General features: G+C 42.9%; 3 protein-coding genes across 12 annotated transcripts in view; 1 reads left to right on the top strand and 2 right to left on the bottom strand.

The window, feature by feature from the left end:
* The window catches only part of LOC139543506 (transport and Golgi organization protein 1 homolog), a 16,980-nt gene extending 9,744 nt beyond the window's left edge, over window positions 1–7,236 (top strand). For 2 of the 3 annotated variants that reach the window (XM_071349637.1, XM_071349638.1), the window contains 2 exons: window positions 1,579–1,660; window positions 1,913–7,236. In XM_071349637.1, coding sequence (XP_071205738.1) covers window positions 1,579–1,660; window positions 1,913–2,116 — 286 coding nt within the window. In that variant the 3' untranslated portion in view covers window positions 2,117–7,236. The remainder of the gene's footprint in view (window positions 1–1,578; window positions 1,661–1,912) is intronic. The other variant, XM_071349639.1, reaches the window with a different exon arrangement.
* The window catches only part of LOC139543508 (cation channel sperm-associated auxiliary subunit beta-like), a 34,015-nt gene extending 17,905 nt beyond the window's left edge, over window positions 1–16,110 (bottom strand). The window contains exons 1-5 of one of the 7 annotated variants that reach the window (XM_071349642.1): window positions 12,691–12,847; window positions 8,016–8,128; window positions 7,622–7,771; window positions 7,442–7,496; window positions 1–3,233 (exon numbers count right to left, since the gene is read on the bottom strand). The exon at window positions 1–3,233 is cut by the window's left edge and continues 745 nt beyond it. In XM_071349642.1, coding sequence (XP_071205743.1) covers window positions 3,088–3,233; window positions 7,442–7,496; window positions 7,622–7,771; window positions 8,016–8,060 — 396 coding nt within the window. In that variant the 5' untranslated portion in view covers window positions 8,061–8,128; window positions 12,691–12,847 and the 3' untranslated portion in view covers window positions 1–3,087. Of the gene's footprint in view, window positions 3,240–7,441; window positions 7,497–7,621; window positions 7,772–8,015; window positions 8,129–12,690; window positions 12,848–14,047 lie in introns of those variants that run through there. The other 6 variants (XM_071349641.1, XM_071349645.1, XM_071349644.1 and 3 more) reach the window with 6 other exon arrangements.
* Window positions 16,111–53,990: 37,880 nt separating this feature from the next.
* On the bottom strand, window positions 53,991–140,456 carry LOC139543505 (AF4/FMR2 family member 1-like). Of its 2 annotated transcripts, none has more exons than XM_071349634.1 (19): window positions 140,261–140,456; window positions 126,248–126,365; window positions 123,337–124,170; window positions 110,244–110,285; window positions 109,675–109,761; window positions 108,301–108,337; window positions 101,852–101,912; window positions 97,477–97,630; window positions 96,317–97,270; window positions 92,616–92,710; window positions 79,769–80,000; window positions 79,478–79,566; window positions 73,092–73,155; window positions 70,160–70,296; window positions 68,412–68,483; window positions 68,126–68,219; window positions 67,835–67,875; window positions 59,095–59,324; window positions 53,991–58,847 (listed from the first exon to the last, which is right to left on the bottom strand). In XM_071349634.1, exons 1-19 carry the CDS (start codon window positions 140,275–140,277, stop codon window positions 58,723–58,725), a joined length of 3,483 nt encoding a protein of 1,160 aa, XP_071205735.1. In that variant the 5' UTR covers window positions 140,278–140,456; the 3' UTR covers window positions 53,991–58,722. The 2 variants fall into 2 exon arrangements, with proteins under 2 accessions (XP_071205735.1, XP_071205736.1); XM_071349635.1 differs by having other exon boundaries at window positions 59,095–59,321.
* Between the last annotated feature and the right edge of the window lie 3,723 nt (window positions 140,457–144,179).

Below are 144,179 nucleotides of genomic sequence, written 5' to 3'. Positions count from 1 at the left end.
CACGCAGCCGTTATACTGCTCAGAAAGGAGACGCGTTCTGTCTCCTAGAGATGAACGTAATCCTAACCGACTTGCCAAAACTATAGTTTGTAAACAATAAATTTGTGGAGTGGTTGAAAAACGAGTTTTAATGACTCCAACCTAACTGTATGTAAACTTCCAACTTCAACTGTATATACACATACACACAGTACCAGTCAGAAGTTTGGACACACCTACTCATTCTAGGGTTTTTCTTTATATTTACTATTTTCTACATTGTAGAATCATAGTGAAGACATCAAAACTATGAAACAACACATATTGAATCATGTAATAACCAAAAGTGTTAAAAAATCAAAATATATTTGAGATTCTTTAAAGTAGCCTCCCTTTGACTTGATGACAGCTTTGCATACTCTTGGCATTCTCTCAACCAGCTTCACCTGAAATGCTTTTCCAACAGTCTTGAAGGAGTTCCCACATGCTGTGCTCTTGTTTGCTGCTTTTCCTACACTCTGGGGTCCAACTCATCCCAAACCATCTCAATTGGGTTGAGGTCGGGTGATTGTGGAGGCCAGGCCATCTGATGCAGCACTCATCACTCTCCTTGGTCAAATAACCCTCACACAGCCTGGATGTGTGTTGGGTCATTGTCCTGTTGAAAAACAAATGATAGTCCCACTAAGCGCAAACCAGATGGGATGGCGTATCACTGCAGAATGCTGTGGTAGCCATGCTGGTTAAGTGTCCCTTGAATTCTAAATAAATCACAGACAGTGTCACCAGCAAAGCATCATCACACCACACCACCTCCATGCTCCACGGTGGGAACCACACATATGGAGATCATTCATTCACCTACTCTGCGTCTCAGAAAGACACGAAGCTTGGAACCAAAACTCTCAAATTTGTACTCTTCAGACCAAAGGACAGATTTCCGTCAGTCTCATCTCCATTGCTCTTGTTTATTGGCCCAAGCAAGTCTCTTATTATTTGTGTCCTTTAGTATTGGTTTCTTTGCAGCAATTCGACCATGAAGGCCTGATTCACACATTCTCCTCTGAACAGTTGATGTTGAGATGTGTCTGTTACTTGAACACTGAAGCATATATTTGGGCTGCAATTTCTGAAGCTGGTAATTCTAATGAACTTATCCTCCGCAGCAGAGGTAACTCTGGGTCTTCCTTTCCTGTGGCGGAACTCATGAGAGAGAGTTTCATCATAGCGCTTGATGGTTTTTGCAACTGCACTTGAAGAAACTTTCAAAGTTCTTGAAAATGTCCACATTGACTGACCTTCATGTCTTAATGATGGACTGTTGTTTCTCTTTGCTTATTTGAGCTGTTCTTGCCATAATATGGACTTGGTCTTTTACCAAATAGGGCTATCATCTGTATATCACCCCTGCCTTGAAACAACACAACTGATTGTCTCAAATACAATAAGGAAATAAATTCAACAATTTTACTTTTAACAAGGGACGCCTGTTAATTGAAATACATTCCAGGTGACTACCTCATGAAGCTGGTTGAGAGAATGCCAGGAGTCTACTCACACTTACACATTGAGCCTGATTGCTGTCTGTGTGTATTGCAGGGAGGAGGGCAGCCGGCGGAGGACCAAAGCTCTTCAGAGACAGCTGCTTGACATCCGCAAGGAAAAAACTCTGGAGCTGCAGGTACCATAACTGAGGAAGACAACATTCCTTCACGTGCCCGATATGATTTTCAATCTAGTAATGGGCAAGATTAGAATTAGGCTACACATTGACTGACTCTTGGTGGTGCTCCAAGTTCCTTGAGGGTGTCAGACGTCGATGTCTTTGAAAATCGGGGTGCCTCCCGGTTTTTCATTCTCAGGTAAATACATGACAAAGTATTGGCAACTTATGTAATACTTTGCGCAAACTGTCTTAATGTTGTTCCTTTAGCGACGTGAGGAGATGACTGCCCACCTGAAGGACCAGCTACACGGGAGGAAGGCTAAGACTGGGCTGGAGAGGAAGTATGTGAAGAGCAGCGCGGAGCTGCTGGTGTACCAGGGACAGAAGATCAACACACACTCTGAGAAGCAGCTGGAGGATGAGATCAGGGTGTGTGTCTTTGTGGCACTGTCCAGAATCATCCCCTTTTAAGCATGTTTTAAGGCTATACAGTGTTTTATTTTTTACAATGTTTACACATTTGAGTAAAACAAGCTTATAATTTGGGTTCTGATGGGCTTTGACAGTTGAACTAAGCACATGAGGCATTTATAAGTTATAGTCTTCAAGAATCAATGGGTATATATCATTAATTTGTAAGTCTAAAAATGGATGTATCAACTGCAGATTGTCCCTTTATATTTTTTTACTTTTACCCCCCCAATTGGTAAAGTCTTGTCCCATCGCTGCAACTCCCCTATGAACTCGGGAGAAGCGATGGTCAAGAGCCATGTGTCCTCCGAAACACGACCCTGCCAAGCCACACTTCTTCTTGACAAACTTCTCACTTTACCCGGAAGCTAGCCACACCAATGTGTTGGAGGAAACACCGTCAAGGTGGCAACCGCGGTCAGCTTGCAGGCACCGGGCTCGCCACAAGGAGTCGCATAAGCGTGATAGGACAAGGAAATCCCAGCTGGCCAAACCCTCCCCTAACCCGCACAACGCTGGGCCAATTGTGTGCCGCCTCATATGCGTCTCCCGGTCATGGCCAGCTGTGACACAGCCTGGAATCAAACCTGGGTCTGTAGTGATGCCTCATGCACTGCCATGCAGTGTCTTAGACTGCTGCGCCACTCGGGAGGCCCCAGAATGCCCCTTTAATGTAAGTCTAACTGACTAACTGTAAGTCGCTCTGGATAAAAGCGTCTGCTGAATGACTGTAACATAATGTAAAATGTTAATAGGGGATAGATAGATAATATAGGAAATACTATCAACGCCTTTAACCATATTATCATTGTGGAAAACCCCATCTCCTCTCAGCTATCCGGCGTTATGATCATAAAGAAAAGATTGCCACCTAGAGGTAAACAGGCACTGCAATTAATCAGAGTACACTATTTTCTTTAGTCATTGGCAAAAATATCCAAATTCAAAACACCCAGGGCTTTGTCATAAATTCACAATAGGCCCTTCCGTCCCCTAGTCCAACCTCTGGCCACATCCAGTAGTGTTCCCTTCAGTGTGTCCAGGATGGATCCCTTGCTCCTGAACATAGAGAAGCCATGGAACATACTGAACTCCACATACCACTCATCCACAGGTGCTGCCACTAGGGGAATGGGGGGGGGGGGAGAGAGGAGAGACAGAGAAAGAGGGCAGAGAGGGAGAGGACAGAGGTTTAAATAGGCCAATCAAGCCTGTGAAGGGCTGCTGCAAGTAGATATTGTAGTAGTACTTCAATATTTCAAGTAGCCTTGGTCTTCAAGTAAAAGCTGGGTAGCCTGGGTACCAGTCTTTCTAGCTAATATTCCACTCCTTGCCACTCCTGTCATTTGCCAAAGAGACTTTTCATATTTGAAGAAAGGCCATTCTATCATTAATGAGCTTGAGATCACCTATCAGAATCCAAGATGGCGTAGCAGTCGGACGTGTGTTTGTCTTGTCCCGTGTAAATAGTCCTCGTATTTTTCGTATACATTTCGTATATATTTTAATTTCACTTTCCATCTAGGAACTGAATATACATTCCTACATTCCGCCTCACCCAATGTGGTACGGACCTGCTATTTTTTATACTTTAGAACCGTAACCCCAATCAGAAGCTAGCCAGATAACTAGCTAGTAGTCAGTTAGCCACTGCTGCGGTCTTCACCCTTAACTCGGACACAGCCAGCTTCAGCTCGGGCCAATACCTGCCAGTCTGCAAGCGCGATATCAACCCAGAGCATATAGGACTGCTTTTTCTCTACCACATCACCGGATTCCTGACGCAAGCTCTGGACAATTACACCGTATCATCACAGCTAGCTAGCTGCAACCGAGTGGCTACTACTGGCTAACACCTCTGTCCCGAAGCAAGCACCAGTTAGCCTTGAGCTAGCCTCGAGCTAGGCCCATCTGCCGGCTAGCCGAAGAGGTCTACCAGCGAATTCTTGGGCTACAATACCTCTTTTGCCAATTGGACTGGACTCTTTATTGTCGACACGGAGCCCCGCCGATCCATCACGACTGGTCTGCCGACGTAATTGTCCGAGGTGGTTTCAACAGGCTTTTCCGTTGCGATGTTTCCGAAGACCCATCTGCTAGCCCCGGCCCGCTAGCTTTCTGAATCGCCGTGTCTCCAGCTCGCCTAGCGTAGTAGCGACTACAGAACTCACCTATTGCTGCTCATTGGACCCTATGATCACTCGGCTACATATGCCTCTCCCTAATGTCAATATGCCTTGTCTACTGCTGTTTCGGTTAGTTATTGTTGTTTTATTTCACTGTAGAGCCCCCAGCCCCGCCCTACATGCCTTAGATAGCTCTTTTGTCCCACCCCCACACACGCGGACACCTCACCTGGCTTAACTGGTGCCTCCAGAAACACAACCTCTCTCATCGTCACTCAATGCCTAGGTTTACTAGGTTTACCTCCACTGTACTCACATCCTACCATACCCTTGTCTGTACATTATGCCTTGAATCTATTCTACCACGCCCAGAAATGTTGTAGTTGGGGATGGACATGTCTCTTCTGAAATGTCCATCCCCAACTACAACATTTTACGACAAGATAGAATGCCAAAGGGGGTGGAGATGCAATCTACTGCAGAGATAGCCTGCAGAGTTCTGTCATACTATCCAGGTCTGTGCCCGAAGAATTCAAGCTTCTACTTTTAAAAATCCACCTTTCCAGAAATAAGTCTCTCACTATTGCCGCTTGTTATAGACCACCTTCAGCCCCCAGCTGTGCCCTGGACACCATATGTGAATTGATTGCCCCCTATCTATCTTCTGAGTTCTTACTGTTAGGTACGAACTCTGGGACATGGGATATGCTTAACACTCTGGCCGTCCTACAATCTAAGCTAGATGCCCTCAATCTCACACAAATTATCAAGGAATTTACCAGGTACAACCCTAAATCTGTAACCACGGGCACCCTCATAGATATCATCCTGAACAATTTAACCTCTAAATACACCTCTGCTGTCTTCAACCAGGATCTCTGCGTTCACTGCCTCATTGCCTGCGTCCGTAATGGGTCCACGGTCAAACAATCACCCCTCATCACTGTCAAACGCAACTTTTCAGGGAAGTCAGGAACCAATATACACAACTAATATAAGGCTAGCTTTTTCAAACATACATTTTCTTCCAGTAGCACTAATTCCCAAAAGTTTTGGGAGACTGTAAAGTCCATGGAGAATAACAGCATCTCTTCCCAGCTGCCCACTGCACTGAGGCTAGGAAACACTGTCCCCACCGATAAATCTACGATCATCGATAATAAAGCATTTTTCTACGGCTGGCCATGCTTTCCACCTGGCTACCCCTACCCTGGCCAATAGCTCTGCACCCCTCGCAGCAACTTGCCCAAGCCCCCTGTCACGACTCCCACCGAAGGTGGCTCCTCTTCCTGTTCGGGCAGCGCTCGGCATCACCGGTCTACTAGCTGCCGCCGATCCATTTTCCCTTTTCTGTTGGTTTTGTCTTATTGGTTACACCTGTTTCTTGTTTAGGTTTTTAGTTGGGCTATTTAAGCCGGTAAGGCTTTGTGTGGGCTTATTTTTCCTCTGTGTATATTTGTGGTAGTGCGTTTCCCTTTATTTTTCCTCCGGACTGGTTGGGTCCTGACTGGTTTTGGGCCGGTCTTGTATATGCGCCCGGTATTGGCGTGAACATGTTTCTCTGTGCCGGAATAAAACATTGTTCTGTACCAGGTGCACCTCAGCCATGCTCAAGGTCCTAAACGATATCATAACCACCATTGATAAAAGACAGTACTGTGCAGCCGTCTTCATCGACCTGGTCAAGGCTTTTGACTCTGTCAATCACAGCATTCTTATCGGCAGACTCAATAGCCTTGGTTTTTCAAATGACTGCCTCGCCTGGTTCACCAACTACTTCTCAGATAGAGTTCAGTGTCAAATCGGAGGGCCTGTTGTCGGAGGCCGACTCTTTTCTCTGTATATATCACTGATGTCGCTCTTGCTGCTGGTGATTCTCTGATCCACCTCTACACAAACGACACCATTCTGTATACATCTGGCCCTTCTTTGGACACTGTTAACAAACCTCCAAACGAGCTTCAATGCCATACAACACTCCTTCCGTGGCCTCCAACTGCTCTTAAATGCTAGTAAAACTAAATGCATGCCCTTCAACCGATTGCTGCCCGCACCCGCCCGCCCGACTAGCATCACTACTCTGGACGGTTCTGACTTAGAATATGTGGACAACTACAAATACCTAAGTGTCTGGTTAGACTGTAAACTCTCCTTCCAGACTCACATTAAGCATCTCCAATCAAAAATAAAATCTAGAAACGGCTTCCTATTTCACAACAAAGCCTCCTGCCAACACCTGCTTTGGCTGCCTTTCCTTCCAGTTCTCTGCTGCCAATGACTGGAACGAATTGCAAAAATCACTGAAGCTGGAGACTTTATATATCCCTTTCGAAGCATCAGCTGTCAGAGCAGCCCATCTGTAAATAGCACACCCAACTACCTCATACCCATATTGTTATTTATTTTTTTACTCTTTTGCACCCCAGTTTCTATCACTCCAGTGTTAATGCTAAATTGTAATTATTTCGCCTCTATAGCCTATTTATTGCCTTATCTCCCTAATCTTACTACATTTGCACACGCTGTACATAGATTTTTCTATTGTGTTATTGACTGAACATTTGTTTAACCTATGTGTAACTCTATGTTGTTTTTGTCGCACTGATTTGCTTTATCTTGGCCAGGTTGCAGTTGTAAATGAGAACTTGTTCTCAACTGGCCTACCTGGTTAAATAAAGGTGAAATAATTATTTTTTAAAGATCAGAGGATTTGATCCTGATTCGGTAACAGTCATAGCTATCCTCCAATCAAATGTTATGCAAATATTGGAAATCGTTTTTTTAAAGCACATTTTGGAACTCTTTCACTTTTGGTGTCTGGTTGCTGAGCAACAGTTTTTTGTTGTCCAGATGAAAAGCAGTCTGTCAAAAGTTGCTAGCTCACTTCTAAATTCTAAAACTAAATACATACTGCAATTACAATCAAAATAACGTCTTATTTTTTGTACTTTGTACTTTGTTGTAATTGTAATTCTATTTGAGGCTCCACATGCCGTCATGGAAAATATTATATATATAATATGCTATTTCCAACAACCAATGAGCAACTCCGCTGGTAATCCAGCTGCGTATTGACCGTTGAGATTCCCGAAAGGTCAGTCTCTTAGGCGAATGACAGGAGTGGCACAGAGTGGAATGTTAGCTAAAAAGACTGGTACCCAGACTAATAGATCGGCTCATTAATAAGAAATAATGACACCTGTGTTGATAGTAATGTTGTATCTGGGGACGTTCACTCTCCAGGTGGATGCATTCTAACAAGCAGAGGGAAAGCACACATAAGAGAAACAGATAGAAGTAGAAAGTCATTGAATTCAAGTAATTACTGAGACCATTGATTTTGTTATATGCATCTAATCCTAATCTTAGCCCATCTCACCATAATTAATTTAAAGGGGAAGGTGGCTGAGTTAGTGCTGTTATAGATTACCATGGTGGGCAGGAAACCAGATGATGTGTAGAGCTTCAGTTGGTTCCGGTACTGTATAGCTGAGATGCCTGGTTTCTTCTGGAGCATGCAATCCACCACCTAGAATGAATGAGATAGAACGGCAATCACAAGGACGGACAAATTACAACGGTTCGTGTTTTTCCCCTGAAAAGTTACTTTGTACGTTTTCCATTGAACATGGTTTTTAAATCTGGAATGAGGCTTTATCTGGGTCACGGAAACTGTCCCTAAAATGATTCATCATAATTCTGGCACCCAGCATTTGTTCCAGGCAACACAAGGGGGCGCCAGATGTTTGATGAGAGCTGCTGGAGCAACATACCAGATTGTCCAGGCCGAGGTACAGTCGAATCCTTTTGCTATCCATATTTCCTGACCCACACCGAAATAGTTTCTGTTGCTCTGGTTCATCTGTGTCATTTGGTTCATCTGGGTCTAAGTGCATCAACGTCATGTAAAGAATAAATCAAAATCAGTCTGCCAGCTAGTAAAACAGTAATCTGTTCACATGCAATGCAAATAACAACCCTATGCATCATCAAAATTGGTGGAATTAAATGGTGCCTATCTTTTCCATTCATTTGGGATTGATGGATATGTACACGCCACTACATATTTATTTGGACAGTGAAGCTAAAACGTTTCATTTGTCTCTATACTCCAGCATTTTGGATTTAAGTTTTTGTTTTTAAATCATATGAGGCGACAATACCTTTTATTTGAGGTTATTTTCATACATATCTTTTACCGTTTAGAAATGACTACATCAAGCTTGTTACTCTGCAAACTGTTACTCTACAAACTTGTTACTCTACAAACGTGTTACTCTACAAACTTGTTGGACGCATTTGCAGTTTGTTTTGGTTGTCTTTCAGATTATGTTGTGCCCAATAGAAACGAATGGTAAACAATTTATTGTGCCTTTTATTGTAAATAAGAAAATAATATGTTTCTGAATACTTCTACATTAATGTGGATGCTATCTTGATTACGGATTACCATGAATGAATCATGAAGAATGATGAATGATAAAGTCCTGTGGGCAGATTCTGTGGCAGAAAGATTATCCAAGACATGCTAACCTCTCGCCATTACCAAAAATAGGGGAGGTTAGCATTTTTTGTGTGAGGGGGGTAAGATATTTATGCCTCTTTCTCACTCATCATTATTCCTAATTCATTCATGATTATCCACAATAATCCGTCACTTAAAGTAGCAGGCGTAAAAAGACGCCTGAGCGTAGTCCCCACATCTGTTTTTCAGGGGAAACAGAAGTTAGGTTGAAAATACTAAACCTCTGAAAAAAGGAAGCATCCTCTTTCTTTCTGCCGACCCTGCGGAGAGTGAATAACATTCCGTAATGATGACGAGGGTATGAAGTTGATTTTGAGTCCAACCCGCAGAAATACCTCCAAACGGTACCACCTCCCAAGGCCAAACATGGAAGAGATACATTCTAGAGCAGTGAGAGCCTACTTCGTCTTAAAAAAACAAAAAAAAACATGATTTGATATTTTATCAACAATACAAAACAAACACACACAAATGACAACATCATACAAACATCAACTACATCACTGCCCATACCCACTAACCCTCACCCCTATCTCCAGCACTCGTATCACTTTCTGCCACATGGCGTCAAACTGCACGATTTTGTTTCTCTCCGTCGCCCACTCACTTTACATTTTTAGATAGTAAAGCATTTGACCTTTCCATTGCGTGAACAACGGAGGATTGGTTGATTTCCAGTTTTTAAGGATACGTTTTTTTAAGAGGTTTGTTATTGAACCTTTATTTAACTAGGCAAGTCAGCTGCAAATGATTGATACGAAATGTACTGTTCAACCCATCGGGTATCTCACTGCACCTTCATATGCCATGTCTTGAAATATACAGACAGACAAATTAAAAGTACATTTACACTGTAATACTTCTGACAGCCATCTTTCCAACTCCACCCAAAACTTTGAGGACTTTATAACATTTCCAGAAGGTATTAATTGTGTGCGAAGCTGTCAGAGTGAGCAAAGGACATTGGCTACTTTGAAGAATCTCAAATATAAAATATATATTTGTTTTACACTTTTTTGGTTACTACATGATTCCATGTGTGTTATTTCATAGTTTTCTACAATGTAAAAAATAAAATAGTAAAAATAATGAAAAACCCTGGAATGAGTAGGTGTGTCCAAACTTTTGACTAGTACTGTATGTTGTGCAGAAAAAGTCAATTCTGAATTATTTTGTCTTAGTTAAGAACAAATCGGTATTACTTGAAAATAAATACAAAAACGTTGGGAGCCATGCCATTCTGAAGAGGTTTATTCTACCTGTAAGATTTATGGGAAGATTATTCTATTTAATTAAATCTGCTTTCATATTGTTAAGTAATGGAATAAAGTTATCTTTACAGTGCATTCGGAAAGTATTCAGACCACTTCACATTTTGTAAGTTACAGCCTTATTCTAAAATGGATAAAATAGTTTCCCCCCCTCATCAATCTACACACAATACCCCATAATGACAAAGGAAAAACAGGTATCGCAAATAAAAAAATCTAATATAACATTTCCATAAGTATTCAGACCCTTTACTCAGTACTTTGAACGAACATGAAGGCTGCTTGGTCTAAAATGGAGAAGTCCTACCCTCACATCACACCCATTGGCTGTGCTGCTCATGCATTGAATCTGCTCCTCAAGGACATCATGGCACTGAAAACAATGGATACACTCTACAAGAGAGCCAAGGAAATGGTTAGGTATGTGAAGGGTCATCAAGTTATAGCAGCAATCTACCTCGCCAAGCAAAGTGAGAAGAATAAGAGCACCACATTGAAGCTGCCCAGCAACACCCGTTGGGGTGGTGTTGTCATCATGTTTGCCAGTCTCCTGGAGGGGAAGGAGTCTATCCAAGAAATGGCCATATCAGTCTGCCGATATGGACAGCCCCATCAAGAGGATACTCCTGGATGATGTATTTTGGGAGAGAGTGGTAAGCAGCCTGAAACTCCTGAAACCTATTGCAGTAGCCATTGCACGTATTGGGGGAGACAGTGCCATCCTGTCTGATGTTCAGACTCTGCTTGCAGATGTAAGATAATAAATCCATACTGCCCTGCCCACTTCACTGTTGCTCCAAGCAGAGGAAACTGCAGTTCTGAAATACATTAAAAAGCGTGAAGACTTCTGCCTTAATCCCATACACGCCGCAGTGTACATGTTGAACCCCAAGTATGCTGGCAAGAGTATCCTGTCTGGTGCAGAGATCAACAAGGCCTATGGTGTCATCACTGCCGTGTCTCGCCACCTTGGCCTGGATGAGGGCAAGGTTCTAGGCAGTCTGGCGAAGTACACTTCCAAGCAGGGGCTTTGGGATGGAGATGCAATATGGCAGTCGTGCCAACATATCTCATCAGCCACCTGGTGGAAGGGACTTTGTGGATCTGAGGTTCTTTCCCCTGTTGCCTCCATCATTCTCCAAATCCCACCAACATCAGCCACCTCAGAGCGCAACTGGTCCTTGTTTGGGAACACACACACCAAAGCACGCAACAGGCTGGCCAATACAAGGGTTGAAAAATTGGTGGCCATCCGGGCAAATTTGCGGCTTTTTGAGCCTGACAACGAGCCATCCTCAACAAGGTTGGAAAGTGACAGTGAAGATGAGGCCTCAGAGTCTGATGTTCAAGAGGTGGACATTAAGGAGGTCCAGGGAGAAGACATGGAAGGCTGAGAGGAAGACAATCAAAGATTTAGTTTCTAGACTATCCTTTTACGTATGTTGAAAACGTTTTTGGGAGATGCGATGGATCATTGGGATTATTCAATATTCCCTTTATTTTGTTGTTCAGTGAAATCATCCCATGCGAAGAGTCAACTCATTTAATTAAAGTTCAACTAACTAAATTGTTTTTTTTCTATTGGAAGGATTTAATAATTTGCAATTATGTCTACTTATGATAAGGTAAAAGATTAATGTTTGTCTTCATATGATTTGGTAAATATATCCAATGCAAAAAACATTAAATAGTAGTAATATTAATTTGCATATATTTGCATTAATTCCCATATATTCCCACAGAAAGTTTTCACCTCTGAATATTCCCCAAAATGTGAAACCCTAATCCCCATAGCAGGATGATGCCACCACTATGCTTCACGGTAGGGATGATGTTAGACAGGTGATGAGCTGTGTCTCGTTTTCTCCAGACGTAGCGATTTGCATTCAAGTCAAAGAGTTCAGGAACCGGGATTCGTCAAACCAGTCAATGTTTTTCCACTCCTCAATTGTCCAGTGTTGGTGATTGTGTGCCCACTGGAGCAGCTTCTTCTGGTTTTTAGTAGATAGGAGTAGAACCCGGTGTGGTAGTCTGCTACAATACCCCATCCGTGACAAGGACAGACGAATTGTGTGTTCCGGGATGTTGTCTGCACACCACTGTTATACTTTGCCATTATTTGCCGGTTTGTGGCCCGCCTGTTAGCTTGCACGTTTCTTGCCATTCTCCTTTGACCTCTCTTCAACGAGCTGTTTTTGCCCACAGAACGGCCCAGCTCATGGAAAATGTATGTGTTTATGCAACAAATGTTGTGCAACGTATCGCATCAATTCGTTCTCTAATCAAACCAAAGTGTTTCAAATAAACCTTTCATTGCTGTATTGTATCGGAGCACATCCCTAGGGGACCAAATACATAAAGTGCTTTCATTTCTAAAGGGTAAACATATGTATGACATTTTGTTTTTTAAAGGTGACATTATTTACTGTCTCTTCATATGATCCCGAATCCAAAATGCCGGAGTATACTATAGAGCAAAATTAAACATTTTGGCCTCACTGTCCAAATAAATACTAAGCACACACCATGCCTGGTAAAACATGGACTTATCCCCTCCCCTTATTTTGAGGGCTGAGGACATCTGACAAACTTTTATTTTAGAGTGTCCGTTTAAAACTAGCTACTTTCTTTGACACAATTTGATCAGCTTACCTGATATGGTGGTTCCAAACTGGACCCTGACTAACAAAATGATTATTATACCAATAATCTGGGTCACCTACACAAAAGATTAGGAAATGTCATTTGTGTCATTCATTATTAGTTAGCTACAGAACGAAATGTGTTTTCACATGCCAAAATCTAGGTTTAGGACACATTGGGAGTCTGTACCTACACAGAGGGCTTCCTTTAGCCAGTAATAACAGGCATTCATCCGATCAGCCTATTCATTGATGGATTCACCAGTCTACGTACATACATTTGACTGATCATGCTTAATTTGCATAATTTTGTGGAATTAAATTGGTGCATGTGTACACTATATTCCTTATGTATCTTTTTTTTAATCACACACATACAGAGCCATTGAGTGGAAAATATGTCAGACTCTGCAAGAGCTACTGCTGCAGCATCTTGCTGTGCTTTCAAGACAACTGGGAACTCAGAAAAATATGAGGTCATTTCATGACGTCAGTGATCTTCAGGTCGTAAAGTCAGTGCTCTACAGGCCCCAGTTGGATGACGTTCAAAAACATTTTTCCCAGGCAGGCTTCATCAACGCGTCAAACATCACTTTGCAACGAGCTGGAGGCTCATTTTTAAAAACATTTATTTTGAACATGTATCATGTATTTTGAAAACATACTTAACTGTTTAAAACCAGAACGTTTTAATACATTTTACGAGGCATGTTTTACCTTGCTTCAGATTAGCCTATTAGATCTCCTCTTTCTACATTTCTAACGGATATTTTCATCTGTCACATGAAACCGCTTGACTGTGCAGTGCCCTCTCGACAATGGTGTTTTCCCGCCAATTGCATTATGGAACGAACATTCCTGCGTAGCCTACTTACTGCCCTGTGTGCATTACTGCGCTTATAATCTTAAGAAATAATAGTTTATCAAAGCTAAGCTAAATGTTCTGATCTGTTGCATCAGACTCATTGCTTTTTAACGTCTTTGTTTTATGTAGCCTAGGCCTTCTGGCCTACTGGTTGAATTTGGGATCTATCTTCCCACAAATGTCCAGACTCTGGAATAGACGATCTTTCTCGACAAGCTGACCAATATAATAGGTAGCCTAAACTTTTCTACTATAGTAGATTCACATAGGATAGTGATTTTGCTGTTCATTAACTTACTCATTTTGTTGGCTGAGGAAAAGTAAATGTCGACAGTTATTCTAACATGTTCAAAGTGCACATCAGAATTTGGTAAGATTTGGCCGCATTTTCCTAACATAAACCCTGCTACACAGACTCGCGATGCTGTGTCCCAAACTAACGTTAAGCAAGCAAAAATCAAACCGCTATGCAAGCTAACTACGTAGCTAGCACGATATTTACCTTGATTGAAGTTCGATTCATCTTCATAGTGTAGTATACTATGCTGTTACTAAGCAGTGATGTAGTACGACAGTGTTACGTTACTACACTTAATAGGAAATGCACATGCGCACTAGTGTGCCCGGGAACTGTAGGGCACGAGAGGTTTTGACTAAACGAAAACTAACTGTACTCCCGTCTCCTGCCTGGTCATTTCTCCACAACACAAATATTACACATAGTTTGTCGCCCTACAGAGCTAGCAATTTTGCAGAGTCGTATATATATTTTGCGACACTAGATGATTGACTAGTAAGCCTTCAGGGTTGTTACTAGCTTCCGACTGCTAACACGGAATTCTGGGATTTGTAGTGCAGACAAACTACAACCAGAGATAATAGCAAAAATAGAATAACGAGCCAGATTCAGTTTCTACAGGAAGCTCAGGGACCGGCAGTGGTAATTTACTCATCGATTAAAAATGTAATCTCAATACAGTTTTCTGTTCCCAAAAATAGAATATGTTACGAACAGAGTAGATTAAGTTATGTAGACTTTACCTTTTTAGAAACTTTGGTAAAAGTGCGTTGTTTAGATGCGCATTTCAGAGTAAGCGTTCCATAACGGAAAAACGCAAATGTATTCAAAAACGTCCCAATAGTATCTCACTATCTCGTGCTTGTCCTGCCGAATATGATTAATTTGCTTATTTTGTGAATGGGTGGAAGAAGGTCACCTAGCTGTTAGTGTTGGACTAGTAACCCAGCCGACAAGGTTGATTTGCCCTTGAGCAAGGCACTTAACCTTAATTTGCTCCAGGTGTGCTGTACTGCCATGGCAGACCCTATAAAGCACCACATTTCACTGTACATATCCTGTGCACGTGACAACAATTAAACATCTTATTTAAAATCTTTGATAAAGGTTAGAGTACCCACATGGACCTTTCTCCAACAGCTTCTGCTATAACTGCATCCCACATTTAATTTAAGTGCATGTTTCACTTTCAATCACTTCTAACCTGATAACACATATTTACTTTTCTATTTGTTTAATGTAATGTTAAGAATGTAGTCCTGACAAAATAGAAATATATCCAGAATGCACCCTAAGTTATAAAGATCTGTGTGAGTTGGTTAGGTGCGCATTATACTCTTTCTCTTCCGCCCGACATTTCACTTGAACCATATTGAGCAGGAAAACAACAAGAACGCTATTGTCCTTTCATGGAGTTGGGGAGATAGTCAAAACCATTCCTAAAATATGTCCTTGCTATATATAAAACACTTGTCTTATTATATTCTCAGAATCTATCTAAACCCCTACTCACTCTAGCCTGGTCCTATACTGCACTTGTCACAAAGAGTTGGTTAAAGAACATTCAGCACGGGACCAGGCTACCACCCCACCAACCCAAGCCTTGTCCCATTTTGTATTATATGTGCTGTAGCCAACTCTTCCACACAGAGAGGAGTTGGCTACAGCACAAAAAGGCTAATCCTACCCCAACCCACCCATTCTTATGCATTTCAAACAGCTAGGGTTCAGTGATCATATTCAGTTGTTATTGTGTCCATTGGTATAATCACAGAGGCCTTTCCCAGCCCTGTTTGGCAGTATGACAGTCAGTGCCTGTAGCCATCTCTCTATCAGTCTCCCTGAGAGGGTCCCTGCTACTGATCCAAAGGGTTCAGTTGGAGAGACGTTCTAGAATGCTTGATTTGATATGAAGTTCGTCATCTCATCAGACAAGGCCTGTATTCATGAAATATCTCAAAATAAGAGTTCTGATCTAGGATAAGTTTAGCCTTTTAGATCATTATGCATAAGATTACATATGGGGGGGTGGGCTGATCCTAGACCAGCACTCCTACTCTGAGATGCTTTATGAATACATGCTCTGGACTGCATATGTATAATTGGTCTCGTCGTCGTATCCAATCCCTCAGTTCTTCATCTAGTTTAGTCCTCTGCCTTGGCCTCCATCTCTCCATCCTCGTCATCTCCGTCCACCTCAGCGTTCTCTCTCTCCAGTTGCTCCAGCTGGCGGGCCAGCTCTGTCTCATCTATGTCGGTCACAACCTTCGCCTGGAGGGGAGGAAAACATATAAGACATTAACACATGCACATTGAAAGCGCAATGTCCTGAACATTGTTGCTGTTTTTAATACTGTTTTAATGTGAGATCTCTGGCGAGTAAGACTTCCAAAGCAAACCAAAGAGTTTGACAAAAGTATATTGTATTAAAACTTCCTCTACTTCTCTGCTTGTCAAATGCGGAGAAGGTTTATTCAGTATGGAACTTACGTTACAGCAGTTTTAATAAATGCACTACCATATGTTTTTTAAACTTTCACAAACAACTGCCGTTTTGACCCTTTCCCAACATTTTACAGAAAAAAATGTTTGCTATATAAAATCTTCCCCTACTCTTCTGCTTTTCAAGCAAGAAGTCGGATTTCAAATCGGCGCTACCAATCTGTAACTAGAGCTATTTTTGTAACCCATCGCCTGTTTTTCAGGCTTCGGTAAAACATGTCAGAAGTTTGCAGATTCATTCAATTCAAAACAACTATCATTTTGACCACTAAACCAAAGAGTTTGACAAAAGTATATTGGATTAAAACTTCCTCTACTTCTATGCTTGTCAAATGCGGGGAAGGACTTGCGTTACAGCAGTTTTACTAAATGCACTACCATGTGTTTTTTAAACTTTCACAAACAACTGCCGTATTGACCCCTTTCCCAATATTTTACAGAAAACAATGTTTTCTATATAAAATCTACCCCTACTCTTCTGCTTTTCAAGCAACAAGTCGGATTTCAAATCGGGGCTACCAATCTGTAACTAGAGCTATTTTTGTAACCCATCGCCTGTTTTTCTGGCTTCGGTAAAACATGTCAGAATTTAGCAGGTTCATTCAATTCAAAACAACTATAATTTTGACCACTAAACCAAAGAGTTTGACAAAAGTATATTGGATTAAAACTTCCTCTACTTCTCTGCTTGTCAAATGCGGGGAAGGTTTATTCAGTATGGAACTTGCGTTACAGCAGTTTTACTAAATGCACTACCATGTGTTTTTTAAACTTTCCCAAACAACTGCCGTTTTGACCCCTTTCCCAACATTTTACAGAAAAAAATGTTTGCTCTATAAAATCTTCCCATACTCGTCTGCTTTTCAAGTACGAAGTCGGATTTCAAATCGGGGCTACCAATCTGTAACTAGAGCTATTTTCGTAACCCATCGCCTGTTTTTCTGGCTTCGGTAAAACATGTCAGAAGTTAGCAGATTCATTCAATTCAAAACAACTATCATTTTGACCACTAAACCAAAGAGTTTGACAAAAGTATATTGGATTAAAACATCCTCTACTTCTCTGCTTGTCAAATGCGGGGGAGGTTTATTCAGTATGGAACTTGCGTTACAGCAGTTTTACTAAATGCATTACCATGTGTTTTTTAAACTTTCACAAACAACTGCCGTTTTGACCCCTTTCCCAACAGTTTACAGATTATTTTATTTTGCTATAAAAAATCTTCCCCTACTCTTCTGCTTTCAAGCACAAAGTCGGATTTCAAATCGGGGCTACCAATCTGTAACTAGAGCTATTTTTGTAACCCATCGCCTGTTTTTCTAGCTTCGGTAAAACATGCCAGAAGTTTGCAGATTCATTCAATTCAAAACAACTATCATTTTGACCACTAAACCAAAGAGTTTGACAAAAGTATATTGTATTAAAACTTCCTCTACTTCTCTGCTTGTCAAATGCGGGGAAGGTTTATTCAGTATGGAACTTGCGTTACAGCAGTTTTACTAAATGCACTACCATGTGTTTTTTAAACTTTCACAAACAACTGCCGTTTTGACCCGTTTCCCAACATTTTACAGAAAAAAATGTTTTCTATATAAAATCTACCCCTACTCTTCTGCTTTTCAAGCAAGAAGTCGGATTTCAAATCGGGGCTACCAATCTGTAACTAGAGCTATTTTCGTAACCCATCGCCTGTTTTTCTGGCTTCGGTAAAACATGTCAGAAGTTAGCAGATTCATTCAATTCAAAACAACTATCATTTTGACCACTAAACCAAAGAGTTTGACAAAAGTATATTGGATTAAAACTTCCCTCTACTTCTCTGCTTGTCAAATGCGGGGAAGGTTTATTCAGTATGGAACTTACGTTACAGCAGTTTTACTAAATGCACTACCATGTGTTTTTTAAACTTTCACAAACAACTGCCGTTTTGACCCCTTTCCCAACATTTTACAGAAAACAATGTTTTCTATATAAAATCTACCCCTACTCTTCTGCTTTTCAAGCAACAAGTCGGATTTCAAATCGGGGCTACCAATCTGTAACTAGAGCTATTTTTGTAACCCATCGCCTGTTTTTCTGGCTTCGGTAAAACATGTCAGAATTTAGCAGATTCATTCAATTCAAAACAACTATCATTTTGACCACTAAACCAAAGAGTTTGACAAAAGTATATTGGATTAAAACTTCCTCTACTTCTCTGCTTGTCAAATGCGGGGAAGGTTTATTCAGTATGGAACTTACGTTACAGCAGTTTTACTAAATGCACTACCATGTGTTTTTTAAACTTTCACAAACAACTGCTGTTTTGACCCCTTTCCCAACATTTTACAGAAAACAATGTTTTCTATATAAAATCTTCCCCTACTTGTCTGCTTTTCAAGTGCGAAGTCAGATTTCACGTTGCACAAGTTGGAACCGGTGTTTTTCAGGATTAAACGCGCCAAATAAATGGACATTTTGGATATATATCGACGGAATTAATCGAACAAAAGGACCATTTGTGATGTTTATGGGACATATTGGAGTGCCAACAACAGAAGCTCGTCAAAGGTAAGGCATGAATTATATTTTTATTTCTGCGTTTTGTGTTGCACCTGCAGGGTTGAAATATGCTTCTCTCTCTTTGTTTACTCTGTTGCTATCCTCAGATAATAGCATCGTTTGCTTTCGCTGAAAAGCCGATTTGAATTGTTGGCTGGATTGGCTGGATTCACAACAAGTGTAGCTTTAATCTGGTATCTTTCATGTGTGATTTAATGAACTAATGATTTTTATAGTAATTTATTTGAATTTGGCGAACTGCATTTTCTCTGGCTTTTGGCCAAGTGAGACAGTAGCGTCCCGTCTAAACTCAGATTTTTGGATATAAATATGAACTTTACCGAACAAAACATACATGTATTGTGTAACATGAAGTCCTATGAGTGTCGTCTGATGAAGGTCATCAAAGGTTAGTGATTAATTTGATCTCTATTTCTGCTTTTTGTTACTCCTCTCTTTGGCTGGAAAAATGGCTGTGTTTTTCTGTGACTTGGCTCTGACCTAACATAATCGTTTGGTGTGCTTTCGTCATAAAGCCTATTTGAATTCTGACATGTTGGCTGGATTCACAACAAGTGTAGCTTTAATTTGGTATCTTTCAAGTGTGATTTCATGAAAGTTTGATTTTTATAGTAATTTATTTGAAGTTGGCTCTCTGCATTTTTACTGGCTTTTGGCCAAGTGGGACGTTATCGTCCCACATATCCCAGAGAAGTTCAACTGTTCTGTGTTCTTTTCTCTCTTCATCTCTGCCTGTCTAGTGGTACATGGAACCTGTCGCACATGCATTAAAAAAACCTTAAGATGTCAGCTGATAATTTTCAGATTTACACCACATAAACACAGCCATTTTCACTGGACTATCTGTTGCTATCTGTTGCTGCCAAGTCATAATTTCCCTTGGGGTTAGCCTTGCAATAACCAAGTGGTGAGACACATAGCCCTCTATATTTAAATGTTTAAGGTACACTCCAGTGTTTAAGGTACATATACAGTATCTTCTATTGACATTATCTTCTATTGTTTGTCCTCATGTGTCTTTTTTTTCAGCATAAAGTACTCTGTAGCCACTTAGTGTGGACACCAGGTGAGACCACACACACACAATAATGGTCTCTCTTCTTCACTTCATCCCTCTCCCTCTTCTCTCTAAATCTTCTAGGTTATATCAGCTGTTTTGGTGAATCCCTCCCGCATCTGAACTGGCTTGACACAGAGGACACAGCATGATCATAGGTGAGAGGTTACTTGGTCGGGTCAACAGGAAGTATTATTAAAGCGATGCTTTACATTGAAATACAGACAGAGATGTAGTAGTCCCAGAGTGACTGACCGTGTTAGAATAAAAAAACTATGCTTAAAACTTCTTATGGCTATATCCCGCTACCGGGATCGATATAACAACAGCCAGTGAAAGTGCAGGGCGCCAAATTCAAACAACAGAAATCTCATAATTAAAATTCCTCAAACATACATGTGTTTTATATAATTTTAAAGGTAATCTTGTTGTTAATCCCACCAAAATGTCCGATTTCAAATATCCTTTTAGCGAAAGCACTACAAACGATTATGTTAGGTCACCACCAAACCACAATAAGCACAGCCATTTTTCCAGCGAAATATAGCAGTCACAAAAAGCAGAAATAGAGATAGAATTAATCACTAACCTTTGATTATCTTCATCAGATGACACTCATAGGACTTCATGTTACACAATACATGCATGTTTTGTTTAATAAAGGTAATATTTATATAAAAAAATCTGAGTTTACATTGACGCGTTACATTCACTAGTTCCAAAAACATGAAGTGATTTTGCATAGCCACATCGTTTCAACAGAAATACTCATCATAAATGTAGATGATAATACAAGTAATACACATGGAATTATAGATATACCTCTCCTTAATGCAACCGCTGTGTCAGATTTAAAAAAAACTTTACGGAAAAAGCAACCCATGCAATAATCTGAGACGGCGCTCAGAAATATAATAAAATTAGCCGCCATTTTGGAGTCAACAGAAACCAGAAAATACATGATAAATGTTTCCTTACCTTTGATGAACTTCATCAAAATGCAGTCCTAGGAATCCCAGGTCCACAATAAATGCTTGATTTGTTCGATAATGTCCGTTATTTATGTCCAATTAGCTACTTTGGTTAGCGCGTTTGGTAAACAATTCCAAAGTCACAAAGCGCGTCCACTATAACGTGACGAAATGTCCAAAAGTTCCGTAACAGTCAGTAGAAACATGTCAAACGATGTACTGAATCAATCTTTAGAATGTTGTTAACATACATCTTGAATAACGTTCCAACCGAAGAATTAGATTGACTTCAGATGAGCGGTGGAACGGAGGTCCTCCTCATGTGAACGCGCATGTGAAAGCATGGTCAGCTCGTGGCAGTAGTGACTAATTCCTGTCTCCTTCGGCCCCCCTTCACATTAGAGTCATCAGACAAAGTTCTATTGACTGTTGACATCCAGTGGAAGCCGTAGGAAGTGAAAACTCATCAATATCTCGCTGTAATTTCAATGAGATCTTGGTTGAAAATCTGCCACCTCAGACAAAATTCAAACAGGAAGTGGAACCTCTCAGGTTTTTGCCTGCCATATGAGTTCTGTTATACTCACAGACATTATTCAAACAGTTTTAGAAACTTCAGAGTGTTTTCTATCCAATACTAATAATACTATGCATATATTAGCAACTGGGACTGAGGAACAGGCAGTTTACTATGGGCACCTCTGTGCACCTTTCATCCAAGCTACTCAATACTGCCCCTGCAGCCATAACAAGTTAATCATGCTCTCTCTCTATCCATCTGTCACTCATCTGCAGGTATGTTTTGATGTGAGAGAGGAAGCCAGTCCCGTCATCGCCACCTCACCCACTCTTAAGATAACCTTCAGGCAAACTGGGGGCCCAAGGCTGGTTAGGAGACACCGCAATTGTGATTAACTGAGAGAATATCAGGGTAGCACTGTAATTCATTAATCATATGCTGTCTTCCCCTGTTCTTACCTCTTTCCCTTTCTGTCTTCTACTCCGCTCTCCCCACCTCGTCTTTCTTCCTCATTTTATAATGCACACCATATGTACATTGAAGTACAGCTTGAACTTGTATTTATAATATTACAATTATAATCATTATAATGCATTTATTATGTATTTATAACACCTGGATCATGAACATCTTTCAACAAAGTCTTTCACATTCTCCACTGGTTGAAATGAAGTATCTTATTGAAATACTATCCTGTGTCCTCAGATTAATGCAGATGCAGGGAGTTAGATTTGCAGAGTTTTTTTAATGTATATATGAATTACAAATCAATCATGCTTCTAGTCTATTGTATAGTTACAATGTGTAATCATTGATGTCCCAGGAGCAGGACTGGTAAACACTGTTGAAGTGTATAATTGTAATACATACATGCAGACACAGCATCATTCAAATAATGGAGTTTGATATGACTTAAAAATAATGTCTCAGAGATTCATACCTGAACCACACCTTTATTTGCCAAGGAAGAGTACATGATCAGTGAATATATTCAATGTACAGGCTATAATGTGGGAATCTCATGACTGGTAATAACTATAGTACATGTATATAGGACTTGCATCCTTGGCACAATATTATATTCTACTCTATTCATAGGCTTCATTAATGCCATTCAGACTTGAAGTTGATACAACACTATGATAGCTGAGGTTCATAGATAGGTTCTGAACTAATATTCATACCAAACGTTTTAGGGTCCATACACAGATCGGCTACATACTGTAGCTAACTACACATCCATAGGCATACAGTTATTTTTGTCCTCCACTACACTACACTAGTAAATAGTTAGCTATGTTACTTCAGCTGCATTGCAAGGCAAGCTTGCACAATTGTACATTCAATTTGCAATAAAAGCTTTAGCCAGCTAGATTATTTACATCCACTCTTTCACAAGGGCACACCACCTCAGTGCTAACAGTATAACTTGGGTTCAAAGGCACATGATTACTGCATACAATAGCTGTGGGGTCAGCAGAGACATTCAGGGCATTTAGAGGAACATACATTACGTTACTTGGAACATACATTAGGTTACTTACATTGTGTCTTCCAACACCCCTGGGATAATGTACATTTGCTAAAGCATTGTGAAAACTCAGTGAGACAATGGTAGGGATTAACTGAGCTGGGCTTGGGTCATTGATAAGTCATTGTCTCAATGCAGCCGGTGCTGGTGATCCTTCTTCAAAATGTTGTAAAACAGTAAACTCACTGAAGCATACAAATTACTCTTCTTCCCTGCCTAAGCAAGTTATGTCTGACTCTGGCATCATAACTGAGAAGAATGGGATAAGTGTTGCTTTTAATCATCATTTTATCTTGGTAGGCTTTTTATTTGAGAGAAACGGTGGTGTAGTTGACCCTGGTCAGTTAATCGACTGCTCTTCCCTCTGCCAGCCTCTAGCGGTTAACCTGTCAACTTCTAGTGAATCTTTGTTTTCATTTCAACAATTTACTATCTGTGATGTGCTAGATTCCTTGCTTAAAAGATTAATGCAAAAAATATCCACTAGAGCTGATATGCTTGATTCATTTTTGCCGCAGCTCTCTGCCCACCTGATTGCTGAATCATTAACCCATATTTTTTTTATTACGATTATATCTGGTACTATCCCTAAGGTTTGGAAGGCGTCCCATGTATTCCCTCTTCACAAAGGTGGTAACCCGGGACCTACATAATTATTGGCCTATTTCAAAATGTTCTTGCCTAGCTAAAATATTACAATCCTTGATTCATTCTCAGCTAAGATCTTTCTTATCTTTGAAAAGTATTCTAAATGTACATCAGTAGGATTTTAGACCAGGTCATAGCACTATATCTGCTGCATCCCTAGTTAAAAACGATGTGATTAACCATATGGATAAATGGCAACATTGTGCTGCCCTCTTCATTGACCTGCCAAAGGCTTTCGATACTGTTTATCACTTACTGCTATTTCAAAGGCTTTCCTCTATTGGCCTAGACCAGGCTGCATGTAACTGGTTGAAAAATGACTTGACCGATAGAACTCAATGTACAGTATATCTACAGATAGTGTTATATCAGGTTTCCTGGATATTACGAAAGGTGTCCCGCAGGGGTCGATTCTGGGTCCTGTACTTTTTACTGTTTACATTAACAATATCGACTTGTCTGTAAAAGATTGTAACATGCAGTTGTATTCCCATGATACTGTTGTGTATGCTATTGCCCCCTCGGTTGACCAGGCTCTATCCAAACTACAGTCTGCTTTCATTGTATTGCAGAAAAACTTTATTGACCTGAAATTAGTACTGAATGCAGGTAAAACTGTACCAGATATAATCATGTTCTCTGAAGTGCATAAAAATAAGTCTGATGGTGTCACGTTCGTCATACGAAGGAGACCAAGGCGCAGCGTGATTAATATACATCTTCCTTTTAATAAAGAAGAAGACTGAACAAACTATACAAAATAACAAAACGAACGTGAGCGCTAATAGACACGAGTGCAGACATGCAACATCACATAGACAATAACCCACAAAACCAAAATGGAAAATGGCAACCTAAATAGGATCCCCAATCAGAGACAGCTGTTTATCGCTGTCTCTGATTGGGGATCCTATTTAGGTTGCCATTTTCCAACTCAGGCCACCATAGACCTACATTTACCTAGACAATCCCAAAACCCCATAGATATACAAAAACCTCTAGACAAGACAAAAACACCCATACCACCCTCGTCACACCCTGACCTAACCAAAATAATAAAGAAAACAAAGATAACAAAGATAACTAAGGTCAGGGCGTGACAGTACCCCCCCCCCCCCCCCCCAAAGGTGCGGACTCCCGGCCGCAAACCTAAACCTATATGGGAGGGTCTGGGTGGGCATCTAACCTCGGTGGCGGCTCCGGTTCTGGACGCCGCCCCCTTCTTTACACTGAGTCCGCTCTTGTAGCACAGACCCGTGGATCATCGTCGGAGGCCCCGGGCTGGGGACCCTCGCTGCGTGGATCAACGCCGGATGTTCTGGACTGGGGACCGTTGCTGGAGACCCCAGACTGGGGACCTTCGCTGGAGACCCCGGACTGGGGACCTTCGCTGGAGACCCCGGGCTGTGGACCGTCGCTGGAGACCCCGGGCTGTGTCCAGAAAAACTCTAAAAGGGGAAATGGGAAACTCTATTCTATTCATATTACTATATTCCTCTTTAATTGACATATATCATGACATGACTGACTATGAGACATGGCTAGCTAGCGACATTTTGTTAGCTAGCTAACTTAGCTGTGAAGTCACCGAAATTATTTTATTTTTTATTTTTTATATAACAATACTGTAAATTGGACACTGCAGTTAGATTAACAATAATTTAAGCTTACTGCCCATATAAGACATGTCTATGTTCCGGAAAGTTGGCTATAGTTTACGACGTTATCTAGTTACATTATTGCATATTGAGCAACAACTGTCCCAATTTCGGGACACCGATCCAGTAGAGGTTTTAAAGCCCGTTCACAGCCGTGGACGCTGCTGAGGGCAGGACAGCTCATAACAATGGCTGGAACGGAGCAAATGGAATGGCATCAAACACTTGGAACCATATGTTTGATGTATTTGAAACCATTGCACTGATTCCGCTCCAGCCATTGCCACAAGCCCGTCCTCCCCAATTAAGGTGCCACCAACTTCCTGTGGTTCCTAGGATCTCCACTGAGCTAGGCAAATCTGCTTCTAGTTTTAATGCACTGTACTGCTGGAACAAATTTCAAAATACATTTCATCTTGATGTTCAGGTGCGTTCAGGTGTTGTGACAAGATAGGTGTGGTATACAGAAGATAGCCCTATTTGGTAAAAGACCAAGTCCATATTATGGCAAGACCAGCAAAGAGAAACAACAAATAAGCAAAGAGAAACAACAGTCCATCAACACTTTAAGACATGAAGGTCAGGCAATTGGGAAAATTTCAAGTACTTTGAAAGTTTCTCCAAGTGCAGTCGCAAAAAACGATCAAGCGCAATGATGAAACTGGCTCACATGAGGACCGCCGCAGGAAAGGAAGACCCAGAGTTCATTAGCGTTACCAGACTCAGAAATTGCAGCCCAAATAAATGCTTCACAGCGTTCAAGTAACAGACACATCTCAACATCAACTGTTCAGAGGAGACTGTGTGAATCAGGCCTTCATGGTTGAATAGCTGCAAAGAAACCACTACTAAAAGATACCAATAAGAAGAACAGACTTGCTTGGGACAAGAAACACGAGCAATGGACATTAGACATGTGGAAATCTGTCCTTTGGTTTGATGAGTCCAAATTTGAGATTTTTGGTTTCAACCGCCGTGTCATTATGAGATGCAGAGTAGGTGAACGGATGATCTCCTCATCTGTGGTTCCCACAGTGAAGCATTAAGGAGGAGGTGTGACCAGCTTTGCTGGTGACACTGTCAGTGATTTATTTACAATTCAAGGCACACATCATGGTTACCACAGCATTCTGCAGTGATACGCCATCCCATCACGTTTCCACTTTGTGGTACTATCAATTGTTTTTCAACAGAACAATGATCCAACACACCTCCTGGCTGTGTAAGGGCTATTTGACCAAGAAGGAGAGTGATGGAGTGCTGCATCAGATGACCTGGCCTCCACAATCACCCAACCTCAACACAATTGAGATGGTTTGGGATGATTTGGACCGCAGAGTGAAGGAAAAGCAGCGAACAAATACTCAGCAAATGTGGGAACTCCTTCAAGACTGTTGGAAAAGCATTTCAGGTGAAGCCGGTTGAGAGAATACCAAGCGTGTGCAAACCTGTCATCAAGGCAAAGGGTGACTACTTTGAAGAATCTCAAATATAAAATATATTTAGATTTTTTTAACACAATTTTGGTTATTACATGATTCCATAAGGGTTATTTCATAGTTTTTTGGTCTTCACTATTATTTAACAATGTAGAAAATAGTCAAAATAAATAAAAACCCTTGAATGACTAGGTGGGTCCAAACTTTTGACAGATACTGTAAGTATTCAGACCCTTTACTCAGTACTTTATTGAAGCACCTTTCGCAGCGATTACAGCTTCGAGTCTTCTTGGGTATGACGATAAAAGCTTGGCACACCTGTATTTGCGGAGTTTCTCCCATTCTTCTCAGCAGATCCTCTCAAGCTCTGTCGGGTTGGTTGGGAAGTGTTGTAGCACAGCTACTGTAATTTCAGGTCTCTCCAAAGATGTTTGATTGGGTTCAAGTCCGGGCTCTGGTTGGGCCATTCAAGGACATTCAGAGACTTGTCCCGAAGCCACTCCTACGTTGTTTTGGTTGTGTGCTTAGGGTCGTTGTCCTGTTAGAAGGTGAACCTTTGCCCCAGGATAAAGCCTTGAGTGCTCTGGAGCAGGTTTTCAACAAGGATCTCTAGGGTACTTTTCTCTGCTCATCTTTGCCTTGATCCTGACTAGTCTCCCAGTCCCTGCAACTGAAAAACATTCCCACAGCATGATGCTACCACCACCACGATGCTTCATCATAGGGATGGTGCCAGGTTTCCTCCAGATGTGACCTTTGGCATTCAGGCCAAATAGTTCAATCTTGGTTTTATCAGACCAGATAATCTTGTTTCTCATGGTCTGGGAACCTTTAGATGCCTTTTGGCAAGTTCCAAGCGTGCTGTCATGTGCCTTTTACTGAGGAGTGGCTTCCGTCTGGTCAATCTACAGTCGTGGCCAAAAGTTTTGAGACTGACACAAATATTAATTTCCACAAAGTTTGCTGCTTCAGTGTCTTTAGATATTTTTGTCAGATGTTACTATGGAATACTGAAGTATAATTACAAGCATTTCATAAGTGTCAAAGGCTTTTATTGACAATGACATGAAGTTGATGCATCGAGTCAATATTTGCAGTGTTGACCCTTCTTTTTCAAGACCTCCGCAATCCGCACTGGCATGCTGTCAATTAACTTCTGGGCCACATCCTGACTGATGGCAGCCCATTCTTGCATAATCAATGCTTGGAGTTTGTCAGAATTTGTGGGTTTTTGTTTGTCCACCTGCCTCTTGAGGATTGACCACAAGTTCTCAATGGGATTAAGGTCTGGGGAGTTTCCTGGCCATGGACCCAAAATATCGATGTTTTGTTCCCCGAGCCACTTAGTTATCACTTTTGCCTTATGGCAAGGTGCTCCATCATGCTGAAAAAGGCATTGTTCGTCACCAAACTGTTCCTGGATGGTTGGGAGAAGTTGCTCTTGGAGGATGTGTTGGTACCATTCTTTATTCATGGCTGTGTTCTTAGGCAAAATTGTGAGTGAGCCCACTCCCTTGGCTGAAAAGCAACCCCACACATGAATGGTCTCAGGATGCTTTACTGTTGGCATGACACAAGACTGATGGTGGCGCTCACCTTGTCTTCTCCGGACAAGCTTTTTTCCGGATGCCCCAAACAATCGGAAAGAGGATTCATCAGAGAAAATGACTTTATCCCAGTCCTCAGCAGTCTGATCCCTGAACCATTTGCAGAATATCAGTCTGTGCCTGATGTTTTTCCTGGAGAGAAGTAGCTTCTTTGCTTCCCTTCTTGACACCAGGCCATCCTCCAAAAGTCTTCGCTTCACTGTGCGTGCAGATAGACTCACACCTGCCTGCTGCCATTCCTGAGCAAGCTCTGTACTGGTGGTACCCCGATCCCGCAGCTGAATCAACTTTAGTAGACGGTCCTGGCGCTTGCTTGCTGGACTTTCTTGGTCGCCCTGAAGCCTTCTTCACAACAAATGAACCGCTCTCCTTGAAGTTCTTGATGATCCGATAAATGGTTGATTTAGGTGCAATCTTACTGACAGCAATATCCTTGCCTGTGAAGCCCTTTTTGTGCAAAGCAATGATGGCGGCATGTGTTTCCTTGCAGGTAACCATGATTCACAGAAGAAGAACAATGATTCCAAGCACCACCCACCTTTTGAAGCTTCCAGTCTGTTATTCTAAACTCAATAAGCATGACAAAGTGATCTCCAGCCTTGTCCTTGTCAACGCTCACACCTGTGTTAACGAGAGAATCACTGACATGATGTCAGCTGGTCCTTTTGTGGCAGGGCTGAAATGTAGTGGAAATGTTTTTTTGGGATTCAGTTCATTTCATGGCAAAGAGGGACTTTGCAATTAATTGCAATTCATCTGATCACTCTTCATAACATTCTGGAGTATATGCAAATTGCCATCATACAAACTGAGGCAGCAGACTGTGAAAATTAATATTTGTGTCATTCTCAAAACTGTTGGCCACGACTGTACCATAAAGGCCTGATTGGTGGAGTGCTGCAGAGATGGTTGTTCTTCTGGAAGGTTCTTCCATCACCACAGAGGAACTCTAGAACTCTGTCAGAGTGACCATCGGGTTCTCGGTCACCTCCCTGACTAAGGCCCTTCTCCCCCGATTGCTCAATTTGGCCGGCGGTCAGCTCTAGGAAGAGTCTTGGTTGTTCCAAACTTCTTCCATTTAAGAATGATGGAGGCCACTGTGTTCTTGGGGTGCAGACACAATCCTGTCTCTGAGCTCTATGGACAATTCCTTTGACCTCATGGCTTGGTTTTTGCTCTGACATGCACTGTCAGCTGTGGGACCTTACATAGACAGGTGTGTGCCTTTCCAAATCATGTTCAATCAATTGAATTTACCACAGGTGGACTCCAATCAAGTTGTAGAAACATCTCAGTGATGATCAATTGAAACAGGATGCACCTGAGCTCATTTTCAAGTCTCATAGCAAAGGGTCTGAATACGTATTTCTGTTTTAAATTTTTTATACATTTGTGTACTTTTATATTCTATTATACAGAGCACATTTGGAAAAGAGACCTAAGTCACAGTATGTCTGCCCTGTCAAATGAATGTTTAACATGAAAATTGTGGAGGGGTTGAAAAACGAGTTTTAATGACTCCAACCTAAGTGTATGTACACTTCCAAATTCAACTGTATATACAAACATCCATGACATGTATAAAGTCATCAGATCCTGTCTCTCTGATCCTTATCCCCACCTACAAGCAGCAACTCAAGAGGGAGCCACCAACCCAGAGAATAGTGTGGCGCTGGACAGAGGAGGCAGACTCAATGCGGCGGTTTTGAGAATACTTATTGGAATATGTTCAAAGATTCATCCATCCAGCACTTCATCCATCCATCAACATTGAGGAATATACACTGCTCAAAAAAATAAAGGGAACACTAAAATAACACATCCTAGATCTGAATGAATGAAATATTCTTATTAAATACTTTTTTTTTTATATAGTTGAATGTGCTGACAACAAAATCACACAAAAATTATCAATGGAAATAAAATTTATCAACCCATGGAGGTCTGGATTTGGAGTCACACTCAAAATTAAAGTGGAAAACCACACTACAGGCTGATCCAACTTTGATGTAATGTCCTTAAAACAAGTCAAAATGAGGCTCAGTAGTGTTTGTGGCCTCCACGTGCCTGTATGACCTCCCTACAACGCCTGGGCATGCTCCTGATGAGGTGGCGGATGGTCTCCTGAGGGATCTCCTCCCAGACCTGGACTAAAGCATCCGCCAACTCCTGGACAGTCTGTTGGTGGATGGAGCGAGACATGATGTCCCAGATGTGCTCAATTGGATTCAGGTCTGGGGAACGGGCGGGCCAGTCCATAGCATCAATGCCTTCCTCTTGCAGGAACTGCTGACACACTCCAGCCACATGAGGTCTAGCATTGTCTTGCATTAGGAGGAACCCAGGGCCAACCGCACCAGCATATGGTCTCACAAGGGGTCTGAGGATCTCATCTCGGTACCTAATGGCAGTCAGGCTACCTCTGGCGAGTACATGGAGGGCTGTGTGGCCCCCAAAGAAATGCCACCCCACACCATGACTGACCCACCGCCAAACCGGTCATGCTGGAGGATGTTGCAGGCAGCAGAACGTTCTCCACGGCGTCTCCAGACTCTGTCACGTCTGTCACATGTGCTCAGTGTGAACCTGCTTTCATCTGTGGAGAGCACAGGCGAATTTGCCAATCTTGGTGTTCTCTGGCAAACGCCAAACGTCCTGCACGGTGTTGGGCTGTAAGCACAACCCCCACCTGTGGACGTCGGGCCCTCATACCACCCTCATGGAGTCTGTTTCTAACCGTTTGAGCAGACACATGCACATTTTTGGCCTGCTGAAAGTCATTTTGCAGGGCTCTGGCAGTGCTCCTCCTGCTCCTCCTTGCACAAAGGCGGAGGTAGCGGTCCTGCTGCTGTGTTGTTGCCCTCCTACGGCCTCCTCCACGTCTCCTGATGTACTGGCCTGTCTCCTGGTAGCACCTCCATGCTCTGGACACTACGCTGACAGACACAGCAAACCTTCTTGCCACAGCTCGCATTGATGTGCCATCCTGGATGAGCTGCACTACCTGAGCCACTTGTGTGGGTTGTAGACTCCGTCTCATGCTACCACTAGAGTGAAAGCACCGCCAGCATTCAAAAGTGACCAAAACATCAGCCAGGAAGCATAGGAACTGAGAAGTGGTCTGTGGTCACCACCTGCAGAACCACTCCTTTATTCGGGGTGTCTTGCTAATTGCCTATAATTTCCACCTGTTGTCTATTCCATTTGCACAACAGCATGTGAAATTTATTGTCAATCAGTGTTGCTTCCTAAGTGGACAGTTTGATTTCACAGAAGTGTGATTAACTTGGAGTTACATTGTGTTGTTTAAGTGTTCCCTTTATTTTTTTGAGCAGTGTATATTACTATAAAATCAAACTTTCATGAAATCACACTTGAAAGACACCAAATTAAAGCTACACTTGTTGTGAATCCAGCCAACATGTCTGATTTCAAAAAGGATTTACGGCGAAAGCACACCAAACGATTATGTTAGGTCAGTACATAGCCACAGAAAAACACAGCCATTTTTCCAGCCAAAGAGAGGAGTAACAAAAAGCAGAAATAGAGATCAAATTTAACAGTAACCTTTGATGATCTTCATCAGCTGACACTCATTGGACTTCATGTTACACAATACATGTATGTTTTGTTCGGTAAAGTTCATATATATATCCAAAAATCTGAGTTTAGGCGGGACGCTACTGTCTCACTTGGCAAAAAGCCAGAGAAAATGCAGAGCGCCAAATTCAAATTAATTACTATAAAAATTACTAGAAAAATCTAACTTTCATTAAATCACACATGAAAGATACCAAATTAAAGCTACACTGGTTGTGAATCCAGCCAACATGTCAGAATTCAAATAGGCTTTTCGGCAAAAGCAAACGATGCTATTATCTGAGTTAGCACCATTGTAAACAAAGAGAGATAAGCATATTTCAACCCTGCAGGCGCGACACAAAACACAAAAATAAAAATATAATGCATGCCTTACCTTTGACAAGTGTAGCTTCTGTTATTGGCACTCCGATATGTCCCATAAACATCACAAACGGTCCTTTTGTTCAATTAATTCCGTCGATATATATCCAAAATGTCCATTTATTTGGCGCGTTTGATCCAGAAAAACACCGGTCCCTACTTGCTCAAACGTGACTACAAAAATAATCAATACAATTGAAGACGGGATGATCTGTGTTCAATACAGGATTAAAACCAACTATAGCTAGCTTTCTGGTCACTCGCTTCTATCTAACAGGACACTTCAAGAGACTCTCGTTCAAGATGGCCGTACTTCTTCATTACACAAAGGAATAACCTCAACCAATTTCTCAAGACTGTTGACATCCAGTGGAAGCGGTAGGAACTGCAAGCAGGTCCCTTAGAAATCTGGTTTCCCAATGAAACCTCATTGAAAAGAGAGTGACCTCAACAACAAAAAAATCTGAATTGTTCGTCCTCGGGGTTTCGCCTGCTAAATAAGTTATGTTATACTCACAGACATGATTCAAATAGTTTTAGAAACTTCAGAGTGTTTCCCATCCAAATCTACTAACAATATGCATATCTTATCTTCTGGGGATGAGTAGCTGGCAGGTGAATTTGGGTATGCTTTTTTGGGTATGCTTTTCATCCAAATGTGAAAATGCTGCCCCTTATCCTAGAGAAGTTTTAATGGGTGCATGGTTATTAGTATCTGGGATAAGCAATTTCATAAATTGGCAAAGATCTCAGATGAGGTCGGCCTCAAACTGACAGTGTGCAAGATCACTTCGGACATTTTCAATCTCTCCATAGCTCAGGATGATATACCCACCTGCTTCAAAATATCCACTATCCCCCCTTTTATTTTATTTTATTTAACCTTACTTTAAACAGGAAGTCACATTGAGATTAAAAATCTATTTCACATAAGAGCCTTGTACACATTACAATAAAAACAGACTATTAAAACAACATACAGTGGGGCAAAAAAGTATTTAGTCAGCCACCAATTGTGCAAGTTCTCCCACTTAAAAAGATGAGAGGCCTGTAATTTTCATCATAGGTACACTTCAACTATGACAGACAAAATGAGGGAAAAAAATCCAGAAAATCACATTGTAGGATTTTTAATGATTTTATTTGCAAATTATGGTGGAAAATAAGTATTTGGTCACCTACAAACAAGCAAGATTTCTGGCTCTCACAGACCTGTAACTTCTTCTTTAAGAGGCTCCTCTGTCCTCCACTCGTTACCTGTATTAATGGCACCTGTTTGAACTTGTTATCAGTATAAAAGACACCTGTCCACAACCTCAAACAGTCACACTCCAAACTCCACTATGGCCAAGACCAACGAGCTGTCAAAGGACACCAGAAACAAAATTGTAGACCTGCACCAGGCTGGGAAGACTGAATCTGCAATAGGTAAGCAGCTTGGTTTGAAGAAATCAACTGTGGGAGCAATTATTAGGAAATGGAAGACATACAAGACCACTGATAATCTCCCTCGATCTGGGGCTCCACGCAAGATCTCACCCCGTGGGGTCAAAATGATCACAAGAACGGTGAGCAAAAATCCCAGAACCACACGGGGGGACCTAGTGAATGACCTGCAGAGAGCTGGGACCAAAGTAACAAAGCCTACCATCAGTAACACACTACGCCGCCAGGGACTCAAATCCTGCAGTGCCAGACGTGTCCCCCTGCTTAAGCCAGTACATGTCCAGGCCCGTCTGAAGTTTGCTAGAGAGCATTTGGATGATCCAGAAGAAGATTGGGAGAATGTCATATGGTCAGATGAAACCAAAATATAACTTTTTGGTAAAAACTAAACTCGTCGTGTTTGGAGGACAAAGAATGCTGAGTTGCATCCAAAGAACACCAAACCTACTGTGAAGCATGGGGGTGGAAACATCATGCTTTGGGGCTGTTTTTCTGCAAAGGGACCAGGACGACTGATCCGTGTAAAGGAAAGAATGAATGGGGCGATGTATCGTGAGATTTTGAGTGAAAACCTCCTTCCATCAGCAAGGGCATTGAAGATGAAACGTGGCTGTGTCTTTCAGCATGACAATGATCCCAAACACACCGCCCGGGCAACGAAGGAGTGGCTTCGTAAGAAGCATTTCAAGGTCCTGGAGTGGCCTAGCCAGTCTCCAGATCTCAACCCCATAGAAAATCTTTGGAGGGAGTTGAAAGTCAGTGTTGCCCAGCATCAGCCCCAAAACATCACTGCTCTAGAGATGATCTGCATGGAGGAATGGGCCAAAATACCAGCAACAGTGTTTGAAAACCTTGTGAAGACTTACAGAAAACGTTTGACCTCTGTCATTGCCAACAAAGGGTATATAACAAAGTATTGAGATGAACTTTTGTTATTGACCAAATACTTATTTTCCACCATAATCTGCAAATAAATAATAATAATAATTAAAAATCCTACAATGTGATTTTCTGGATTTTTTTTCCTCATTTTGTCTGTCATAGTTGAAGTGTACCTATGATAACAATTACAGGCCTCTTGTAACGCTCGTCTTCCTCCTCGTCTGAGGAGGAGCAAGGATCGGACCAATATGCAGCGTGGTTTGAATACATACTTATTTATTATTATAAACGAAGACGGAAAAACACTTAAACAAACTACAAAACAATAAACAACGTGAACAGACCTGAACTTGAGAACATATAAAAATGAACGCACGAACAGGAAGGAACAAACGAAACGAAATGAAACAGTACCGTGTGGCGAACAAACACATACACAGCAACAATCACCCACAAACAAACAGTGAGAACAGCCTACCTTAATATGGTTCTCAATCAGAGGAAACGTAAAACACCTGCCCCTGATTGAGAACCATATCAGGCTAGTTGACAACCCAACATAGAAACACATAACATAGAATGCCCACCCAGCTCACGTCCTGACCAACTAAACAAGACTAAACAAAGGAAATAAGGTCAGGAACGTGACAGTACCCCCCCCTCCCCCCAAGGTGCGGACTCCGGCCGCAAGACCTGACCTATAGGGGAGAGTCGGGTGGGCATCTGTCCACGGTGGCGGCTCTGGCTCTGGACGTGGTCCCCACCCCACCATAGTTAATCCCCGCTTCCGTGGCCTCCTCCTAATGGCTACCCTCCATATTAACCCCACTGGATTAAGGGGCAGCACCGGACTAAGGGGCAACACCGGACTGAGGGGCAGCACCGGACTGAGGGGCAGCACCGGACTGAGGGGCAGCACCGGACTGAGGGGCAGCTCCGGACTGAGTGACGGCTCTCGCAGGTCATGGCTGGCTGACGGCTCTGGCAGGTCATGGCTGGCTGACGGCTCTGGCAGGTCATGGCTGGCTGACGGCTCTGGCAGGTCATGGCTGGCTGACGGCTCTGGCAGGTCATGGCTGGCTGGCGGCTCTGGCAGGTCATGGCTGGCTGGCGGCTCTGGCGGCTCCTGGCTGGCGGGCGGCTCTGGCGGCTCCTGGCTGGCGGGCGGCTCTGGCGGCCCCTGGCTGGCGGGCGGCTCTGGCGGCCCCTGGCTGGCGTGCGGCTCTGGCGGCCCCTGGCTGGCGGGCGGCTCTGTCGGCTCCTGGCTGGCGGGCGGCTCTGGCGGCTCCTGGCTGGCGGGCGGCTCTTGCGGCTCCTGGCTGGCGGGCGGCTCTGGCGGCTCCTGGCTGGCGGGCGGCTCTGGCGGCTCCTGGCTGGCGGGCGGCTCTGGCGGCTCCTGGCTGGCGGGCGGCTCTGGCGGCTCCTGTCTGGCGGGCGGCTCTGGCGGCTCCTGTCTGGGGGGCGGCTCTGGCGGCTCCTGTCTGGAGGACGGCTCTGGCGGCTCCTGTCTGGCTGACGGCTCTGGCGGCTCCTGTCTGGCTGACGGCTCTGGCGGCTCCTGTCTGGCTGACGGCTCTGGCGGCTCCTGTCTGGCTGACGGCTCTGGCGGCTCCTGACTGACGGACGGCTCTGGCGGCTCCTGACTGACGGGCGGCTCTGGCGGCTCAGGACAGACGGGCGGCTTTGAAGGCTCAGGACAGACGGGCGGCTTTGAAGGCTCAGGACAGACGGGCGGCTCAGACGGCGCTGGGCAGACGGACAGCTCAGACAGCGCTGGGCAGACGGGCAGTGCAGGCGGCGCTGGGCAGACGGCAGACTCTGGCCGGCTGAGGCGCACAGTAGGCCTGGTGCGTGGTGCCGGAACTGGTGGTACCGGGCTAAGGACACGCACCTCAAGGCTAGTGCGGGGAGCAGCAACAGGGCACACAGGGCTTTGGAGACGCACAGGAAGCCTGGTGCGTGGTGTAGGCACTGGTGGTAATGGGCTGGAGACACGCACCACAGGGCGAGTGCGTGGAGGAGGAACAGGGCTCTGGAGACACACTGGAAGCCTGGTGCGTGGTGTAGGCACTGGTAGTACTGGGCTGGGGCGGGGAGGTGGCGCCCGATATACCGGACCGTGCAGGCGTACTGGCTCCCTTGAGCACCGAGCCTGCCCAACCTTACCTGGTTGAATGCTCCCCGTAGCCCGACCAGTGCGGGGAGGTGGAATAACCCGCACTGGGCTGTGTTGGCGAACCGGGGACACCATGCGTAAGGCTGGTGCCATGTTTGCCGGCCCGAGGAGACGCACTGGAGACCAGACGCGTTGAGCCGGCTTCATGGCACCTGGCTCAATGCTCAATCTAGCCCGGCCGATATGTGGAGCTGGAATATACCGCACCGGGCTATGCACACATACAGGAGACACCGTGCGCTTTACCGCATAACACCGTGTCTGCCCGTACTTTCGCTCTCCACGGTAAGCTCGGGGAGTTGGCGCAGGTCTCCTACCTGACTTCGCCACACTCCCTTGTAGCACCCCCAAGAAATTTTTGGGCTTGACTCTCGGGCTTCCTACCGCGTCGTCGTGCTGCCTCCATTCGCCGGTATCCCTCCTCACACTGCTCCAGAGAATCCAAAGCGGGCTCCGGCATTCTCCCTGGGTCAATCGCCCACCTGTCGATCTCCTCCCACGTAGTGTAATCCAGACTCTGCTCCCATGTCCATTCCTCCTTGCGCTGCTCCTGCTGCCGCTGCCTGTTACCACGCTGCTTGGTCCTTGGTTGGTGGGTGATTCTGTAACGCTCGTCTTCCTCCTCGTCTGAGGAGGAGCAAGGATCGGACCAATATGCAGCGTGGTTTGAATACATACTTATTAATTATTATAAACGAAGACGGAAAAACACTTAACTTCTTTGGGCTGCAGGGGCAGTATTGAGTAACTTGGATGAAAGGTGCCCATTTCAAACGGCCTCGTACTCAATTCTTGCTCGTACAATATGCATATTATTATTACTATTGGATAGAAAACATTCTCAAGTTTCTAAAACCGTTTGAATTATATCTGTGAGTAAAACAGAACTCATTTTGCAGCAAACTTCCTGTCAGAAAGTGAAAAATCTCAAATCGAGGCTCTGTTCCAGGGCCTACCTAATCTTTTGCTTGAAATCTATTAGTATACATGCACTTCATACGCCTTCCACTAGATGTCAATAGGCAGTGAGAGAAGAAATGGAGTGTATAGCTTGATCTGAGGTCGAATAAGAGCTCTTGGCATGACGTGACACCAATTTCATGTTTTCAGGAAGGCGCGAGAAGGAACCGGGGATTGCCTTCTGAAAAGCTGTCGTTATAGACGGCTACTATCTCCGGCTTTGATTTTATTTGATAAATGTGACAATATCATCGTAAAGTATGTTTTTTCAATATAGTTTTATCATATTATTGAATTTTTTTCGGGAGGTTAGGCGTGTTGCGTTCTCTGCGTTTGTTCAGGAAGGAGAGCTTCGCGCCACTTGGCTAGTGTGCTTGCTAATTCAAGAGGGAAAAATGCCATTCTAAAACCAAACAACGATTGTTCCCGACAAAGGACCCCTTGTACAACATTCTGATGGAAGATCATCAAAAGTAGGACCCATTTATGATGTTATTTCATATATCTGTCGAACATGTGTACTATTAGTTTGCGCCTAGATTTTGGGCGCTCTCTCGCCATAACGTAAGCTGCATGTCGTAATGAAGTTATTTTTAGAATTCTAACACGGCGATTGCATTAGAACTAAGCTATCTTTAATTTGCTGTCCAACATGTATTTTTTAGTAAAGACTATGAATAGTTATTTGATTAGAATAGGTAAGTGTCAGAAAGACCTGAACTTGAGAACATATAAAAATGAACGTACGAACAGGAAGGAAGGAACAAACGAAATGAAACGAAACGAAAGTACCGTGTGGCGAACAAACACAGACACAGCAACAATCACCCACAACAAACAGTGAGAACAGCCTACCTTAATATGGTTCTCAATCAGAGGAAACGTAAAACACCTGCCCCTGATTAAGAACCATATCAGGCTAGTTGACAACCCAACATAGAAACACATAACATAGAATGCCCACCCAGCTCACGTCCTGACCAACTAAACAAGACTAAACAAAGGAAATAAGGTCAGGAACGTGACACCTCTCTCATGTTTTTAACTGGGAGAACTTGCACAATTGGTGGCTGACTAAATACTTTTTTGCCCCACTGTACATGTGTATAAAACAATATAAATCAGCACAATTAAACAAACATTTAATAAAAGCAGTCACATTCAACTACATACAGGCCCTCAATCAATAATTTAAACTGCCTGAGTGGCACCAGCACATCTAACTGCAGTGAATTCTGCAGATTGTTCCACAAATTTGGGGCAAAAAAAATTAAATGCAGATTTTCCCAAATCTGTGGAGACTGGAGTGTTATCCATTCTTGTGAACGGGTTTGGTAACTTATGTTTCTGTAAGATTGCTTTGTAAATGAATAAAAGAGAATGCAGCTCTCTTCTTACAGACAGAGAGGTCCATGCCACATTTTTGTACAGACTACAATGATGAGTCCTAGAATTTTCCCCTGTGATAAAACAAATAGCTGAATGGTAGACTGCGTCCAAGAGTTTTAAAACAAAGGTTGCCGCATGCATGTAAACAATATAACCAAAATCCAATACAGGGATAAGCATTGTTTGAACAATCTTTCTCCTATTTTTAATACTTAGGCATGATTTTTTCAATATAAAAAAAACATCTTGGATCTTAGCTTCTTAGTCAGATTTTTTATATATATATTGAGAAACATGCTCAATTTGGGCTCAAATTATAGCGCAAATATGCAGGTACTCAGGGTCAACATTTCAACAGCATGAGCTTGGTTTTACTTGTATTTAACACTAATTTGAATGGCCTGCTGCACTGAGGTGGCACAGGAATACAAACGCGTGTCATCTGCATAGAAATTAATGTTGCATGTATTAACAGTGTTTCCTATATCGTTAATATACAAAGTGAACAATAATGGACCCAAAATCGAATCCTGAAGAACACCTTTTTCAATCTCAAGAAGTTCAGATTTAACCCCATCTATTAGGATGGCCTGAGTTCTGTCGCTAAAATAATTCTGAAACCATAAACAGGTTGTATATCCCATAAACCGGTTGTATAGCCTACTCTTGATAATTTCTTCAGCAAAACAGAATTATCAACAGTATCAAATGCCTTTGACAGGTCAATGAACAAGGCAGCACAGCTCTTTTTAGCATCCAAGGCATTGGCAAGATCATTAACAACTAGCATGGTTGCTGTGGTAGTACTATGCCCAGGCCTAAACCCTGATTGGTTTATATTAAAAATACAATTTTCAGACAAAAATGAACGAAGTTGTACAATAAAGGGAAGTTGCTCAATCAATCAATCAATCAAGTTTATTTTATATAGCCCTTCGTACATCAGCTAATATCTCGAAGTGCTGTACAGAAACCCAGCCTAAAACCCCAAACAGCAAGCAATGCAGGTGTAGAAGCAAGGTGGCTAGGAAAAACTCCCTAGAAAGGCCAAAACCTAGGAAGAAACCTAGAGAGGAACCAGGCTATGAGGGGTGGCCAGTCCTCTTCTGGTTGTGCCGGGTGGAGATTATAACAGAACATGGCCAAGATGTTCAAAATGTTCATAAATGACAAGCATGGTCAAATAATAATCAGGAATAAATGTCAGTTGGCTTTTCATAGCCGATCATTAAGAGTTGAAAACAACAGGTCTGGGACAGGTACAGGCCCTTCCATAACCGCAGGCAGAACAGTTGAAACTGGAACAGCAGCAAGGCCAGGTGGACTGGGGACAGCAAGGAGTCATCATGCCCGGTAGTCCTGACGTATGGTCCTAGGGCTCAGGTCCTCCGAGAGAGAGAAAGAAAGAGAGAAGGAGAGAATTAGAGAGCATACTTAAATTCACACAGGACACTGGATAAGACAGGAGAAGTACTCCAGATATAACCAACTGACCCTAGCCCCCCGACACAAACTACTGCAGCATAAATACTGGAGGCTGAGACAGGAGGGGTCAGGAGACACTGTGTCCCCATCCGATGATACCCCCGGACAGGGCCAAACAAGAAGGATATAACCCCACCCATTTTGCCAAAGCACAGCCCCCGCACCACTAGAGGGATATCTTCAACCACCAACTTACAATCCTGAGACAAGGCCGAGTATAGCCCACAAAGATCTCCACCACGGCACAAACCAAGGGGGGGCGCCAACCCAGACAGGAAGATCACGTCAGTAACTCAACCCACTCAAGTGACGCACCCCTCCTAGGGACGGCATGAAAGAGCACCAGTAAGCCAGTGACTCAGCCCCTGTAAAAGGGTTAGAGGTAGAGAATCCCAGTGGAGAGAGGGGAACCGGCCAGGCAGAGACAGCAAGGGCGGTTCGTTGCTCCAGAGCCTTTCCGAGCCTTCACACTCCTGGGCCAGACTACACTCAATCATATGACCTACTGAAGAGATAAGTCTTCAGTAAAGACTTAAAGGTTGAGACCGAGTCTGCGTCTCTCACATGGGTAGGCAGACCATTCCATAAAAATGGAGATCTATAGGAGAAAGCCCTGCCTCCAGCTGTTTGCTTAGAAATTCTAGGGACAATTAGGAGGCCTGCGTCTTGTGACCGTAGCGTACGTGTAGGTATGTACGGCAGGACCAACTCGGAAAGATAGGTAGGAGCAAGCCCATGTAACGCTTTATAGGTTAACAGTAAAACCTTGAAATCAGCCCTTGCCTTAACAGGAAGCCAGTGTAGGGAAGCTAGCACTGGAGTAATATGATCAAATTTCTTGGTTCTAGTCAGGATTCTAGCAGCCGTATTTAGCACTAACTGAAGTTTATTTAGTGCTTTATCCGGGTAGCCGGAAAGTAGAGCATTGCAGTAGTCTAACCTAGAAGTAACAAATGCATGGATAAATTTTTCTGCATCATTTTTGGACAGAAAATGTCAGATTTTTGCAATGTTACGTAGATGGAAAAAAGCTGTCCTTGAAACAGTCTTGATATGTTCGTCAAAAGAGAGATCAGGGTCAAGAGTAACGCCGAGGTCCTTCACAGTTTTATTTGAGACGACTTTACAACCATCAAGATTAATTGTCAGATTTAACAGAAGATCTCTTTGTTTCTTGGGACGTAGAACAAGCATCTCTGTTTTGTCCGAGTTTAAAAGTAGAACGTTTTCAGCCATCCACTTCCTTATGTCTGAAACACAGGCTTCTAGCGAGGGCAATTTTGGGGCTTCACCATGTTTCATTGAAATGTACAGCTGTGTGTCATCCGCATAGCAGTGAAAGTTAACATTATGTTTTCGAATAACATCCCCAAGAGGTAAAATATATAGTGAAAACAATAGTGGTCCTAAAACGGAACCTTGAGGAACACCGAAATGTACAGTTGATTTGTCAGAGGACAAACCATTCACAGAGACAAACTGATATCTTTCCGACAGATAAGATCTAAACCAGGCCAGAACTTGTCCGTGTTGACCAATTTGGGTTTCCAGTCTCTCCAAAAGAATGTGGTGATCGATGGTGTCAAAGGCAGCACTAAGGTCTAGTAGCACGAGGACAGATGCAGAGCCTCGGTCTGACGCCATTAAAAGGTCATTTACCACCTTCACAAGTGCAGTCTCAGTGCTATGATGGGGTCTAAAACCAGACTGAAGCATTTCGTTGTCTTCAGGAAGGCAGTGAGTTGCTGCGCAACAGCTTTTTAAATTTTTTTTTAGAGGAATGGAAGATTCGATATAGGCCGATAGTTTTTTTATATTTTCCGGGTCAAGGTTTGGCTTTTTCAAGAGAGGCTTTATTACTGCCACTTTTAGTGAGTTTGGTACACATCCGGTGGATAGAGTGCCGTTTATTATGTTCAACATAGGAGGGCCAAGCACATGAAGCAGCTCTTTCAGTAGTTTAGTTGGAATAGGATCCAGTATGCAGCTTGAAGGTTTAGAGGCCATGATTATTTTCATCATTGTGTCAAGAGATATAGTACTAAAACACTTAAGTGTCTCTCCCGATCCCAGGCCCTGGCAGAGCTGTGCAGATCCAGGACAGCTAAGCCCTGGAGGAATACGCAGATTTAAAGAGGAGTCCGTAATTTGCTTTCTAATGATCATGATCTTTTCCTCAAAGAAGTTCATGAATTTATTACTGCTGAAGTGAAAGCCATCCTCTCTTGGGGAATGCTGCTTTTTAGTTAGCTTTGCAACAGTATCAAAAAGACATTTTGGATTGTTCTTATTTTCCTCAATTAAGTTGGAAAAGTAGGATGATCGAGCAGCAGTGAGGGCTCTTCGATACTGCACGGTACTGTCTTTCCAAGCTAGTCGGAAGACTTCCAGTTTGGTGTGGCGCCATTTCCGTTCCAATTTTCTGGAAGCTTGCTTCAGAGCTCGGGTATTTTCTGTATACCAGGGAGCTAGTTTCTTATGACAAATGTTTTTCGTTTTTAGGGGTGCAACTGCATCTAGGGTATTGCGCAAGGTTAAATTGAGTTCCTCAGTTAGGTGGTTAACTGATTTTTGTCCTCTGACGTCCTTGGGTAGGCAGAAGGAGTCTGGAAGGGCATTAAGGAATTTTTGTGTTGTCTGAGAATTTATAGCACGACTTTTGATGCTCCTTGGTTGGGGTCTGAGCAGATTATTTGTTGCGATTGCAAACGTAATAAAATGGTGGTCCGATAGTCCAGGATTATGAGGAAAAACATTAAGATCTACAACATTTATTCCATGGGACAAAACTAGGTCCAGAGACATGTTGGACAAAACCCACTGAGTCGATGATGGCTCAAGAAAGGGAAAGTAACTTAACTGAATGACTACCGACCAGTAGCACTCAATTCCTTCATCATGAAGTGCTTCAAGAGGCTAGTCAAAAGACCATATCACCTCCTCCCTCCCCGATACCCTCGGCCCTCTCCAATTTGCCTACCACCCTGACAGATCCATGGATGACGCAATCGCCATTGCACTGCCCTTACCCACCTGGACAAAAGGAATGCATATGTGAGGATGCTGCCTTCAATACCGTAGTGCCCTATAAACTCATTACAAAGCTCACGGCCCTGGGTCTGAACTCCTCCCTATGCAACTGGGTCCTGGACTTCCTGACGGGCCGTCTCCATGTGGTGAAGGTAGGCAACATTACCTCCTCGACACGTACCACAAGGGTGCGTCCTCAGACACCTCCTATATTCCCTGTATACCCACGACTGTGTGGCCTCATACAGTTCCAAATCCATCATCAAGTTCGCTGACGACACAATAGTAGTAGGCCTGATTACCAACAACAAAGAAAAAGTGATGAATGTCGTTGGGTTGGGGGCAGAGTAGACGGGAAATGTCCATAGGAGGAGCAGCATGTATGGTAAGTGACCATTGAGGGGGTTTGGGGGAAAAAGTCCATAGGGGGAAGTAGAAGGGGGGAAATGTCCATAGAGAGAGAAGTGGGGGGTCATGCTCAATGGTCATGCTGCTCCCACTATGGTCATTCCCCCACACCCCCTAAACAGTCTTTACTCTGCCTCCATCCCAATGGACATTTATTTATTCATCACTGCTACAGTTATGATGTATATAGTGCTATTTCTATTTATAAAAAAATAAAATAATTTTCATTATTTTATTTCACTGATGTTGGAGCTTGGAGCTTAAGATTTTCACTGTACCCTGCAATCACACCTGCAACCCCTGTACATATGACTATTAAACACTCTGAATCTCTGAAGCTGAAGAGACACTTGGCTACAGCTGTAGAGCATTGGTCTTTCAAGTTATCCTACACCACAAGCACATATCTGTTGCCTCGGCTGGTGATCGGCAGTTCCAGAATGTTGGCCACCACTTTCTCAAATGGCTTGGTTGCTACCACTGTCTTTATAGGTGCTTTCAGTTGTGGTGAAGGAGCGCTCCTCCTTCAAATAGGATGCACTGCTTACACCATTCCCGCATGTCATGCGACATGAAAGTCCAGAAGCAGAGTTGGTGAGGACGTTGCAAGACCTTGTCAGTTGACAGATGGCCTGCCGAAGGGTTAACATGAATCTAGGGATTTGCATGGTTAATCAATTAATCTAATATACGAATTTGCCAGAGTATTCATTTTTATTTTATTTTATTATAGGTCTATTTGAACAATGAAAAGGCATTGTCTGAATTAAATAAAAGTATCCATGTGACATTGCTAAATACAAGTACAGTATACAGTACACCATGAAATTTGGCATTAATTGAATAAAACAACAAACTTCTGAATGTAGTTTGTATGATGTGCACCCCATTAAAAAAAGCCATACGGGAAGCCACGTTTCACATGTGTAGCTTGTTGTTATTGTTAGGCAATCAAAGCAGCATTACAGCCAGAGGCTCCTTAAGTAACCTAGCAGGTGAAGGGGAATATTTCTAATCAATGCAAAATGGGGGGAAAAAATACAAACACAAACAAACACGTATTTCAACTACCCGGATATTGGAAAAAAATGTCATGATATTATGAAGATATTTCAAATGCCCATCGCTAGTTTCTGACCTTTGGTTCTCCAACTGATAACTTCAGCCAGGATGGCATCCTGCTGCTGTTGTTCCTGTAGGTCCTGTCACTTATTGGAAATTAGGTGGACCAAGGTAGAGGAAGCTTCAGGCTGATGTGTGTACCTTGTAGCTGGCTGAGGTGTTTGTGGCTCAGGAAGAGTTCTGGAAATCTGCTGAAGGTCAGTGGTAACTGTAGTAGTGTGGTTGACTGATGAGGCTGACTTTGTCAACCACTGGAGCAGTTGACTTGTTAAAAGGGGAACCAGTAGATTTTGACTGCTGCTGGTGTGGCCACCTCTGGGCGCCATGACAAAGCGTCTGCGTTTCCAGGATCAAAGTATCTACTCAAAAGGTTCAAGCTCAACGTGCGCGTCGACCAGTCCTGTCACCATGAATGGGGATCCTTCTCAGGCCCAAGAGGGGTTTGTGGTCTTTGACAATGACAAATTGTTGTTTTTAGAGGTATTGGCGTCAATGCGTAACAGACCAAACGAGTTCTCTATTATAGGTTGACCACTTTCTCTCTGCTTTGGTGGGGGCATGGCTGGATTAAGCAACAACATTCTTATGAATTTCCTGTTTTTGGGCAACCACAGCACCAAACGCAGAGCAGGGAAGCTTCTGTGTAGAGGTAGAACGGCTGCATGAAATACAGGAAGACAACTACAGGTGTCACGCCCTGACCTTAGAGAGCCTTTTTATGTCTCTATTTGGTTTGGTCAGGGTGTGATTTGGGGTGGGCATTCTATGTTTTGTTTTCTATGTTTCTTTATTTCTATGTTTTGGCCGGGTATGGTTCTCAATCAGGGACAGCTGCCTATCGTTGTCTCTGATTGGAAACCATACTTAGTAGCTCTTTTCCCTCCTTTCAGGGTGGGTAGTTAACTTTGTTTGTGGCACTAATGCCAATTTTGTTGGCGACATTTCTAAAATAAAAGGGAAAATGTACGCTCGCGACGCTGCACCTTGGTCTTCCTTTAACGACGGCCGTGACAACAGGAGGCTCTGACAAGGCGTGTTTCAGGTAGGAGATTGTGTCTCGGAATTGAACATTCTTTTCATTCAGCATATGTAGCGGTACAGAATGGTGCGCATAGCTCTGGATGAACTTCCAACCTGATGTCATTGATGAGACATGACACATGTGTAAATTTATGTCCTTTTGGGAGTAGAGGGATCTTCATGTTCTACATTTTACATTTTAGTCATTTAGCAGACGCTCTTATCCAGAGCGACTTACAGTAGAGTGCATACATTTTTATTACATTTTACATACTGAGACAAGGATATCCCTACCGGCCAAACCCTCCCTAACCCGGACGACGCTATGCCAATTGTGCGTCGCCCCAGGGACCTCCCGGTTGCGGCCGGCTGCGACAGAGCCTGGGCGTGAACCCAGAGACTCTGGTGGCGCAGCTAGCACTGCGATGCAGTGCCCTAGACCACTGCGCCACCCGGGAAACCTGTTCTACAAGGGCCGCCATCCATTGCTGATATCCAGTACTGCATGGTGCTGCTGCAGGAAATCCCAGCCCAGTATCACTGGATGATGGGCCCCTCTGACATCTTTAAACTTGTGCTGGAGTAGTTCTTTCCCTAGGTGAATGCCTACTGACAAAGTCCCAAGAATGTCCAAACATTGTCCATTGACAGAGCGAGCGAGCACGAAATATGTCTTCATGAGGCGTTTTTTCAGAGCTGGATGGGAAGTTCTGAAATCGTCCCTGATGATCGAAATGGTCAATCCTGTGTCAAGAAGAGCAGACACTTCTATTTCCTAGAGGATGGCAATAATATTAGCTGAAACACCCACTGTGGAAGCCATCTTGTCACTTTCGATTTTGAATTGTGGGTTGACAACTGGGAGCTCTGGTGCACTAGCTGAAATTTGCTCACCCAAGAGTCGATGTTCGCACAGATATCTAATTGGTAAAATAAAAACATCCCCATCAAAATCTGTCTGTTTAATATCGGCCTTCCACATCTGCAGAGGAAGGTGGCAGAGCTACAGCGGTGTTCGTCAGACCAGTAGACATCCTGAAAATCGGTCTTCTCACCGATTTTTGGGATGGAAGTAGTTTTGCACCAAAAAAAGGGGATAAATATGGGTAGAAATATATACACTGAACAAAAATACAAAACGCAACATGTAAAGTGTTGGCCCCATGTTTCATGAACTTAAATAAAAGATCCCAGAAATGTTCCATACACACAAAAAGCTTATTTCTCTCACATTTTTTGCACATCCCTGTTAGTGAGCATTTCTCTTTTGCCAACATAATCCATCCACCTGACAAGTGTGGCATGATCATTACACAGGTACAACTTGTAATAAAAGGCCACTAAAAATGTGCAGTTGTGTCACACAACACAATGCCACAGATGTCTAAAGTTTTGAGGGAGCTTGTAATTGGCATGCTACCTGCAGGAATGCCCACTCAAGCTGTTTCCAGAGAACTTAATGTTAATTTCCATAAGATGCCTCCAATGTCATTTTAGACAATTTGTCAATACATCCAAACCGACCTCACAACCGCAGACCACGTGTAACCACGCCAGCCCAGGACCTCCACATCCAGCTTCTTCATCTGCAACCGGAAAGCTGATGAACTGTGGGTTTGCACAACCAAATCATTAACCGTCTCAGGGAAGCTCATCTGCATGCTCGTCGTCCTCACCAGAGTCTTGACCTGACTGCAGTTCGGCGGCGTAACTGACTGGGGGCAAATGCTCACCTTCGATGGCCACTGGCATGTTGGAGAAGTGAGCTCGTCACGGATGAATCCCAGTTTCAACTGTGCCGGGCAGGTGGCAGAAAGGTGGTATGACGTGTGGGTGAGCGGTTTTCTGATGTTAACGTTGTGAACAGAGTGCCCCAAGGTGGCTATGGTGTTATGGTATGGGCAGGCATAAGCTAAGGAGAACGAACACAATTGCATTTTATCAATGGTAATTTGAATGCACAGAGGTACCGTGAGGAGATCCTGGGGCCCATTGTCGTGCCATTCATCCACTGCCATCAACTCAGCCACATGTCGCATGGATCTGTGCACAATTCCTGGAAGCTGAAAATGTCCCAGTTCTTCCATGGCCAGTATGTTCACCAGACATGTCACACAAAGAGCACGTTTGGGATGCTCTGAATCGACGTTTACGACAGCGTGTTTCAGTTCCAGCCAATAACCATCAACTTCGCACAGCCATTGAAGAGGAGTGGGATAACATTTCACAGGCCACAATCAACAGCCTGATCAACTCTATGCGAAGGAGATGTGTCGCGCTACATGACAGAAATGGTGTTCACACCAGATACTGACTGGTTTTCTGATCCATGCCCCTAGCTTATTTTTACAGGTATCTGTGACCAACAGATGCATATCTGTATTCCCAGTCATATGAAATCCATAGATTAAGGTCAAATTAATTTATTTTAATTGACTGATTTCCTTATATGAACTGTAACTCAGGAAAATCTTTGAAATTGAAGCATGTTGCGTTTATACACTGTGCCTGTAACGGGGGCTTACCTCTCCATCTCCTTAAAGGCGGTCTTGTCTGTTCCTTGAATCAGACTGGTACCTGCAATCTAGAGATCTTGGTGGGTAATTTGGAGAGTAGCGATGGCGTCCCAATCACGTTGGCAGTCTGGAGAGGCAGGATGGTACTGGCAGTGTGGCTCTGGACCACGGCCAAGTCGTTCAGGTGAGTAGTAGGCCAATGGTGGATGTTGAGCTTGATGGTCTGGTAAGAAGCCACGTGCTCCTCTTGCAGCAACCTGGTGTGGGTTCTGTGCCACTGGCGGGTACGCAGCATTGTTGGAGAGCTGCACACTTTCATAGCGACCTGCTACGAGCAGGGCAATCACCAATGTACTCCAATCCATTTTCAGGAATCTTTGCCTGCAAGGCATGGTCCAATCTGCCGCGAAGTGGCAAAACTTCTTCCCCTCCTGTGCTTTGTGGTCATAGTCAGACATGTTGTTCCAAAAAAATAGCAAAAAGGCTTTCAAATGTGGCATAAGTGACAAAACCTTCAGTAATCCTCAACCTCTCAGAAAAAGCAAATAGCTAGCTCTTACCAAATGTCAATATGAGCCATTTATCCTAGTGCTAGCTGGTGAAAGGTATCTACAATGTCAATGGAAAAATAAACAGTAAAAACACAAAACCACGAAATTGCACCGCTGCTGTCACCAATGTAGTTTGAGGGTTATTTCAGTGGTGGATGGATAACTCTCTACGGTATGTGGGAACAAACTGGATGGAGACTGATTAGCTACTCTTTTGTAAATTTGATTTATTCATCAACCGACCACTGTTACAGCCATGCATGAACTGACTTACTTCCTGTTCCCTCTTTTACAATTAACCAACTCTAACCAATCAGAACAGATTACAGTAGTTGCTAGGTAGATAATCCATAACCATTACCATTGGAAAAAACTGATTCACCACTCTGTAGAAATAAACAACAGTGACACAGAAAATAATAAGAACTCTCATAAAATAGCTAGTTTATAAGAGATTCATTAGTGAGTTCTTAATAACCCATCGATTGGGGATGACTGTTTATCTGTAGCCCCCTATCCAAACTTCCATTACGCTAGCTAGAAACATTACTCATTAGTCACGACCAATAATTTACATATACACTAGCACACTTCCAGCGGGCTCTGTTTTGAAGCCACCGTGCCTCAATCTTGGCACTCCCCCAGCATTGTAAAAAATATTTTGGAAGCTATAGAAATGCATTTCTAAATGTCTACATTTTGTTTTTGCCACATTTATTCTATTACAGACACCTTAATGCACCGGTTTCCAAACTAGGGGTCACAACCCCATGTGGGATTGCCTGATATGAAAATGGGGTAGATGGAATATATAAATACACAAATATATCTATATTATAATATCATCTTTATATCTCAAAATCATTGTAATGTGGTTAACCTTAAAAATCGAAATTAAAATTATTCAAATCTAAAAGATAAAATTAAATGAGAGAGCACCCTTAGATCATGGGAAAAGGCCCCACTTGACCGTTGCACTTGAATCATTCCCACGGTGAATGGCTAGGCCTGCTACGCAAAGTTTCTGCAATAATGTGTGGTTACACACTATTACAGAAACTTTGCTGCAATTGATATGGTGAAAACAATGTGTGGGGAGGCAGAGGCACAGAATCTCACATCAGTACCTTTGTCAGATAACACTGTTAAACAAAGAATTTATGCTCTGACTGAACGACTGAAAAATGCCCCAGCTTATGCTTTCCAAATGGACGTTAGCTGTCAGGTTCGAGATGCCCATGCATTGACTTTTGTTCGTTATACATGTCGGGGGATGCTATTCACGAGGACATATTGTTCTCTCTCACGATTCCCGAGCATGAAATGTGCTGCGTGGCTATATTGACAAAAAACTGATTCCATACTGTATGGGATCGAATAGTGGGCTTTTGCACAGATGGGCCTCCATCTATGGTGGGACAGCAGGCAGGCCTCTGCACTCTAGTTATGAATATGTCTCCCTCTGCCATATGGACACATTTTATGATAGACTGAGAGCAACTGGCTGCAAAAGAAAGATGGCGCCGGAGAAGAAGGCTGACGTTTTACGTGTTCCTATTCAATTGTGTTTTTTTGTTAGTTTCTTTGCGTTGTTTGTAACTTCTTTTTGAACTTCTTTTGTACATAATATTGCTGCTACCGTCTCTTATGACCAAAAATAACTTCTCGACTTTAGAACTGTGATTACTCACCACGATCAAGCAGAATCCTATTTTCCCTTTAACAAGTCCGACGAGTCCGACGTGAATAACATAATGCTTTCCCGGGAACAGGCCCAGATCCCGTCATTTGCGTGAAGAGAAGGCGGCGAAAAAGGGACCGGAGGGCAGGCTGCCTTCTGAGAATTCGTGGGCGATCGAATAAACCCCCACCGTCTTCCATTCTGCTAGCAAACGTGCAATCTTTGGAAAATATAATTGATGCTCGCCTGAGGTAGAGTATCTCATGATAAGCTATAGACCACACTGTCTACCTAGAGAGTTTTCATCTGTATTTTTCGTAGCTGTCTACATACCACCACAGACTGAAGCTGGCACTAAGACCGCACTCAATGAGCTGTATTCCGCCATAAGCAAACAGGAAAATACACACCCAGAGGCGGTACTACTAGTGGCTGGGGACTTTAATGCAGGGAAACTTAAATCCGTTTTACCAAATTTCTATCAGCATGTTAACTGTGCAACTAGAGGGAAAAAAATATATAAAATCCACTGCCTGTTTGCAAAACTATGTGAAGATATGGGATCAGAGCATGATAGTGTTCTATTTCACACCGAGACTTGGTGGTTATTGAGAGGGTGTGTTGGAAAGATTTTTCGCATTGATCGATGAACTATTGTCATTCACAATTGATGTAAAAATAACCTTGGAACGCTTGGAAGAGCACTTTGGGACCTACTTGCCAATCTGTTTGACTGTGATCCTGGCTCAGTTGACATGCCAGTAAGTGAAATTGAACAGCTGATCAAGCTGTCATGTGACTGAATGCTGCAGAGAACGTATTCACGGGTGACTACGGAGGAGTTTTGGTTCCTAACTCAATGGAATACCCTGCCTTCTCCCTCTGAGCATTAATGCCATGTTCAAAACAACTGGGAACTCGGAACTGAGAACCCGGAAATCTCAGACTTCAGTCAGTAATTTTGAATGGTCATCCAACTCGGAATTCCAACTTGGGAACTCTGACTTCTTTCTAGAGCTCTGACTTTCCGACCTAAAGATCACTGACATCCTGATTTGACCTTATATTTTTCTGAATTCATAGTTGTCTTGAAGCACCATAAAACTCATGGTAGGCAATCTGTGTGAAGCTGGATTCAGTGCTCTCGTCTGCATTATAACCAAATATCGATCAAGGTCGGATGTGACAGCAGAGATGAGGTGCACACTGTGGACCACACCACCTGATTTTTAGAATCTCCGACGCAACATGCATCAAGCACACCCATTTCATTAGCGGTGGTGAGATAATTGTCAGACTAATTTGCAATTTACTGTCATAGCCACATTAAAAGTATGTGATGGTGAGTTAAGAAGACAATCAGACATACTGTTAGAATGTTTTTCAAAGGACTGCCATACCCCCAAATAAAAAGTAATCATTGGCTGTTAATTACATATTATTCTTCACATGATTGGGGTCGTGAGAATTTTCAGATATCAAAATGGCGTCATGGGCCAAAACAGTTTGGGAACCACCGCCTTAATGCATACTTTTAATTTATATTATGTGAGTTATACATACATCTAACTTTTCTTGAAAGTACTAATGTTACTATCCCAACTACAACAAAAATACTTAAATACATGTAATGTTGTCCTTGAAACATTTAAATTAAATACTGTAGAATTCCATTCCTATGGAGGATTGCTTTTCTGAGGAGTTCCAATAGCGCCGACCTGTGGTTTCAAAGCCTATCATTGGCCAATACATAACATCAGCAATCCAGGGTTTAAATAATTGGTCACAACCCAATGCTGGTGTCAAGTAGTAGATAGCAAGCTCTCCAAACAGTCAAGAAGCAAAAAGATTATCTTCTTAATCCGAGAAAAGTGTGAACAACAAATCTCTCGCTGTCCACGGGGCGATTGTCGATCATTGTCTAATTAGTCCATATTTATGCAATGATTGTATATATGAATGAAGTCATCGATCACATGACACCATCCATTCCTACATGAATATACTTTTTTAATTTTTTACATTTGAATGTTTTTTGGATAGTCAGACAGCTGGCATTCCTATCAAGTTAACTTAGCTAACTAATGTTACACAAAGTGACAGTAAGCAAGTCTTATTAACACAGAACACCCCATTCTTATAGCGCATTCGAAGCCAAGGACGTCGGGTTAAGATGGTGTCTCATGGAGACATAGCATGCGCAGTTTGAGCTACTCTAAGAAGTGACGGTGCAGGCTAGATCAGTGCTGCCCCCTCTCATTGAGGATCTCAAATTGAAGGCCGACCAGGGTACGGCAGGCTGCCATTGGAAACTAAATTATCCTTAACTTCTGTGTGCGATTTTAAAATAAATCAGTTCAAGGACATACATCTGATGTAATAGATGCAATTATTGGTACCATGATTGTGTTCAGATGTATTTTTCTTTTTATATCCACGAATATTGAACACACTCCCATTGACTATAATGGGGGATCTTGTTTGCTACAAACAATATCTGCAGTACCACGGTCAGCCTTGAACTTTGTGGCTTCAGTAAGAGGGGGCAGTCATCCTCCCCTGTAGTTATGTAATGAAGACCAGGTTATCATCATAAAAGGTTATAGACACAGAAGCACATTTGCAAAAGTTGCTAGGCCTCGGAGTTCGCAGTTTTTTTCCCTCAGCTGACCTGCAACGGACCATCTCAAAATGTGTCCCACATACAAATTCCCTGTTCAAAGTACCCAACTCCCTTGAACGACAATGTTTTATAGCAGATATCAATGCCCTAATTAGGCAATAAATCAGAATGCCATAGTTTAGAACAGGGCTGCCCAACCCTCTCCTGGAGATCTACTGTCCTGTAGGTTCAGTCCAACCCTAATTTAGCATATCTGATTCAGCTAGTTAAGATCTTGTTGAGCAGCTAATTAGTAGAATCAGTTGTGTTAAATTAGGGTTGGACTGAGAACCCACAGGACTGTAGACCTCCAGGAAGAGGGTTGGCAGCCCTGGTTAAGAATAATAATTCACACAGCCAGCACATTTTCCCCAAAGTTTATTGCGTCAAACATTTTACACTGCAGAGCTCTGGTCTAGATGGCAGAAATGTACTGTTGAACCAGTTTAACATTTTCACAATTCATCTTCATCTACAGTGGCCAAGCTACAAAACAGCCTCTTTGGAAAAATGTAACTTAGAAGAAAAGAAAACCTAAATTGATTGCCAATCAGTCTTTATACGCCTCTGTACATTGCATCCCAAACTATTTACATATTTTCAAAAGGCAAAAAAGTTTAATTACAAAACATTTCTGCACAATTTCCCAGTAAAAGACCAAGGTGATGATGGTCCTTTTAGTGTGATATCACAGAATATTTCAAATTATTGTCAATAACTAACAGAAGACCTACAAATTAAGCACAAAGAATAAAGGTTTAAATGAAGCATGACAATAAAGCCTAAAAACTAATGAAAGGACATGTAACATGATATAGAAACCAGAGAAATGTGTTTTAAGTAGTAAGTACAATGTCGAATATAATCTCAAACAGGACAACATTTCATGTGCAGTGCTGACATCCAAGTTGGGAAACTCTAAATATGATTACTTACAAAGCAGCCTACTTGGAGGAACAAAAATAAACTAAAAGCCATGGTACCAGAGTGTACTCTATTCATAGTTTTCATATTTGTGATAAAATAAACATAACGAATTGTTCTTTTGTGGTTCCATGTACAGCCCTTATAAATTTGCACTCCAATAGAAATGTTGTTTTCCAGTGTGCCCCAACTTATTTATTTTACAGTATAGTAACAAAACATTTCAAATAACTAAATGGCCCAGATTGAGTAAATTATAGGCAAAAGCATGGTGGTCCAAACCACTCTCCAATATTTCATCAAAACAGTGTTTCATTAGTGCTTTCTTTAATGTTCTAAATATATTGTTTCTTATAACGCTCAGTTTTATAGCATAACCAAAACCTTACAACAAGCAAGAGGAAAGACTGACAGGTCATTCATTCTTAAGAACTCAGTGGTATTTTCAGACCAACCCATTGAACACTAAAGGAAACTGTACATACAAAGTAAATACATTCAAATGATATGCATGCTGGCCATTTATCTTGCTGTAAGCATTGAAGTGTTAATGAGAGGGCAGGATGGGAAGACAATATCAGAATATTGATGATTGATGCAAAAACAAGGAACATTAGTATTTTGCTTTGATAACATCTGTTAAACAATAAATAACCACTGATTTAATCGAATGCAAGTTTGTAATTGTAATTCTATCAAGCCCCACCTGATTGAAATCAGAACAACAGATACTGTGTAGGGCCGAAATTGAACACAGCGCTTTAAAAGGGAAATGCTGTCATTAATTCTACAGAAAGACAGGGTCTACATCTCAGTTTTTAAACTCCAGAATAGGCCTAAACATACAAAATACAATTAATACTCCTCTAGACATTGTCTGTGCCCCAAATGGGACCATATTCCCTATATTGTGCACTACTTGGTCAAAAATAGAGAATAGGCTGCAATTTGGGACACATTGTTATCTAGAGATAATGGGCAATAGAGTCAAAGGTCAGTAGTAGTTTCAAGGACTGCACTAAAAAGCAGCAATAATTAAGATGATTTTGAAAACAAAACGTGTCAATGTACAACGTATGTACATACAGGATGTAACAGAGCTATGCAAATGATGTAAACACAACCATCTGTCAGTGCTTTCTCACGCTGCCAGTCAAACAATGCATCCTTTCCAACGGTCATGACTGTTAGTATAGTAAAGGGAAGAGTAGGACTTGACTTTCACAGACTATTGTGCTCTCAAAACTCCTCCCACATACATACATAGTCACTTGACTTCTGTTTTTGGGACTCGCTATGTCAATTATCCATGATGATGCTACATTCAAAAAGTATTCAATTTGGGAAGACAGACTTAAGTCTCCTTAAAACATCTAAGGCACACTTTTGTTGCTACTGAATGATGCCATTTCTGTATAAAAACTGGAAAGATGCACAGCTTCAGCTCGTGTGTGAAAAGTATCTTTATGATTAGATTGCTGAACTAGAGTAAACGCTCTTAACCATCAGACTAAGCCACAGTCCCTCACTTCCCTACCTCCCTTCCGACTGCTCTGCTCTGTTTCCCATGTGCAGTGAAAATGAGGTAGTTAGTTACTTCTTCCTGTCTGAAGATAATGAATCAGGGCTACTAGTAAAACTGTACTGCATCAGACTATTTTGCTTCTTATCTAAAATGTTGTAGATTAATTTATTGTTGATAAAAGGAACTTAAGTTCAGAATCCAACTCAAATCAAAGCATACAGTGCATGCGGAAAGTATTCAGAACCGTTAACTTGTTCCACATTTTGTTAGGTTACAGCCTTATTTTAAAATTGATTAAATAAAAAATGTTCCTCATCAATCTACACACTAACCCATAATGACAAAGCGAAAACAGGTCGACATTTTTTCAAATGTATTACAAATAAAAAACAGAAATACCTTATTTACATAAGTATTCAGACCCTTTGCTATGAGACTCGCAATTGAGCTCAGTTGCATCTTGTTTCCATTGAGATGTTTCTACAACTTGGATTTAGAAAAGGAACACACCTGTCTATATAAGATCCCACAGTTGAACGTGCATGTAACCAAGCCATGAGGTTGAAGGAATTGACTGTAGAGCTCCGAGACAGGATTGTGTCGAGGTACAGATCTGGGGAAGGGTGCCAGAAAATGTCTGCAGCATTGAAGGTTCCCAAGAACACAGTGGCCTAAATCATTCTTAAATGGAAAAAGTTTGGAACTGCCAAGATTCTTCTTAGAGCTAGCCGCTCAGCCAAACTGAGCAATCAGAGGAGAAGGGCCTTGGTCAGGGAGGTGACCAAGAACCCGATGGTCACTCTGACAGTGCTCTAGAGTTCCTCTTGCGGAGATGGAAAAACATCCCAGAAGGACAACCATCTCTGTAGCACTCCACCAATCAGGCCTTTATGGTAGAGTGGCCAGACAGAAGCCACTCCTCAGTAAAAGGCACATGAAGGCCCACTTGGGAGTTTGCCAAAAGGCAATTAAAGACTCTCAGACCATGAGAAGCAAGATTCTCTGGTCTGATGAAACCAAGATTGAACTCTTTGGCCTGAATGCCAAGCATCACGTCTGGAGGAAACCTGGCACCATCCCATGTTTTTCAGCGACAAGGGACTGGGACACTAGTCAGGATTGAGGGAAAGATGTATAGAGAGATCCTTGATGAAAACCTGCTCCAGACCACTCAGGACTTCAGACTGGGGTGAAGGTTCATCCTTCCAACAGGACATCGACCCTAAGCAAACAACCAAGACAATGCAGGAGTGGCTTTGGGACAAGTCTCTGAATGTCCTTGAGTGGCCCAGCCAGAGCTGGTTCTTGAACCCGATCAAACATCTCTGGAGAGACCTGAAAATAGCTGTGCAGCGACGCTCCCCATCCAACCTGACAGAGCTTGAGAGGATCTGCAGAGAAGAATGGGAGAAACTCCCCAAATACAGGTGTGCGAAGCTTGTAGCATCATACCCAAGAAGACTCGAGGCTGTAATCGCTGCCAAAGGTGCTTCAACAAAGTACTGAGTAAAGGGTGTGCATACTTATGTAAATGTGATTTCATTTTTTTTTTATTATAAATTTGCAAACATTTATATAAACTTGTTTTTGCTTCGCTATTATGGGGTATTGTGTGTAGTTTGATGAAAAAAAAAATGTAATCCATTTTAGAATAAGGCTTTAACGTAACAAAATGTGTAAAAACTCAAGGGGTCTGAATACTTTCCGAATGCACTGTATTTCTGTTATGACTGAATTAACATAGTGGACACGTCCTGGCAGGTAGAGTCAATCTCCTTTGAAGAGAAAAGGGTTAGAATAATAACATACATATTCACAGAAAGTGTCAAGGGCCATCTTCTGGCATGTCAATTTTTCAGGGCAAAACCAATTTAAAAATACTTTATGGAGCCCAGAGATACTCGTTATATTCTGCAGGAGTTGACCAATATTATTATTACTATTATTATGGATGGGTCTGGGATGGATGGATACCTGTAGTTCTATAGGCCTTTTCAGCTGGGTGAAGTAAATATTAGTCATCACACCGCTTTTGATCAAACAATTTTACTGAAACAATATATTAATAGTAATAATGATAATATAATAAGGCTAATAAATAAGCTTTTTATCAGCACTGCTTTGCATTACCACAGGAGAAGGGTGGGAGGACTCTTTGACCCCTCGCAAAAGTCAGTTCTTCAGCCAACCTTTCCACTGTCTAACCCCCAGGGTAGACAGGACCCAGAGGGGTGGCCAGGCCACAGTCAGTTGGCTGTGTGACAAGTTATTCAGAAAGGGAGAGTCTCATTCAGCTCACTACAGCTCTAGCAGGCCCTGCTGCCTCCAGAGATCCAGAGGTGGATGTGATAGTTGTTTTGTTAATGGACCCATCCATGTGACCAACAGAGGACGAGGACCCGAAAGTGTGTGTGTGACACAGGGTCTCTGAACTTCAGTTTCATAGGTAGTTGGGAAAAATTTAATACAAGGTGACTTTGTATCCATGTGAACAACTTGTAGAGGGACTTGGGATCCTGCTTTCATCTGATGGCCCGTCAATAAATAAAGCAAAATAGGATGTCCTGGACAGGGTTATCCAGGGCTGGGTACTGTAGGCAGGAGTAAGCAGGGCTGTGTAGTGCTGGGTGGGGTTGAGAAACGGTCACCGTGTCTCGCAGGTGTCCAGTCGGAGCCACTGCAGTCCCTGCCGTGTGTGACGCACCAGAGAGCTCATGGTGGAGGTCAGGCTCAACTGGCCCAGAGCTGAGTCCAGCTCAGACAACAAACCTAGAGACACACACAAAAAAAGAGGAGGAGAAAAGAGCCTGGATAAGTCAATACCAACATTAGATAGAGTAGCAGGAAAGAAATGCTCACATGAATATTACTACAACCGTCTACATCACCAGTATTTTTCCCCAGTCATCATGACCTCTAGTAATGATATATAGAACTACAGCTTATAAATAATCTGTTCAGGTGTAATAATATCCTTGTGTAAGACTATTTAACCTTCCCCTCTGCTCCTCCTTACCACTGCCTCTGTGTGCCAGCTCGTCAGCCTGCTCCCAGATGTCGTGAGCACTCAGGAAGAGTGCTGTGATGTTGACGTAGGACGATGCCACCTGCTGGATGACCTGGGGAATGGCCACAGTGCTCACATTGCCCATCCCCACCCCACTGCTGTGGTTGGAGCCTGGCCCAGAGCTGGCTGTGCTGGCAGGAGACGGCATGGGAGACATGGGGGATGGTGTGCCCGTGCTTCTGGGAAAGAGAGGGCAGGGTGGGGCATGAGTTACCTTTACTTAAGAGTGCTGTGCTGCAAGTCAGTTAAGAACAAATTCTTATTTTCAATGATGGCCTAGGAACAGTGGGTTAACTGCCTTGTTCAGTGGCAGAACTACAGATTTTCACCTTGTCAGCTCAGGGATTTGATCTAGCAACCTTTCGATTACTAGTCCAACGCTTTAACCACTAGGCTACCTGCCGCCCCGGATGAGACTGAGCACATAATACGATGACGTCCAACAGTATATATACACTTATTAATAAGTGGGTTGAATGAGATGTACAGTCGTGGCCATAAATATTGGCACCCTTGCACTTTTTTCAAATAATGCACAATTTCTTCCAGAAAACTGTTGAAATTAAAATATATTTTGGTATCCACATATGTATGTCTTCGGTGTGCAGTTGAACAAAACAACCAGAGAATTATCTGAGGAGGTCAGATGCAAGATTGTAGCTAAGCATGGACAATCTCGAGGCTACAAGTTCATCTCCAGAGACCTTGATGTTCCTGTTTCCACCGTACGTAATGTAATCAAGAAGTTTAAGTCCCATGCCACTGTAGCCAACCTCCCTGGACGTTGCAAGAAAAAACTTAATGGAAGATTGCAGCAAAGGATTGTTTGAATGGTGGAGAAAGCACCTCAGTTAACTGCCACACAGATTCAAGCTGACATTCAGATACAAGGTCCGACAGTTTCAACTCGCACCATCCATCGCCAACTCAATGAAAGGGGGTTATATTGTAGGAGACCCAAGAGGACCCCACTACTGAGAAAGTCCGACTGCAATTTGCCAAAATCCTTCTGGGAGAATATCCTGTGGACAGATGATACCAAATTACAGCTTTTTGGTAAAGCACACCATCTCTATGTTTACAGAAAACAAAATTAAGCTTTCAAAGAAAAGAACACCTTCCCTACAGTCAAACATGGAGGTTCAGTGATGTTTTGAGGTTGCTTTGCTGCCTCTGGAACTGGGTGCCTTGAACGTGTGCATGGCATCATGAAATCAGGTGAATACAAAAGGTATTTTGGAGCGCAATGTCGGACCCAGTGTCAGAAAACTGTGTCTCCGTCGAAGGTCACGGGTCTTCCAGTAGGACAATGACCCAAAACACACTTCAAAAAGCCAATCTTGGTGTTCTCTGGCAAATGCCAAACGTCCTGCACGGTGTTGGGCTGTAAGAACAACCCCCACCTGTGGACGTCGGGCCCTCATACCACCCTCATGGAGTCTGTTTCTGACCGTTTGAGCAGACACATGCACATTTGTGGCCTGCTGGAGGTCATTTTGCAGGGCTCTGGCAGTGCTCCTCCTGCTCAAAGGCGGAGGTAGCGGTCCTGCTGCAGGGTTGTTGCCCTCCGACGGCCTCCACCACGTCTCCTGATGTACTGGCCTGTCTCCCTGTAGCGCCTCCATGCTCTGGACACTACGCTGACAGACACAGCAAACCTTCTTGCCACAGCTCGCATTGATGTGCCATCCTGGATGAGCTGCACTACCTGAGCCACTTGTGTGGGTTGTAGACTCCGTCTCATGCTACCACTAGAGTGAGAGCACCGCCAGCATTCAAAAGTGACCAAAACATCAGCCAGGAAGCATAGGAACTGAGAAGTGGTCTGTGGTCACCACCTGCAGAATCACTCCTTTATTGAGGGTGTCTTGCTAATTGCCTATAACTTCCACCTTTTGTCTATTCCATTTGCACAACAGCATGTGAAATTTATTGTCAATCAGTGTTGCTTCCTAAGTGGACAGTTTGATTTCACAGAAGTGTGATTGACTTGGAGTTACATTGTGTTGTTTAAGTGTTCCCTTTATTTTTTTGAGCAGTGTATTAACTTCTGAATCAAAAACAAAAAGGTTCTGTAATGTTACATTACTTATGAAGCCTTTTTTATTTAAGCAGTTGTCAAAGTACTCTTGATTGATTCCCCAGTGGGTGAAAATTTGCTTTGGTGATGAAATTTCACTTCCTTATGTTATAAAATAAATGTTACCAAGACAAATATGATTCTTCATGTTCTGAATCATTCAGTGGGGTCTAAGATATCATTAACATTATATACAAAAAGTCAGATTTTGTAACCTAATAAGCACCGAGCTCTGTTGACAGAGCGGTGCCGCTCTTCCGCAGCATTCTTTGAGGATTTTACATGTTGTGGTGGTCGTCTGCAAAGTTGTTTCCGCGCGGCACACAAAGTTAAATTAACATAACGCGAGCTGAAATAAATGTAAAAGGCTTTGAAAATAAAAAGCTTGCTCCATTGACATTTCAGAGATGTGCTTGTTTGGTCACTTTCATAATGTTTACATACTGCTTTACCCACTTCATATGTATACTAAACTAAAATATAAAACCCAACATGCAACAATTTCAAAGATTTTACTGAGTTACAGTTCATATTAAGGAAATCAGTCAACTGAAATAAATGCATTAGGCCCTAATCTATGGATTTCATATGACTGGGACTACAGATACACATCTGTTGGTCACAGATATCTTAAGAAAAGTTAAGCGTGTGGATCAGAAAACCAGTCAGTATCTGGTGCCTCATGCAGCGCTAATCATCAATTTTGCATTGAGTTGAACAGGCTGTTGATGTGGCCTGTGGAATGTAGTCCCACTCCTATTCAATGGCTATGCGGAGTTGCTGGATATTGGCGGGAACTGGAACAAGCTGTCGTACACGTTGATCCAGAGCATTCCAAACTGCTCAATGGGTGACATGTCTGAGCATGCAGGCCATGGAAGAAATTGAAAATGTTCAGCTTTGTTTCAGAACATTCAATTCTCTGACAATAGCTCTGGTGGATATTCCTGCACACTCCCCCAAAACTTGACACATGTTGTTTTACAAAACTGCACATTTTAGAGTGGCCTTTAAATTGTCCACAGCACAAGGTGCACCTGTGTAATGTTCACGCCGTTTAATCCTCTTCTTGCCACACCTGTCAGATGGATGGATTATCTTGGCAAAGGAGAAATGCTCACTAACAGGGATGTAAACAAATTTGTGCACATTTAAGTTCATGAAACATGGGACAACACTTTTATATTTTTGTATTCTAGTCAATATAACTACTGCTGTACACACACCTTTTCTATTAATTCACAAAATACTTTTCCACATTTTGTTGGGTTACAGTCTGAATTAAAAATGTATTAAATTGAGATTTTGTTTCACTGATCTATAGAAAATACCCAAAAATGCCAAAGTGGAATTTGTTTTAGAATTTTTTTACAAATTAATTAAAAATGATTAAATGTCTTGAGTCAATAAGTATTCAACCCCTTTGTTATGACAAGCCCAAATAAGTTCAGGAGTAGAAATTTGCTTTCAGATCACATTAGATGCATGGATTCACTGTGTGCAATAATAGTGGTTGACATGATATTTGAATTACTAATAAGATTGTAACCCACACATACAATTATCTGAACGGTCCCTTAGTCGAGTACTGAATTTCTTTTATTTTTTATTTTTTTATTTTAATTTTAAATTTTATCCCCTTTTCTCCCCAATTTTCGTGGTATCCAATCGCTAGTAATTACTATCTTGTCTCATCGCTACAACTCCCGTACGGGCTCGGGAGAGACGAAGGTCGAAAGCCATGCGTCCTCCGAAGCACAACCCAACCAAGCCGCACTGCTTCTTAACACAGCACTGCTTCTTAACACAGCGCGCCTCCAATTTGGAAGCCAGCCGCACCAATGTGTCGGAGGAAACACCGTGCACCCGCCCCCCTCGGTTAGCGCGCACTGCGCCCGGCCCGCCACAGGAGTCGCTGGAGCGCGATGAGACAAGGATATCCCTACCGGCCAAACCCTCCCTAACCCGGACGACGCTAAGCCAATTGTGCGTCGCCCCACGGACCTCCCGGTCGCGGCCGGCTGCGACAGAGCCTGGGCGCGAACCCAGAGACTCTGGTGGCGCAGCTAGCACTGCGATGCAGTGCTCTAGACCACTGCGCCACCCGGGAGGCCCATTGAGTACTGAATTTCAAGCACAGATTCAACCAAAAAGACCAGGGAGGTTTTCCAATAACTCGCAAAGGTCTCCGATTGACAGATGGGTAAAAATAAACAAAAGCATATACTGAACATACCTTTGAGCATGGTAAAATTATTAATTAGGCTTTGGACGGTGTATCATTACACTCAGTCACTACAAAGCTACAGGTGTCCTTCCTAACTCTTGCCAGAGTGGAAGAGAACCGCTCAGGGATTTCACCATGAGGCCAATTGTGATTTTAAAACAGTTAGAGTTTAATGGCTGTGATAGTTTTCTCCTGAGGATGGATCAACATTGTAGTTACTCCACAATTTTCACCTAATTGACAGCGCCGACCGAGATGGCCGCCTCGCTTCGCATTCCTTGGAAAATATGCAGTATTTTGTTTTTTTATGTGTAATTCCTTACATTGGTACCCCAGGTAATCTTAGGTTTCATTACATACAGTCGGGAGGAACTACTGAATATAAGAGCAACGTCAACTCACCATCGTTCCAACCAGGAATATGACTTTCCCGAAACGGATCCAGTGTTTTGCCTTCCACCCAATACAATGGATCTGATCCCAGCCGGCAACCCTATGCGACGCCGTAAAAGGGGCAAACGTAGCGGTCTCCTGGTCAGGCTTCGGAGACGGGCACATCGCGCTCCACTCCCTAGCATACTACTCGCCAATGTCCAGTCTCTTGACAATAAGGTTGATGAAATCCGAGCACGGGTAACATTCCAGAGAGACATCAGAGATTGTAACGTTCTCTGCTTCACGGAAACATGGCTAACTCAAGAGACGCTAACGGAGTCGGTGCAGCCAGCTGGTTTCTTCACGCATCGCGCCGACAGAAACATACATCTTTCTGGTAAGAAGAGGGGCGGGGGTGTATGCCTTATGATTAACGAGACGTGGTGTGATCATAACAACATACAGGAACTCAAGTCATTCTGTTCACCTGATCTAGAACTCCTCACAATTAAATGTCGACCGCATTATCTCCCAAGGGAATTCTCTTCGATTATAATCACAGCCGTATATATTCCCCCCCAAGAAGACACATCGATGGCCCTGAACGAACTTTATCTGACTCTTTGTAAACTGGAAACCACACACCCTGAGGCTGCATTGATCGTAGCTGGGGATTTTAACAAGGCTAATCTGAAAACAAAACTCCCTAAATTCTATCAGCATATCGATTGTGCTACCAGGGCTGGTAAAACCTTGGATCATTGTTATACTAACTTCCGCGACGCATATAAGGCCCTCCCCCGCCCTCCTTTCGGAAAAGCTGACCACGACTCCATTTTGTTGCTTCCAGCCTACAAACAGAAACTAAAACAACAAGCTCCCTCGCTCAGGTCTGTTCAACGCTGGTCCGACCAATCTGATTCCACGCTTCAAGACTGCTTTGATCACGCGGATTGGAATATGTTCCGCATTGCGTCCAACAACAACATTGACGAATATGCTGATTCGGTGAGCGAGTTCATTAGAAAGTGCATTGATGATGTCGTACCCACAGCAACGATTAAAACATTCCCAAACCAGAAACCGTGGATTGACGGCAGCATTCGCGTGAAACTGAAAGCGCGAACCACTGCTTTTAACCAGAGCAAGGTGACCGGAAACATGACCGAATACAAACAGTGTAGCTATTCTCTCCGCAAGGCAATCAAACAAGCTAAGTCCCAGTACAGAGACAAAATAGAGTCGCAATTCAACAGCTCAGACACAAGAGGTATGTGGCAGGGTCTACAGTCAATCACGGATTACAAAAAGAAAACCAGCCCCGTCGCGGACCAGGATGTCTTGCTCCCAGACAGGCTAAATAACTTTTTTGCTCGCTTTGAGGACAATACAGCGCCACTGACACGGCCCGCTTCCAAAACCTGCGGGCTCTCCTTCACTGCAGCCGAGGTGAGTAAAACATTTAAACGTGTTAACCCTCGCAAGGCTGCAGGCCCAGACGGCATTCCCAGCCGCGTCCTCAGAGCATGCGCAGACCAGCTGGCTGGTGTGTTACGGACATATTCAATCAATCCTTATCCCAGTCTGCTGTTCCCACATGCTTCAAGAGGGCCACCATTGTTCCTGTTCCCAAGAAAGCTAAGGTAACTGAGCTAAACGACTACCGCCCCGTAACACTCACTTCCGTCATCATGAAGTGCTTTGAGAGACTAGTCAAGGACCATATCACCTCCACCCTACCGGACACCCTAGACCCACTCCAATTTGCTTACCGACCCAATAGGTCCACAGACGACGCAATCGCAACCACACACTGCCCTAACCCATCTGGACAAGAGGAATACCTATGTGAGAAGGCTGTTCATCGACTACAGCTCAGCATTTAACACCATAGTACCCTCCAAACTCGTCATCAAGCTCGAGACCCTGGGTCTCGACCCCGCCCTGTGCAACTGGGTCCTGGACTTCCTGACGGGCCGCCCCCAGGTGGTGAGGGTAGGTAACAACATCTCCACCCCGCTGATCCTCAACACTGGGGCCCCACAAGGGTGCGTTCTGAGCCCTCTCCTGTACTCCCTGTTCACCCACGACTGCGTGGCCATGCACGCCTCCAACTCAATCATCAACTTTGCGGATGACACTACAGTGGTAGGCTTGATTACCAACAACGACGAGACGGCCTACAGGGAGGAGGTGAGGGCCCTCGGAGTGTGGTGTCAGGAAAATAACCTCACACTCAACGTCAACAAAACAAAGGAGATGATTGTGGACTTCAGGAAACAGCAGAGGGAGCACCCCCCTATCCACATCGACGGGTCAGTAGTGGAGAAGGTGGAAAGTTTTAAGTTCCTCGGTGTACACATCACGGACAAACTGAATTGGTCCACGCACACAGACAGCGTTGTGAAGAAGGCGCAGCAGCGCCTCTTCAACCTCAGGAGGCTGAAGAAATTCGGCTTGTCACCAAAAGCACTCACAAACTTCTACAGATGCACAATCGAGAGCATCCTGTCGGGCTGTATCACCGCCTGGTACGGCAACTGCTCCGCCCACAACCGTAAGGCTCTCCAGAGGGTAGTGAGGTCTGCACAACGCATCACCAGGGGCAAACTACCTGCACTCCAGGACACCTACACCACCCGATGTCACCCGCATCTTGCCTATGCCGTTCTGTACCATCACTCATTCATATATCTTTATGTACATATTCTTTATCCCTTTACACTTGTGTGTATAAGGTAGTAGTTGTGGAATTGTTAGGTTAGATTACTTGTTGGTTATTACTGCATTGTCGGAACTAGAAGCACAAGCATTTCGCTACACTCGCATTAACATCTGCTAACCATGTGTATGTGACAAATAACATTTGATTTGATTATTGACAGATTCCCAAAACATGCATCCTGTTTGCAACAAGACGGTTATAGTAATACTGCAAAAAGATGCAGCAAAGAAAGTACATTTTAATGTTTGGAGAAAATCCAACAACACGTGACTGAGTACCCCTCTTCATATTTTCAAGCATGGTGGTGGCTGCATCATGTTATCGGTATGCTTGTCAACAGCAAGGACTGGGGAGTTTTTCAAGATAGAAAGAAACAATGGAGCTAAGCACATGCAAAATCAGAGGAAAGACTGGTTCAGTCTGCTTTCCAACAGATACTGGGAGACAAATTCACCTTTCAGCAGGACAATAACCTAAAACACAAGGCCAAATTTACACTGGAGTTGATTACCAAGAGGACATTGAACGCTCCTAAATGGCCTAGTTACAGTTTTGATTTAAATCTCCTTGAAACTATGGCAAGACTTAAAAATGACTGTCTAGCAATGATCAACGACCAACTTGACAGACTTTGAAGAATTTAAAAAGAATAATGGACAAATATTGCACAGCCCAGGTGTGCAAAGCCCTTAAGAGACTTACCCAAAAAGACTCACAGCTGTAAACACAGCCAAAGGCGTTTCTAACATGTATTTACTCAGGTGGATTACTCTGTTGGAACTAGAAACATAAGTATTTCACTGCACCTGCGATAACATCTGAAAAATAATTTGTGTACAAACCAATAAAATTTGATATCTTCAAAAAATAATAGGAATTTCACATTAATATGAAAAGGGTATACTAAAATATGAAAATACATGTCATGTCTAAAAATCGATTTCTAGCATCTCTATATTCTTATGTCCTCCGGATTAGAAAAGAAAGTTGCTATTTTACCACTTTTTCCCCTCCTCTAGCCTCCATTGATTTAGTCACCCTAATTTTAGCCATCCTACAAGGGTAAAAACTCCAATAACTTTTGAACGGATTGTTATATAGACATGAGGTTAATTTACTCATTGGTCAAAATATGTGTTTGATTGGACACCCTATGAGAGAAATAGTTTGTACAGGAAATCAAGCTATAACTCTAATAATTCTGACTAAATGCAAAAGCAGGAGACAGGACACACAAAGGGAAAAGGCTGCGCAGAGGACAAACACTAGGTAAAATACTTACTTTGAGACACATTGGGAGGGAGCTGCAGACTTGGAGGAGCTCTGAAAAAGAGAATTTAAGATCCAATTCAGTCAAACTAATTTGCTATTTAACCATGTCTCTACACACATTGACAATTTGATATTCATTTGAATTTACACACAAACATACTTTTTGATTACTCAATAGTAATCCAAGAACTCAACTAGTGTGCTCAGAACGTTGCTGCCATTTATTTTCCAGTGAATGTATGTACACTACACACACAGACATGCAGAAACACATGACCAACACGTGATCCTTGAAGCCTACCTTGAAATGATCTGTGAGGGTCCTTGAATACTTAAGTGCCGTTTCTCTTTTGTAGCGAAACATGGCCATCTGTAGAAGGGACTGGCACCTCATACTGACAGACAATAACAAAAAGGTTACATTCTCACAATCCTCTGCAGGAATACTTAATTTCACTGACTTGAGTTAAAATGGATCCAAAGTGCCACTACTTGACATTTGTTACATTTAACAGAACTATAGTGAACTATTCTGTGGTGTAGCAGGGTATTTATTACATATAGTAGGGTCCTGGTTATCTAGTTACCATAAAATTGTAAAATCCTTGTCTGTAACAGGGGCAGAGGGGTCCACAGAACCCTTCAGTTTCAGTATGAACCTGAAAGAGTAGAGGTGGCATTTAAAAAACTAGAAAAAGCACAGGAAACACAAAGCAAAGGTGAGTTTCACATCCTGTCCTTGACCACATACCCACATTTTGTTATGACAATCAGAAGTGGAGGGTAAAGTACTTCATAGAGTGATTACTTAATAATTAGATTGTTTCATACATTTTTGGGTCACACTTTATTTGGATAGTGATGCTCTACAGAAGGTCATACTATCAATGACGGTAGGCCATCATTGTAAATAAGAATTTGTTCTGAACCGACTCGTCTAGTTAAATAAAGGTTAAATTTAAAAAATATATATATTTGTTGATAAGCCACTGCTTGCTAAGGTTATGGTTAGGTTTAGAATAAGAGTTAGGATTAGGGTTAGAGCTAGGGTTAGTAGATTTTTTGAAATGTTACTGATAATCTGTAGAGCAGGGACGGGAAACTTTGATAGGGTTGGGGGGGGTCACAAAAAAAAGGAACTCATCATGAGGGGTCGCAGTGGCTCGTAGCCTCATCCATACCCACACATGTAATCAGAGTCGGCCCTAGCCTTTTGGAGGCCCTGAGCAAAATGTTGTCTTGCCATAATATGGACTTGGTCTTTTATACCTTCTGTATACCACCCCTCCAGTGTCACAACACAACTGATTGGCTCCAAAGCATTGAGGAAAGAAATTCCACAAATTAACAAAGCACATCTGTTAATTGAAATGCATGCCAGGTGACTACCTCATGAAACTGGTTGAGAGAATGCCAAGAGTGTGCAAAGCAGTCATCAAGGCAAAAGGCGGATATTTCGAAGAATCTCAAATATAAAATATATTTTGATTTGTGTAACACTTTTTTGGTTACTACATGATTCCATATGTGTTATTTCATAGTTTTGATGTCTTCACTATTATTCTACAATGTAGAATATAGTACAAATAATGAAAAACCCTGGAATGAGTAGGTGTCCAAACTTTTGACAGGTACTGTACGTAAATTAGATTTCTGTATTTCATTTTTGATACATCCGTGAAATTCTTAATTGAATAAAACAAACTTTTGAATGTAGTTTATGACGTGCACCCCATTAAAAGACATACCATATAACCTACACAGGTTTCACATGTGTAGCTTGTTGGCACTACAGTCAGAGGCTCCTATGTGTAGCAATTTGAAGTGGTAGACCTCTAATTTCATCCAAAATGGAATTACAATTCTGGAATTAAGTTAGCTAAATGAGAAGGAGTAGGCTAGCAGGAGCAACCGACAGGTTTAATCTGAATGGAGTTGTAGAAAAGGACAGGGAGCGCAGCAAAATGGCCTCAACTAGTCTAGCCTGCTGACCATCTTCTCTTCTTTAAATCAATTTGATACAGTAAAGACAGCCACTGCCAGATGGGATGATAGACAAACTTGTAAATGCCATAGGTTATCTAACTTTTCCCCCACTCTCCCTCCTGTCTCACACACACACACCATCGGGCCGTGAACATCCTCTGAGTTGTGCAGGCTGCACAGCAAACAAGTGTCCAAGTTTAAATAAATTCACAAAAAAACATGTTTTACAACTATCTGGATATCCCCCAAAAATATCTTATTATTCAAACCTGAAAATATTTCAAATGCCCACCCCTACTCACTGCAGCTAAGGAGCTCTATCTAGTACATATTGTTTTGGGCTGCTTACCTTATCAGATCCAAGGTTTCAGCGAACATCGTATATGCCGACTTCGGGGTATGGGGATCTGTTTCCATAGCGATGCCGCTCTCCACAAAGGACATGGCAGCATCGAGGTAGTTGAAAGCTTTGCCCACCTTATCAGACTGGAGGAAACAAAAACGCACAGACCTTGGTTTAGAATTCATTGAGATTGTCACAAGTGAAAGAAAAATACTGAATTGAGAGAGAATGAGAGAAAACAGGAGAGTAAAAATAGGACTATTACCGTGGCATCTGCTTTGTGCTTGAGTTTTTTGGCTTCCTTCATATGATACTCTACTGGGCGCTGCCTGTGGGTAGCAGGAACAGAGGTATATAAACTCAGCAAAAAAAGAAACGTCCTCTCAGTCAACTGCGTTTATTTTCAGCAAACTTAACATGTGTAAATATTTGTATGAACATAACAGATTCAACAACTGAGACATAAACTGAACAAGTTCCACAGATATGTGACTAACAGAAATGGAATAATGTGTCCCTGAACAAAGGGGGGGGGGGTCAAAATCAAAAGTAACAGTCAGTATCTGGTGTAGCCACCAACTGCATTAAGTACTGCAGTGCATCTCCTCCTCATGGACTGCACCAGATTTGCCAATTCTTGCTGTGAGATGTTACCCCACTCTTCCATCAAGGAACATACAAGTTCCCGGACATTTCTGAGGGGAATGGCCCTAGCCCTCACTCTCCAATCCAACAGGTCCCAGATGTGCTCAATGGGATTGAGATCCGGGCTCTTCACTGGCCATGGCAGAACACTGACATTCCTGTCTTGCAGGAAATCATGCACGGAATGAGCTGTATGGCTGGTGGCATTGTCATGCTGGAGGGTCATGTCAGGATGAGCCTGCAGGAAGGGTACCACATGAGGGAGGAGGATGTCTTCCTGTATCGCACAGCGTTGAGATTGCCTGCAATGACAACAACCTCAGTCCCATGACAGACCCTCCACCTCCAAATCGATCCCGCTCCAGAGTACAGGCCTCGGTGTTACGCTAATTCCTTCGACGATAAACGTGAATCCGACCATCACCCCTGGTGAGACAAAACCGCGACTCGTCAGTGAAGAGCACTTTTTGCCAGTCCTGTCTGGTCCAGCGATGGTGGGTTTGTGCCCATAGGCAACGTTGTTGCCGGTGATGTCTGGTGAGGACCTGCCTTACAACAGGCCTACAAGCCCTCAGTTCAGCCTCTCTCAGCCTATTGCAGACAGTCTGAGCACTGATGGAGGGATTGTGCATTCCTGGTGTAACTCAGGCAGTTGTGGTTGCCATCCTGTACCTGTCCCACAGGTGTGATGTTCAGATGTACCGATCCTGTGCAGACCTCACTACCCTCTGGAGAGCCTTACGGTTGTGGGCGGAGCAGTTGCCGTACCAGGCGGTGATACAGCCCGACAGGATGCTCTCGATTGTGCATCTGTAGAAGTTTGTGAGTGCTTTTGGTGACAAGCCGAATTTCTTCAGCCTCCTGAGGTTGAAGAGGCGCTGCTGCGCCTTCTTCACAACGCTGTCTGTGTGCGTGGACCAATTCAGTTTGTCCGTGATGTGTACACCGAGGAACTTAAAACTTTCCACCTTCTCCACTACTGACCCGTCGATGTGGATAGGGGGGTGCTCCCTCTGCTGTTTCCTGAAGTCCACAATCATCTCCTTTGTTTTGTTGACGTTGAGTGTGAGGTTATTTTCCTGACACCACACTCCGAGGGCCCTCACCTCCTCCCTGTAGGCCGTCTCGTCGTTGTTGGTAATCAAGCCTACCACTGTAGTGTCATCCGCAAAGTTGATGATTGAGTTGGAGGCGTGCATGGCCACGCAGTCGTGGGTGAACAGGGAGTACAGGAGAGGGCTCAGAACGCACCCTTGTGGGGCCCCAGTGTTGAGGATCAGCGGGGTGGAGATGTTGTTACCTACCCTCACCACCTGGGGGCGGCCCGTCAGGAGGTCCAGGACCCAGTTGCACAGGGCGGGGTCGAGACCCAGGGTCTCGAGCTTGATGACGAGTTTGGAGGGTACTATGGTGTTAAATGCTGAGCTGTAGTCGATGAACAGCCTTCTCACATAGGTATTCCTCTTGTCCAGATGGGTTAGGGCAGTGTGCAGTGTGGTTGCGATTGCGTCGTCTGTGGACCTATTGGGTCGGTAAGCAAATTGGAGTGGGTCTAGGGTGTCCGGTAGGGTGGAGGTGATATGGTCCTTGACTAGTCTCTCAAAGCACTTCATGATGACGGAAGTGAGTGTTACGGGGCGGTAGTCGTTTAGCTCAGTTACCTTAGCTTTCTTGGGAACAGGAACAATGGTGGCCCTCTTGAAGCATGTGGGAACAGCAGACTGGGATAAGGATTGATTGAATATGTCCGTAACACACCAGCCAGCTGGTCTGCGCATGCTCTGAGGACGCGGCTGGGAATGCCGTCTGGGTCTGCAGCCTTGCGAGGGTTAACACGTTTAAATGTTTTACTCACCTCGGCTGCAGTGAAGGAGAGCCCGCAGGTTTTGGAAGCGGGCCGTGTCAGTGGCGCTGTATTGTCCTCAAAGCGAGCAAAAAAGTTATTTAGCCTGTCTGGGAGCAAGACATCCTGGTCCGCGACGGGGCTGGTTTTCTTTTTGTAATCCGTGATTGACTGTAGACCCTGCCACATACCTCTTGTGTCTGAGCTGTTGAATTGCGACTCTATTTTGTCTCTGTACTGGGACTTAGCTTGTTTGATTGCCTTGCGGAGAGAATAGCTACACTGTTTGTATTCGGTCATGTTTCCGGTCACCTTGCTCTGGTTAAAAGCAGTGGTTCGCGCTTTCAGTTTCACGCGAATGCTGCCGTCAATCCACGGTTTCTGGTTTGGGAATGTTTTAATCGTTGCTGTGGGTACGACATCATCAATGCACTTTCTAATGACTATTACCGTGGCATCTGCTTTGTGCTTGAGTTTTTTGGCTTCCTTCATATGATACTCTACTGGGCGCTGCCTGTGGGTAGCAGGAACAGAGGTATATAAACGCAGCAAAAAAAGAAACGTCCTCTCAGTCAACTGCGTTTATTTTCAGCAAACTTAACATGTGTAAATATTTGTATGAACATAACAGATTCAACAACTGAGACATAAACTGAACAAGTTCCACAGATATGTGACTAACAGAAATGGAATAATGTGTCCCTGAACAAAGGGGGGGGGGGGGGTGAAAATCAAAAGTAACAGTCAGTATCTGGTGTAGCCACCAACTGCATTAAGTACTGCAGTGCATCTCCTCCTCATGGACTGCACCAGATTTGCCAATTCTTGCTGTGAGATGTTACCCCACTCTTCCATCAAGGAACATACAAGTTCCCGGACATTTCTGAGGGGAATGGCCCTAGCCCTCACTCTCCAATCCAACAGGTCCCAGATGTGCTCAATGGGATTGAGATCCGGGCTCTTCACTGGCCATGGCAGAACACTGACATTCCTGTCTTGCAGGAAATCATGCACGGAATGAGCTGTATGGCTGGTGGCATTGTCATGCTGGAGGGTCATGTCAGGATGAGCCTGCAGGAAGGGTACCACATGAGGGAGGAGGATGTCTTCCTGTATCGCACAGCGTTGAGATTGTCTGCAATGACAACAACCTCAGTCCCATGACAGACCCTCCACCTCCAAATCGATCCCGCTCCAGAGTACAGGCCTCGGTGTTACGCTAATTCCTTCGACGATAAACGTGAATCCGACCATCACCCCTGGTGAGACAAAACCGCGACTCGTCAGTGAAGAGCACTTTTTGCCAGTCCTGTCTGGTCCAGCGATGGTGGGTTTGTGCCCATAGGCAACGTTGTTGCCGGTGATGTCTGGTGAGGACCTGCCTTACAACAGGCCTACAAGCCCTCAGTTCAGCCTCTCTCAGCCTATTGCAGACAGTCTGAGCACTGATGGAGGGATTGTGCATTCCTGGTGTAACTCAGGCAGTTGTGGTTGCCATCCTGTACCTGTCCCACAGGTGTGATGTTCAGATGTACCGATCCTGTGCAGGTGTTGTTACACATGGTCTGCCACTGCAAGGACGATCAGCTGTCTGTCCTGTCTCATTTACATTAAGTCATCTCCCTGTAGCATTGCAATTTATTGCCCAGACCACATCTGCAGTCCTCATGCCTCCTTGCAGCATGCCTAAGGCACGTTCACGCAGATAAGCAGGAACCCTGGGCATCTTTCTTTTGGTGTTTTTTAGAGTCAGTAGAAAGGGCTCTTTAGTGTCCTAAGTTTTTATAACTGTGACCTTAATTGCCTACTGTCTGTAAGCTGTTAGTGTCCTAACGACCGTTCCACAGGTGCATGTTCATTCATTGTTTATGGTTCAATGAACAAGCATGGGAAACAGTGTTTAAACCCTTTACAATGGGAACTATTAAGTTATTTGGATTTTTACGAATTATCTTTGAAAGACAGGGTCGTGAAAAAATAAACTTTTCTTTTTTTGCTGAGTTTATTACCCACAACAACACCCCATAGAGATATGGGAGAAATTGTCATTTATATACTGTGTGCTGTAGTGCTGTGAAAAAGTATTTGCCCCCTTTCTGATTTTCTCTATTTTTGGGTTAGGGTTACATTTTAGATACTGAATATTATCAGATCTTCAAATCAAAAGCAAATATTAGATAAAGGAAACCTGAAATCACACACACAAAAAAAATGAATTGAATTAAGTTATGCAACACCCAATTCCCCTGTGTGAAAACACAATTGCCCCCTTACACTCAGTAACTGGTTGTGTGTGACACCTTTAGCTGCAACGACTGCAACCAAATGCTTCCTGTAGTTGTTGATCAGTCTTACACATCGCTGTAGAGCAATTTTGGCAAACTCTTGCATGCAGAACTACCTTGAGTCAGCAACATTTATGGGTTTTCAAGCATGAACTGCTTGTTTCAAGTCCTGCCACATCTCAATTGGGATTAGGTCTATGCTTTGACTAGGCCATTCCAAAACTTCAAATTTTGATTGTGTGTTTTGGATCATTGTCTTGCTGCGTTTCAGCTTATAGACAGATGGCCTGACATTCTCCTGTAGAATTCTCTGATACAGAGCAGAATTCATGGTTCCTTCTTTCAAGGCAAGTCGTCCAGGTCCTGAGGCAGCAAAGCATCCCACTACCACCACCATGCTTAACTGTAAATATGACATGCGTCCCATTATGCCTGGCGAAAACCAAACTCTGCATTCCACAGTAAGAACCTTATACCAATGGTCAAGCATTGTCAAATCGTATTTGTCACATGCGTCGAATACAACAACAGGTATAGACCTTAACGTGAAATGCTTACTTACAAGCCTTGAACCAACAATGCAGTTCAAGAAAAATAGTTAAGAAAATATTTACTAAATAAATTACAAGTATAAATATATTTTAAAAAATAACAAAATAACAATAAACAAGGCTATATACAGGGGGTACTTGTACCGAGTCAATGTGCAGGGGTACAGGTTAGTTGAGGTAATTTGTACATGTAGGTAGGGGCAAAGTGACTATGAATAGATAATGAACAGCGAGTAGCAGCAGTGTGTGTGTGTGTGTGTGTGGGTCAATTTAAATTGTCCGGGTGGCCATTTGTTTAAATGTTCAGCAATCTCATGGCTTGAGGTAGATGCTATTACGAAGCCTTTTGGATAGACATGGAGCTCCAGTACCGCTTGCTGTGCGTTAGCTAGAGTCAGACATTTTTTTTGGGACATTCCTCTGTCCCCACCTAGTATATACAGTTGAAGTTGGAAGTGTACATACACTTAGGTTGGAGTCATTAAAACAATTTTTTCAACCACTCCACAAATTTCTTGTTAATAAACCATAGTTCTGGCAAGTCGGTTAGGACATCTACTTCGTGCATGAAACAAATAATTTTTCCAACAATTGATTACAGACAGATTTCACTTATAATGAACTGTTATCACAATTCCAGGGGGTCAGAAGTTTACATACACTAAGTTGACTGTGCATTTAAAAAAGCTTAGAAAATTCCAGAAAATTATGTAATGGCTTTAGAAGCTTCTGATAGGCTAATTTACATCATTTGAGTCAATTGGAAGTCTACCTGTGGATGTATTTCAAGGCCTACCTTCAAACTCAGTGCCTCTTTGCTTGCCATCATGGGAAAATCTAAAGAAATCAGCCAAGACCTCAGAAAAACAATTGTAGACCTCCACAAGTCTGGTTCATCCTTGGGATCAATTTCCAAATGCCTGAAGGTACCACGTTCATCTGTAAAAACAATAGGACGCAAGTATAAACACCATGGGACCAGGCAGCCGTCACACCGCTCAGGAAGGTTCTGTCTCCTAGAGATGAACGTACTTTGGTGTGAAAAGTGCAAATCAATCCCAGAACAACAGCAAAGAACCTTGTGAAGATGCTGGAGGAAACAGGTACAAAAGTATCTAGATCCACAGTAAAACGAGTCCTATATCGACATAACCTGAAAGGCCGTTCAGCAAGGAAGCCACTGCTCCAAAACCGCCATAAAATCCAGACTACGGTTTGCAACTGCACATGGGGACAAAGATCATACTTTTTGGAGAAATGTCCTCTGGTCTGATGAAACAAAAATAGAACTGTTTGGCCATAATGACCATCGTTATGTTTGGAGAAAAAGGGGGAGGCTTGCAAGCCGAAGAATACCATCCCAACCGTGAAGCACGGGGGTGGCAGCATCATGTTGTGGGGGTGCTTTGCTGCAGGAGGGTCTGGTGCACTTCTCAAAATAGATGGCATCATGAGGATGGAAAATTATGTGGATATATTGAAGCAACATCTCAAGACATCAGTCAGGAAGTTAAAGCTTGGTTGCAAATGGGTCTTCCAAATGGACAATGACCCTACGAATACTTTGTTGTGGCAAAATAGCTTAAGGACAACAAAGTCAAGGTATTGGAGTGGCCATCACAAAGCCCTGACCTCAATCCTATAGAAAATTTGTGGGCAGATCTGAAACAGCGTGTGCGAGCAAGGAGGCCTCCAAACCTGACTAAGTCACACCGGTTTCTGGGATGATGGTGTTGACCAGCCTTACAAAGCACTCCATGGCTACCAACCTGAGTACTACCTGCCTAATCATTTAGGCAGGTTACCTTCGCTTTCTTGGGCACAGGGACTATGGTGATCTGCTTGAAACATGTAAGTATTACAGACTCGGTCAGGGAGTCAGTAAAGACACTTGCAGTTGGTCAGCGCATGCTCTGAGTACACACCCTGGTAATCCGTCTGGCCCCGCGGCCTTGTGAATGTTGACCTGTTTAAAAGGTCTTGCTCACATCGGCCATGGAGAGCGTGATCACAGTCGTAAGGACCAGCTGGTGCTCTCATGCATGTTTCAGTGTTGCTTGCCTCAAAGCATTTCGCTCGTCTGGTAGGCTCACGTCACTGGGCAGCTCACGGCTGGGCTTCACTTTGTAGATCATAATAGTTTGCAAGCCCTGCCACATCCGACGAGCATCAGAGCTGGTGTAGTAGGATTCAATCTTAATCCTGTATTGATGCTTTGCCTGTTTGATGGTTCGTTTGAGGGCATAGAAGAAATCCAGCTAAGCATCTGGATAAGTGTCCCGCTCCTTGAAAGCGGCAGCTCTAGCCTTTAGCTCAGTGAGGATGTTGCTAGTAATCCATAGCTTCTGGTTGGTGTATGTACGGTCACTGTGGGGACGACACCGTCGATGCACTTATTGTTGAAACCTGTGACTGAGGTGATATACTCCGCAAGGCCATTGGATGAATTCCAGAACATATTCCAGTCTGTGCTAGCAAAACAGTCCTGTAGCATTGCATCTGACCACTTCCGTATTGAGTCACTGATACTTCCTGCTTTAGTTTTTGCTTGTAAGCAGGAATCAGGAGGATAGAATTATGGTCAGATTTGCCAAATAGAGTGCCACTTCTGGATTATAATTTTCTTGTTTGCTTATGGCCTCCTATAGCTCGTTGAGTGGGTCTTAGTTCCAGCATTCTTTTGTGATGGTAAATATAGATGAAAACTCTACAGCTTATCATGAGGTACTCTACCTCAGGCGAGCAATACCGAGACACCAGCTATTATTTACCAATAGAGACACACACCCCCACCCCTTGTTTTACCAGACGTAGCTGTTCTGTCCTGCCGATGCACGGAAAACCCAGCCAACTGTATAGTATCATTTTCGTCGTTCAGCCACGACTCAGTGAAACATACGATATTACAGTTTTTAATGTCCCGTTGGTAGGATAGTCTCGAACTGAGATCATCCAGTGAATTCTCCAGTGATTGCACGTTGGCCAATAGAACGGATGGTGGATTACCCACTTGCTGACGAATTTCTCACAAGGCACACCGATCTCCGCACCCTGTATTTCCGTCTTTTCTTCACGCGAATGACTGGGATTGGCCGGTTCTCGGAGAAGCAGTAGATCTTTCGCGTTGGACTCATTAAAGAAAAAAATCTTCGTCCAGTTCAAGGTGTGTAATCGCTGGTCTGATATCCAGAAGCTCTTTTCGGGCATAGGAGTCGGTAGCAGCAACATTATGTACAAAATAAGTCAGTCACAAACAATGAGAAAAAACACACAAAATACCATAGTTGGTTAGGAGCCCGTAAAAACGGCAGCCATCCCCTCGGGCGCCATTACTGGTGGTGGTAGTGTGATGGTTTGGGGATGCTTTGCTGCTCAGGACATGGACGACATGCCTTAATAGAATGAACCATCAATTCTGCCCTGTATCAGAGAATTCTACAGGAGAATGTCAGGCCATCCGTCTGTGAGCTGAAGATGAAGCGCAGCTGGGTCATACAGCAAGACAATGATCCAAAACACACAATCAAGTCTACATAAAACGTCTAAAAAGCAACACATTTGAAGTTCTGGAATGGCCTAGTCAAAGTCCAGACCTAATCCCAATTGAGATGTGGCAGGACTTGAAACGAGCAGTTCATGCTTTAAAACCAACAAATGTCGCTGACTTAAAGCAGTTCTGCATGGAAGAGTGGGTCAAAATAAGTGAGATACTGATCAACTACAGGAAGCGTTTGGCTGCTGACACTGCAGCTAAACCATTTATTGAGTGTAAGGGGGCAACCATTTTTTCACAGGGGCATAAGGTGTTGTATAACTTTGCTTATGAAATAAGTATGTAATTGTTGTTTTATTTGTTCACTCGGGTTCCCTTTATCTAATATTAGGTTTTGGTTGAAGATCTGATAACATTGATAACAAAAGTAGAAAAAATTAGAAAGGGGGGGAAATCCTTTTTTTCACAGGACAGTATATATAATGACAAACAGGGAAGGGATCTTACCTGTCCTCGACCTTGAGCAGGGGTCTGGAGGACAGGGAACCCCCGGTGGGCTGGGCAGGCACAGAGAAGGCAAAGCTGCTCTTGGGGGCCTTCAGATAAAACCAGAGGAGACAGTATATCAACACCTATTTCTCATTATTTCAGATAACCTTTATACAGGCAATTAACAATAAATACTGAGCTTCTTCCTTTGAATAACATCTAACACTTCTGACGCACCTGCTGAAGCAACCGTCCGATGTGTGACTTAATTTCACATATAACATACATATTTTGACTCAAATCTCTTGCCTTGCCAGTCTTGGAATGCTCTGTGTGTCGTTTCCCAGTTCCCTTCTTGTGTTTGACGGGGGTGGCGGCCTCCCTGTCCCTGCTTTTGGCTGCTGAGGCAGCGTTGGGCTCTGGGGCCTCCCCTGCATGCCGCTTGCGCACCCCCGGCTCTTTCCCAGGGTCTTGCAGAGGGACAGAAGCCCCCTTCTTAGACCGCTTCCTCTCCTCCTCCTCTCCAGGGTTCTTGGGCGTCCTGTGAGAGAAAAGGCCAGATGGCAAGTTAGATCAGAATGAGACGGAGGAAGATACTGTGAAAGGGGCCTTTCTACTCTGATGGGAGAATGCCCAGTCAGCAGGGTGTCGGTGGGTCCTTAAAAAGTCTTACATTCTGATTTAAAATCTTCAGTTTTCAAAAGGTGTTAAAAAATGTGACGGAATGACCCCAGTTATATTGTGCCGCTGCGTAATTGTTGCCACCATGGTAAAAAAAAAAATTGAGAGCAAGGTAGCCTATACAATTTGATAGACGACAACACTAACTAGAGCTGGGATGATAAATCAAAAATTACAGACACCTATATTGTCCTCCTCTTACTGAAGCATTTTTGCTGATGTCAGTATTTTTGGTGATAAGGCTACACAACATTCCTGCAGATTGGTTTTAGAACCAAACATTCTTTGGTGAACAGTAATGTCCATTAAAATGAACCTGCTTCCTGCAATGAAAGTATCTTTATGTTTCACTGATTTCTGCTCTCGTAAAAGCATGGGTTTTCTGCACGTTAACACTAGAAGCGTATTACCTAAAATGGATCAATTGAAAGAGTGGTTTCACAGCGCCAATCCAGATATGTTGGTCATTACTGAGAGGTGGTTATTAAGAGTGTTTTGAATACTGATGTTAACCTTTCTGGTTATAACCTTTTTCAGCAAGAAAGATCTTCCAAAGGTGGGGGAGTGGCTATCTTTACCAAGGATCAACTTCAGTGCTTGGTTGTCTCCAAGTCTGTCCCCAAACAATTTGGTTTGCTGGTTTTAAGAATTAAACTTTCAAATTGTTCTTAGTTGACTGTTGCTAGGCGTTATAGTCCTCCATCAGCACCAGCCTGCACCCTACCTGCCCTAAGCTCTCTCCTGGCCCCTTACACGAAGTCTGAATTTGTCCTGCTAGGTGACCTAAACTGGGACATGCTTAAACCACCTGACCAAGTCCTAAAGCAATGAGACTCCCAAAATCTTTCTGATTATTACCAATCCCACAACGTATGACTCCAAACACCCAGAAAAGGCTACTCTCCTCAATGTTATCCTCACAAATAATCCTGAAAGGTATCAGTTCGGTGTTTTCTGTAATGACCTTAGTGATCACTGTTTTACATCCTGTGTTTGTAATGGCTGCTCAGTGAAACGACCTGTCATAGACGCTTGCTAAAAAACTTTAACATGCAAGCCTTCCTTCATGACCTGGCCTCTGTAAAATGGTATAGAATCAGATTGATCCCCTCTGTCGAAGACGCTTGGACATTCTTTTTTGATATTTTCAGTGGTATTGTTAACAAACACGCCCCCATAAAGAAAAGTATAATTAAAAACAGGTTCAGCCCCTGGTACAACCGTGATCTTGCAGAGTTACTCCACCTCAAGAATTGCATTTGGCGAAAGGCTCGGCACACGCATACTCAGGGTGACTGGCTCTCGTTCAGGCAAATGAGAAAGTGCACTCAGGCTTTCCAGAAGGCCAAAGTTGGTTACTTTAAGGAGCAGTTCTCTCTCTGTGGGTCTAACCCCAAGAAGTTCTGGAAAACGGCTAAAATAAAACCTCACAGATGCCCATGTCCCTTAATGTTGATGTTGTTACTGACAAGAAGCACATGGCTGAGCTTTTTAAAATACCCACTTCATTAAGTCTGGATTCCAATTTGACTCAGCCATGCCTCCTTGCCCGTCCAACATTTCCTCATCTCCCACCCCTTCTAATGCGACTTGCCCTGATGCTCCTCTCTCTTTTCCCCCTGCCCCGCTACAAAGTTTCTCCCTGCAGGCGGTCACTGAATCCGAGGTGCTAAAGGAGCTCCTTAAACTTGACCCCAAAAGAAACATCTGGGTCAGAAGGTTTAGACCCTTTAAGAATGGAATGGTTGCTGCCCCAATAAATTGCCAAGCCTATCTCTGACCTTTCTAACCTGTTTCCCCTTTCTGGGGAGGTTCCCATTGCTTGGAAGGCAGCCACGGTCCGTCCTTTATTTAAGGGGGAGATCAAAGCTGACTTCTATTTTTCCCTGTTTATCAAAAGTGTTGGAAAAACTTGTCAATAACAACTGACTGGCTTTCTTGATGTGTATAGTATTCTCTTTGGTATGCAATCTGGTGTCTGCTCAGGTTATGGCTGTGTCACTGCAACCTTAAAGGTCCTCAATGATGTCACCATTGCCCTTGATTCTAAGCAATGTTGTGCTGATATTTTTATTGACTTGGCCAAAGCTTTTAATACGGTAGACCATTCCATTCTTGTGGGCCGGCTAAGAAGTATTGGTGTCTCAGAGGTCTTTGGAATGGTTTGCTAACTACCTGTCTCAAAGAGTGCAGTGTATAAAGTCAGAACATGTGCCGTCTCAGCCACTGCCTGTCACTAAGGGTGTATACCAAGGCTCAATCCTAGGCCACACACACTCTTCTCAATTTACATCAACAACATAGCTCTCTCATCCACTTATATGCAGATGATAGTCATACTTAGCTGGCCCCTCCCCGGATGTTGTGTTAAACGCTCTACAACAAAGCTTTCTTAGTGTCCAACAAGATTTCTCTGCCCTTAATCTTGTTCAGATGTGGTTTGGTAGGAAGAATGCTCCTTTCCCCACAGGTGTGATTACTACCTCTGAGGGTTTAGAGCTTGAGGTAGTCACCTCATACACGTACTTGGGAGTATGGCTAGACGGTACACTGTCCTTCTCTCAGCACATATTAAAGCTGCAGGCTAAAGTTAAATCTAGACTTGGTTTCCTCTTTTATACCAGCTGCCAAACTAACCCTGATTCAGATGACTATCCTACCCATGCTAGATTACAGTGACGTAATTTATAGATCGGCAGGTAAGGGCGCTCTCGAGCGGCTAGATGTTCTTTACCATTCGGCCATCAGATTTGCCACCAATGCTCCTTATAGGACACATCACTGCACTGTATACTCCTCTGTAAACTGGGCATCTCTGTATACCCGTCGCAAGACTCACTGGTTGATGCTTATTTATAAAATCCTCTTAGGCCTCACTCCCCCATATCTGAGATATCTACTGCAGCCCTCATCCTCCACATACAACACCCGTTCTGCTAGTCACATTCTGTTAAAGGTCCTTAAAGCACACACATCCCTGGGTCACTCGTCTTTTCAGTTCGCTGCAGCTAGCGACTGGAATTAGTTGCAACAAACACTCAAACTGGACAGTTTTATCTCAATCTCTTAATTCAAAGACTCAATCATGGACACTCTTACTGACCGGTGTGGCTGCTTTGCGTGACGTATTGTCGTCTTTACCTTCTTGCCCTTTGTGCAGTTGTCTGTGCCCAATAATGTGTGTACCCTGTTTTGTGCTGCTACCATGTTGTGTTGCTGCCATGTTGTTGTCGTCTTAGGTCTCTATGTAGTGTTGTGTTGTCTCTGTCCTGTCCCTATTCTGCTTTTGTCTCTCACACCCACTCCCCACTTTGCACACAAATAAAAATACAAAATTATCAGAATTCATCTTTCTCTTTACTCTATGGTGGATCCCCAGTAGCTGCTGCCAAGGCAGTTTATACAATTTTTAACATATTACAATACATTCAGACTGTGTGCCCTCAGGCCCCTACTCCACCACTATCACATATATACAGTACAAAATCTATGTGTACGTGTGTGTATAGTGCGTATGATAAGCGCAAGCATACCGACTATTGAGCAACATTTCGAAATGCAATGAAGGGAAAGAGTGTTTAAAACAACTGTTATTGTTGTTAAAAAACTTTTTTTTTTAAAGAGTCTCAGCTTTATATGCTCATAACAATTATTTCTCAGCTATCAATAGAGAGGAAATAACACCACTACAAAAGGAGTATGTACAGCGCATTCGGAAAGAATTCAGACCTCTTGATCTTTTCCACATATTGTTACGTTACAGCCTTATTCTAAAATCAATTAAATTCATGTTTTTCCTCATCAATCTACACACAATACCACATAATGACAAAGCGAAAACAGGTTTTTGAAATTTTAGAAAATTTTATATAAAACAGAAATTGACTTATTTACATAAGTATTCAGACCCTTTGCTATGAGACTTGAAATTAAGCTCAGGTGCATCCTGTTTCCATTGATCATCCTTGAGATGTTTCTACTAGAGGTTATGCTTTTTCAACGCCGATACCGATTATTGGAGGACCAAAAAAAGCCGATCCCGATTAAATCGGACGATTTTTAAATATTTGTAATAACGACAATTACAACAATACTGGATGAACACTTATTTTAACTAAATAGATTAATAAAATCAATTTAGTCTCAAATAAATAATGAAACATGTTCAATTTGTTTTACATAATGCAAAAACCCAGTGTTGGGGAAAAAAAAGTAAAAGTGCAATATGTGCCATTTAAAAGAGCTAACATTTAAGTTCCTTGCTCAGAACATGAGAACATATGAAAGCTGGTGGTTCCTTTTAACACGAGACTTCAAAACTCCCAGTTAAGAAGTTTTAGGTTGTAGTTTTTATAGGAATTATGACGCGTCGACTATTTCTCTCTATACCATTTGTTTTTCATATACCTTTGACTATTGCATGTTCTTATAGGCACTTTAGTATTACCTGCCTAATCTCGGGAATTGATAGGCTTGAAGTCATAAACAGCGCTGTGCTTCAAGCATTGCTAAGAGCTGCTACCAAACGCAGTAAAGTGCTGTTTGAATGAATGCTTACGAGCCTGCTGCTGCCTACCACCACTCAGTCAGACTGCTCTATCAAATCATAGACTTAATTATAATATAATAAACACACAAATACGAGCCTTTGGTCAAACCCAGAAACTATAATTTCGAAAACAAAACGTTTATTCTTTCAGTGAAATACGGAACCGTTCCGTATTTCATCCAACTGGTGGCAACCTTAAGTCTAAATATTGCTGTTACGTTGCACAACCTTCAATGTTATGTCATAATTATGTAAAATTCTGGCAAATTAATTACGGTCTTTGTTATTGTTATTTGTTATTATTGTTGAAATGGTCTTCACACAGTTCACAACGAGCCAGGCGGCCAAAACTGCTGCATATACCCTGACTCTGCTTGCACTGAACTCAAGAGAAGTGACACCATTTTCACCTAGTTATTATTGCCTGCTAACATGAATATATTTTAACTAAATATGCATGTTTAAAAAATATATACTTCTGTTTATTGATTTTAAGAAAGGCATTGATGTTTATGGTTAGGTACATTTGTGAAAAGATTGTGCCTTTTTCACGAATGCGCTATTGTTAAATCATCACCCGTTTGGCGAAGTTGAAGTAGGCTGTGATTTGATGATACATTAACAGGCACGGCATTGACTATATGCAACGCAGGAAAAGCTAGTTAACCTAGCAATATCATCAACCATGTGTAGTTAACTAGTGATTGTGAAGATTGATTGTTTTATATAAGATACGTTTAATGCTAGCTAGGTCCTTTTGGTCCTTTTGATGCTGCACTCGCGTAACAGGTGGTCAGCCTGCCACGCAGTCTCCAATTGGATTGCAATGTAAATCGGCCATAATCGGCATCCAAAAAGGCCGATTACCGATTGTTATGAAAACTTGAAATTGGCCCTAATTAATCTGCCATGCCGTTAATAATTGGTCGACCTCTAGTTTCTACAACTTTATTGGAGTCCAACTGTCGTAAGTTCAATTGATTGGACATGATTTAGAAAGGCACACACCTGTCTATATAAGGTCCCAAAGTTGACAGTGCATGTCAGAGCAAAAACCAAGTCACGAGGTCGAACGAATTGTCTGTAGAGCTTCGAGACAGGATTGTGTCGAGGCACAGATCTGGAGAAGGGTATAAAAACATTTCTGCAGCATTGAAGATCCCGAAGAACACAGTGGCATCCATCACTCTTAAACAGAAGAAATTTGGAACCACCAAGACTCTTCCTAGAGCTGGCCACCTGGCCAAACTGAGCAATCGGGGGAGAAGGGCCTTGGTCTGGGAGGTGACCAAGAAGCCAATGGTCACTCTGACAGAGCTCCAGAGTTCCACTGTGGAGATGGGAGAACCTTCCAGAAAGACAACCATCTCCGCAGCACTCAACCAATCAGGCCTTTATGGTAGTGGCCAGATGGAAGCCACTCCTCAGTAAAAGGCATATGACAGCCCATTTGGACTCTCTAAAGGACTCTCAGAACATGAGAAACAATATTCTCTGGTCTGATGAATCCAGCCAAGACAAACCAGGAAGCCAAGATTGTGGCTTCATTCCCAAGAAGGGTCGAGGCTGTAATCGCTGCCAAAGTTACCGCAACAAAGTACTGAGTAAAGGGTCTGAATACTTATGTAAATGTGATTATTATTTTTATACGTTTGCAGAAAATTCTAAAAACCTGTTTTTGCTTTGTCATTATGGGGTAGTGTGTGTAGATTGATGGGGGGAAAAAACAATTGAATCCATTTTAGAATAAAGCTGTGACGTAACAAAATATGGAAAAAGTGGTCTGAATACTTTCCAAATGCACTGTAATTGAGATGATGCGCCAGTTGAAAAGAATGGTCTGATGAAACATGCCATTTGCGGTGAACACGTCAAGTAGCGTATATAGGCCTACCAATGGGACGTTTTTGTAGGACATTACATTTAATGATAGATCAATTGCATGGCTATCTAGCAACAATATCATATTCAGAGTTAGCAGTGAGCATATTTAGCATATTTACAGTGCCTTCAGACATTATTCATACGCCTTGACCTACACACAATGACAAAGTGAAAGCAAGTTTAGACATTTTTGCAAATGTATTGAAAATGAAATACAGAAATCTAATTTACATAAGTATTCACACCCCTGAGTCAATACTTTGTAGAAGCACATTTGGCAGCGATTACAGCTGAGTCTTTCTGGGTAAGTCTCTAAGAGCTTTCCACACCTGGACTGTGCAACATTTGGCCATTATTATTTTCTAAAATCTTCAAGCTCTGTCAAATTGGTTGTTGATCATTGCTAGACAGCTATTTTCAGGTCTTGACATAGTTCTTACTTAAATCTACTAGAAAATCCACTCAGGAACTTTCACGGTCTTCTTGGTAAGCAACTCCAGTGTAGCCTTGTGTTTTAGGTTATTGTCCTGCTGAAAGGTGGAAAAACAGACAACCAGGTTTTCGTTTAGGATTTTGTCTGTGTTTAGCTCCATTACGTTTCTTTTTTATGCTGAAGAATCCCCCAGTCCTTAACGATTACAAGCATACCCATAACAGGATGCAGCCACCACTATGCTTGGAAATATAGAGTGGTACTCCGTAATGTGTTGTATTGGATTTGCCCCAAACATGACACTTTGTATTAAAAAAAAAAGTGAATTGCTTTGCCACATTTGTTGCAAACATGATGCATGTTTTGGAATATTTTTATTCCTTTTCCCTCTGTCAATTAGGTTAGTATTGTGGATTAACTACAATGTTGTGAATTCATCCTCCGTATTCTCCTATCACAGCCATTAAATTCACTTTTTAAAAATCACCATTGGCCTCTTGGTGAAATCCCTGAGTGGTTTCCTTCCTCTCCGGCAGATGAGTTAGGAAGGACACCTGTATCTTTGTATTGACTGGGTGTATTGATACACCATCCAAAGTGTAATTAATTACGTCACCATGCTCAAAGGGATATTCAATGTCTGCTTATTTCAATTTTACGCATCTATTTTCACAAATTTCTGCGAATTATTGGAAAGACGTCCCTGATCTTTGTGGTTGAATTTGTGTTTGAAATTCACTGTTCGACCGAGGGACCTTACAGAGAATTGTATTTGTGGGATACAGAGATGAGGCAGTCATTCAAAAATCATGTTAAACACTATTGAGTCCAAAACGATTATTGAGTCCATGCAACTTATTGTGTGACTTGTCAAGTACATTTTTACTCCTGAACTTATTTCGTTTTGCCATAACAAAGGGGTTGAATACTTGACTTGAGACGTTTTATTTTTAATTCATTTGTAAAAATATATATATATAATAATTATTGGGACATTATGGGGTATTGTGTGTAAGCCAGTAACCAAAAATATCTTGAATTTAATCTATTTTAAATTCAGGCTGTAACAACAAAATGCGGACAAAGTCAAGGGGAGTGAATACTTTCTGAAGGCATTATAGCTGTGTGTTTTGCGTTCCCACTTCCTCTGGTGGTAAATTAAATAGCATACAGCCTAGGCCAATATGCAAAAAATCTGATCTGATTATTCTGGATCCTATTCTGACATTTTGCACATGAAAATATCCATCATGCATTCCTTGAACATGTTAGATGACATAGCTTACTTGAAAAGTTCAGACTGAGGCCTCCCGGGTGGCGCAGTGGTCTAATGCACTGCATCGCAGTGCTAGCTGTGCCACCAGAGACTCTGGGTTCGAGCCCAGGCTCTGTCGCAGCCGGCAGCGACCGGGAGGCCAATGACTACCAGTAACTACCAGCAATTGGATACCACGAAATTGGAGGTAAACTATATATTTTTTAATATTAAAAAAAAGTTCAGTCGGGAGCCCTCCCGCTTAGATGGCTTGCTTTGAAGTAAGGCCATTTGATACCTGATTCACTTACCTTATATTTTTTACCCCCGTTTTCGATCTTGTCTCATCACTGAAACTCCCCAACGGGCTTGGAGGCGAAAGTTGAGTCATGCGTCCTCGAAACATAACACCCACCTGCTTAACCCGGGAAACCAGCCATACCAATGTGTCAGAGGAAACACCGATCAACTGACGACTGAGGTCAGCCTGCAGGCGCTGACCCGCCACAAGGAGTCGCTAGAGATTGATGAGCCAAGTAAAGCCCCCCCCGGCCAAACCCGGACGATGCTGGGCCAATTGTGCGCTGCTCTATGGGACACCAGTTCCCGGCCGGTTGTGGTACGGCTCGAACCCGTGTCTGTAGTGACGCCTCTAGCACTGCAACGCAGTGCCTTAGACCACTCGGGAGGCCCATGAGGGAATTATTTTATTAGACTTTTTGGTTTTAGGTTAATGTTCGAGCATAATAACTCCAGGAGTGCTAATGGGTGTGCAGACTTATTCCAGCCCCATTCGTCAGATTCTACAAATCAACTGCTCAACAGGAATTTGACTGACATGGCCAAAATATCGTATTTTTCAAATTTTTGATGGTATGAGACAGAATTTTATGTTTTTGAATAACAAAAGGTTCTAAATTTGCTATACAAGTAGTACGTGACCCTAGGGTGGAAATACATTGAGGGATTTAAATTGAGTCTTTCTCCATTCTGATTGTTTTACACTGTTCAATTCAACCCCCCGAAAAATTCTGCATTTCCATACATTTCTGCATTTCCTGCACTCATTTGAGATAATTTACACAATGCCACGTAGGGCTGCACAAATAAGGGCAAACAACCTAGGCCTTATTTTTAACCAAATGTTGCAATTGTAATTGACTTGCGATTTAGAGCAAAACGCTTGGGTGAATTGTTGGAATCACAGAAATAAAATAATTATTCTAATTCTATAGTTAGAATATAATAGTGGGCACTTTGAATATTGTTTGACATGACAACGAATGAAAATGCCAGGGAGGAGTTATTGTGGCAGGGTAGGAACCAAAGTGTTAAGTGTTTCCTAGGGGAACCTATAAATCTTTGACTACATTGAATGTTCTTATCTACTTTGCATATTCCTTTTTGATTTAAAATATACTGTTGCTCAAACATGCTGATTTAGGTCTACACCATCACTGGTATTATCAGACTGTATAGCTAGTTACGTTTGCTCTCAGTGCATTTATTAGCTATCTAGCTAGCCAGCTAACTAGAAATTAGCATTAGCGGCTAACACGATTTAGGTCCAACTTGCTAAGAAAAGACAAACTAGCTGTTTTTGCAGATGTAAGAAACACAAACTAATAGTGTAATTATAGAACGCTAGTGAATTTATATTAAGAAGCAAAGTGAAAACAGCATCATTGTCATCAACATTGTTGCTTGTGCTGCATTGACTATGCAGACTGAACACGCAAGTGTCTCGTGATCAAGCAACAACAAATGTGCTCCTTCAGTGACAGAGGGCGGGGATAGGTCTGCGTAGAAAGCAGCATGAAGAGAGAATGAGCTAAGAGAGAATGAGCAGAGAGAGATCACTAAAGTAGTGGAGTAAACTATAAAAATGTACATTACACACGGCGTATCACATTAACAAACCAAACATTCAAATATCATTCTAGGAGGTAAAGTAAAAACCCAAACCAGTCTGTGCATATATACAGGTATATTGTACAATACGGTATTATGCCAAGCCCTACTCGGGTGTGCTTGAGCAGTGCTGACTCAAAAGCCTGCACACCCAATGGCCTAGCTCTCCTGATAGAGTTGACCGCATGTGTTTTATACAGTAAGATGTCGAAGATAAATACACAACGCAGAGACAGAGGGCTAGAGGTCAAAAGGATGAGAAGTCAATTGTGTTTTTTCTGTAATAGGGAATTATTGATCAATGTTTCAGAGACATGGGAGAAATATGTCTCCTGAAATAGGATACTTTGGCTAGTTTTATTGCAAGGAATTCTAATTTGTCAACCACAGGCTAGGGCTGGGTTATAAAACTAACATGCTGTCCCTTTGTTCTTGGGAGATAATCATTAAACAATGCCACTTAATATAATGTTTACATACCCTTCATTACCCATCTCATATGTATATGTATATACTGTACTCTATATCATCTACTGCATCTTGCCATCTTTATGTAATACATGTACCACTAGCCACTTTAAACTATGCCACTTTATGTTTACATACCCTTCAGTACTCATCTCATATGTATATACCGTACTCTATACCATCTACTGCATCTTGCCTATGCCGTTCTGTACCATCACTCATTCATATATCTTTATGTACATATTCTTTATCCCTTTACACTTGTGTGTATAAGGTATTAGTTGTGGAATTTGTTAGGTTAGATTACTTGTTGTTATTACTGCATTGTCGGAACTAGAAGCACAAGCATTTCGCTACACTCGCATTAACATCTGCTAACCATGTGTATGTGACTAATAAAATTTGATTTGATTTGATTTGAGAGAGCATCACTGAAGACAGGGGAGAATGACCATCTACCTCCCCATATGATTTGTCCTCTTCGAATAAACCTATTTTCCTCCCCTTTATTTGCTTTGGGGTCTGTGTTATTAAAGAATAACATAAATTGCTAACAGCAACAGTGCTTTATGCTTGTCTTTGTGCCATTTTCTTCATAGTGGTATCGTTATGGTATTGAGTATCATTATAGCTGGTATTGGTATCGAATCGAAAATTGTTTATGATGTAGTTCATGATTTCCTCATTGGGTAGCCTAAACAAATGCAGATTGTCAACCCCATGCTTCTGCCATCTATAGCCTAGCCACTATGCTACTACATCCGTTAGGCTACAGAAGAATGCGCATTGCTAAAACAGCACACCTGCCTGATATTGAGCCATGTAGGCTATAGCTTTTAGAGAAAGTGCCAGACCTATAAATTCAACATCTTGCCAACATGGGCTCATTTATGGAGGGGAATGAATATTAGCAGGTATGTGGTGCACGCAGACCTCAACTTTGATATTAAATTGCATTCCAAGTGACATTAAAAAAGGTATTAACCACCGAGTCAATTCCCCAGCGAAAATCGAATTAGCATAATACAAAAATCCCCATCAAAATCAGTCTGTTTAAGCTAGAGATAATCAGCTATTTGCAAGGGCTCCGTCTCAATCTACTGAATCCGCCAACAGAGGCCTTACACATCTGCGGTGGAAGGTGGCCTGAGCTACAGCGGTGTTTGTCAGACCATGAGACATCCTGAAAATAGGTCTCCTCAAAACAGTTCGGGCAACACACTAATATGACCACTCTATAGAAAGGTGAGTCTCTCACAAACACATACATGTTTTTCTCTACGATGCCCACAAGCCTCGCCGAAGGCAGCCCTGTACCGTTTTTCTTTTTAAACTAACAAAAAAAACTATTTTAAATGCCTAAAAAACGGGTTAAATGTGTCCCCCCAAAATAGTTTCCTGATCTTTCTTATATCTCTCAGATATAGGACAGACGCTTCAAAACAAAGTTCCTGGAGATTTTTTTGGGGACCATCTGTTTTTCAATGTATGAATCGTTTATTCAAGGCGTTTTCTATGGGCGAATAGCAGTAAGGCCAAATTAAATGTTTCTGCAAATATACATTTATTTATTATTTGACCTAAATTGGTATTAAAATTCCAAATCAAATACCTAAATGATCCTTGGTATGGCCATCTTAAAACAATTCCATATGTTAGCTTAGTAGAACTCCGCCCCCTCCCCCCCTCTAGAGGGTTAAAAAGTCTTAAATTCAACTTCATGGAATTTGCAAATAGTCAGACACCCAGTCTAATACCCAGCCTCGTCTCTAGGGTGACATTCGGCCAATGGACAGGTTAAGGTGTTTGGGAAATAACCAAACATTTTGTTTGATGCATCTCTAATATCGTTGTAATGTTATTAGGTATACCAGAATAATGATATACCAGAAGTAGTTTGCAGCACTTTGGGGCAGAGAAGCTATGGATGGATATGCTGCAGGAGTAAAGAACTGAGGGGTGTAGTGGTACTCACGCAGACTTGCAGGAACCAGGACATGAAGAGGAGTGCTTGCGATCTTTCTCCAGTTTTGGCTTCTTCCTTGGCAGGGATTTCACATCCTTCTCAGCCTGAAAAAAATAAAATAATAATAGTAATAAAAACTATACTAGCGACAGGTTTGCTCTTCTTACAATTTAAAAAAATCAATTCAGCATCTATGGCCAAAGCACTTTTGTTACTTCTCCATGTTCACCCTCTCAAGCAGACCACGAGGTCTATAGTACTACTACTTTCACGATCTAACGCTAGTCAACCATACAGGTTGGCAGACCTCTCAGGGGCAGTGACACACAGCCTAGATAAGAGCCTTTTGAAGGAGGACAGGCTGCCCTGTACACCTCAACAGCAGAGAGCCAAAGAAAACAAGGACCAGACATATACTGTATAAATTATTTTCAGGCAATTTTACCATTACAGCTGGGACACCAACAGCTTAGCACATTATGCAAAACAGTATGTTTGATTCAATGTGGGAACTAAAATGCTTAAAATACACTGAATACATTACTCAACATACAGGAAGCAGGACAGAACAGCAGCCTCTGGTAAGACACCGGATGGGTGGCTATGCATTTATGTAAACAGCTGGTGCACGATATCTAAGGAAGTCTCGAGGTTTTGCGGGCCTGAGGTAGAGTATCTCATGATAAGCTGTAGACCACACTATCGACCTAGAGAGTTTCTGTATTTTTCATAGCTGTCTACACACAGTTGAAGTCGGAAGTCTACATACACTTAGGTGGGAGTCATTAAAACTCGTTTTTCAACCACTCCAAAAATGTCTTGTTACTTTGTGCATGACACAAGTAATTTCCCAACAATTGTTTACATTCAGATTATTTCACTTATAATTCACTGTATCACAATTCCAGTGGGTCAGAAGTTTACATACACTAAGTTGACTGTGCCTTTAACTTCTTTGGGCTGCAATCCCGGTAACGGGATCGATATGACAACATCCAGTGAAAGTGCAGGGAGCCAAATTCAAAAAACAGAAATCTCATAATTAAAATTCCTCAGACATATATGTGTCTTATACCATTTTAAAAGGTAATCTTGTTGTTAATCCCACCAAAGTGTCCGATTTCAAATATGCTTTTCAGCAAAAGCACCACAAACGATTATGTTAGGTTACACCAAACCACAATAAGCACAGCCATTTTTCCAGCCAAAGATAGGAGTCACAAAAACCACAAATAGAGATAGAATGAATCACTAACCTTTGATGATCTTCATCAGATGACACTCATAGGACTTCATGTTACACAATACATGTATGTTTCGTTTGATAAAGTTCATATCTATATAAAAAAATCGGAGTTTACATTGGCGCGTTACATTCACTAGTTCCAAAAACACACAGTGATTTTGCATAGCCACATCGTTTCAACAGAAATACTCATCATAAATGTAGATGATAATACAAGTTATACACATGGAATTATAGATATACCTCTCCTTAATGCAACCGCTGTGTCAGATTTCAAAAAAACTTTACGGAAAAAGCAAACCATGCAATAATCTGAGACGGCGCTCAGAACAAGTCAAATTAGCCGCCATGTTGGAGTCAACAGAAATCAGAAATGACATGATAAATGTTTCCTTACCTTTGATGATCTTCATCAGAATGCACTCCCAGGAATCCCAGGTCCACAATAAAAGCTTGATTTGTTCGATAATGTCCATTATTTATGTCCAATTAGCTACTTTGGTTAGCGTGTTTGGTAAACAATTCCAAAGTCACGAAGCGCGTTCCCTAAAAGCTGACGAAATCTCCAAAAGTTCAGTAACAGTCAGTAGAAACATGTCAAACGATGTATTGAATCAATCTTTAGAATGTTGTTAACATAAATCTTGAATAACGTTCCAACTGGAGAATTACATTGACTTCAGATGAGCGATGGAACAGAGCACCCTCTTATGTGAACGCACATGGTGAAAGCATGGTCAGGTCATGGCAGACTTGACTAATTCCTCTCTCATTCGGCCCCCCTTCACAGTAGAGGCATTAGACAAAGTTCTACAGACTGTTGACATCTAGTGGAAGCCGTAGGAAGTGAAAACTCATTCATATCTCGCTGTGATTTCAATGGGATCTAGGTTGAAAATCGACCAGCCTAATAATTTCCACTTCCTGTTTGGATTTTTTCTCAGGTTTTTGCCTTCCATATGAGTTCTGTTATACTCACAGACATAATTCAAACAGTTTTAGAAACTTCAGTAATATGCATATATTAGCAACTATGACTGAGGAGCCGGCCGTTTACTCTGGGCACCTCTGTGCACCTTTCATCCAAGCTACTCAATACTGCCCCTGCAGCCACAAGAAGTTAAACAGCTTGGAAAATTCCAGAAAAGGATGTCATGGCTTTAGAAGCTTCTGATTGGCTAATTGACATCATTTGAGTCAATTGGAGGTGTACCTATGGATGTATTTCAAGGCCTACCTTCAAACTCAAAGCTCATCACTAAGCTAAGGACTCTGGGACTAAACACATCCCTCTGCAACTGGATCCTGGACTTCCTGACGGGACGCCCCCAGGTGGTAAGGGTAGGTAACAACACATCTGCCACGCTGATCTTCAACACGGGGGCCCCTCAGAGGTGCGTACTTAGCCCCTCCTGTACTCCACTCATGACTGCACGGCCAAGCACAACTCCAACACCATCATTAAGTTTGCTGATGTCACAACAGTGGTAGGCCTGATCACCGACAACGATGAGACAGCCAATAAGGAGGAGGTCAGAACCTGACCGTGTGGTGCAAGGACAACAACCTCTCACTCAATGTGATCAAGACAAAGGACATGATCGTGGACTACAGGAAAAAGAGGACCGAGCACGCCCACATTCTCATCGACGGGGCTGTAGTGGAGCAGGTTGATAGCTTCAAGTTCCTTGGCGTCCACATCACCAACAAACTAACATGGTCCAAACACACCAAGACAGTCATGAAGAGGGTACAACAAAACCTATTACCCCTCAGGAGACTGAAAAGATTTGGCATGGGTCCTCAGATCCTCAAAAGGTTTAACAGCGGCACCATCGAGAGCATCCTGACGGGTTGCATCACCGCCTGGTATAGTAACTGCTCGGCCTCCGACCGCAAGGCACTACAGAGGGTAGTGCGTACAGCCCAGTACATCACCGGGGCCAAGCTTCCTGCCATCCAGGAACTCTATACCAGGCGGTGTCAGAGGAAGGCTCTAAAAATTGTCAAAGACTCCAGCCACCCTATTCATAGACTGTTCTCTCTGCTACCGCACGGCAAGCAGTACCGGAGCACCAAGTCCAAGAGGCTCCTAAATAGCTTATACCCCCAAGCCATAAGACTCCTGAATAGCTACTCAAATAGCTACCCAGACTATTTGGGTAGCTATAGACTTGTCACACAATGCAATCGTTAAGTGATGTAACAGGAAGGTGACATTGTGTACGGGACATTGTCTCTGCTGGTAAGATAACTAACGTAGCACCAATGTGTTTTAAATTATGATCGCACTGTTGATATACCTATACATGGCTAAGAGTGGGGCCAAGGTGAGGAGTGGGACATAATATTCCTGTATAGAAGAGCTGCTGAACCCAAGCCAGTTCATAAAAACAAACACAACAACATGCTAATATCAGCAACAGTATGCATCCTATTTCACAAAACAAACAAAAACTCTCACCGGTCTCTTTTTGCAGACTTTGGTAGTGATGGGGAAAGCAGGGTCGCCATCTCCAATCTCTGGGGCTGTGTTGGGTCTCTTCCTGCTGGTTGGTTCCTGGCCTCCCTGAGAAGGCCTGGAGCCCTGGGGAGGGACCCTGGACAGCAGATTGAGCTCAATCTTTACCAGCAGGGCATGTGGAGGTCCCTGGGGGGCCCTGGAAGCTTTGGCTGAGGACTCCCGTTTGGCCTGGTGTGCTGCAGCTGCAGAGTAGCTCCTGGGCGTTTTCTGGCCATTCTGAGGGGCCGGGAGGGTCTCTTTCCTGACACTGACGGAGGTTTCCACCACCCGGGCAGGGCTGGGACTGCGAGACCTCTCCCTCTTACAGTCCAGCATCAGAGTCATCTTGGGACCACTGCTTCCAGACTCTGGTAGTTTAGTCTTCCTCTTCTCCAAAGAGTTGCGCTTGGCAGACTTCTTACTGTCCGTTATGGCGCTGCCACTCTTTCTGCTGTGCCCGGTTTTCGTTTTGACCTTTGGCCTGTCTGTGAACGAGGGGTCTTTGTCGCGGGGGGCCACCTCCACACTCTCCACCCGCAGCCCAGCCTGGGAGTCCTCAGGACGGGGAGCCTTAACTGGTCTGGAGGGGTGTTTGTTCCCCACAGTTTTTCTCTGGCTGCTGCTGCTGCTGTCCCCAACATGTGAGGCGGCCGGGGACTTGTGGCGGACATGCTGTTTGCAGGCAACGTCCTCACTGCCTGGAGGTTTGGCTTCACTATCGCTGAACTCTGGGTATTGTGGTGGTGTGTGGGATTTGTAGTCCCTGGGAGGAATGGCCTCCTCTGAGTCATGGCTCTGCTGCTGTTTCGGTAGAGGGCTTTGGACAGTGTCACTCTGGCTCTCTGTGATGGGGTTCTGCTGGCTCACTCTGATCCAGTTATTCAGCTGCCAGTTAGTCACCACGGGGCCTTCAGCCTGGACAGAGACAATATATTAACAATGTAAAGAAACGTATAGGACCCGGTATAAACCTCAGGCCTAGTCCTGGACTCCAAAGCCATTTGAATGAAGATTTTGTGTACGGGAAACTGGCCCATGGTGAACGCATGATCAATCAAAGACTAAGCAAGTTATTTGAGTGTTCCAAGTGTATGACTAAGTAGTGTGCTGTGTGTTTATACCTTGGGTACTGGTGGGCTGCTGCTCCTGAGGGGTTGTGGGGCCTCCTCTGTCCCACTCTCACTGCTCTCACTGTCTGAGTCTGACCCTGAGCTGCTCTCGGAGTCATTGGAGCTGGCTGACTCCACCCCACTGGAATGTGTTGCTACAACCGTACTGAAGGACCAGAGAGACGGAGAGCATAGTTACAACCAGAGAACGCAGAGACAGAAAGGTGTTAGACAGCAGTTCAGTTCATTTATCTGGCCTTTTACAGGAATGTGTTAGAAAACAGAGAAAGGTGTAAAAGCAGTAACTATTAACAAACTGTATAATAATACAGGTGAGTAAATGGTTTAGATGGAGAGTAGTTCTCTATCACAATACAACATCCCCCTCCCTGCCACATCCCTATAATCCCTCAGAGGTTAGGCCTCTTTACACACACACACACACACACACACACACACACACACACACACACACACACACACACACACACAGACACACAGAGACACACACACACACACACACACACACACACACACACACACACACAGAGGCCCGAGCAGAACCCCTTCCAAACTAAACACAGCAGCCTCCAGGATCGCTGAGCTCCTTTCTCCTGCTGTAACACTCAACCAGATGTGCTCTCAGAGCCACACACTCACCAAGCAGGGCAGGAGGAACTATTACTATCATGGCTTTTACTAGTATGCTAACAAATAGGCCAAGCTGTTCTGTACTCCTGATAATATCGGTGGTGTGAATACATTAGAAGAGAGAGAGGGTCACACATTACATGAACTAGGGATAGGCCTTGCTACATGTGTCTTTCAAACAAGGATATGAGTTTGAGAGTGAATGACTACGTCTTAGCTTTCCGTTTGTCCAAAATACGTTTTATATTGTTGTTCTACTGTACACTGAAATGGCCTTGTTAACACCAGAACCGCCATTGTCAAAATGGCCACTGACGTTTGATTTTGTACAACAAAAAATAAGATTCCTACCTTAATGGGCCAAGACAAATGCGCTGTAGGACGTTGGTACCAAGCCAGGCACTAATGTGTCTCTCTCCTCACTGAATGACGTAAATTGTGCACGTTAATTCACAACAGAATTTAAATTAACTGAATGATGAGGGTGAAGAGGGTAATTTAATTCAGAACAATTGTGTAATGAAGAATTGTGTCCGCTGTGGTGAGGTCTAATTATTGGAATTAATGGCATGTAATCTCCCCTTGGCGAGATTCCAATCAGACAATACAGGGTACGATATGAAAAGTAATTTTATTGATTGTAACTTTTTATGGATATATTTCCACTAATATTTCTTTATGAAATGAATTCTTTATACTTGTGTTAGTCTCCGTTCTAGTCTCCCGGGTGGCGCAGTGGTCTAGGGCACTGCATCGCAGTGCTAGCTGCGCCACCAGAGTCTCTGGGTTCGCGCCCAGGCTGGGCTGGGTTCGCGCCCAGGCTCTGTCGCAGCCGGCCGCAACCGGGAGATCCGTGGGGCGACGCACAATTGGCATAGCATTGTCCGGGTTAGGGAGGGTTTGGCCGGTAGGGATATCCTTGTCTCAGTATGTAAAAAAAAAAATATATAAATAAATGTAATAAAATGTATGCACTCTACTGTAAGTCGCTCTGGATAAGAGCGTCTGCTCTTGGCCGGTAGGGATATCCTTGTCTCAGTATGTAAAAATTTAATAAAATGTATGCACTCTACTGTAAGTCGCTCTGGATAAGAGCGTCTGCTAAATGACTAAAATGTAAATGTAAATGTGTTATGCACCATTTATCAAGCATTGGCACTCATGTTTATGGAAAATTATTTGACTGCCTGCCTTGCGGGTTGATATCATTCCCTTTTCCACTGAACAAAAATATAAATGCAAAATGCAACAAATTAAAAGATTTTACAGAATTTATAAAGGAAATAAGTCCAGTCAGTCAATTTAAATGAATTAATTAGGCCCTAATCTATGGATTTCACATGACTGGGAATACAGATATGCATCTGTTGGTCACAAATGCCTTTAAAAAAAAGTAGGGGCGTGAATCAGATAACCAGTCAGTATCTGGGGTGACCACCATTTGCCTCATGCAGCGCGACATCTTCTTCGCATAGAGTTGATCAGGCTGTTGATTGTGGCCTGTGGAATGTTGTCCCACTCCTATTCAATGGCTGTGCGAAATTCCTGGATATTGGCGGGAACTGGAACACGCTGTCGTACACATTAATCCAGAGCATCCCAAACATGCTCAATGGGTGACATGTCTGGTTCATGCTCTACAACATTCGCAGAGTACGACCCTGCCTCACGCAGGAAGCGGCGCAGGTCCTAATCCAGGCACTTGTCATCTCCCGTCTGGATTACTGCAACTCGCTGTTGGCTGGGCTCCCTGCCTGTGCCATTAAACCCCTACAACTCATCCAGAACGCCGCAGCCCGTCTGGTGTTCAACTTTCCCAAGTTCTCTCACGTCACCCCGCTCCTCCGCTCTCTCCACTGGCTTCCAGTTGAAGCTCGCATCCGCTACAAGACCATGGTGCTTGCCTACGGAGCTGTGAGGGGAACGGCACCCCCATACCTTCAGGCTCTGATCAGGCCCTACACCCAAACAAGGGCACTGCGTTCATCCACCTCTGGCCTGCTCGCCTCCCTACCTCTGAGGAAGTACAGTTCCCGCTCAGCCCAGTCAAAACTGTTCGCTGCTCTGGCACCCCAATGGTGGAACAAACTCCCTCACGACGCCAGGTCAGCGGAGTCAATCACCACCTTCCGGAGACACCTGAAACCCCACCTCTTTAAGGAATACCTAGGATAGGATAAAGTAATCCTTCTAACCCCCCCCCCCTTAAAAGAGTTAGATGCACTATTGTAAAGTGGTTGTTCCACTGGATATCATAAGGTGAATGCACCAATTTGTAAGTCGCTCTGGATAAGAGCGTCTGCTAAATGACTTAAATGTAAATGTAATGTAAATGTCTGGTGAGTATACAGGCCATGGAAGAACGGACATTTTCAGCATCCAGGAATAGTGTACAGATCCTTGTGACATGAGGCCGTGTATTATCTTTCTGAAACATGAGGTGATGGCGGCAGATGAACGGCACGACAACTGGTCATTCTCGTCACGGTATCCTGTGCATTCAAATTGCCATTGATAAAATGTAATTGTGTTGCTTGTCCGTAGCTTATGTCTGCCCATACCATAACCCCACCGCCACAATGGGGCACTCTGTTCACAACGTTGACATCAGCAAACCGCTCGGCCACACGACGTCATACACGCTTTCTGCCATCTATCCGGCACAGTTGAAACTGGAATTCATCCGTGACAAGCTCACTTCTCCAGCGTGCCAGTGTCAAGCGAGGTGAGCATTTGCAAACTGAAGTCGGTAACGATGCCAAACTGCAGGCAGGTCAATACCCTGGTGAGGACGACGAGCACGCAGATGAGCTTCCATGAGACGGTTTCTGACAGTTGGAAAACCCACAATTTCAGCAGCTGTCCAGGTGGCTGGTCTCAGACAATCCTGCAGGTGAAGAAGCCGCATGGGGAGGTCCTGGGCTGATGTGGTCTGCAGTTGACAGCAGTTGGACGTACTGCTTACGGCTTAAGGCATAGAAATTAACATTAAATTCTCTGGCAACAGCTCTGGTGGACATTCCTGCAGTATACCAATTGTACGCTCCCTCAAAACTTGAGACATTGGTAGCATTGTGTTGTGACAAAACTGCACATTTTAGAGTGACCTATTATTGTCCTGAGCACAAGGTGCACCTCTAACGCTCATGCTGTTTAATCAGCTTCTTGATATGCAAAACCTGTCTGGTGGATGGATTATATTGGCAAAGGAGAAATGGTCACTAACAGGAATGTAAACAAATTTGTGCACAACATTAGTGAGAAATAAGCCTTTTGTGCGTATGGAAAATGTTTGGGATCTTTTATTTCAGCTACGATACATAGGAAGGATTTTAGATAGAAAACTGTGAAACTGTGCTGTGATATGATACAGTCTGCCGGTGACTGTGTAATAGGAGAGAAAGCGGCACAAGACTTGTCTGTGGCACGCATGTGAAGAATACAACCACACACAGACACGTGAGTAGACTTCTGCTGCTGCAGCCTCTCTCTAATCTGATAGCAGGATGATATATCTAATCTAATCTAATACGCGGTCTGCACTGATCTGGACTAACTGCATAATGAACGCACACACATACACTAGCTCCACCCCCTGGATATTCTTTCAGGCCACAAAGGGTCACTGCTACCTTTTCAACACCCACGGGAGACAAAGGCCTGGGGCGCACTATGGCCCCTCTTTGGGGACATTAGTACACATTGGGGACATGACAGAGGGTGAAAGTATACTCACGATGAGCTCTGTTGACAGATGAGTGTGGAGGAAGGGGCTAGTGGAGGTGATCCATAGTGTTCTGGGAAGAGAAAAAAAAAATATATCTTTACTAAAACAGATGATAGGACACACCCCCTTACCAATATTCCCTCTAAACTGCGCACACTCGGGACTGCCCTGCAGAAGAAATATCAGCCTGCGCACAAGATTGGAAGTCAATTAAGGGGGAAAACTCTGGAAAGTTAACTCGTTCAACGGTTCCCTTTGCTGTGGGAATTGTGATCGAATCAACACAATATTATCCACTTCCAATGCGACATACCGAAACAAACAAACTACGCAAGACTTAGTATGCAAAACTAACTATGCAAGATATTTTGCTGTAGGCAGAATGCATCGGAGTAGGATTCTATTGCATTGACATGCATGACTCAGCCATACTCTACACAAAACAGTACAGCATAACCTATCAGAGCTGCAGTAGGCCTATATGCAAATAGGCCATATTTGGATCTGTGCAATTCACTGAGCTGCATGAGCGGTTGTGAGTAGATGCGCTTGTTTTGAGATCAGAGCGAGAGCTGCATTTAGCCATGTGTGCACATTTGTTATTTTTTTTGTAATTAAAATGTAACCTTTATTTAACTAGGGGAATAGGTCAGTTAAGAACAAATTCTTATTTACAATGATGGCCTATCGTTCATATTCTTTGCTAGTTATCCCAGTTATAAATACACCACATGGATAAAAGTACGTGGACACCTGCTCGTTGAACATCTCATTCCAAAATCATGGGCATTAATATGGAGATGGTCGCCCCTTTGCTGCTATAACAGCTTTCCACTAGATGTTGGAAGATTGCTGCGTGGACTTGCTTCCATTCAACCACAAGAGCATTAGTGAGGTCGGGCGATTAGGCCTGGCTCAGTGCTCTTCCACACCGATTTCAACAAACCATTTCTGTATTGACCTCGCTTTGTGCATGGTGGCATTGTCATGCTGAAACAGGAAAGGGCCTTCCCCAAACTGTTGCCACAAATATGGAAGCACAGAATCAACTGGAATGTCATTGTACGCTATAGCGTTAAAATGTCCCTTCACTGAAACTAAGGGGACTAACCCGAACCATGAAAAACAGCCCCAGAGTATTATTCCTCCTCCATCAAACTTTACAGTTGGCACTACGCATTGGGGCAGGTAGCGTTCTCCTGGCATCCGCCAAACCCAGATTCATCCGTCGGACTGCCAGATGATGAAGCGTGTTCCAGAGTCCAATGGCTGCGAACTTTACACCATTCCAGTCGATCCTTGGAATTGCGCAAGGTGACCTTGCACTCATTTTGACGCACTATAGCATTCTACTGTCCCGTTCTGTGAGCTTGTGTGGCCTACCACTTCGGGGGTGAGGCATTGTTGTTCCTAGACGTTTTCACTTCACAATAACAGCACTTACAGTTGACTAGTGCAGAAATTAGAAGAACTGACTTGTTGGAAAAGTGGCATCCTGCCACTTTTGAAAGTAATTTAGCTCTTCAGTATGGGCCATCCTACTGCCAATGTTTCATCTACATAGATTGTGATTCTGTACACCTGTCAGCAACAGCTGTGCCTGAAATAGCCAAATCCACTCATTTTAAGGGGTGTCCACATACTTTTGTCCACATACTTTTGTATGCCATGTAGTGTAATTTGTAGTCAGCAATGGGGGAGCGATTGCTTCTAACAAGAGCACAAAACCTGTACATTTCTAGACATCTTTGAAAAGTGAGTTTGGTAAAGAGCTTTTTTGTTGTTTTAAAGGGGCAGTGATGTATTTTGAGACAGGCTTGAATAGACAATAGGCAGAGGGTAGCATAATGTGTCTGATACTCTGTAATAATGGTATGGGAATAATAATGCATTTTATTTGGTATAGTTGTTTCTTGCATGAAACAATATTTTCAGTCACCTTGTCTGAAGGACAAGTGGATAAACAGGTTAATGTCATGCCCTGCATGTTTTTTTCAAAAGTCTCATGAAATGTAGGCCTACATTGAACCCCACACATTGGCTGCCACTGTAGACTGAATGATAAAATAGCTATTTCCATGTTAAAATGTTATAGGATGCATTTTACATTATGATCAAATAGCCACAGTAGCCTACTTGACCACTGTCTGAAACTGTAACTTAAAGCGGGTACAGCCTCAGTGTTCACAGTAAACGCACGGTGGAAGTTGCACTGAATTGTCACAACATTCCAAGTTTGCGCTTAGCAGACCTGAAATTTTGCCCACAGAATTTGAGGGAACATTGCCCCTTACTAAAACACAGATCATAGGATATAGGACACACCCCCTTACTAAAAACCCAGTAGATAGGACACACTCCCTCAGCAGCCACATCACAGCTGATCCCCAACTAGTGAGGTTAGAAGAGGGAAATAATAGGTCAATAAAACCTTAATAAAGAGAGGCCCAGGGCCTAGAGCTGAGCTCATTTGGGAGGTTTATTATTTATTGGCAGACCAGTTCAATGGATGGAAGATGAACAACAAATCAAATTGTATTTGTCACATACACATGGTTAGCAGATGTTAATGCGAGTGTAGCGAAATGCTTGTGCTTCTAGTTCCGACAATGCAGTAATAACCAACAAGTAATCTAACCTAACAATTCCACAACTACTACCTTATACACACAAGTGTAAAGGGATAAAGAATATGTACATAAAGATATATGAATGAGTGATGGTACAGAACGGCATAGGCAAGATGCAGCAGATGGTATAGTGTACAGTCTATACATATGAGATGAGTAATGTAGGGTATGTAAACATAAAGTGGCATAGTTTAAAGTGGCTAGTGATACATGTATTACATAAAGATGGCAAGATGCAGTGGATGATATACAGTACAGTATATACATATGAGATGAGTAATGTAGGGTATGTAAACATTATATTAAGTGGCATTGTTTAAAGTGGCTAGTGATACATTTTTACATAATTTCCATCAATTCCCATTATTAAAGTGGCTGGAGTTGAGTCAGTATGTTGGCAGCAGCCACTAAATGTTAGTGATGGCTGTTTAACAGTCTGATGGCCTTGAGATAGAAGCTGTTTTTCAGTCTCTCGGTCCCTGCTTTGATGCACCTGTACTAAGTTTGTGAGTGCTTTTGGTGACAAGCCAAATTTCTTCAGCCTCCTGAGGTTGAAGAGGCGCTGCTGCGCCTTCTTCACAACGCTGTCTGTGTGGGTGGACCAATTCAGTTTGTCCGTGATTTGTACACCGAAGAACTTAAAACTTTCCACCTTCTCCACTACTGCCCCGTCGATGTGGATAGGGGGGTGCTCCCTCTGCTGTTTCCTGAAGTCCACAATCATCTCCTTTGTTTTGTTGACGTTGAGTGTGAGGTTATTTTCCTGACTCCACACTCCGAGGGCCCTCACCTCCTCCCTGTAGGCCGTCTCGTCGTTGTTGGTAATCAAGCCTACCACTGTAGTGTCGTCCGCAAACTTGATGATTGAGTTGGAGGCGTGCATGGCCACGCAGTCGTGGGTCAACAGGGAGTACAGGAGAGGGCTCAGAACGCACCCTTGTGGGGCCCCAGTGTTGAGGATCAGCGAGGTGGAGATGTTGTTACCTACCCTCACCACCTGGGGGCGGCCCGTCAGGAAGTCCAGGACCCAGTTGCACAGGGCGGGGTCGAGACTCAGGGTCTCGAGCTTGATGACGAGTTTGGAGGGTACTATAGTGTTAAATGCTGAGCTGTAGTCGATGAACAGCATTCTCACATAGGTATTCCTCTTGTCCAGATGGGTTAGGGCAGTGTGCAGTGTGGTTGCGATTGCGTCGTCTGTGGACCTATTGGGTCGGTAAGCAAATTGGAGTGGGTCTAGGGTGTCCGGTAGGGTGGAGGTGATATGGTCCTTGACTAGTCTCTCAAAGCACTTCATGATGACGGAAGTGAGTGCTACGGGGCGGTAGTCGTTTAGCTCAGTTACCTTAGCTTTCTTGGGAACAGGAACAATGGTGGCCCTCTTGAAGCATGTGGGAACAGCAGACTGGGATAAGGATTGATTGAATATGTCCTTAAACACACCAGCCAGCTGGTCTGCGCATGCTCTGAGGACGCGGCTGGGAATGCCGTCTGGGCCTGCAGCCTTGCGAGGGTTAACACGTTTAAATGTTTTACTCACCTCGGCTGCAGTGAAGGAGAGCCCGCAGGTTTTGGTAACGGGCCGTGTCAGTGGCACTGTATTGTCCTCAAAGCGAGCAAAAAAGTTATTTAGTCTGTCTGGGAGCAAGACATCCTGGTCCGCGACGGGGCCGTTTTTTTTTTGTAATCCGTGATTGACTGTAGACCCTGCCACATACCTCTTGTGTCTGAGCTGTTGAATTGCGACTCTACTTTGTCTCTATACTGGGACTTAGCTTGTTTGATTGCCTTGCGGAGGGAATAGCTACACTGTTTGTATTCGGTCATGTTTCCGGTCACCTTGCCCTGGTTAAAAGCAGTGGTTCGCGCTTTCAGTTTCACGCGAATGCTGCCATCAATCCACGGTTTCTGGTTTGGGAATGTTTTAATCGTTGCTGTGGGTACGACATCGTCAATGCACTTTCTAATGAACTCGCTCACCGAATCAGCATATTCGTCAATGTTGTTGTTGGACGCAATGGCTATGACCAATGACTTTCTAACTCTGGGGGACGAGAGGCTCAAGTGTTTGTGACGGAGTCTGGTGGAAATGAAGAGAAAAAGAGATGGAAAAAGAGAAGATCGAGAAATTGACACAGAGAGCCACTGAGGATAAAAGCGGACTCCTATTTGCCATATTTTCAATTTAGGCCTACTAGAATGTGTGTGCCTCCAGGCTTGGAGGGAAGCAAAAGTCATTCCACTACCTAAAAATAGTAAAGCCCCCTTTACTGGCTCAAATAGCCGACCAATCAGCCTGTGTTTGACAAGATACAACGCTACTTTACAGTAAACAAACAAACTTTCAGCATGCTTATAGGGAAGGACATTCAATAAGCACTTTCACAATTGACTGATGATTGGCTGAGAGAAATTGATGATAAAAGATTGTGGGGGCTGTTTTGTTAGACTTCAGTGCAGCTTTTGACATCATAGATCATAGTCTGCTGCTGGAAAAACTTGTGTTATGGCTTTACACCCGCTGCTATATTGTGGCTAATGAGTTACCTGTCTAACAGAACACAGAGGGTGTTCTTTAATGGAAGCCTCTTCAACATAATCCAGGTAGAATCAGGAATTTCCCAGGGCAGCTGTCTAGGCCCATTACTTTTTTCAATTTTTACTAATGACATGCCACTGGCTTTGAGTAAAGCCAGTGTGTCTATGTATGCAGATGACTCAACACTATACATGTCAGCTACTACAGCGACTGAAATGACTGCAACAATTAACAAAGAGTTGCATTAAGTTGCAGAGCGGGTAGCAAGGAATAAGTTATTACTAAATATTTCTAAAACTAAAAGCATTGTATTTGGGACAATTCATTCACTAAACCCTAAACCTCAACTAAATCTTGTAATGAATCATGTGGAAATTGAGCAAGTTGAGGTTACTAAACTGCTTGGCGTAACCCTGGATTGTAAACTGTCATGGTCAAAACATATTGATACAACAGTAGCTAAGATGGGGAGAAGTATGTTTATAATAAAGTGCTGCTCTACCTTCTTAACAGCACTATCAACAAGGCATGTCCTACAGGCCCTAGTTTTGTCACACCTGGACTACTGTTCAGTCCTGTGGTTAGGTACCACAACAAATTACTTAGGAAATTACAATTGGCTCAGAACAGAGCAGCACGGCTGGCCCTTAGATGTACACAGAGAGCTAATATTAATAACATGCATGTCAATCTCTCCTGGTACAAAGTGGAGGAGAAATTGACTTTCTCACTACTTGTATTTAAGAGAGATAATGACATGTTGAATGCACCGACATTCGGACACTCATGCATACCCCACAAGAGGTCTCTTCACAGTCCCCAAGTACAGAACAGACTATGGCAGGCGAACATGGAACTAACTGATGCAAGCAGTAAAATTTGATTTAAAAAACAGATAAAAATACACCTTATGGAACAGTGGGGACTGTGAAGCAACACAAACAAAAAGGCACAGACACATGCATACACACACGATAACCTACGCACTATACACACACGTACGCATGGATTTTGTACTGTTGATATGAGTGAGTGAGTGACACACACACAGAAACAAATGTAGAGAGAAAAAGCAAGATAGAGAGAGATACTAAAAGAGTGAGAGCGAGCCCAGCTGGCATTTATAGCACAATCATGAAAACGGGGCTGCAGAGAGAGAGCGACCCCCATCAACTGTCAAATTAGCTAATAAAGCCTCATTTGAGAGGCCAGGGGGCAGTTTGTTCTCAGAGAAACACTGCTAAGCTAGTGTTTTAAACTTGATGCATGTTAACTTAACATTAACTTACTTTGTCCTGGAAATGCAGGTGGGACATGCTGTGCTTCCTGTGAGGGGACAAAGTAGAGGCAAACAGCCTTAGTGAACACACACACACAGCTATGCTTTTCCACACAGGATTTACAGTATGTTGTCTGTAAAAAATTAAAATTAATAAAAATGGGCAATGTTTATATGACCTAAACTGTAGGCATAGCTGACCTAAACTGTAGATAAAGAAAAAAAGAGTTACTTAGACATTTAAATGCTTCTTTAAGAACTTGGAATGTCCCCAAACCATTACTATCCATGATATTGCCAAGGGTAAATTTACCACATTTGGACCATTGGTTGATGTAAAAGGCCATCCTCCAGATGGCAAGGCATTATTGGAGTCTGGGCATGCCAGTTGCATCATTTTTCAATTATGCACCAAATAGAAATCGTGTGAGAAATAACAGGACCCAAGTATGGTTTAAATTGTTTAAGAGCTCGATCAATGAACACTACTTCCACCATACTCTTTATTCTCAGCCAGGGAGTGGAAGAGTTATATCTAAACCAACTTATAAAATTGGTCGAAATGCTAGAGCTTGGAAATACAATTTAAAGTTGGGAACGGATAGCCCTCCAGCTCCTATAGGCTAAGTAAGAAACGTATGCATATTAACCAATAATTTATTAGCTAAATATAAGAGCCTTAAAATATATACCTGTCAAAGTCAACATGAAAAGGCTGTGTGCAAATTGCCAAAGCTAAATGCCAAAGCATTTCTGTGACAATAGACAACAGCTCAAGGACAGAACTACATAAATGTATCTCTGTAAAGCTTTCTGACTGCCAAGGAGGAGTTTGACGTCAGAAAACAATAGAATGTTCACGATTTAATGCATGCCAAAGCCGGTAAAATGAAAGGCAACGTTTTATACTGAGGCGTTGGCGGGACTTTTAAACATAATACCGGTTGGCGGAAATAAAAATACAGGCTTTGTTCCCGGCAATACCTTTCAGATGTAAAGAAAAGTTGGCGGCATGCTAAAATTGGTGGGTTTTCGTCTTGGTATGAACGGGATAACAACGAACACAAACACAGTGAACGCACATACAGTGAACGCAGACACAAAGAGGTGTTTTATGCATTCCCTTGTAATCGATGACAACACCGATGATTAATGGACATAATGCATGTGGTGTAGGTGTTGTGCAACACTGTCTTTGACTAAGTGGAACATGCGTAAGACAAGGGGAAACTGATTTGGGGATTCTAAGTTGCTAGTACATACACTAAAGTACATTGAGTTTAGGTTAGGCAAATACCTAAAGCTCATAAAACGGAGTATAGAGAAATAAAAGGAGTTGAGTTGTAAAAGTTTTAGCTGCTCAGTGAGCTGAGAGGGACCTCACCTTGACTGGGAAGGAGAACTTGGAGGGCTCAGCTGTGCTGGGTGTGTGGATGGCAGTCAGGAGAGGAGGCCAGGAGTGGGTCATTTCCTGAAGGAGAGCGAGGCAGAGAGAGCGCAAGCGAAAGAAAGTTGCGAAAATAAGTATTAGCTAGGCCATTAGAGCCCCATAGTAAAGACAGATGGCCAGGTCTCTCGTGCAAAAATAGATTTTTAAATCTCAATGAGACTCACCGTTGTGTACTAGAGTTAACCATGCCCTCCTACCAAGTCAATGTCTAAGACGCAGAGAGGAGGACTAACTACACAGCAGAACCTTTATGACTGATTCATATAGCACATTAAGCACTACTCTGTCCTGAATGCAGAATGCATACTACAGTAGCTAGCTCTGTAAACATGGGTTGGCTTTAACACAGGAATGTGAAAAGCAGCCGTGTGCTCAGGAACTGATCCCTCTTTAGCAACCCAACATTCATCATGATAATAACACTAACAAACAAACTGACCAACCACCACCTCAACTCCGTAGGATTGATTACAGCTGTAAGTAAAGATTTAGGAACAACTTACCCTCAGAATGTCCTCCACACAGTGAGCTTCATTTGACAGAGTCTGGAAGGCAGAGAGAGGAGCACAACACAGTTTGAGTGACACAGAAATCAGCCAAGAGGTGAAGCTTGAACACAACATATACATAACATAGGCATGGTGGTCTATACTATGAAACCACTATGACCATGTGACTTTCACTTACACGTGCCCACACACACACACACACACAGAGCCGCCCTCCAACAGAAGCAGAAAGGCAGGCACAGAGTGAACCCTTGTGTGACCTCACACCTGATACAGTCCAGTAAGCTTGAGGAGAAGAGCCTTCTCAGAGGTTAGACTGAGGCTTGGAGAGGGTGTGTGTGTGTGTGTGTGTGTGTGTGTGTGTGTGTGTGTGTGTGTGTGTGTATAAGTTTGTGTGTCTGTGTGGTCACAGAATTTCAGTTCAAGTTTGACCAATCACAGAATCTGCCTTTTTGGGTGTAGGCTTACTTTTCATATTTTACCAGCCTAAATGTTAATTTCATTCTGTTAATTTCTCAAAGACAAAAATCATGTGAAAAAACATTAAAACAATTACAGGAACGTTTAGAATGCACAAAAGTGTCAACTTTATGGCCCATATATTTATAGGAATGTAAACAAGGCAGCCATCCAGGAATGATGCAGTGTACATCAAATTATTTTATCAGAATAACATTCTGACAACACAAACTCTGTTGTGATGTCACTTCAGCCGATAGTCAGTCGTGCCAGGCAGTTAAGTGAAACATTTGAATTTCAACTGACGTATTTCAGTAGCCTTAAAGAGTACAAACTAAGGTCATGCCTACACGTGACACTTACAGTGGTAGCTGTAAGTGAAGTTGTGCGATTATGCTGCAGGACTTAGAGGTAATTTGTGGTTTAGTACAGTACCCTGTTTCACTACTTTATTGCTCCAGACCAGCGCAAGGGGGAGGTAGAGCACGGATTATGCTTTTGGGTCCCAAGTCGCTACTGTGTCTCTGACAATGAATGGGCGACATAAACCAAATAGAAACTGATAATTATGCACAACATCAGTATTACTTACTAAAACTTTTGTTACACTAATATTTTTATACTAAGAGAAAATTAGACTACAATTAGGGTGTGGAAATGTTAGGATTATTTTGCTCTTACTGTAGCCTACTCCCGACCGGTCACGTTGTACAGTGCCTGAGAGGCGCAGCGGTCTAAGACACTGCATCGCAGTGCAACCTGTGTTGCTACAGATGCTGGTTCAATACCCGTGCCGGCCTCAACTGGGAGACCCATGAGAACTAAAAGCCTACAGTTTCTCTCCCTCTAAAAACAGAAATAGTTCTAAATATCAAAATGGCTTTATTTACAAATTAGTAACAATGTCTCTTCCCATGATCAAGAACAGCCTTTTTCCTCGATCAATTTATATTATTTGAAAACAAAATCATCTCCAAAACATTTGTTTTAACACGATTATTATTATTATCATCCTCAATTTAGAGTTATATAAAAGCCCTTTGTCTATTCGCACAGATATATTAACCCTGTTATTAGCAGGACAATCTATATTGGTCATGGCTCCCGAGAGGCGCACAATGGGATTGCCTTGCAGTTCTCCAGAAGATGGACCTAGTCCATGGGGAAGGGAGGAGGTGGACCCCCACCCGACCCCACTGGGTAGCACAGAGCAACACTAAAGGGGCATTGCACTAATAATGGCGCTGAAAAGTTCCCGCTGTTCTTATTGCCAGTCTACACGTCCAAACTAAAACAATGTAACTAATAATGGTGTGAAAAATGCCCCTTAGATATGAATTTGGAGGACAGATATTAAATATTAAATCATCAGACCTCTCACTAAAGGCATCAGTAAAAAGTTATACTTAAATCCGAACTGGATTTAACGAAAAATGACATGAAAAGCGCACATTTGTAAATCCCAAACTCTAAAAGTATTTGGAACGGTAGATACAAATTATTTGTGAAATTGTCGTTACAATAAAGAATGTAAACAAGATGCTGTGTTTTTATTTACAGTAGTGATGGACAACTGGAAGCATTTTGTATTTCTTCATCAACATCTTTAAGCTTCGTTAATAAAATAATGAGAAAAAAGACATTCAAAATGAAAGAAACAATGTGGTCCCAGAAACACCTCTGACATAGGGTCCAGCAAATCTCTTGATGATTTCTTCCTCAAAGAAATCTCGAGCCGTGAAACCTGAAAGGCAAAAGTGATTTATTGTGGAAACAATATAGCAGTCCCTGAGGTGTAGGCATATTTTATGTACCTTTTGCTTTGTAAATAGCCTAACTTGTAAAAATCTAAAAAATAAATTATACATATACACTGCTCAAAAAAATAAAGGGAACACTTAAACAACACAATGTAACTCCAAGTAAATCACACTTCTGTGAAATCAAACTGTCCACTTAGGAAGCAACACTGATTGACAATAAATTTCACATGCTGTTGTGCAAATGGAATAGAAAAAAGGTGGAAATTATAGGCAATTAGCAAGACACCCCCAATAAAGGAGTGGTTCTGCAGGTGGTGACCACAGACCACTTCTCAGTTCCTATACTTCCTGGCTGATGTTTTGGTCACTTTTGAATGCTGGCGGTGCTTTCACTCTAGTGGTAGCATGAGACGGAGTCTACAACCCACACAAGTGGCTCAGGTAGTGCAGCTCATCCAGGATGGCACATCAATGCGAGCTGTGGCAAGAAGGTTTGCTGTGTCTGTCAATGTAGTGTCCAGAGCTTGGAGGCGCTACCAGGAGACAGGCCAGTACATCAGGAGACGTGGAGGAGGCCGTAGGAGGGCAACAACCCAGCAGCAGGACCGCTACCTCCGCCTTTGTGCAAGGAGGAGCAGGTGGAGCACTGCCAGAGCCCTGCAAAATGACCTCCAGCAGGCCACAAATGTGCATGTGTCAACTCAAACGGTCAGAAACAGACTCCATGAGGGTGGTATGAGGGCCCGACGTCCACAGGTGGGGATTGTGCTTACAGCCCAACACCGTGCAGGACGTTTGGCATTTGCCAGAGAACACCAAGATTGGCAAATTCGCCACTGGCGCCCTGTGCTCTTCAGAGATGAAAGCAGGTTCACACTGAGCACATGAGCACATGTGACAGACGTGACAGAGTCTGGAGACGCCGTGGAGAACGTTCTGCTGCCTGCAACATCCTCCAGCATGACCGGTTTGGCGGTGGGTCAGTCATGGTGTGGGGTGGCATTTCTTTGGGGGGCCGCACAGCCCTGCATGTGCTCGCCAGAGGTAGCCTGACTGCCATTAGGTACCGAGATGAGATCCTCAGACCCCTTGTGAGACCATATGCTGGTGCGGTTGGCCCTGGGTTCCTCCTAATGCAAGACAATGCTAGACCTCATGTGGCTGGAGTGTGTCAGCAGTTCCTGCAAGAGGAAGACATTGATGCTATGGACTGGCCCGCCCGTTCCCCAGACCTGAATAGAATTGAGCACATCTGGGACATCATGTCATGCGTTAGTCCGGGTCTGGGAGGAGATCCCTCAGGAGACCCTCCACCACCTCATCAGGAGCATGCCCAGGCGTTGTAGGGAGGTCATACAGGCACGTGGAGGCCACACACACTACTGAGCCTCATTTGGACTTGTTTTAAGGACATTACATCAAAGTTGGATCAGCCTGTAGTGTGGTTTTCCACTTAAATTTTGAGTGTGACTCCAAATCCAGACCTCCATGAGTTGATAAATTTGATTTACATTGATCATTTTTGTGTGATTTTGTTGTCAGCACATTCAACTATGTAAAGAAAAAAGTATTTAATAAGAATATTTCATTCATTCAGATCTAGGATGTGTTATTTTAGTGTTCCCTTTATTTTTTTGAGCAGTGTATATTTTTAACATGTCTTACCGAGCGTTTCCACAAGCTTCTTCAACTGTCTTCTGACTGTGATTAGAGCGATGGTGATGTGCCGTGAAGCCAGCAGATTACATATGGCCTTCGCCGATCGCTCATCATCTTCACTCATCAGTGAGTCGATGGCTTGAATAGTTTCACTGGAAATACGGGCTACAGCTGATGCATTGGTCCAGAGCCAGGCAGTATTGGCATGTTTACTACAGTATGTACTGTAGGCTCTTTACTTGTCAGACTACACAGTAGCCTAATAAACAAATGCCGGCAGCTTCTAGCTTCAAAATGCTTTACTATCCAAATGTTTAAAGTGCGTATGGGTGACCTCATGCAACCGCAAAATGTTGGATAAAGCTGTACAGTACTTCATCAGCATCTTTATGCTTTCCTTAATAAAAAAATTATAAAAATACTCTTTCAAAATGCAGATGTTTATTTAGCTATGGATCCATAATGAATTACTATGAGAATAATATCACTGAATTACAGAAATATTGTAACAAAGTTGTCTAATGAAGGTAAACAAATGGTTGCTTACTGGAAAATACTCTTTCAAAACACACGGTCACGTTGTACAGCGCCATTATGGCTATTAGCAAGGCCATTAGCAGAACAATAGACTTGCCTAGGAGGGTAGGGGGAGAATTATTTTGTCAAATGTATTTCTTAGTTAGGATGGCTGTATCACAACCGGCCATGATTGGTTGCAATTTCAGTTTAATCCACCAGAAAAGACAGAACAAATAATACAACAAATATTGTGGTGAAACACAAATATACTAATTGATAAAAAAATTATGAATTGGAACCTTTACCATGTGGAAGGGAAAAAAGTATTATTAACCCTGTTTTTCACAAGCGTGGCAGGCTGTGAATTCTGCAAACAACGTTTCTAGGATGGCAGGACAATATATATTGGTCATGGCTCCCGAGTGGCGCAGTGGTCTAAGGCACTGCATCTCAGTGCAACCAGTCCCTGGTTCGAATCCAGGCTGTATCACATCTGACCGTGATTGGGAGTCCCATAGGGCGGTGCAAAATTGGCCCAGTGTCATCCGGGTTAGGGAAGGTTTTGGCTGGATGACTATTTCAGCACCGTTCTGAGACAAGCATGGAGAAACAAAAAATGTTCAATTATATTCCATGATATTCTTAAGATATATGTGTTGACTGAACATAAGCAAGTGATGTCTGCTAAATAATCAAAGTTGATACAGTCATATAGCCTCGGCACCTACATAAAGCTACGTGTGGGCGACCTCATGAAACCGCAAAATGTATACTGTACAGTACAATTTCTTCATCAGCATTTTTATGCTTTTGTTAACAACATTTTACAAATACTCAAAATGCAGATGTTTATTTCCTTATGGATCCATAAATTACTGTGGGAATAAATATCACTGAATGACAGAAATAATGGAACAAAGTAGGCTAATGAAGGTATACAAATTGTTGCCAACTGGAAAATACTATTATTTTGGTCTTTATTTTGATTACAAATCGCAGACTTTCATTTTTTTTTAAACAAAATAAATATCATCAAGTTGATGGCACAGTCATATAGCCCCGGCACCTAAATAAAGCTGAGTGACTCATTCACTCATGACTTTGGATTAAAATAAATAAGTACAAACATTCTTTCTGATAGTCTTTAATAAAGAAATGTTTTGGTTATACTGACCTGGACACCATGTAAAGTATTACTATAGCCCATTATGAGCTGTTAACAGGACAATATACCTTTACCAACACCTCTCTGTAACACCTCTCTATCAACACCTCTTTGATACTTTGTGGATGGGGCCTCCCGAGTGGCACAGCGGTCTAAGACACTGCAAAACGCGTTGCTACAGATGCAGGTTCGATACTGTGCTGGCCACCACCGGGAAACCCATATGTAATTATTAGCGATCACATCATTGAAGAAAAATATTTCCCGATATACTGTAGGCGACATGAGTCTCACTAGTGTTGAGTAATGTGCTGTTAAAAGTGGTGGTCTTATTAATTTGAAGAGCATATTGAAGTTAGAAGCAATAGCTTACCTGCTGTGGTCAACTATTTTAGCACAGTTTCACACTGCTCTGAGACAAGCATGGTCTTGATAAATCAATGAGATTTTTATTTTCACTAAAACTCCATTTGGGTATTGGTTAGACCACAATTATACAACTAGGGTGTGGAAATGTTATGCTCTTAGTACTGTAACCTACTCCCCACCATCACGTTTTACAGCACCATATTTTCTGTTCTATCCTAATGGAAACCCTGAGGGTTTTTAATTTTTGGAGGGAATAGAAACACAATGATATTAATCAAATTACTTAAGCAAAATTTCTTACAAATCAGTCCCATATACTATGTTCTTACAAAAAAAAGGGTTTAAATTCTCTAGTACAGCAATTATTGAAGGCTATCAAATGCTTCTTAAAGATGTCCTCTGGTGGTCAAACTAGCACTAACTAACACTAATTAACACTAGCACTAACTAACACTAACTAGCACTAATTAGTGGTTGACAAATAACATGCAAGCTATGCTGCAGTACGCTGCAACTTTTAAAGGACGAACCACTGTACATGGGATTTCTGAATAGAATACGAAGCTCGCATTGAAAAGATGGGTCTAGAAGAGCAAAAGTCACTTTATGGTCTGATTGTGTTCAGACCTGTCTGGAGGTGGTCAGGGATGCATTGTGTGCGGATTTCTCTTCAGTCTGGATGCAAATCAGGCTACTAAAAGCTCATACAGTGTGTGACGTCATCAGCACTCCTCCCACAAGTCTCCAGAAAACATGCGTTTTGGGACCGAGAGGCACCTTCTCATTATGCCGTTGGAGGAAATACATTCCTATTGTGTGGGGAATGTGTTTGCTGGCCTCGTAAATGATAGCCGACTAGCTAATATTAATAAATATTTTTAGTTTGGCTAAAGTTGTGCTGTAGTGTTGCTTGCTAGATTGCTACGGAGGTTAACTGGCCACTTAGCTACAGTAGTTAGCTTCTGCCATCAGCTGTTGTTTTATCATATTTTGACACTTACAAGGCCTAAACTTTAAAAAAGATTTGGCAGGGCTCAACATTAACGCTTGTCCACGGACAAAAAAAAAGAAAAAAAGTCTGACAGGAGTATAGATTTAAGTTGTCCGAATGGCGTAAAAAAAAGTATATATTTATTATAATAATAAATCACAATATCAAACAATTACACCAATCAGAACTGGATCAGAGGCCAACATTGGTATAATATTCAAATATTTTTTCCATGTAGCATACATACATATAAAATGCCTACATGTCAACGTGTAGGTGACATGCATAGTGGCTACAGCCTCATGTCCAAACCGATGCGGACATGAGGGAGGTGACAGAAAATATAGCCAAACTTTAATGAGACTATTACACTGAAAGAATATATTAATGCAATATGCAACAATTTCAAAGATGTTATTCATCTTGTTATTCAGTCATTTAAAATAAATTCAATAGGCCCTAATCTATGGATTTCACATGACTGAGAACAGAGATGTGCACCTGTTGGTCAAAGATACCTTAAAAAAAAAAAATGTAAGTAGGGGCGTGGATCAGGAAACCAGTTAGTATCTAGTGTGACCACCATTTGCCTCATACAACATGGCACATCTTCACACAGAGTTGATCAGGCTGTTGATTGTGGCCTGTGGAATGTTGTCCCACTCCTATACAATGGCGGGAACCGGAACATGCTGTCGTACACGTCGATCTAGAGCCTCCAAAACATGCTCAATGGGTGACATGTCTGGTGAGCATGGAAGAACTGGGACATTTTCAGCTTCCAGGAATTGTTACAGATCCTTGCAACATGGGGCCGTGCATTATAATGCTGAAACATGAGGTGATGGCGGCAGATGAATGGCACGACAATGGGCCATTCTCGTCACGATATCTATGCATTCAAATTGCCATCGATAAAATGCAATTGTGTTCGCTGCCCATACTATAACCCCACCGCCACAAACGTGGTCTGAGGTTGTGAGGCCGGTTAAACGTATTGACAAATTCTCTAAAACGTCATAGGAGGCGGATTATGGAGAAATCAATTCTCTGGCAACAGCTCTGGTGGGCATTCCTGCAGTCAGCATGCTAATTGCACACTCCCTCAACATTTGCAGCATTGTGTTGTGTGACAACTGCACATTTACTTGATTGTGCCCAGCACAAGGTGCACCTGTGTAATGATCATGCTGTTTAATCAGCTTCTTGATATGCCACACCTGTTAGGTGGATGGATTATCTTGACAAAGGCAAAAATGCTCACCAACGGATGTAAACCAATTTGTACACAATGAGAGAAATAACATTTTTGTGCTTATGCAACATTTCTGGTATCTTTTATTTCAGCTCATGAAGTATGGGACCAGCACTTTATATGCTGCGTTTGTTTTTTTACAGTGTATATAAACCCCCCCATGCATTGGTTGTGCCCCCCACCCCTTTACACGAGTCAATTGTAGCAGTACTTTTAATTAAACTGCCTACACGTACAGTATTATATAGAGCCATTAGTGCATGGAACGCCATTCCATCTCATATTGCTCAAATAAACAGCAAACCTGGTTGGGGGAGAAAAAAAAACAAATGAATGAAGCAACATCTCACAGCACAACACCCCCCCCCCCCCCCATTTGACCTAGATAGTTTGTGTGTATGTATTGATATGTAGGCTACGTGTGCCTTTAAAAAAAAATAAACATGTATTTAGTTCTGTCCTTGTCTATTAATGTTCTGTATTATGTCATGTTTCATGTTTAGTGTGGACCTAAGGAAGAGTAGCTGCTGCTTTTGCAACAGCTAATGGAGATCCTAATAAAATACCCAAAATTTGTCGACCAGACATTTTTTTATTTTACCTTTTTTTAACCAGGGCCTTATGGCCCGCTGGTCAAAAGTAGTGCGCCATGTAGGGGGTGGGGAGCAATTTGGGACACAACCCTAGTCCCAACCTAGAACAGCAGAACTGACAAACAAGACTTCTCCTTTCCCTTTCTCTCTCTCTCACCTCAGACTACTGCACCATAATAGCCTAAGTAGTGGTTAATGCCTAACAACTAAAGTACTCCATCAAAATATAGCTGTTTATAAACTGCCTGGATACGCTACTTCTTTCCAACAGCCTCAGAATGCAAAATAGTGTGATAATGCTTTTTTCCTCAGGGTTCTGTGTTTCAGATAAGGACTTTAAAGTGGTCCTCAGTTCACAGCAGTAGTTATGTAAGGTGGTGATGATAACAAAGCTAATGTATTGTGCTGCTGTAGGGAGGACTGAGTGGAGTGTTGCTGCTGGGCTCTGAGGCAGCAGAGGTCACTAAAGCTGCCTGCCTGGCTGCCATACATATGCATGTGTACGCACGCACACACAGCACTAAGAGTGTGGGGTGGGGTGTGGCATTGGGCGGGAGGAGGGTATGGCTTTTCTCTCCGTTTCTCTCTGCTAGGAACAATACAATTCTGCAACACTACAATGGAGCAAACACAGCCAGGACAGGAGAGCCACTTAATCAACCAGTGCTGACTAGGTCATTAGTCTAATCTAGACCTTGACTCTATACTATACTATAGATCTTGACTTTATAAACAGGGTAACACACAGACGGCTCAAAGGAGAACTGTGTGGGCTCACTGGCTGCTGCTGCTCTGAGACAGGACAACACTACCTGAGGCTAGGTGAAGAGAAAGAGTGTGGTGGCCCAACGAGTGTGTATGTAGCAGCCTTTGGTAGAGTATCAGCCAGATCCAATTCACTCCTTTCCCCATATCCCTTGGGCTAACCCTTCAATGTTTGCAGATCTGAAGGGTCTGGATAGTAGCTTTAACAATGCATAAAATAAAGCTCCACCACAGCACAGACAGAGCAGTTAAAATCTATAAAACCCCAGAAAGGGGAGGATCAGAGCTTGTTATGAGCATGTTGTGACAGAGCATTCCTCTAGAGTACTGTAACTCTCTCTCAACACAACACACCCATCTTTCCAAACCCCATACTACTGTACAATCTTCCACCACACACAGTAACCAATGCTGGAGACTTAGTTTGGATAGCCTACAACGGCACTGACCGTTTCCAAACAGGAACCAGAGGGGTATCCTATGAATCAGGTTTGAGAAGTTAACAAGGTAACTTTGGTCATACGAATGTGGCTCACTTTTTAAGTCAATTTATCTGGCAACAAATCCATCAGAACTAACCTGCTCCTGGGCAGGCTACACTCTGGGCTGATTTAGTCACACATTAAAATCTAGCACGGACTTGCCCATGGATTGATGTTTCAGCATTGTCTCAATGAAGAGTTCGGCGTTCAAATAGCCAAAATACATGCAAACGCAGTTACAAGCCTGCTGGAGTTAGCGGCAGGCGGACGAGCAATATCTAGCTTGCGTCGTAGGATACCCCTCTAGACTGGATAACAACAAACATCAACATAACACCACAATATTGCATTACTTATGTGTAGCAGCCAGGTAGTCTAGCTACTTTGAACATTGCAGTTCAATATAGAATTATTGGCTTACGGCATGCCTGTACAACTGTCTAGACAGAGGAATCCAACGGTGTGATTAAATTTCAATCCATTTACCTTATATTTGGCCAGTGCCTACAGAACAGCTTCCACAACTATGTTGTATTACTACTGACTGATTGTCTTCTCTTTTAGTGTGTTAACAGGCACCAGACTGCTGGCCCTGATGACAGTGAGTACGTGGTGGGCGTTTCGCTGAAGTGCAAAGGCACACAAACATCTCTCGGTGCATCCTTACTTTAGGCTAGTCACTGACTCCAAAAGACTTTCCTGACTTTCCCCACTAGTCAAAGAGTAGCCATTAGTTGAAGTAATGGCCACAATGTCTGCTACAGTTCCAAAACATAACTATGTTTAATCCTGGCTTTATTATAAAGCACTTTATTTAAACAGCAAACATTTCCTGAGCATACTGAAGATTGTGACAGTTCACTACCAGGCATTTATTTAGTTTAGTAGGTCTATGAGGAAACTTATTGAACCAAAATGTTCCTCCCAGTACATTCAGCTTCTCACTCTAATGTCCTGGGTATATCTGAGCAGCCCATGCAAACAAGATTATTGTGAATTATTAATATTACCGTTCTGTATGCTCAAGGCAAGGCATGGACAGCAGGGTAGAGCAGAATGCTTAATGTAGCCAGGGAGGGAAAGGGCAGGCAGCGTCAAGCTTGATAAAAGAGAGAAAGGCCAATGAAACCCCAGAGTGAACACCAAACACATCTACATTACCCGATACCCACTCTCCAGGACATTCACTATGGATTAAAATCAAAGGAACGTTGCATGTGTTCAGCAGGACAGAATGTTGTGGAACATTCAGATATAAATATATTATCTAGAAGTTCAGATGTACATCTCTGACATTGACTGGGCGAGTCCTCTGACATGTCAGCTCTATTTGTGGCATTTCTATGTGTATTTCAGTTTGTTGAGTGAGGAGGGGGGTGGGGGTTATGAGTCAGCACTGCTGGGTTTGTGTCCACATGTGCAAGGGACAGCAGGAACTCCAACAATGAGCAGAGCAGGGCCACTGCAGGTGCAGCCTAGGCTGTGAGTAGGGAGGGTGAGGGCAGGGGATAGGCCACATTCCTCATAAGAGGCTTTTAAAAAAAATGTTTTGTGGACAGCCTTGCAAGAGGCATGGTTAATACAACTATGAGCTAACTGTCTGCTCTCATAAGCTTTCTGTCCTCTGCTCTCTGGATGGGGTAGTGGGGAAAGTTTAAGCTCTTCTTAGTGTGAAAACAACCTGAGGGTTCCGATGAACGCCCGAAACATCAAGCTTTTAATAGTCGTTTAAATAAAAGAATGTTTAACAGAAAGCGAGTGTTTCACCTTTTCAATTATGATAAAAAAATGTTGGTTGCACCTCAACTCTCACCCTCTTTAAGGGAAATATAATATATTCTGATCTGCAAGTATGATGAGGGACTTGAGGTGCTTGAGTGGGGGAATTTGAAATTGTAACAATCCTGGCAAATAAATGAACGCCAAAATAAATGCATTGGATTACTTTGGTTAGGCCTATTAGCATAAGAGAATCACTAAGGTTAATTATGTAAACATTCACCCATAGAGAAATGGTCACCCGTCTGTCTCAGTCAACAGTAATTATCATTTGAGACTATTCTAACAACAATAATTACAGGAGACAGATGTGCATTAACTGACGTTACAGGACAGATGATTTTCCTGTTGGCATCCTCCCACAGGTACACAGGTAGGATAAGGTCTCCTCTCCAAGTCCCAGCAAAGCCAATTATGGAAATATTCACCCAGAGAGAATAGGACTATACTAGAGCATGCAAATGGATTGACGACAATGGGTTGTTATGCTTGACTTCCCACTGGGTTTGTGTTATTATGTGTGAATTTCTTAATTTCGTACACTTTAAAATGCCAGGATGTCATTTAGGCTTTTCATTTAGTAGAATTTGCTGAACACTATTGAGGAAGATAAGCATCTTTACAGACCCATGTTTGACAACAGCTGATAATCAGATAAGAGGACAGGGGTAAGTAGTAGGCAAGACAGATTTAGGATAGTAGGCAAGAGATTTTAAAACCACAGACAGCTGCCAACTTTGTCCAAAATCAGTCTATAGTTTTAAGATGACTGGAGTTTGTCAAATATTTAAGTCACTAACGTCACAGTGCTACTTTGCAGATAATAACAAGGCAGCCAAAAGTTCTATATTAACCAGCAACTAAGAAATAGGACTGATTTAGAACTGGTTCATGTTAAATTTTATGGTATGTTCAAGGTTTGTTGCATTGATGTTACATAATGTTTATTTTTTTTGCTGACCAACTTTTGCCACTGTATCTAAAGTGTGCCAACTTAATTTAATCTAAAGTCCAGTGTGTCTGGTATTAACTGATATTTCTCACACAGCTTAGGCATACTCAACTCTTACCCTACGAGGTCCAGAGCCTGCTGGTTTTCTGTAACTAATTGCGCACACCTGGAGTCCCAGATCTAAAATCAGTCTCTGATTAGAGGGGAACAATAAAATAAAAAAAAGCAGTTTAACTGGCTTCTAGGTCCATAATTGAGTTTGGAGGGGTATATGCTATTCAAAATAAGGAACCTCACACACAACCATGGTTAAAAACAAAACAGTGTGCTGCTTACCTCTATAGAGTGTGATGGAATCTTCAGTTTGGAAAGGCTGGGTTTGGTGCTTTTCAAGTCTGGTAAGGGTTCATGATAAGACTGTCCATGGAAGCCTTCAGGAGAGGGCTTGAGGTCCGGAGACTCGCTGGTCACCTGGTCCTGGCCGTCCATGGGCCGGACGTAGGCTGTGGGCTTCTGGGGCATGACCAGGTTTAGTTTAGAGGCCAGTGGTAGAGGGAATGTCTGAGAGGGCAGGGTTGTTGCTCCCTCGATGGCCAGAAGTGGGATGTCTCTCTGGGGGTCATCAAGACGGGACCCCTCCATTGGGACAGGGGAGTTGGGGTGCAGGGGGGATCCTTGGTGCCTGTCGGGGGTGTCCTGGGGCTCAGAGTCGCTGGGGTCACTGGAATGTAGGGGGGATAAGGGCTCAGCTGGGGGGGTTAGGGTGGAGAGGACCAGAGTAAGACTGGCACACTCCCTCAGGTCTGGCCAGGGGCAGGGTTCAGCTTTCCCCTGGATGGGATCAGGGCTGGCCTGGCCTTGACTGAGACCCAGTGAGGACTGGGTGTGGGAGGAGGGACCAGGGAGCCTCTTCAGAGGCTGAGAAGTTTGACTGCTAATGGAGGGACCACCACTACCACTCTGGCCTGCCCTGTACAGAGGAGTGTTCTGGAATGGAGGCTTCACTCTGTCTCGGCTGTGAGATGGCCGCCTATATGTTTTGGTGACGTGAGATGGAGGGTCATTAGAGAAGCTACTGTCCAAACACAGATGAGAGTTGGGGTTTTTCACATCTTCATAACTACCCAGCATCCTCTGTATACGGCCGGAAAGCTCATCTCCTTTGTTTGTCTGAAACAGAAAATAAAAGTTTAGGTTCTGCAGACAATGTTGGGACAATTGATTATAACAGGGTTCTTATCAGATCAGCAATGGTTGTTGTTAGCCTTGAAAATGAATGATAGAGAGTAAGACGAGAATAACAATAGCATCTTGTTACACGCTCTTTCTTGTTGTAGAAGTCGACCCTAAAACTGCTAACGCGTACTTAGTATCGCAAGTCCAGGCCTACCTTTTAACTAAACCGAGAGCAACATGCAGTGAGGGTGATATTGTAGTTCACAAATAAAACAAGCATGTCAGTTTAGGTGAGGTTTTCTGATAAACATTTATGTATCTAAATGTACTGTTGCCCTTTGAGTCTCTGTGTATGTATCGCCCAAAATATCAAATATTGGCTGACTATTTACGGCAGCCAACCAATGTGACCTTACAAAGTGGTAGACTAGACAAAGTTCTCTCTGTGACAGTAGCTAGCTTACCCCCTGGGGTTGGATTCCATGTATGGGCTCACTAGTCACGCCAAACAAAATCCTCAGAAAAGGGCAATGTTGGGTTGAGGTGGAAGGATGTGTCCTAATTCGCCACCCTTCTCCCAAATCGAACACTTGCCTCACGGGGGAGCGTGCTAAGTATAAGAAATCTAAGATGTGTCAAAAACATGATATCCAATGCCCTGTGTACACATTCGCCAATACTGTATACCCCAGTATAGTATAGAAACGTTATGACACTGGATACCGCCCAACCCTATTTTCAGCTGATAGCAGTGGAACCCGGTGTGGGCGTCTGCTGCATTAGCCCAGCTGTGACAAGAAACGACGAGTTGTGCGTTCCGAGATGCCATACTGCACACCACTGTTATTTGCCCGTTTGTGTCCAGCCTGTTAACTTGCATGATTCTTGCCATTCTCCTTCGACAAGCTGTTTTCGCCTATAAGACTGCAGCTGACTGGATGTTCTTACACCATTCTCGGTAAACCCTATAAACTGTCGCGCGTGAAAAGTGCAGAAGGCAGGCCATTTCTGAGATACTGGAACTGGTACCCCTGGCACCGACGATCATACCACGCCCACGTTGTTTAGGTCACTCGTTTTGCCCATTCTAGTGTTCAATGGAACAGTAATTGAATGCCTCGATGACAGTCTGCCTCCTTTATATAACAAGCCACGGCAACGTGACTCAATGTCTGTAGGAGCGAACTATAAACTGGCCACCGAGTGTATACCATGTCCATGCTCTAAGACAACTCCATCAGACCCAATAAGACCGCATCGTGGTTTCAATGGTTCTGAACACCTGAGTCGGCCGTTTCAGCTGCAAACTTCCTGGACATGTTATTTGATGGATCTATTTATTCTGGAGCCGCCCATAGCAGCAGGCCTGTGCAGTAGACCGGAGTTCTAGAGTTGTTCTCAAGAAAACGTCTCTAATGTCTGAGCTACAGTTCTATTATGACCCATCGTGGAAAGCTTAGACGCTCATGAACACGCACGTGTTGACAGTTTTGCTCTACGAAGCTCACAAGCCACACAGAATTCATTAGAATGCAAGTGCTTTCCTACATAGAATATCATAAGGAAGAATTGCATTGTGATAATCCCTGATGTTTTCCTGAACTTTGTTATAGCTACCAGACATACAAACAGATCACAGACATGGGTATTAGACAATTTCAGTCTAGAATGATTTATTAATTAACTGCGCAAACCAGTTATATGGGATATCGTGATATTTGGAGTATCATAGAAGAGGTCTCCCCAAATATCACACAACCCTACTAGGAACTTACATTAAAAGAGAGGAGAAAGGCGAGAACTGCCGTGAGCCTGGAGCTAGCATATACTTCAGTTACTACTAGACGTCGACCACATTGGGATTACAGAAGGGTATGCACACAGGTGACCACTTCCTGAGCAACTCATAAATACATCAAGAAGCTCTGAAGAGTTTCTCATAAAAAGGTTGGAGTCGGGTTCACAACACCTCTCTTAAGAGCAAACAGCAACGCAAATAGTACGCAGTTCTACATGGTTATTAGAACTGAAGGAGGACATAGGCCTAGAGATAAACAGGACCCAAACTCACCTTGTAGGGTTCCCCAAAGAGGGGAACGTTCTCCTGGTAGAACTCCTTCTCCTGGAGGCCTTCCTGGTTTCGCCTCTCCCACTCTCGGATGCGAAGGAGATTCCTCTCTTCATTGTAGCTACAGTGAATCAGACAGACACAGGACGTAAAATCGGCGCCACTGTTTACTCATGGGCCAAATCATAACTTGAAATGTGTGCGCAAGTCTGAATTTCTGTAGACATGGATATGATTTACACAGAAGTCTGAGTACACACCTAGCCAAAGTACTGTCCAGGGGGATGTCATCATGTGTGCCCATCATAACTGGAGATGGGTGTAATCTGGGTATGTGTACCAATTATTTCTGGACACAGGTGTAATGGGGGATGTGTGCTTATATCGGAAACAGGTGTAATTATATACAAACACAGACCTATGGGGTTGGCATCGCAATTGTTCCAAACACTACCGCTGGACGGGGACACTGCCAGAAGACATGAAAATGGATAACATCAATTTATTTTACTGGGGGAAAATAGGCTTTTAAAATCAGTTTGGTGGCAGTAAGACGTTTGAGTGTGGTTAATTATAATTCCTAAAACCAGGACTCAAGCATGGATTACACTTGAGGCCCAAGCGATTTCCACAGAGTTTGGTATGCCTGCCTTTTCCTGTTACGCTCCTTGCCTATGGAATAGCCTGCAGACTAAACTTGAGACTCTTGTCCCCCTTGCCCATTTTAAACATTACTTGGAGGATTTTTATTTTTGTATTGCTTGTAACTGCTTCAGGTAATGCAAGTTCTTGTGCTGTTAGTGGAATAACCTGTGTAAATGTAACAATCTGCTGCAGTATTTTTTTGTGTCATCTGTGATAGTTTTGTTTGTCTTGTGTAGTTTCTTAATCATTGTACTTGAACTGTATGTGTAAACATGTATACGCAGGGCCCAGCTGTAAAAGAGACCTTGGTCTCAGTCTGTGTTCCTTGTTGAAATAAAGGTATAATAATATAATTCGGATGGAGAACTGGCTGTAGCTTCAAATGTAATTTTTTTAAATAAAATCTGGCGGTTTGCCCATGAGCAAGGCACTTAACCATCATTTGCTCCAGGGGTGCCGTACTACTGTGGATGACATTGTAAAACAACACATTCCACTGCACCTATCCGGTGTATGTGACAATAAAACATGACAACATTTTACTGCCAACAACAACAACAAGTGAGGTGGCCTAGTTAAAGACAATTTTTAGCACAGTTGATTATGGATCATTGAGACTGGTCAAAGTACCAAGCCAGCCAGCACAGAAAGTTAGAGAAACTACTCAGGTTCTCCTTCTAAACAGCACTCAGATTTTGTGTAGTCTTCATTTACAACTTGCCACTGAATTGTTGGAACAAGTTTCGTAACCCTAGCAGACCTTCATAATCCTATGCAACCAAAGAAAATTATTCAAACTAATTAGCCTAGGTATGGTAGTCGGAGATAAACCTACAAAGTAGAGTTGAATGTGTCTACAGCAGCTCAGGGGAGTCCAAAGGAGCCATAAAGCTGAAATATGATTTTAAGTGTAAACCACTTAGGCTTGGGCGGTATCCAGATGTTCACGTCGGCAAAAAAGTTACGACAAAAAAGCCCATTGGGGTTCTATTACAAAAACACTAACAAAATTAACAGCGAAATCACACAGACGATGTTAACTAAAGGCTAACGAGTGAAAACAAACAAACGAATTGCAAAGACTGGCAAATCCAGTTCAGAGTTGAACAAGCATAGCTAGTAGCGACCGAAAATCATTCTTCTGCTCCCTTATAATTAGCCGTGATTGCATTTTTGATTTGTTTTTGTGAGACATGTGGCCACTTTGGTTTGTTTCCCACTGCTTCAATTGAAGGGTGTTGCACCACTCTGTTGCTCCCGCTATTCATGACTTTATTAGGTGTGACTGCATCGGCCACAGAAAAATCCCCATGCATGCATTCAATTTATTTAGTCAGGCAAGCACATTATTCTCACATTTGAGAATGTAATAATAATTTGAACATCAACGCATTGGCAAGGACCAATAAATCAAATTGTATGTCACATGCACCGAATACAACAGGTGTAGTAGACCTTACCGTGAAATGCTTACTTACAAGCCATTAACCAACAATGCAGTTCAAGAAATAGAGGTAAGATAATATGTACTATTTACATAGTCCACCCAGACCTAGACTTGGCACTCTGGTACCACTTGCCGTGCGGTAGCAGAGAGAACAGTCTCTGACTTAGATGACTGGAGTCATTTTTTGGGCCTTCCTCTGACACCACCTAGTACATAAACTCAGCAAAAAAAATAAACATCCTCTCACTGTAAACTGTGTTTATTTTCAGCAAACTTAACATGTGTAAATATTTGTATGAACATTACAAGATTCAACAGACAAACTGAACAATTTCCACAGACATGTGACTAACAGAAATGGAATAATGTGTCCCTGAACAAAGGGGGGGGGGTCAAAATCAAAAACAGTAAGTATCGGGTGTGGCCACCAGCTGCATTAAGTACTGCAGTGCATCTCCTCATTGACTGCACCAGATTTGATGTTACCCCACTCATCCACCTTCAACATTCCTGTCTTGCAGGAAATCACGCACAGAACGAGCAGTATGGCTGGTGGCATTGTCATGCTGGAGAGTCATGTCAAGATGAGCCTGCAGGAAGGGTACCACATGAGGGAGGATGTCTTCCCTGTAACGCACAGCGTTGGGATTGCCTGCAATGACTCAGTCCGATGATGCTGTAACACACCGCCGCAGACCATGACTGACCCTCCGCCTCCAAATTGATCCGCTCCAGAGTACAGGCCTCGGTGTAACGCTCATTCCTTTGACGATAAACGCGAATCCGACCATCACCCCTGGTGAGACAAAACCGCGACTCGTCAGTGAAGAGCACTTTTTGTCCGTCCAGCGACGGTGGGTTTGTGCCCATAGGCAACATTGTTGCCAGTGATGTCCGATGAGGACCTGCCTTACAACAGGTCTACAAGCCCTCAGTCCAGCCTCTCTCAGCCTATTGCGGACAGCCTGAGCACTGATGGAGGGATTGTGCGTTCCTGGTGTAACTCAGGCAGTTGTTGTTGCCATCCTGTACCTGTCCCGCAGGCGTGATGTTCAGATGTACCGATCCTGTGCAGGTGTTGTTACATGGTCACTCATATACAGTGCTGTGAAAAAGTATTTGCCCCTCTTCTGATTTTCTCTACTTTTGCACATTTTAGATACTAAATATTATCAAATCTTCAAACTAAAGCAAATATTAGATAAAGGAAACCTGAGTTCACGAAAACGAAACAAATTATTGAATTAAGTTATGCAACACCCAATTCCCCTGTGTGAAAACATAATTGCCCCCCTTACACTCAGTAACTGGTTGTGACACCTTTAGCTGCAACGACTGCAACCAGTAGTTGTTCTTCCAGTAGTTGTTGATCAGGGACCTTAATTGCCTACAGTCTGTAAGCAGTTAATATCTTAACGACCGTTCCACAGGTGCATGTTCATTAATTGTTTATGTTTCATTGAACAAGCACGAGAAACAATGTTTAAACCCTTTACGATCAAGTCTGTTATTTTAATTTGTACATATTTTTGCAGACAGGGTCCTGAAAAAGGGACGTTTCTGTTTTTGCTGAGTTTAGGTCCTGGATGTCAGGAAGCTTGGCCCCAGTGATGTAATGGGCCGAGCATTTTCCATTTTATTTATTATTTAGACTTGGCAAGTCAGTTAAGAGCAAATTCATATTTACAATGACGGCCAAACCCGGACGACACTGGGCCAATTGTGCACCACCCTATGGGACTCCATATCACAGCCGGTTGTGATTCAGCCTGGAATCGAACCAGGGTCCGTAGTGTCGCCTCCAGCACTGAGAAGCAGTGCCTTAGACCGCTGCGCCACTCGGGAGCCCACAGTTGCCATACCAGGTGGTGAGGCAACTGGTCAGGATGCTCTCGATGGCACAGCTGTAAAACTTTGAGGATCTGGGTACCCACGCAAAATCTTTTCAGTCTCCTGAGGGGGAAAAGGAGTTGTCGTGCCCTTTTCACGACTGTCTTAGTGTGTTTGGACCATGATAATTTGTTGGCTATATAGACACCAAGGAACTTGAACCTGCTCCACTACAGCCCCGTCGATGTGAAAGGGGGAGTGTTCAGCCCTCCTTTCCCTGAAGTCCACGATCAGTTCCTTTGTCTTGCTCACTTTGAGGGAGAGGTTGTTGTCCTGTCACCACACGGCCAGGTCTCTGACCTCCTCCCTATAGGCCGTCTCGTCGTTGTGTCATCAGCAAACTTAATTGTGTTGGAGTTGTGCTTGGCCACGCATTTGTGGGTGAACAGGGAGTACAGGGTAGGGACTAAGCTCGCACCCCTGAGGGGGCCCCGTGTTAAGGAACAGTGTGGCAGATGTGTTGTTGCTTACCCTTACCACCTGGGGGCGGCCCGTCAGGATCCAGTTTCAGAGGGAGGTGTTTAGTCTTTGTGGGCACTATGGTGTTGAATGCTGAGCTGTAGTCAATGACCAGAATTCTCACACAAGTGTTCCTTTTGTCCAGGTGGGAAAGGCCCGTGTAGAGTGCGATTGAGATTGCGTCTTCTGTGGAATCTTTTAGGGTGGAATGCAAATTAGAGTGGGTCTAGGGTTTCCGATAGGGATGCACGATATATCGGGTAGCATATCGGAATTGGCCGATATTAGCTATTAATGCCAACATCGGCCCGATGTCTAGTTTAATGCCGATGTGCAAAACCGAAGTCAAAGCTGACCCATGAGAATGCTGATTCTGACAGCACAGTGGGTCGACAAGGATTTCGTAAAGAGGAAAGCCGCATCGCATGCTCAAGAATGTGCTGGTTCTCATACTGCTGCTGCCCTTTCAATGGCATTTGAGAACATGTTTGAAACATGAACACTCCTAGCGCCATTCGAACAACTGACTTTAGAAATAAGCTAATCAACTGCGTCTGCAGCAGACGTGATACCAACTTTCATGGCATTGAAACGCCTACCCAACAAAACTGCCGACACAGAACGTGGGTTTAAAACGTACAAAAGTACTCGGCTGTGAACAAGCGATTCGGTGGCATTCTCGCTGAGCCTCTTTACGGTGTCGCCACCATGCTCGATGTTAGGTACAAGGAACGCTACTTCGATGCAAACAAGAAACAGCGTTTACGTGAAATGTTACATACACAGCTGGACAAGATGGAAAAGGACACAGTGAGTGTGCACTGAGGAAGAGAGGCCATGGACAGACAGAGCTGAAACTGCACTGCTTGACATGCATGATGAAATCCTGGTTGAGAATGAAACAAATGAACGAAACAGCACAGCAAGTGAAAGAAATCGGTTTTGATTATGTTTTAATGGTAATGGGGACATATGTAAATGCCAACAAAATAACTTGTCAGTGTGGTGTGTGTGAAACCTAAATTTAACTAGGCAAGTCAGTTAACTTTTTAGGGATAGGGGGCAGCATTTTCACTTTGGATGAATAGCGTGCCCATAGTGAACTGCCTCCTACTCTGTCCCAGATGCTAATATATGCATATTATTATTACTATTGGATAGAAAACTCATACGGCAGGCAAACTTCCAAACAGGAAGTGGAAATTCTGAGGCTGGTTGATTTTCAACTCATCGCTTATTCACATCCCAGTAAGATATGGATCTGTTCGCACTTCCTACGCCTTCCACTAGATGTCAACAGTCTGTAAAACGTTGAATGAAGCCTCTAGTGTGATGTGGGGCCGGATGGCAGCTATTTGAGTCAGTGGACTGGCAGAATACCAGTTCCTGGTCACGCGCATTCCTCATGATATCGCCTTGCGTTCCATTACTTCTGTAGACACAAAGGAATGCTCCGATTGGAACGTTATTGGATATATATGATAACAACATCCTGAATATGATTCTCTACTTAGTTTGACCAGTTTATTCGACCTGTTATATAACTTTTTGAAGTTTTCGTCCGAGTTCGCCTGGACCGGCGCCAGCATTTGGACATGTGAACTAAACGTGCTAGCAAAAGTAGCTACTTGGACATAGATATTTGACATTATCAAACAAAACAACAATTTATTGTGGAACTAGGATTCCTGGGAGTGCATTCTGATGAAGATCATCAAAGGTAAGGAAATATTTGATGTAATTTCGTATTTCTGTTGACTTTCCCCTGTCTGAGCGCCATCTCAGATTATTGCATGGTGTGCTTTTTCCGTAAAGTTTTTTAAAAATCTGACACAGCAGTTGCATTAAGAACAAGTGTATCTTTAATTCTAAGTAAAACATGTATCTTTCATCAAAGTTTATGATGCGTATTTCCTGTTATTTGATGTGGCTCTCTGCAATTTCTCCGGATATTTTGGAGGCATTTCTGAACATGTCGCCAATGTAAACCGAGATTTTTGGATATAAATATGCACATTATCAACAAAACATACATATATTGTGTAACATGATGTCATCTGATGAAGATCATCAAAGGTTAGTGATTCATTTTATCTCTATTTCTGCTTTTTGTGACTCCTATCTTTGGCTGGGAAAAATGGCTATGTGTTTTTTGGACTTGGCGGTGATCTAACATAAATATATGTTGTGTTTTCGCTGTAAATCTTTTTTTTTCTTCTATTTTTTTTTAAATCGGACACGATGGGTAGATTAAAAAGATGTTTATCTTAAATTTGCTGTATTGGACTTGTTAAAGTGTGAAAGTTACATATTTCTAAAAAGTATTTTTGAATTTCCCGCGCTGCCTTTTCAGCGGAATGTTGTGGGGGGGGTTCCGCTAGCGGAACGTGTGTCCTAGAAAGGTTAAGAACAAATTCTTATTCACAATGACGGCCTACCCCGGTCCAACACGGAAAACGATGGGCCAATTGTGCGCCACCCCATGGGACTCCCAATCACGACCGGATGTGATACAGCCTGGATTCAACCAGTGACGTCTCTTGCACTGAGATGTAGTGCATTAGACCACTGCGTCCATGTGTCTGCGTTTCAACTATTTAACTGTACTAGAATGCTTAAAAAGACAAAATTATCCTTTTTTTGGCAAGGAAACAGCTTTTATCTCAAGGCCATCAGACTGTTAAACAGCCATCACTAACAGAGTGGCTGCTGCCAAAATATTGACCCAAATCTCTAGCCACTTTACTAAAAAATTGGATGTAATAAATGTATCACTAGTCATTTAAACAATGCCACTTTATATAATGTTTACATACCCTACATTATGCATCTCATATACTGTACTCTATACCATCTACTGCCTATGCCTTGTCGTAGCTGAATCAGAATTAGTTAGGTAACATATATAAATAAGATGTTTTATTTATTTCATAATATGCAGAATATCAGAAAGGGAGAAGGGCTCCACTATGTCTACGCTAGTCACTCCCTTTTCCCATTGGGGGGAGGAGTATGGCAGTGTCTGGAATCATTGTATTACCCCTCTGATGTGTTGAACTTATCTTTCATAGTATATGACCTAGACGCTCACTCCCCTTTCTGAGCTTGTCCAGGAGGGGGTGTATTTGAGATGGGGGTATCCAGAATTGACAATTGATATATGCCATTGGATGAGGTAATGTTTTGGTCCTAAGTGGTACCAAGAACGAGATTAGAATCTCGTCTAAAGAGACCAAACTGAACGATAATGTATAGCTAATGCTATCTGGATGGGATACTCCTCTTTCAAGTAAAAGGTTCTTTGTAATGTTCCTAAGATCTGTTATTCGTCATGTAAGATGAGGGGTGTATCTTTTCCATAAAAGATACTAAGAATTGTTTTGTAAGGACTCAGAGAACTCATTTATAGACACTGAATTGATCTGAGCCAAAAGGGCTATGGTGAAGCTCGTATAATTAAAGATGGAGTTTAAAATATAACTGACTTGTGTGTGGTTTGTAAACTCTTTCCATTTAGTAATACAGGAAATTATCACGACAGCCTTTCGGCCATCGCTCATCCATATATTTATATGTACATATTCTTATTCATTCCTTTGTTGTTGTGAAATTGTTAGATTACTTGTTAGATATTACTGCATGGTCGAAACTAGAAGCACAAGCATTTCGCTACACTCGCATTAACATCTGCTAACCATGTGTATGTGACCAATAAAATTGGTAAGCTATGGTAAGCTATGTAAAATAATGTGACCGGTGAAATTAATAACACAAGCTGACTGCAGGTAAGTTAAAAAGTAGCTACAATTAGGGTTGCAAAGGGTCGGAAACCTCCGGGAAATTTCCATCGCACGCATCGCACTCTTCCGTCGCATGCGCGGTGCACTCTTCCGACGCATGCGCAGCTGATTCTCAATATCTTGCACACTAATGAGATGCCATTGAGCCCACACTACTACACTGTAGTAGTAGGACTACATGCTTTATGGTAAGTTTTGATTACAATACTGGGTGGGGTGAATGTATTTTATATGACATACATCATTTTTTGTTAACTAATAAATAGTAACCTACAGCAACGTGTGTTTAAATCATTTCTAACTTGTTAACAATTTCTGCTAGTTAGTTTTTGCTACCATGTGGGTTTTAGCTTGCTTGAGCCTGCTAACTGGAGGAGTGTTAATTCACCGGTTTCCATACGTTTCATTTTAAAACATTTACCTTACAAAAGGAGTTGTTTAATCTAACTGCTTAACTATTTACCTGTACATGGAATTGCATTTGTTGTTTTTTTTACTCATTTTTTTCTAATCTTTACAAGAAAATTCCACGGGCACTATCTGATGTGTGGAGACATTTCACTGCAACTAATGTAGAAGGAAACACTGTGTACATTTGCAAATACTGTGCCAAATCATATGTGAAGAATGCAACAAAGATGCAGAATCATCTGGCCAAGTGAAAAAAGTTCCCTCATGGCTCACAAAAAGCAACCTCTGACAAAATTCCCTCTACTGCTATTTGAGGTGAAAATGATGAATCAGACACCTTATCGATAGCAACAGCTCATGGTCCTCCTGGAATCAGAAGTTTTTTTTGACTCAATGGAGGAATGTAGTCAGAGAAATGCTGATGAATGTCTTGCTCGAGCGCTGTATGCAACTGGTTCACCTCTGATGCTCACAGGCAATGTGTATTGGAAGAGATTTCTGAATGTTCTTCGCCCAGCATACAACCCTCCAACCAGACATGCTTTATCTACTAATTTGCTGGATGCAGAGCTCAACAGAGTTCAAGTGAAGGTCAAGCAAATCATAGAGAAAGCAGACTGTATTGCAATCATCTCCGATGGGTGGTCGAATGTTGGTGGGCAAGGAATAATTAACTACATCATCTCCACCCCTCAACCAGTATTCTACAAGAGCAGACACAAGGGACAACAGACACACCAGTCTCTACATTGCAGATGAGCTGAAGGCAGTCATCAATGACCTTGGACCACAGAAGGTATTTGCACTGTTGACAGACAATGCTCCGAACATGACGGCTGCTTGGTCTAAAGAGGACGAGTCCTACCCTCACATCACACCCATTGGCTGTGCTGCTCATGCATTGAATCTGCTCCTCATGCATTGAATCTGCTCCTCAAGGACATCATGGCACTGAAAACAATGGATAAAATCTACAAGAGAGCCAAGGAAATGGTTAGGTATGTGAAGGGTCATCAAGTTATAGCAGCAATCTACCTCACCAAGCAAAGTGAGAAGAATAAGAGCACCACATTGAAGCTGCCCAGCAACACCCGTTGGGGTGGTGTTGTCATCATGTTTGACAGTCTCCTGGAGGGGAAGGAGTCTCTCCAAGAAATGGCCATATCACAGTCTGCCGACATGGACAGCCCCATCAAGAGAATCCTCCTGGATGATGTATTTTGGGAGAGTGGTATGCAGCCTGAATCTCCTGAAACCTATAGCAGTAGCCATTGCACGGTCTGAGGGAGACAATGCCATCCTGTCTGATGTTCAGACTCTGCTCGCAGATGTAAGGGAAGAAATCCGTACTGCCCTGCCCATTTCACTGTTCCTCCAAGCAGAGGAAACTGCAGTTCTGAAATACATCAAAAAGCGTGAAGACTTCTGCCTGAAGCAAATACACGCAGCGTACATGTTGGACCCCAAGTATGCTGGCAAGAGCATCCTGTCTGGTGCAGAGATCAACAAGGCCTATGGTGTGTCATCACTACTGTGTCTCATTCTTGGCAGTCTGGCGAAGTACACTTACAAGCAAGGACTTTGGGATGGAGATGCAAATTGGCGGTCGTGCCAACATATCTCATCAGCCACCTGGTGGAACGGAATATGTGGATCTGAGGCTCTTTCCCCTGTTTCCTCCATCATCCTCCAAATCCCACCAACATCAGCCACCTCAGAGCGCAACTGGTCCTTGTTTGGGAACACACACACCAAAGCACGCAACAGGCTGACCACTACAAGGGTTGAAAAATGGGTGGCCATTCGGGCAAATTTGAGCCTTTTTGAGCCTGACAAGCCATCCTCAACAAGGTTGGAAAGTGACAGTGAAGATGAGGCCTCAGAATCTGATGTTCAAAAGGTTGACATTGAGGAGGTCCAGGGAGAAGTAGGAGGAAGTACAGTTCCCGCTCAGCCCAGTCAAAACTGTTCGCTGCTCTGGCACCCCAATGGTGGAACAAACTCCCTCACGACGCCAGGTCAGCGGAGTCAATCACCACCTTCCGGAGACACCTGATACCCCACCTCTTTAAGGAATACCTAGGATAGGATAAAGTAATCCTTCTAACCCCCCCCCCCCCTTAAAAGAGTTAGATGCACTATTGTAAAGTGGTTGTTCCACTGGATATCATAAGGTGAATGCACCAATTTGTAAGTCGCTCTGGATAAGAGCGTCTGCTAAATTACTTAAATGTAAATGTAATGTAAATGAGAAGACATGGAAGCCTGAGAGGAAGACAACCAAAGCTTTAGTTTCTAGACTATCATTTTACAGATGTATGTTGAAAACGTTTTGGGAGATGCGATGGATCATTGGGGATCATTCAATATTCCCTTTTGTTGTTCAGTGAAATCATCCTATGTGTAGAGTCAACTCATTTAAATAAAGTTAAATTCATAATAGTTTTTTTTCTATTGGAAGGATTTAATAATTTGCAATTATGTCTACTTATGATAATGTAAAAGGTTTATGTTTCTATCTCCATATGATATGGTAAATATATCCAATGCCAAAAGCATCTACATTTAAAGGGTATTAATATTAATTTGCATTAATATTAATTTGCATATATTTCCATTAATGCCGATATATTCCCATTAATTCACATGGAAAGTTTCCATCTCTGAATATTCCCCAAAATGTGCAACACTAGCTACAATTATTCAAATGTATTGAAAAACTTCAAAATAAATAGTTGACGGTATGGAAAATCACTCAGTGGCTTTTTCCAAACACCCCAGTATATGGTACAGTGCCTTCAGAAAGTATTCATACCCTTTGACTATTCACACCCAACATTTTGTTGTTACAGCCCAAATTTAAAAAATGATTTTTTTTCTCACCCATAATGACAGTGAAAACATGTTGATTTTTTTTCTTCAAATGTTTTGGAAATATAAAAACATCTAATTTACATAAATAAATTCACAGTATACATAAGTATTCACATCCCTGAGTAAATACTTTGGGAGCAATTAAAGCCGTGAGCCTTTCTAGGTAAGTCCTCAGGCAGAGGACTAGCTGGGTCATTCCTGAGAGCTAGGCCTACTTCTACAGCCATCCAACACATAGATGGATGGCTATAGAGATTATGTGTAGTTCCTGGCTTTTCAGAAGGGATGCAAGAATGAGCCTAAAGTTACAAAAAAATGTAGGCCTATAGCCCAAGACCAATGTCTGCATGACATCAGTAAAATGCAAACTGCATACTAGCTTAGGCCTACACGCAGAACTTTGGCAGGCGCCTGCACAGAAATTCCTTCAAACCACAAAAGTGGGATGATGGAAGGCTTTTAGCTTCATAGGAGGCTCAAGGCTTTCTATAACAGCAGCATACCAGCCTCCACTAAAGAGAAGGGCTGTGAGATGAGTGGAGCAGGGACACAGACTCCTTCCCCTGCAATGGAGAAAGGTCAACATGTGGGTTACCCTGTACCATTAGGCTACTCAGAACTCACCGACTAACATAGATTGGGGGTGGTGAAAAGATATTCAGGCACTGATGGTAAACACAATGGAAGTGGAATACAAAACTGTATTAATTGGCTATGTCATAGCTCATTTCTAAATATAAATATTGGCATATTACTAGCAAAAAATATTTGTATCTGCTATATGATAAGTTATTCAGTGGGTGATGAGGATTTCAGATAAAAAGTGGGGGGGGGCAAAAACATAAATTGCCCCCCTAATATAATAGTGGTAGTGGCTCAGCTCTCGCACACACACACATCCAGCTCAGCTCCTGACTAATCAAATCGGACTGAATCGTCATTCAAAATAAAAAAGTGTATCTTTCCAGCATCGTGTAAGAGCCCATTTATCTAGATGCGTATTGAATCGTGCTTGTAAGGAGAGATGCACATCCCTACACGATACCAATTTTGCCATACTTCATAGTATTGATGAATCTGATTTAACGTTTTTAGAAAAACAGTCCTAATGTTGGAAACAAACATGTCATCCAGAGTCACATGTATTTATTTCCCAAACTATATCACACAATATTGTACATACAGGAGGACTTTCCTGCTTCATGTTTTCGCCATGGAAAAACATTGATACTGATGTCACAGCCCAAGCTAGTAGGCTAGTTCTGCTGGGCTACACACCTTTAGGATTAGCTTCATGAGCAGACATCAGCTGGCTACAATAGTCTCTTCCAGTAGACAGGTCTAATGCCATACCAAAGCAGTCGACCAATTTAACTTAAAAGAACCCAAACAGGGATGTACTTCTGTGAATATTATTTTTATTATTATTAACTCCTGTTTTGAGGTCAGTGTTGTGACACCGAGTGACAGAGCCTCGCTTGCTATTAATCTCAAACCTGATATTCAAAGTTGATGATTATCTTCAAAGATTGCTAGAAACGTACAATTAACGCGCACAATGTTAACTTTGCATTCCTTCCTTTCCCTGAGTTTGGGGCAATGGGCTTTATTGGAAAACAAACAGGTTGGGAAAATGTTTTCAATTGAGACCACTGTAAAAGGCTGTTCATGCGCAGGAGGCGTAGCTAACTAGTCGCCATATTCAATCTCCTGGTTACCAAGTTTGATTGAATGCCAACACGGATTGATTGAATGTAGCTACACTAGTTCTTCTGTAAAACGTTGAACTACGGTTAACGGTACCTAGCCATTAGCTAATATCAGGTTAATCCACAACAGCTAGCTAACGTAGTTAACTATTACAGCATGCGAACTGCTAGATACAGTAAGAGTTAGTTAGGCATCGATTCATCTAACCAATTATTTCCATCTGACACTTACGAGTGTGAGCTAGCTGTCTAACTAATTGCCTAACTAGCAACTACATTCATGTTAAACAGTTAGCTCGTTGAAACTCACAGGACCACACGTTAAATTACATAACGTAGCTAGCTAACGTTAACGGGCAGTTATTTTACTAAACAGTGCTATCCAAAATAGTTGATAGCAAACTACACTGTTAATTAAAATACAATGGTATGTTTTTAAGTTAACGTTAGCCGATAAGGCTGTGAGCTAACTAACGTTAGCTACATAAACACACACTGATGTCGCCGATCAGCTGGTTAGAAGTGGCACAAGTTTGCTAACTAAATCACACTAACGTACACAGCTGTGGTGAGCAGTAATTCCAGGTGATTCCACCAAAAACGGTATGGTAGCGCAGTTTTATTACGTTTAACTGATACAACAAGTCTCTCTAGCTACAATCAAACATATATCAAAGTAACATGCAAAAATTCAACTTTAACTAGCTGCTCTTCTTAGTTTGTTCGCTATGCTGTGTAAATTGATTGACCTAGCTATCTAACATTATCGTTGTCTGCTTACCTTGAGCGAGCTGCCATGGTGCGCCTCAAAAACTAAATTTCAAGTTGCTTGCCATGTGTTTCTGACAATCCGTGATTGGATAACCCCCTCTTGATTACATTGTTTACCAGTCAAATACCATTGTATTCTTTAAATAACTGTCAATAACAGCGACCACTGTAAAGCAAGCAAGGATAACTATGTACTTCCGGGTCACGGATTTTATCTTGTTATTCTTTGGGAACTTGGTTGGCGGATCGCATCCAACTTTTAGGTGCATACAGCGCCACCTACTGTACTGGCGTGTGAGACCATTCATGGTCTACCTACATTATATTCTTAGATACAATAATCCAAAATTGTGGAAAAGGAAAATTACCCTACCACCTACTAGCCCTCTCAACAACAACAAAAAACACCACCCATCCACTATTTAACCCTACCTAGTCCTACTCCAGACCAACGGTCTGAGAGGACATATCACTACCACTCAACGCCCCTGCAGCTGTTTTATTTTGGCAATCCCAAGTACTTCTCTGCCGCTTCCACCACAACCTCTATTTTCTGTCTTTCCATCCATTTCTGCAGTACAATTGACAACCATGGCTATAAATGCTAAAAAAGCCCACCTTACTGAAGCACATTTTCTTTCCATCACCCTCTCTTGATCTCTGCCTACTCACAGGAATCCTCTCAGGATCCTTCACTCTGTAGCTATCTTCCTCTACCACTCTCTTCACTGCTTCGGCATACGACACTCTCTGTACTACTCTAACCCTGGCAACCTCAATCTGCCTTTCTCTCACCGGACACCTCCGATCTCCAGCCCCATGATCACCCCCACAACTAACATGCACAACTTTCTCCACTGATATAACTCCTTTCAACGGTACCCTGCTCTGGAGAGCAAAGCACAGTTCTTGTCCCTAATCTAGTAATCCGCAGCGCCCTCTCCCTCTGAGCGGAGGAAACACACTCAGAGTAACCTTCACCAACTCAACAGTCCACAACCGCTCCTCCTCCCAACCTGACACCACATAACAGCAAGGATCCATTCTCTCTACAAATCTCACTCCCACTGGGCCAAAATCATCCTTATCATCCTTGGGACGAGCATCCTTGGGACGAGGCCCGAATTCGTCGATCCTTGCTGCAGGTACCCTCACGCTCAACAAGTTCCATCTCTGAACTACTGGAGCACCTATCCCTGTTTTTGCACTAAACGCCCACCTTCCTCATCTCACTACTTCCCTCTACATTCAACTTCTTCTCAGCAGTCGTCACTGCACCTGACACCACATTTAATTCCTCCTCCTTCCTCCTCCTCGTCCTGTCCCATTTCCTCCTCAAGCTCTTCCAAAAGTTCTGTGCAATCCTCCATTCCATATTCACTCAAAAAATATTCAATTTCTCTCCTTTTTGTCTTGTCCATCTTCTCCTTCACCAGATCTTTCAGAAGGCTGGTGTAATCCCCCACTCCATGTTTGGGTCACAGATTTTTGGAATCCTTCAGAATAAGAGTTCCATCCTGTAAATAAAATAAAATAGTATTTGTCACATGCTTTGTAAACAGCAAGTTGTAGACACGGTGAAATGCTTACTCACAGGTCTTTTCCAACAGTACAGAGTTAAAGATACTCAGTTGAGTATCTTACCTAGTTATTTTCTGATCTCATTTGGCTCTTTTGGCAAGTATGTGTGTGCTTCCTATCACAGTTCGCTCTTATCTCTGTATGTTTACAGACACTCCCCACCCCATGTCTGCAACTCTTATACTTTAGTGTACCGTGCTCATACAACCCATGTGGAATTTCTAGTCTCCAGAAGCGTTTGGAACTGCCGACCTGCGGTCAAAAAGGCTGAGTTCATCTCAGTCTATATTGATCTTAGGTCCCTACACTTTCTGGCCCTGACAGAGACATGGACATGGATTACCCCAGAGGACACTGCTACTCCAGCTGCTCTCTTGTCATCTGATTATGTGTTCTCTCATAGTCCGAGAGTATCTGGTCGTAGCAGTAGTGGCACAGGGCTACTCATTTCTCCTAAGTGGAGATTTTCTCTTTTCCGCCTTTCACCTGTCTATCTCCTCATTTAAATTCCATACAGTCACTGTCACTTGTCCCTCAAGCTTAACATTGTTGTCATCTATCGTTCCTCAATGAGCTTGACACCTTGACAAGCTGATTTCCCGACGATGGCTCACCACTCATTGTACTGGGTGAATATAACCTCCTGACACCTAACTTCAATTAATTTCTTTCCACCTCTTTCTTTCCACTTCTTTCCTATTTTGATTTCACCCTTTCCCACTCACCTTCCACTCACAAGGTAGGCAATACACTTGACCTCATTTTCACTAGAGGCTGTTTGCCTACTAATCTCACAGCAACCCCCCTCTATGTCTCTGATCACTACTTTGTTTCATTTTCTCCCCATCTCTCCTCCAATCCTACCCACTCAGCCCCTACCTAGATGTTCTCTACCGCTACTCTCTCCTCTTCTACGCAAGTCTACCAGACAAGTTGAATGCCTTTTATGCTCGCTTCGAGGCAAGCAGTACTGAAGCATACTGTCACGCCTTGACCATAGAGAGCCTTTTATATTCTCCATTTTGGTCAGGTCGGTGTGTGACTAGGGGGGGGGGGGGGGGGGGGGGTTCTAATCTAGGTTGTTTATGTCTATGTTGGCCTGGTATGGTTCCCAATCAGAGGCAGCTGTTTGTTGTTGTCTCTGATTGGGGATCATATTTAGGCAGCCATTTCCCCACTGTGCTTGGAGAGATCTTGTTTTTGTGTTGTTGCCTCTGAGCACTCCAGAACGTCACGTTTCGTTTGTTCTTTATTGTGTTGTGTGTTTCATTGAATAAACATGTGGAACCCATATCACGCTGTGCTTTAATCCGAGTATGCTTACAACGATCGTGACACATACACTAGAGCACCAGCTGTTCTGGATGACTGTGTGATAGCGCTCTCGGTAGCCGATGTAAACAAAACCTTTAAACAGTTTAACATTCACAAAGCCACTGGGCTAGACGGATTACCAGGACGTGTACTCAAAGCATGCGCGAACCAACTGTCAAGTGTCTTCACTGACATTTTCAACCTCTCCCTGACCGAGTCTGTAATACCTACATGTTTCAAGCAGACCACCATAGTCCCTGTGCCCAAGGAAGCGAAGGTAACCTGCCTAAATGATTACCGCCCTGTAGCACTCATGTCGGTAGCCATGAAGTGCTTTGAAAGGCTGGTCATGTTCATTGGCTACAGCTCAGCGTTCAACACCATAGTGCCCACGAAGCTCATCACTAAGCTAAGGACTCTGGGACTAAATACCTCCCTCTGCAACTGGATCCTGGACTTCCTGACGGGCCACCCCCAGGTGGTAAGAGTAGGCAACAACACGTCTGCCACGCTGATTCTTAACACTGGGGCCCCTCAGAGGTGTGGACTTAGTCCCCTCCTGTACTCCCTATTCACCCACGACTGCGTGGCCAAACACAACTCCAACACCATCATTAACTTCTTTGGGGTAGGGGGCAGTATTTTCACGTCCGGATGAAAAGCGTGCCCAGAGTAAACTGCCTGCTACTCAGCCATAAAAGCTAGAATATGCATATTATTAGTAGATTTTGATAGAAAAGATTCTGACGTTTCTAAAACTGTTTGCATGATGTCTGAGAATATAACAGAACTCATATGGCAGGCAAAAACCTGAGAAAAAATCCAACCAGGAAGTGGTAAATCTGAGGTTGGTCGTTTTTCAACTCATTCCCTATTGAAAATACAGTGGGATATTGGTCATGTTGCACTTCCCAAGGCTTCCACTAGATGTCAACAGTATTTATAACCTTGTTTGATGCTTCTACTGTGAAGTGGGGCCGAATGAGAGGGGATTGAGTAAGGTCTGCCATGAGCTGACCATGCGCTGACCATGC

This window comes from Salvelinus alpinus, chromosome 18 (assembly GCF_045679555.1).
Source record: "Salvelinus alpinus chromosome 18, SLU_Salpinus.1, whole genome shotgun sequence".
NCBI classification, from domain to species: domain Eukaryota; kingdom Metazoa; phylum Chordata; class Actinopteri; order Salmoniformes; family Salmonidae; genus Salvelinus; species Salvelinus alpinus.
This window is presented reverse-complemented; position numbering and strand designations above follow the sequence as displayed.

Bases quoted from the DNA above. Each gene is read 5' to 3' on its own strand.
- LOC139543505 (XM_071349634.1), bottom strand. The intron at 97,271-97,476 runs GTATAAACACAC...GTCTCTGTCCAG, and splicing joins GCAGCCCACCAGTACCCAAG to GCTGAAGGCCCCGTGGTGAC. The intron at 73,156-79,477 runs GTAAGATCCCTT...TGCTACCCACAG, and splicing joins CTGCTCAAGGTCGAGGACAG to GCAGCGCCCAGTAGAGTATC.